The 128,395-nt window shown below is 35.9% G+C and overlaps 1 protein-coding gene across 1 annotated transcript; it reads right to left on the reverse strand.

Moving 5' to 3' along the window:
- Nucleotides 1–3,960: 3,960 nt before the first annotated feature.
- LOC145671308 (E3 SUMO-protein ligase NSE2-like) lies at nt 3,961–121,442 on the reverse strand. The gene is made up of 6 exons (XM_081740282.1): nt 121,231–121,442; nt 99,673–99,802; nt 87,644–87,792; nt 33,239–33,350; nt 25,423–25,606; nt 3,961–4,750 (listed from the first exon to the last, which is right to left on the reverse strand). Exons 2-6 carry the CDS (start codon nt 99,767–99,769, stop codon nt 4,639–4,641), a joined length of 654 nt encoding a protein of 217 aa, XP_081596408.1. The 5' UTR covers nt 99,770–99,802; nt 121,231–121,442; the 3' UTR covers nt 3,961–4,638.
- Nucleotides 121,443–128,395: the final 6,953 nt, after the last annotated feature.

The raw sequence follows: 128,395 nt of genomic DNA on the forward strand, positions 1-128,395 counted from the left end.
TGGAATTTTTCATTGCGTCAAATTTCCGCCAAAATCAAAAGCACTAATGACCTCTTCTACTGAAATCGTTAGTGTTTCTTAGTGCATTAACACCTAACGTTAGATCTTCATTAATGTAGGTCCTACAAGTAAAAAAACCTGTGGAAGCTTCCATGAACTTGGCGCCCCACTTCAACCAATAACGAAAAAATTAGAGCTGTTTTCGTAAGTGCTTCACTATTAGTGTAGTTATGGCCAGTTACATCTCAGGAAACTCACATAAGAAATATAAGGGGAGTTTTTCACTGTGCCAAATTTCTGCCAAATTAAAAAGCACTAATGATCATTTCCAGTACAATCCTTAGTGCATCGTTAGTGCTTCTTCGTGCACCAACCCCTAACGTTAGTGCTTAATTAGTGTAGGTGCTACAAGTAAAATATCTTTGGTGGTCAGCATGAATTTGCGCCCTCTTCAAGCACTAACAAAGTAATTAGTGCATTCGTTACTGATTCCTGAAAATACTGACACTTTGTATGGAATTTGATATTTCTGAAGTTGCCCCCACCAAAAATTTTGAATAAATTTCAAAATGTGGTAACACTAACGTTAGTGCTTAGTGCATTTAAGTGCACTAACGATGCGCTAAGTTTAGTGAAAATCTGTCTGCATAAAGATGGGTGGGGGGCTAACTTCATATGAAGTAGGTCCCAAACCAAAATCTTCAATATCTCGTAAACGCTGATAGCACTAACGTTAGTTCTAAATGCACTAACGTGCACTAACGATGCATTAATGATGTGCTACGTTTGGTGTGATTTGGGAGAGGTGGGGGGCCAACTTCAGGCACGTAATTTTTTGCGGTACATTCCGGTAAAAACGTACCACAAAGATTGACATAGTCTTATCTCGAAATTCCAAGATGGGGGGTTCTGGAAACGGCAGCCCCCTAGTTAAAACTGTCATACTTTTGTACTGGAAGTGATACATACAAAAATGTTTGCGATACATTCCGACACAAATGTTGTTAAACGATTTGCATAGGTCTCGTTTCGAAATTTCGAGGGGGCATCAAAACGGCAGCCCCGTAGCTTGAAACTCTCGTATCTTTGTACCGGAAGTGGTACTGAAAAGAGTTTAGCGAAACGTTCCTGTTCAAAAGTAGTGCAAAGAGTGGGCATAGGTTTCATTTCGAAATTACTGGGTGCGGGGCTGCCGTTACCACAGCCCCTCTTGAAAACTCATATAACTTCGTACCGGAAGTGGTACAAAAAAATTTTTTGCGGTACATTCTGGCACAAACGTAGCACAAACGATTGGCATAGGTTTCGTTTTGAAATTCCTAGGTGGGGAGCTGCCGTTTCCCCAGCCCCCCACTTCAAAACCCTTACAACTGCGTACCGGAAGTGGTATAAACAAAAATTTTTGTGGTACATTCCGGCACAAATGTAGCACAAACGATTGCCATAGGTTTTGTTTCGAAATAAGAAGTTTGGAGGCTGCCGCTTCTCCAGCCCCCCCACTTTAAAACCCTTTTAACTTCGTACCGGAAGTGGTACAAACGAAAATTTTTGCGTACATTCCGGCACAAACGTAGCACAAACGATTGGGATACCTTTTGTTTCGAAATTCCAAGTTTTGAGGCTTCCGTTTCTCCAGCCCCCACACTTTGAAACCCTTATAACTTCGTACCGGAAGTGGTACAAACGAAAATTTTTGCGGTACATTCCGGCACAAACGTAGCACAAACGATTGCCATAGGTTTTCTTTCGAAATTCCAAGTTTGAAGGCTGCCGCTTCTCCAGCCCCCCCACTTTAAAAACCTTATAACTTCATACCGGAAGTGGTACAAACGAAAATTTTTGCGGTACATTCAGGCACAAACCTAGCACAAACGATTGACATAAATTTTGCTTTGAAATTCCTAGGTGGGGGGATGCCGTTTCCCCAGCCCGCCACTTCAAAACCCTTACAATTTCGTACCGGAAGTGGTACAACCGAAAATTTTTGCGGTACATTCCGGCACAAACGTAGCACAAACGATTGCCATAAATTTTGTTTCGAAATTCCAAGGTTGCAGGCTTCCGTTTCTGCAGCGTCTCTACTTCAAAACCCTTATAACTTCGTACCGGAAGTGGTACAAACGAAATTTTTTGCGGTACATTCAGGCACAAACCTAGCACAAACGAATGCCATAGGTTTTGTTTCGAAATTCCAAGTTTTGATTCTGCCGTTTCTCCAGCCCCCCCACTTTAAAACCCTTTTAACTTCGTACCGGAAGTGGTACAAACGAAAATTTTTGCGGTACATTCCGGCACAAACGTAGCACAAACGATTGGCATACCTTTTGTTTCGAAATTCCAAGTTTTGAGGCTTCCGTTTCTCCAGCCCCCACACTTTGAAACCCTTATAACTTCGTACCGGAAGTGGTACAAACGAAAATTTTTGCGGTACATTCCGGCACAAACGTAGCACAAACGATTGGCATACCTTTTGTTTCGAAATTCCAAGTTTTGAGGCTTCCGTTTCTCCAGCCCCCCCACTTTGAAACCCTTATAACTTCGTACCGGAAGTGGTACAAACGAAAATTTTTGCGGTACATTCCGGCACAAACGTAGCACAAACGATTGCCATAAGTTTTGTTTCGAAATTCCAAGTTTGGAGGCTGCCGTTTCTCCAGCCCCCCCACTTTAAAACCCTTATAACTTCGTACCGGAAGTGGTACAAACGAAAATTTTTGCGGTACATTCCGGCACAAACGTAGCACAAACGATTGGCATAGGTTTTGTTTTGAAATTCCTAGGTGGGGGGGCTGCCGTTTCCCCAGCCCCCCCACTTTAAAACCCTTATAACTTCGTACCGGAAGTGGTACAAACGAAAATTTTTGCGGTACATTCCGGCACAAACGTAGCACAAACGATTGCCATAGGTTTCGTTTCGAAATTCCAAGGTGGGGGGGCTGCCGTTTCCCCAGCCCCCCCACTTTAAAACTATTATAACTTCGTACCGGAAGTGGTACAAACGAAAATTTTTGCGGTACATTCCGGCACAAACGTAGCACAAACGATTGGCATAGGTTTTGTTTCGAAACTCCAAGGTGGGGGGGCTGGCGAAATGCACCTTTAGAAATCGGTATTTGTACATGTAAAGAATGCAAAAACAGCAATGCTCTCTCTCGCTTAAGCCTAAACCTTCCGTGTAGAGACATTTGTACTTGTGACTGTAAAAGGAATGAACTTAAGAAAGAATGTGAGGATGTGGGGAATACTTTTGCTCACTATGGTGCTGATGATGATTATGGTGATGATGATGAAAATTATGATTTATTATAAGAAAGTGATCTTACAGGTAGTGAAAACCAAAATACACATATATCACTAGATGTGAAGTTTAAAATACGTATATTGTTCAAGAATGACTTTATTTTCACACAAATACGAAAAAATAGATTGTCATACAAAAACATTAAATTAACTTAAATTACTCATCACACAATTTAAATTGTAGCCACATGAGGACAGCAATTTCACAAGAAAATTTTGTTAAAATGCATTTTGTCTGTACACTCTGTATGACAGTGTAATTTTAATTATTTTTTCCAAAAGAAATCATAAGAAAAACGCTTTTTTTGGAAGCTTAAAAAAACATTAAACAACAATATAATGTCACACCACGTGTTGGGTAAACTCAAAAAAAGAGTGCGAATTTTTAATAAAAATCGCTACTCATATAATAATTTCCTGTTTGTCACCTAGAACAGAAATTTATTTATTCCTTGTTAAAATTTGCTACCTTTAAGGATAACATATCGATCTAAAATACTTTTTCCTTCACTTGTTATTACGCTGGTTTACATGACTTTCAATATGTATTACATATGCAGTAGTGCATGCAGAGAATTTTACTCGTTGGTATAGTCAGTGTTTCCATATAGCGAAAAATTAAGAAATGGGATTTTTTTTTAAATCCCTCTATTATTTCCATTTATCAGGTTTTACAACCACATACCTTACAGCTTGCAGTACTGTAATTGAAAAGTAATACAATTTATGATTCTCCTTTAATTACATCCTGAGTATGGTAGTTTTCAATTAGGAGAATGCGACGTTTAAAAAAAAAAAGGCCCCAAGCAAGCAGTTTTTGTCAAAAAAGAAAAAAAATATGAAAGCTTCCAAATCCGATTTCCGGGTTGCTATTTTCGAATTCTACGGGGAAAAAATGAATAACACCCTTTGCGTCTTTTTAGGATTTTTTCACCTCGCTGATAGACTACAAATAGTTTTAAAAAAAAAAACTATATACTCGCAGCAACTCGAGATTTTCTTCTAATTTAGTTGGTCAGACGATGGAATCGGCAGAATCTGATTCAGAAATATTGGACGAGAAATATAAGGTTTAAATTTAATAAAATTGAAAAAGCTATATTAAAACTTTAACATTTTAATTAGTGAACAAATCTAGAAACTTAATAATACAAAATACATATATAGGAACATTTTGTGAGTGTTCTCACGCTCTCAACATACACAACTTGAAATTCAAACATGTGCTCTTCAAAGTGTCACTCACTAATAAGTGAGAACATTTTTTTTTCTTTTTCTGTTATGGCTAAGCCATTTAATCACACAGAATATTCAACATATATTAAAGAGCATTCAGTTTTAGTTGTTAGTCTTTTTACTCTTTTTCTGGATATATTTCCGCAGAGAAACGTCATCTTCTAAATCTTCAGCAGTCACAGCACCTTTACTCTTGCAACCCACGACTGGGCACCTATTTCAAATAGATAAATAAATAAATAATTAGTTAAAATTATGTATTATATTTGATAAGCAGGGAGAATAAATTGATTCTTTATAACACAAATTCTTTTATGCGAATTTAATGATATACAACGAATGAAAAATGCAAAACTGGACCAATATTCGAACCCGGGTCTCCGAGTTGCCGTGGTATGCGTTAACCACTACGCTACCCAGGCTTCTTCCTGAATTATCGTTCTTGATATCGGTGTTCGTTCACTCAGACTGCATGACCTGTATCATCACTACTACTGAATTTAAACAATCCAGTGTCTTCGTTACAGAACACCTCTGCTGGTTCGTATAATATAATATTTGATGGTAAGTTGAGAAAACATCCAATCTTTTATCGCACCTTGACCTTATATTATATTATTTGATAAGTTGAGAAAACATCCAATCTTTTATCATACTAATTAGGATAGGTTATTATCCAAGCACAACAGGAGTTATGGTGATCTGAATGATTAAGCCCCGATTTCAAGAATGATAGAATGTATGGCTTTTCAACGAGCAGACTCAGTAGCTAGCGTAGTGCTTAACGCACTGGCACAGTAAGCTGGAGACCGAAGTTCAAATCTAGTCTATATTTATACATTTTACCAAACTCTCACAACTTACTTTCGGCTTTGCTTTAACTCAAATTTCTGTATCTATTAAAAAAAAAAACTATATATTAAAATGCTAGGTTTATATGTTAGTAGTCAAGAAAAGTTTATGTTTGTCTCCAATCCTTTCGACAATTATATCTCGAAAACCATAAGTGATTCCCGGTAGGAGCTCATGTGGTTCGGATTCCACATTAAACAGTAGGTCCTGTTTCATATAGCCTCGCGCTGAAAGGGACGTTAAAATCAACTCACCTCAAAACTACAAGTGCTAAAAACGTGCCGTTTCCGCTAGTCGAATCCGAATTTCGTGCAAATTGTCCAGTTGTAACTGAATATTAAAAAAAAAAAACGCCATTATTTATTACATTTTTAGGAGTACACTGGAAGTATTGAAATTTTAAAAAAGTAAAACACCATATCCTACGAATTATACATTGCAACACCACACAGTTGTATACAGGGGTTGCATATCCTCAGGCGTTTGTTTCATGGACAAATAATAATGAAAAATGAAGAATAAGATGAATCTTTATTGTTTGGTGTTTTTCTCCCAATCAACACCATATATCATTGACATTATAGTTAATTGTGTGTGTAACATGAATTAGAAACTGCAACCGGAAGTAGGCTCAAATCTTGCAAACGGTGCGAGATATTGAAAAAATCTCCCCTTTATGGTACCCCTTGCCGATTTTTATCAAAACGTCTTTCACTTGTCTGTACAGGGACAAGTACAGATGATGTGAAGAATGACAAGGCGATTCATGCTTATATGTGAATGATGCACTGTGTAGAGAGCGTAGTTTCAGTTATAGTATTATATATATATATATATATATATATATATATATATATATATATATATATATATATATATATATATATATATATATATATATATTTGGTCTAGGAATTAATTCGTGCGGTTGGCACGCACACATTGAAGCTGTAGTACAAATACAAAATACATAAATACCTTAAGAAAAATATTGTCCATCGCTAGCCACCACTTTCGCCCATCTGTCAGGCAATGTACGGATTCCGTGGCGAAAGAAGTCCTCATCCTTGGAAGCGATCCAGTCAGAGACCCATGTTTCGATATCTTCTGAAGAAGTAAACCGCTGTCCAATCAAATCGTTGTTCATGCAATCGAACAAGCAGTAGTCCGAAGGAGCAACGTTTGGTGAATACGGCGGGTGGGGTAAAACTTCCCATCCGACATTTTCTAAATAGGTTTTGACCGGTTTTGCGACATGTGGGCGAGCGTTATCATGTTGAACAATAAGTTTATCATGTCTGTTCTCCCATTCTGGTCGTGTTCTGGCCAGAGCTTGCTTCAAACGCATTAATTGTCGTCGATAACGTTCTCCATTCATAGTTTCACCCGGTTGCAGCAGCTCATAGTACACCACACCTTTCATATCCCACCATATGCACAGCATAACCTTTGCACAGTGAATATCTCGTTTTGGTTGTGATGGACCTGGTTCACCTGGTTTCACCCAGGCCTTTTTTCGTTTAGGGTTCTCGTAATGGATCCACTTCTCATCATCCGTAATAATTCGATGCAGAAACCCCTTTCTGCTCTGTCGTTGAAGCAGCAATTCGCAAATGGTTTTTCGTCTTTCAACGTCTCTGTCTTTCAATTCATGTGGAACCCAATGTGACATCTTTTGAATCATTCCCATGGCTTTCAAGCGTTTGGAGACTGTTGTTTGATCAACGCCTAATGCTGCTGCAAGTTGTTCCTGCGTTTGACACGAATCCTGCTCGAGCAATGCTGTCAATTCTTCGTCTTGAAATTTTTTTGGCTGTCCAGCTCGCTCTTGGTCTGCCAAGCCGAAATCACCACTTCTAAACCGTGCAAACCACTTCTGACACGTTCGCTCAGCTAGAGCATGGTCACCATACACTTCCACCAAAATACGATGACTTTCAGTCGCACTTTTCTGCATGTTAAAGTAATGCAGCAGGACACCCCGCAAAAACACTTTATCAGGCACAAATTGCGCCATGTTCACTTAACTACAAACTGGTGTTGTTGACGCTTTAATCCACTGCCCTATACTACGAACGATACGCGATGACAGGGGTTTGCAACACATGTGTGGATACACGGAACTGTGGGACGCTCCGTTCGTTGCGCCATCTCTTGTCCACCCGCACGAATTAATTCCTAGACCAAATATATATATATATATAAAAGGAGGTTAGCAGATTGTCCTTGAAGAAGTCTTCTGTTAAGTTTTCTTTTTTTTTTGGTAGGAAAAGAAAAAAATCTGGAACTAGTATGTACCAGCTCATTATGAAATGAACTGACTTCATATTTGGCGTAAGTAATTCGACAATATTTTTGCTAAGCTTGCGTGACATCACGGACAGAGTTCTTAGAAATTAATTTTTATCCTTTTCCCTGATTTTCGGATGCCAGACCCAACCATTTACCCTGCCCCCGACATTTAGTAAGATAAAGGTCCAGTAATCAAGAATGGCTGTAAGAGCTAAATAAAGGCATGGTTAATAAGAGCAGATTAGTAAACACGAAAACTTACCACAAAGAATTGCTATTTGAACTACTGTAAAAAAAAAAATAAAATATATAAGGCATCTTTAAATTAATACAAATCAATAAAATAGGCCATCCTTCTCCCCAACGAGGAGTTGTAACGCTAGGATTTTCAGAGATACAATTTCAGTCAATTTGAAATAAAATGAGACAGACTCCTAAAAAACATGCAGTAAATATAGAAAAACACAATTACTATAATGATATATTTAATTTTTTTCTCAAATTTCATAATATATAAGATACTGAAAGAATGTTTTATTTTTTGCATATGCTAGTATTTGAAGATATGACATAAATAAAGATTTGGGAGAGCGAATTACACGTGTCCACGCCAATTTCCTCATCTCCATTTACTTTTGTTCATTTTTTTTTAAATATTAATATGTTAAAAAAGACAAATGACATTAAATACCGGTAATAGCTAACTAGCAATATATGAAAGCTAACAACAGTAAGAACTATGTTTATCTTTATCAATGAAAGAGGAAACAACCGATTTTTAAGACACCAAATCTCTGTAGATGTGATTCTATAACATAGACAGAATGAAAAAGTGACTGCTTCACTCTTTGTATATCATGTTTATCTACTTGTTATTTTAAAACGTATATATTATATCGGGTGTTCTAAAAATGGCGCCCACGAACCACAGAACACTGTTCTACAGGCCAAAATAAAGAGAAAATGTTATATTATGGTTTGCCCTCCGGGGCCTCTTTCAGCCACTATAGGGAATCAAAATTTCACAATGTGGCAACGTCGCAGATTAACTTGGAACCATTAGCATCACTCTACAAATACATCAAGCAGTTAAATCGATTGTTACACTAGCAAGTGATGCTAGTATCAATCTACATCGATTTTAGTTGCCATCTGGAAACAATTGATGCAACTTTTTGATAGATTAGTAGATCTACTCTGTGGTTCTTAATTGCGACATTGCCACATAGTGCAATTCGTGTCTTCAAACAAAGCCCCCAAAAGATATATATATATATATATATATATATATATATATATATATATATATATATATATACTACTTTATTATGATTTGCAGAATAGTGCTCTGTGGTCCGTGGGCGTAATTTTTAGAACACCCGATATATATTTTCAGCGTTTTATTTCTAACAATAAAGGTGCTGCTAGTACCTTGGACCTCAAGTTCATAATGGTTAAAAAGTTGCATACTTTTCACAGTATTATTATTATTATTATTATTATTAACAATAATATCAACAGCCAGTAGCATATCACTGCAGTCTTGTAACTAAAACCTCTTGCGTGCATATATATAAAGATGCTTTAAAAATGTCTGATTCTTACATCTTAATTTTATAATAAAATAAACGTAATGATAATCAATATTTCTTAATGATTTGTTTTTGCTTTTTTCCCTTTCTGTAAACAGGCGAAAGTAAGCTGCTATTGTTTGTTTTCAAAAGGCATCAAGAGTTTTACAAATAATGAATTTTAGTAACAACATGCATGTAGTACATTGTTCAGAGTATTAGTCACGCTACCAAAATGTTCTACAAACCTCTACTAAATTAGTGGATAAACGTTGCGACGTTCACTCAATTCTTTTTTCTAATAATATGGATACTTAAAATGTGATCTGAGTAAAGGGTTTTCTGCAGAGAAAGTACAGATATGGAGCCCCAACAGAATTTTCGTACTGTTTTTCAGTTTAATTCAGTTCAGTTCAGTTTAGAAGAGGAAATATTCCGTTCTCATTAAAAATATGCCAGTACACTGTAACGTTGCGTACTGCCAGAAAAAAAAAAAAAAATATATATATATATATATATAAACAATAAAATAAAATAAAAGTTAAATCGTAGAAAACATTCGAATGTAAAAGAAGCATTAAATGATTTTAATAAGTAACACAGTTACTTACTGTAGATTGGATGCTTCAGACTTACTTCATTTGGATCCAGTGTTTAACCTATCGACTTAAATTAGCAAATAAGCAAAATGAAAATCTAAAAAGAGAAAAATCCTTTCTTACACAAAATTCCGAATTGTACCCAATTTACAGGTTAGGTACCATTTTCCCTGGCTTTTTTTTTTAACACCCGAATTAAAGAACATATTCAGACAATCAAAAAAGTCACAAGAAGAGGGCATGTCGGGATTGGTGCTTTACTTAAAACAACTTTCACACAATATAAATGTGATAGGTTCAGCAAAAATAAAGAAACAACACGAGATTAAAGAATCATTCTTTATTCACAAATATAAATCGGTTTTAAATCTGGATTTTGGCAACATTGATAGAATCTGGTTACCAACCTTTGATGTATATCTTGGATCTGGCCATAATGACAACAAAAACCGCGCTTCCTTCAACTTAGCTCATTCTTTCGCATTGCTCTGCTCGTGGTAGTTTAGCATCCGTAGCGTTTTATTTATCTATTCTGTGGTATGTATTCCTTTCTCTACACCATTTTTGGATCAAAACGTCCAATATATTTCAGGCAAAAAAACTTCTTGTAGGCCTTATATCTGGAGAACTACATATACTGTAGCCAAACCAAAACTACCACTTAACTCAGTATGATGTGCATATTCCGTAAAAGATATGAAAACTTGATTTAGGGGCTGTTCAAAAATTTTGATCAAAAAATCCAATATATTTTATTTAATCAAAAATTTCCTTGTACACCTTTTATCTGGAGAACTACATATAGTGTAGCCAAACCAAAACTATCACTTAATTCAGTATGATGTGCTTATTCCGTAAAAAACTTGATTTAGGGACCGTTCAAAGATTTTGTGGACCCTGATCAAAAAAAAAAAAAAAAAAAAATCCAATGTATTTCATTCAATCAAACATTTTTTTCTACGCTTTATATCTGGAGAATTACATATAGTGTAGCCAAACCCGAGCTATTACTTAGCTCCTTATGATGTGCTTAATCCGCAAAAAATGCGAAAACTCGATTTAGGGCCTGTTCAAAAATTTTGTGGTCTCGGATTCAAAAGCTATTTATTGGCCAAGATCGCAATGTTTTGATGCTTTTTTTTAATCATTCCTGAAATTCTGGGCCAAGATCGCAATCTTTCAATCCATCTTTTGGATCATTCCTAAAATTCTTGTTTTCTCTCATCCATTTCTCTTCTTGTTTTCTTTCATCTATTTCTCTTCTTGTTTTCTATCATCCATTTCTCCTCTTGTTTCCTCTCATCCATTTCTCTTCTTGTTTTCCCTCATCCATTTCTCTTCTTGTTTCCTCTCATCCATTTCTCTTCTTGTTTCCTCTCATCCATTTCTCTTCTTGTTTTCTCTCATTCATTTCTCCTCTTGTTTCCTCTCATCCATTTCTCTTCTTGTTTCCTCTCATCCATTTCTCTTCTTGTTTTCTCTCATCCATTTCTCTTCTTGTTTTTTCTCATCCATTTCTCTTCTTGTTTTCTCTTATCCTTGTTACCTTACCACTGAAGACCGAACTAGATTGGTCCGATACGTGATTGTTGTTCCGATACGTGTGGAGAGTATTTGGTTTCCCCACGGAGGATCTATCGGTAAGTAACCAATTTTCTGTTAATTTCCCTGACTTTTTAATGTCATTTACTTTTTCCTGATTTGCAGACTTGTGAAAACCCTGTTCTTAACAAAATTTACCCTGATTAAACAAAATACATTGTACAAATAAATAGATAAATAAATAAATAAATAAAATAATTTAATGAATAATTGTGGAAAAGTGCAACTGCAACTACAATCCAGCTAACACACTCTCTACCACCTGATCAACCAACCTATTTCGAAAATTATTTCCTGCTTTCTTCATTCACAATCTGCTATTTCTCAATACAAGTAACTCCTACATTAACTAATGATGCAGAGTCAATAATTTCAATTATAAAAGATCATTTCGTTATTAGACCAAAGTTAGAATATACAACTTCTGTATGGAATTCTGTTATAGCAGTACATTCACAAAAGACAGAAGAGATGCGAAGAAAGTAATTAGTTTGAAACTAGATACGACTTTGCCGTTGATACCGTTAGCTAAAATACCCGTCTTTCACACGTAAGGAATAGATGTATGGAAAATATATGAACCTCTCTCCATCCTTTTGCATGTGCATTTGAATAAAAATTGCATTATGAAAGTCCAGCTTGACTCAAGTGCTATGTTCAAAAATTCATCCAAAACGATGCAGCCGTTATTCTTTGGAAAAATTAAAAACCCCTTCGCCCCTTGAGATACGCATTTCAAGATAAAAGCCCATGCTAATCCAGGTGGTAACTATGTCCATTAAATTCATGTTATGCGGTTCGATAATTTCCTCACACTCGCCGTTTTATGAATAGAAAGTGGGGAATCTTCCCCTTCCCTTCTTGCTTAGGCAAAATTTTCGAAAAGTCTGTGATACGTGTCCAATTATTTTTACTGGTAGTTTATATACAGAAATTCATATTCCTAATATGAGGACCTTCTGAGATACTCTATATTTGGGATAAATTCCAAACCTACTTCTCGCTTCTTTAGAATACGTATTTTAAAGTGAATTGATAATAATAATAATAATAATAATAATAATAATAATAATAATAATAATAATAATAATAATAATAATAATAATAATAATATAGAAATAGGTAATTTAAAAATTAATTTCAAACGGTTTCCCATTTTCCCAGGATGGATCATAAACAAGATCACTTTTATTTTTTTTATTTGCATAAAAGGTGAGTAGGGGTCTGCGCGAACGCAGATATCCGCAATAATATCGCCTTTTATGGATGAGGTATTAGTTTCTTCACGGATGGCGAATAAAAGTTGCGGATACTTGGGAAACGAGAAGTATTGACGTTGCGAATTGGCGTATTTATCTTTAGGGAGCAAATAACCGCAGAGCCGGCTCGTCTATATAGACAACATAGGCGGCTGCCTAGGGTGGAAACATTTAGGGGCGTTGTTGTTTTTTTTTTTTTTTTTTTTTTTTTTCGTGCAGTTTATCAACATTACTCAAAACATACGTGTGTCAGTTCCCTACACATTTAGGAAGAGGAAGTTAATGAAAAGTTGGATCAGAAAAGATCGGTTACTGCTCACCTATATGGACCGGAGGAACATTTATCTGGCCAAGTACGTTTCCGTATTCCCACTGTTCATTCTATGACTAAAGAAGAAGATCTTCATTATCTGAATATCCAGACTCCGGATGCTCGCAGAAATGTCACTGATCTAAAGTTTCTATATAAAGTAGTCAATGGAAGCTTGAGGTCTGAAGCCTTACTTCAAAAATTATCCCTTCACATTCCTACCCGTGTAGCATCAAATACCATGGGCGCCCGAAGAAAATTTTCTAGAGGCCCATCTCCCTTGTTGCCATATTACGTTTGGTATTTTTTTTATTTGTATTAAGAAATCTTAAGAAATTTAAGTTGTTTTGATGAGCCAGGGGGGAGCGGGTCCCACCCTGCTCCCATCTTCGGGCGCCCACGTCAAATACCCACCTCTTCCCGTCGAAATAATTAAAAATGAATTAAGAAACCATCTTTGCTTTGTCTTTTTTTTATTTTCATCTTTTCCATTGTTAATGCATGTTTCCCTGTGTAAATGGCACTCGTTATGCTATATCCGAGTATCTGTTGAATCAAATAAATGAAATAAAAATATACACGACAGTTCTAGTGAAAGAGTTTGCAAGTATGAAAGCAAGAAAAGTACCGATAAGGTTATAAATGATGTTACTCAAATTATCTCAAACAATGAGTGAGAGACTCACGTAAATATTAAAATGTACAATCCCAATATCACAAACTTCATTTTCTGTTTGTTTATTTACACTGGTTCAAAATAAATAATTGTTCAAAACACAAAGCTATTTATAAAGTAGACCTCTTAACCCTTGATTTCCTTAAACAGGCAAAAGTTAAGTTTTTTTTGATACATTGTGGTCACTAATCATGTTTACTATGGAATCTCTTTAGAAAGAATTACAACCATCTTTTGTTTTACAGGATTTGTCCGGGAAGTAATAGGACTGATTTTATTCCGCCATGACTGTACTCCGGAGCGTGCACGCACCGACTGGATCCGGTAGAGGGCGTTTCTAGCTAACGAACGAGCGGCTGGTCAGTTGTCTCCGAGCACACGGAGAGTCAGGACAGGCTTTTTTGCGCTATGTGTTTCTGTGAGTGGTGCAAGCCGAAAATGCAGCGTTCGTTAGAGCAGAGATACGCGATTAAATTCTGTGTTAAACTCGGTAAATCTGCGACAGAGACGTTTGATATGATCAAGCAGGCTTACCCAGATGATGCTTTAGCAAGAAGTGGTGTGTTTCGGTGGCAGAAGGCCTTTTCGGAGGGCCGGGAAGAGGTCGCCGATGAAGACCGTGCTGGAAGACCTTCGACTTCGACAAACACCGACAATGTGACTCGTGTGCGCGAAGTTTTGAACTCAGACCGTCGACTAAGTATTCGTTTAATTGCCCAGATGTTAAATTTACCAAAAACTGTGGTTCATGAAATTGTGACAGAGCATTTGAACATGCGCAAGGTGTGCGCGAAGATTGTCCCAAAAGTGCTCACTGACGACCAGAAATTGCGGCGAGTGGAATTGTGCCAAGAAAATTTGAACATGTGTGAAAGTGACCCCCAATTTTTGAATAACGTAATCACAGGTGACGAATCATGGATCTTTGAGTATGATCCCGAGACAAAGAGGCAATCTTCCGAGTGGCACACGCCGGCGTCTCCTCGCCCAAAAAAGGGAAGAATGAGGAAATCCAAAGTGAAAACGATGCTCGTTGTCTTTTTTGACGTCAAAGGCATCGTCCACCATGAATTTGTTCCTCCTGGACAAACCGTCAACGCCAAGTTTTACGTGGAAGTGCTCAAGAGACTCAAACGAAGGGTCAATCGGGTCCGACCAGACATCGGAGCCGACTGGAAGCTGCACCACGACAACGCCCCGGCTCACACCGCCTTTTTTGTGAACAGCTACCTGACCAAGGCCGGCATCCCAACGCTTCCGCAACCGCCCTACAGCCCAGATGTGGCCCCCCGGACTTCTTTTTGTTTCCTCGCTTGAAACGCCCGCTGAAAGGCAAGCATTTTGAGACGACAGAGGGGATCCAAGCAGCTTGCACCGCGGCTCTCAAGGCTATTCCGGAGAATGACTTCCGTGACGCCTTCAATGCTTGGAAATCGCGCTGGCAGCGCTGCATCGACGCAGAAGGAGCCTATTTTGAAAATTTTTAAAGAATTGTAACGATTGGTTCAATATTTTTTTTTTTTTTTTAAATTGACTCAGTCCTATTACTTTCCGGACAAACTCTGTATATTTACAATGGACTCCGACGCGGTTTACATTACAATAAAACTTTGATTTCCTGTTGTCCTGTAGTTATATTAGTAAAATTTCATTCCAAATGCCACAGCAACTTTTTTTTTTTTTAATAATTGGCTTATAGATTACTTATTAATACCATAGAGAGAGGCGTTGGGAGTAAGTTTTATTTTATTTAATGCTTAAACAAATGGTAACAATGTGAGGGTGTGGTGAAATTGTCAGAGGTGACAAGGCTTCACTTTGGTTTGGGTTTGGGGAAGAAGGAGATTATGGGGCGCAGACATGTTTTTCGCCTAGGGTATAAAATATCCTAGAGCCGCCCCTGAATAACCGCTAGAGTAGAACTGTGTTTCGCTCTTTTTTTTAATTATTATTATTATTATTTTTCTTTGCTCTGTAAACTGGTAATGTAAGTATATGACATTTTGTTTGAAGCGATTTATTCTTCTTTCTGAAGGACACTATCTCCATTTCACTTTTGTCTTCTACACAAAGACGCTCGTGTTACATAAGTAATGAGATAAAGAGGTTTAAAACAAACAAACAAACAAACAAAAAAAAATCTGAAATTAACTGACAGATACGGTATTACCAACTTGATAATTTTGTCGTAATTTTGCTTTCGACGGCATATTTAATACGTTTGTTTTCTATTAATTCAACAATCTGTTTCTGTATGAATTTTATTCCGTTTTATTTCGACTAGTTCACTTACAAAACGAAGAATCGTATTTAATGTTTTACTGATATAAGATTCACAAAACAAAGGAAATGGAAGTTAATCATTCTTGCCGTTTTTGACGTGCGCTCAGAGAGAGGAAACGAAATGATGCATGCGTCTGTCAAGCGATCCGGAGTTAGTCTGAACATCGACTTTCAGTAATACAGGCACGTTGCGCATATACAGCAGTCATAGCTTGTTCGGTGTCGAAGAGAAATCGAGATATGGAAGCAGCTTGTTTGTCTGTGTTTTATAAAGTGGGCCTGACAGCTGCCCCATTAAGTCGCCTCATATGCCTGACATTGGGGAGAATGGCGTGAACGAAGGCACTGGTTCCAGAAATTCCGTTGAGGAGATGTGAGCCTTTCGGATGAACCTATCTGATACGGCCCTGAAAGTTAATACACAGGATAAATATATTCCTGGGATGCGTAATTCATTGCACAAAACCGCTTCTTGTTATCTACGACTGTCTTTACTCTACAGTGACCAACGTTAAGACCGGAAATGTTTGATTTCTTCCACTGCTGGTTTGAACAGAGGGTTAAATGAGATGATGGTATCAAATCAATTAAAAAAAAAAATAGCGCTTCTCGCTATTTCTTATCTATTTTGCTCCATGTCCATCAATATTGAAGCCGGAAGCTATAGTGGACTTCTATCACTTCCGGTCTTAGTAAAGAGTTGAGGATGGAGATAAAAGGTATTCTTTTAATGCTTAATTGATTACAGGAAATCCTTCTCGTTATCTGTTACCGTCTTTGCTCCATACTTTTTGTCTGGGGTCAGAATATAAATGTTCCGCGACGTAGAACGATTTGGAGACGAAACAATAAATCAACTTTGTCTAAGTAAAAGGTCATATCTAGTCTTCTACGGATTTATTTTACCCTTGTAATAATAGTAAGTGTGCCTATTGGCCTTTGGTAAAAGTTTGTATCATACTAAGAGATTTTTCAGAGGGCACGGTGGCTTAACTCCAGTGCGTGAGGTTCCTGTATCGATCCCCTGCCAATTAAGTTTACGGTGGACAGCAACGTGTCCATGGATTTTCTCGGGCTACTTCCCTTTCCTGCCAAATTCACTTTCCATCAACTCCTTCATCACCATTCCCCTACCTTAACCATCCGCCTCCCTAAGCAGAAGCAACATAATTGTTGGACGTTAAACTGAACGATTTCATTTCCATTTTAACCTTTAAACTACGGAGGGTTTAACCTTTAAACTACGGAGCTCTGTAACGGTTTACAAAGAAGTCCATTGCTTCACTCCTATTTATACGAGACACATGAAACTGCCAGAAGTCCATTGCTTCACTCCTATTTATACGAGACACATGAAACTGCCAGTGTTACAAAAGTTATTGTAGTACCATTTCGAAATCGAAATATCCGTAGTTAAGACAAGAAACAGGGTATTTTGAAAACAAAATATCCCGTAGTTTAAAGGTTAAACGAGTTTTCTAGTACATACCTTCCATTTTGGTCATGTCTGTCCCTCCGTCTCCTGTGTTGCTCACTACATCACGAGAATCCTCTCCACAGATGATAAGTGTTGGGCAGGAACATCCATTAATAACAGTATTGGTTTTATTCAGGAGTAATTTCCTAGGTTTAATTCACGAAAAAAGTGAAATGAAATCTACGGTTATGCCGGTTAGGCAAAAGGAGACGGTGATGATGAGAAATGAATGAAATGGTGGAAAACGGGAGAACGCCGAGAAAACCCACGAGCACAGTGTTTGTCCACCACAAAGTCCACACGGTGCGAGTTGGGATCGAACCAGGGACCCCAAGCACCGGAGGTGAACTTTAATTGAAGAGTGTTCTACCATTGAAACCGGTAGTACACCAAAGAATAAGGAATCCAGACAGTGGCATGACCAAGACAGAGCAACGTACTTACAGGAAATACAGTAAAACTTTAATGGATCGTTCTCTTAAAAGTATGATACAAACAATACTGACCAATGTTAAAACCGGAAATTGTTAATTTCTACTACTTCCGGTTTGAATATCTCCCTCCATCAAGAATTTGATTTCTAACTTTAACCCTCCACATTCAAGGCCAAAATTGGTGGTAATCCATCAAGTGCTCTTGAGATTTTTGTCTCTCGGTAGGACGGATACACACCGATTGCCTGCGTAATATACGTGCAGAAAAGTTTTCGTACACTAAACTTCATAAAATTGAAATCAATATCTGTCTGATCATCACAGCAAAACGGCTGAGTCGTTTGAAATTAATTTTTGAGTACAGTCTATATCCATTTCGAACAAGGCTTTTAATGTGTCAGTTTAATTAAAATTCGCATTCTAAGAGAACGAGGAGGGGAGGTTCAATTTTATCACCAAAATACAATGTGTAAGGAGCCACTCAAGTTTGGAACATCAAGTCAGTACATAAACTCCATACTTGAAATAAATGGTCGTGTCCCAGTGATTGCAAACATTCCGCTTCTTTACAAAAAAAAAAAAAAAAAAAAAATAAAATAAAAAAAAATAAAAAAATAAAAAAAAAATAAATAAATAAATAAATAAAAGTATCTTAATTTTCAATTTTGTATTCATAAAATGGCAAAAGTAAGGAACATTTGAACTGCTTAGAATGACTTTTTGGCATAACAACCGGGGTCGACCAGAAATGCATATCTAAGGGGGATGGGATTTAAATTTTTAGCAAAGAATACCGGCTGCAGCATCGGAAACACATATTTGGACACAAGGGGCCAATTCCGAAAGTTCGGGACTGAAATCACTATTCGGAGTCCGAGTCAATAGAAGAGTCGGTGTATTTTTCCTTTTCTTTCTTTCTTTTTTTTTATCTCGAAAAAGCATCTGTCATATTCTATACACCGTTTCTAGCGATACACTCGCTTTTCAAACACACATTGAAGACTATTTTCTGAGAGATGTAATAAGTGGATATGAGGGCTTTCACTTCCTGCTCTGTGCTAAACTTTCTCCTGCGTAAGTACTTCTTAAGTGTTGGAAAAGCTCAGAAATTACGGAGCGTGAAATCTGTGTTGTATATAGAATGTTCTAGAGACTATCAAAGAATTTTTTCCCAAGCTTCCACAGCCTATCGTGCCACTTGTGGCCTACGTTATACTGTGGGAGAAACCGTTCTTCATCAAGCAGTTCAGGCATTTTTTTTTTTTTTTTTTTTTTTTGCTTCGATTCGCTAGTCAATTGCACTTGGTGAACAATGGCGTAATTATCCTCATTTGCAGTTTGATTACCTAGAACCCAGTACTGCAGCACTACTCCTTGGATATTAAGAAAGAAAATCAACATTAACTTCTCTGAGGAACCAGAAATCTGAAATTTGGGGGGAGAGACAGTAAGTAGCAGGTTTCTCTACGCTGAATTGCTGCTTTGATTCGGGATCATAAGATCTGATCCAGGACTCATCAGTGGTAATTATTCTGTTTAAGAATCGAACACATTGTTCTATTCGTTGAAAAAAAAAAATGCTTGGCAATACCGAGCGCGACCAAGTTTTTTGTCCTTCACTCAACGAATGTAACACTCATCTTGCACGAACACGAGACATTTCCAGGTGTAAGTTGACAATTTAGCGACACTTTGCTACACCAACATACAGTTTAGCTATCAATTAATGAATGATAAATGTCTAACTTCTTTCAACAATGTTCTCACCGTTCACTGATGTTAACGCACGTCTACTTATCTTATTCAGCGCAATGCGTCTGCCTCCCTTAAATGCTTCCACCACTTGAAGACGGACGATTTGCCAATTGTTTCTTCACCGTACATTTGTTTGTTCATCTCAAATGTTTCTTGGATATTTCTGAATAACTTCACTCAAAATTCAATAGCAATTCTTTGTGTAGTAATTAATGGTCTCGTATCATTCTCATCAGGTATTGTAATTAATGCATACTAAAGTTCGACTTTTATAACAAGCACATACACGAGAAGTGGGAATTGACTTTGCTTAACATTAACAAAGCATGCTATAGGTCATCTTCACGTGCAACAAGTTCCGACTTACACACAATCGGTGCAGTGTTGTCAAACATTCAGAAAAATGAAATCTTTCAGTTTTACGTTCTACGATTACTCCGCCTAGGCTAAAGGAGACTGTGATGATGAGAAATAAGTGCAATGCTGGAACGAATAAAGTGGAAGGAAACGGAAGAACCCCGAGAAAACCCATGCACACAGTGTTCGTCCACCACTACGAGCTGGGATCGAACCAGGGACTCCACACACCAGAGGTGAATGCTCTACCACTGAGGCACCGCGGCCCTTACCAAACATTCAGAAGACCCCTTTGTTATCACGGTGGCGACAAAATTACGACTTTTCCTGGTTTCCTAAAACATTTCCTAAATTTTCCCTGATATGTAATTAGCCATATACACTTTCTCATGCTGATGGAGAGAAGACAAAAGCATGACAAAGATGATGCACAAATAATATATTTCTCCCAAATCGACTAGAAAAATGAACAATACAAAAGAAATACAATGTATTTTATTATGAAATTATAAAACACTTACCAAATGAAAATGCCTGCACAAAGCATGAAATTAAATATCTTCCCTGAAACTTGAATCTGTAACTTTTGTCACATGTGAAATGAAAAAGCCAAACTATAAAAGGGTAGAGGTGTGTATATAAAACTAACTGTGGCGTGCATAATAAATCCCAGATTTTCTTACAGGTGGTTTCTTAAAGATACCCTTAAAGCTACTCGTACATAAGTCTGAATCATACTAAAGTTTATTCTTTTAAATTATCTGCTACACATTGTACATTGATTGGAAATCCTTTCTAGATCTAAATTTTTATGAGAGAAAATCAAGATCATTTTATCATCATCTTCAAATCATTTTACTTTGAAGTACCCAAATTTATTAGCAAAAGTCATCAAAACGCAAAAGTCACATTTATTACAGTTCTAAAACAATGATTCATAATGGCCAAATATCAATAACTTTGTTGAAAAAAAGAAAGTGTCATGTTGATAAACGTTACTATACTTTTTTCTTAACCATGTCGGTCCCGGCATCCCGCACAGGGAACATAAAATATGACGAAATTATTATCTCTTTACAACTTTAAAATCAGATTCGCAACATTGAAAATTGTTTACAGGGGATGATCATAGATGGATCATCCCCTGTAAACAGTTTTCAATGATACCAGTCTGATTTTAAAGTTGTAAAGAAAACTAGTCACCAGGAAGAATCCACTCACACAGAGATTTTAGAATTTAGGATTTAGATTTCTGGGCTATCGGCATCTAAGGCCATTTAGCCCTTTACGATTTGAGGGATGGCGTCTCTCGGCGAGCACACAATCCGGGGAAAGGGAAGGAAGAAAGGATTGAGGAAGGAAGGAGGCGGCCTGGGGCCTATAAGTTAGGTATTACCCCGACAGTTGCCTGGTGTAAATGAGGAAAACCCAGGAAAACCTCATTCAAGGAGGCTGGCCTGAAAAAGCGTGTTACACTTTTTCGACCGAGTGGCTCCACCGGGAATCGAACCCGGGACTGCTCGCACCGAAGGCGAGAGCCTAAACGACTACGCTACGCGGGGCCACCCTCACTCACACAGAGGAGTATCGCGGACCGGCTACAAACATCACTGAAGACACTGTACACCACCATTCACCGCGATTTGAGGTTGTTAAAGCAACGGATTGTCTAAGGGGGATGCACCAATAAGTACCAAAATAACCAATCATACTGAAACTCTTCAAAGAGACATGTGACAATATTCTTTACTCCTGACAACACATGCATAGAACGGAGGAAAGTATTTTAAAGAGGATCGCAAGTACAATGCAGGATAAAGTGTTCTTCTCTCCTCCTGGCCTCTGTTTCCTTCCCTACTTGACAAATGTTATATTGTTTTGCTTGGTGAATCCTTTCTCTTCAACCTTTAGAAAATTGGCTTAAACTATTGCTCTGCAAAGTTCTTGACTTTGCAAAGCTCTGCTTTTTTTTAAACCCCAAACGGAAACATGATGGCAGAAAGTTTCGGAATGTGTTACTATTTTCACTACTAGCTTCTCATTTTAGATAGTGTATATTTACAACGAAGGGGGGAGGGGTGCACGTGCACCTTTGCATCACCACCCGAAAACACATCCAAGAACGTCGCACCAACTGTCGAAAGCTGTATGAGCGGTGCTTGACTGGTGAAAAGTGGAAATTGAAATTTGTTTTAACACTGGACAAGGCGTGTTTATCTGGATGACTCACAAGCCACGTGCAATTTTATATCGATCGACAGGTGCGAGGGACTTTCAAAGATGGTTCACTGAATGCAAGGAAAGTTTTGGCACAGGCTTCATGATCACTGATGGATACTCCTACCAGGGCAAGCTGACCATACATCGTGCAGCCAAAAATACGAAGGTGAATTCGAAATATTATCAGGGTAACGTCCTGACACCCGTTTATCGCCATGATAATTCCTATGTCTATGGGAGGGACAAGAATCGTGTGTGGGTGCATCAAGACAAGGCGTCAAGTCACGAATCTCGCTCAACCCGCCTCTTCCTCCTACAAATAGCAGCAGAAACTGAAATTCGTGCCATTTCATTCACAGACATTCCAGTAAAGTCCCCTGATGCGTCACCGATGGGATGGACTTTTGCCCCTATGGCCTCCTGAAACAAGCCTTGTCTCACAGGAGACCCCGCACCGTTGAAGGGCTATAGAAAGCCTGCCTAGAGAATTGGTTGTGGCTTGACATGACTACAATGCGTGCCAGTCTCCCACAGAGGAAACTTTGCTGTCGGGCAATTGCCCATGTGCTGGACCACCAAATAAAGATCTCTCGATGATGGCGACATAGTATCTCTTAAAGTAAGTGCAGTTTGAAATCGTCACCATAGATCGGAAACCTCTGTAAAAACCATACATAAATAAACAAACACATACAAATTATGACGTATATTCATAAATAAGATTTGCTCATTCTAGACCAAGATTAATAACCACAGCGTTTTTTTTTTTTTTTTTTAACAATTTCTTCCAATTTTAACCAGCACAGTTGTGACCCTTACTTATGAAAACTTTCTGATCAACCAACTAACTATTATCTTTGATCCCAACGCCCTCGTCGTTAGCATATAGGTCGAGTTGGGGTTTTCTTTCATTTTGATTCATATATACCAAAGAAGAGATTCAAATATATTTTTCATACATTTTCTACAAACTTATTCTTCTCTGCGAAGAAATGACATTTCAGCTAATAGACATCTGTAAAGTTGCGCAACTCGAAGTCTAATTGCGTATATCTTTTTAACCAAGGATGATAAAGACCTGAGACTTGAAACAAATGTAAGCGTGTTCTATGTAGATATTTTGGAGATCATGACAACTGTTAGAATTTGTAACGTTTTTGTGTAGTAACGAAAGAAAGTATCAAGAGTGTAATATAAAAAATGTACAAATGAAGAAAATCAATATTCAGTTGCAGAAAAGTGATTTCCTATGTATATGTGCAGTATGCATCAACATTTATTCATTGGTGCGAAAATGCGACAAGAGTTGATGCACTGTTGCCATGTAAAAAGACTATTTAATGCAAATCCGTAAAACGAGTATTTTTTCACAGAAACACGGCCCCTGCCAACACTGTTGTTGTATAATTACTGCAACAGGTGTGTTTTAGGTTAATCAGGTTACCAGATAAGTGCAAATTCTTATTGCTTATTATTAATTAACCTAAAACACCTGTTGCAGTAATTTTACAACAGTGTTGGCAGGGCCGAGTTTCTGTTAAGAAAACACCCATTTTACGGACTTGCATTAAATAGCCTTTTACCTAGCAATACTACATCAACTTTGTCACATTTTCGTACCAATAGATATGAAAATGCACACGCATACTGCATAAGGTTGACGCATACTGCACATATACACAGGGATTCACTCGCAGGAAATCAGTTTTCTGCAACTGAATATTAATTTTCTACATTTTTTATTTTACACTTTCGGTCCTTTCTTTCGTTACTACACAAAATCGCTACAAATTCCAACATCGGTCATGATCTCGAAAATATCTACTATCATATAATAAGTAAATTATCACTTAGTGCATAAAGTTTTTTTTATTGATGCGGACATTTTCAGTAGCCGCTCATTAATTCCCAGAGGGGGATTATCATATAATAAGTGAATTATCACTTAGTGCATAAAGTTTTTTTTATTGATGCGGACATTTTCAGTAGCCGCTCATTAATTCCCAGAGGGGGATTATCATATAATAAGTGAATTATCACTTAGTGCATAAAGTTTTTTTATTGATGCGGACATTTTCAGTAGCCGCTCATTAATTCCCAGAGGGGGATTATCATATAATAAGTGAATTATCACTTGGTGCATAAAGCTTTTTATTAACATAAAACAAAATAAACAATTAAAATACTATTTTTCAGTGCGAATATTTGGTACACGGAAGGTGAGAGAATAGTCAAAGCATCCAAAAATGAGAATAACCTGAGCCCAAGGTTGTGTAAACTGAAAAATAAACTTTCCCACAACAAGCTATAACATAACACATAGCTAACCTCGATATGTGCTTCTGTGATCTGATCTACTGTTTGCAAGAAAAGTTAAAAAACAAAATATCTGGTGACGGACGTATGGACTTCCCCAAAAAAAGAAAAGAAAAATAGCAGCACACTTTTTAAAAAACATTTTTTTTAAATTTTTCTGTGTGATACGTCACGAAATTGAAGGATATAAAAAAGCACGGGCAAGAGACATGGGAGAGGACAATTCACATCAACGAAACATACGTTTTGGATCAAATCACCAGTAACTACAATGGAGTTTGGAACGTTTACCTTGTAAGTACACTCTCTTTTCCTTTGGTATCCCTCCTCCACTTTGCGGAGGGGCTTCAGTAAAACTCGGCCATCTGGCATGCATGGAAAAAAAAGAGTCATTCATCATTGTGGGTATAAGTCTCCTGTGACAAGCGAACCACTGTACATTTCAGTTTTAAAAATTTATTTTCATATTGTTGTAAATTCAGTTATAATAAATTGTAGTTTAAATGGGGCTTCATGTTATCATTTCGAGCCCAGAGATTTAACAACACCAAGAAATTTAGGTTGCCTTTAACTGCACTTTAAAAAATTCAGTTTTATTTACAATGTCATGCAGTTGCATTTTTTAATATTTTACTACATAGAGCATGCTTACATTTGTTTTACGTCTCAGGTCTTTCTCGTTCTTGCTTCAAAAGATATACGCAATCAAACTTTGCGTTGCGCAATTTTACGGGCACACTGTAAAGGAGATGACAGCACGCATGACTGATTACCATGTAAAAACATATAATCACATACGAACTTTCAAACTAACGTTTGGATATGATATTTACACTGAAGGTTTGTCAATAGAACTCAAAACGAAAACTGTAAACGCACTTACTTGACTCTTCCACGCTGCAACAAGCTCATAATACTATCCCTGTCACATACATGGCCACATGTTTTGATCCGTACGGGGTCTGTCATCTCTTTCTTTGTGAAGGGATCTATTGTGGACACACTCTCCTGAGTAACAACTAGGTCTGCATCTTCTGATTCTGACGACATGCTCGAACTACCAACAACTAGAACAAGAAGAAAAAATCCATGATTATACAATAACAAATAGCTACGTTTATCATCCATGTTACAATGTTACCTCAAAAGCAAAACTACATGTGTTTCAAACTCCGACCAACTTTCACATTAACCCATAACTGCCCGAATTAATATTTTCAGTTACGTTTGTTCCATATGATCGTAGTAAATGTGAAAATAACGAAATTGTTGTTGTTATTGTTGTAATGTGTTCACTGTGAGCCGTGTCACAAAATTCCACACACAAAATCTCCCAGGCATAAGAAGTTATCCCTATTTGCGTGTCCATATGGACACGCTGGGAAGTTATGGGTTAAGATCTTTCTGTATATAGGAAGAGGAAATGTCAACTTGCACAATCTACTATAAATACTTGAGGTACACACAAAAATAAATCAAGTAATTCGAACAGTGGAAAGAATCAATCATTATCCCAATTCACAAAGGCAACAAAACTCATTGTAACTATTATCGATGCATCTTTTTTGTAAAAATCCTATAAAATCCTCTGAAACGTAATGTTAGCAAGATTGACTCCATATGTAGGTGAAATTACAACAGGAAATTATCAGTGAAGATTTAGGCGAAATCGATCAACTATCGACCAGATATTATTTACCATTCATCAAATACTCGAAAAGAAATGGCAATACAATACTCTGGTACATCAATAATTTATTGATTTCAGAACTACCTACGATTCTGTTGGGAGAGAAACTTGTATAACATTCTTACAGCATTTGGAACACCGAAAAAACTAGTTAGATTTGTCAAGATGTGTTTAAGTGAATCCCAAATTAAAGTTGGAAAATACTTTCCACGAGGTTTCATGTCGAGAATGACCTTAAACAACAAGAAGCCATTACAATTCAATTTATTCTCAAATATGCTGTAAGGAAATTCAAAGATAGCAACCAGGGCCTAGAGCTGAGCAGTACTCCCCATGTTATGGCGTATGCTGATGATACAGATCTGATAGAGATGACATGAGGAGAATAGACAGAAATGCAGAGGTTTTATTAAAGGCTTGTAGGATATGGGTTTAGAAGTAAATGCAGAGAAAACTAAATACATGGAAGTTCGCCGTGACCATAATACTGCAATATCAAATATTACTTTCGAGAAAGTGAATACTTTCAAATATCTAGGATCAACGTTAACATACCAAAACTATATTCACGAAAGAATTTTATGTCACCTGAAAGCAGTGAAATCGTATTATTCTTCAATCTAAAATCCTTTGCCTTGTCCCTTAGTAAGGAAGCAACAAAATTCTTCGGGACGCGAAATTGTTCCGTAATTTGTACATTTGAAAAAAAGAAATGAAATGAAATCTTTAAGTTTAACGTTCCACGGTTATGCCGGTTAGGCTAAAGGAGACGGTGATAATGAGAAATGAATAAAAATGGTGGAATGAAGAAAGTGGCAGGAAACGGGAGAACCCCGAGAAAAGCCACGAGCACGGTGTTTGTCCACCACAAAGTCCACACGGCGCGAGCTGGAATCGAACCAGGAACCCCAAGCACCGGAGGTGAACGCTCTACCACTGAGCCACCGCGATCCCTAATTTGTACATTTATGGTTAACATTCTCAACCTTAAGTTTAAAACAGGTAATTGCCAAGAAATCGATAGCTACCATCACAATAGCATACCAATTTGAACTTTTATCTTGCAAGAATAACGGATTGTTTACCGTTAAGTCCTAATAGTAATACCTACGCATGATTTACTTCATATGATCTGCCATAAACTGAAATAGTTTTATTATCTCATTATGTTTTCAAAATGCCAAAGAGAATGTATTGTGGCGATAAGCTCAGAATATGGATATCTTTTGCCTTTACTCGAGTGAAGCTGAAAGTTTGGATTTAAAAGGAACTTTTATTCTCTTGGTTTGCTTGAAATTAGCAACAAGAGAAAGGAAATACGTAAAAAGATGAAGGTAATTGATATACCATCACGACGCAATTTACATAGGAAGCCTACTCACTTAAGGTTACTGATAATAACCAAACAGGATACTTACAGGTCAATTATGACCTCAACAACGCAAAAAACAAGAGGAAGATTAGTCAATATTTACGGATGTTTGGAAAATTCTAGGATACATGACATTAATCATCCGATAACCTTTTGTACACGTGTATATGTGTCATGCATCGTATCCTGGGCGCGGCAGTTGGCGGGAACCAATGAGAAGGCATAAGGGCGATAGGTTTCCATATTTAGGGCCCAGGCGCACAGGATGAGCTGATTACCACAAGGTTTGGGCGTGTCTCTCGGAAATATTTGAAAGGACCTCAGGGTCTCCAATTGAGTGATTCGAGACTCGGGTTTCAGATTCGGAACGTCAGTCGTCAGTAATCGGAGTAGTCATCCAAATGCAACTTGTTACACAGAGATACAAGACATCAGTCAAGGTATGTACAAGCAATTATTGTAACATCATTTTCATGCTTAGGGATGTCATAATGCACTTCAGAATGTTTCGTCTACCTACAGTAAAGCTCTCGAGAATAAGATCAGTAGTCGCACATTTGCATTTCATCATCCAACCTAAGTAAAATAGCACTAATAATTTAATTGCCTGTTACTAAATATTATTTCTCTTTATGTTGCAAAACTCTAAGTTGTATATTGCTTGACTAATTATGTAATAAACCTTAATTAGTTTTAACTGGAGCCTTTACTATTCCCCTAGATTGTTCCCACTATTCCCAAGTATTTCTTGGTGTAAGTTTAATTTATTTGTCTCTTGTGACCACCGCTAAGATTTAGTGAGAGCAGTTCTCCAAATATGTGGGAGGTAAACGAGCAGAATGATAAGAGAGAGCTGCACCATCGTCACAGTATGTTCTCACAGAAAATATAAGAACTAAATACTCCTTTATTATATTATTAATGAACATTCCCACTTTTCGGGTTTTCCCATAACTAACTAATTACGCTAAATACTTCATTTCGCTTGTGCGTTCATTTTAACTAGTCGAAATTTGCAACCGAATTTCGGTGTTACTCGTGCGCTTAAAACAATGACCGCCATGTTTATAAGTCAACGATACACGAAGCCAGTTATATTATTTTATTTAGTACCTTAATATAAATGGTTATGTTCAGCTTTTTAGCACAATAAGGTTGCTGATGAAATAATACTGATAGCGGAGAGAGAAAAGGGTTTGCAGGAAGCACTTTCAAACCCAAACGACCAACTGGAAAAATAAATAAATAAATAAATAAATAAAACAAAAAAAAACATGCAAAATGAAGATGAAAATGAAATGAAATTTTTGAGTTTTACGTCCCACGGATATGCCGGTTAGGCTAAAGGAGACGGTGATGATGAGAGATGAATGAAATGGTGGAATAAAGAAAGTAGGAGGAAACGGGAAACCCCGAGAAAACCCACGCACACGGTGTTTGTCCACCACAAAGTTCACTTGGCGGGAGCAGGGTTTGAACCCGAGACCCCAAGCACCAGAGGTGAACGCTCTACCACTAAGCCACCGCGGCCCCCAAAATGAAGATAAATAAGAAGGAAACCAAAGTAAGCCTTGAAGGGCACAAGAGCAGGACATGAAGGGGCAAACGTATGGCTAGAGAGAGAGAAAATCGAAGACGTTAAATATTTCTCTATTAAGGAAGTCTAATATTTTCGGACGGAAGAAGTAAAAAAAACCTTAAGTTCAAAAATAGCTCAGGCTAAACAAGCATTCAAAAGGAAAAGAGGACTGTTAACATCAAGAAATGTCGTTGGGTGTTCGTAAACGGTTTATTAAGATTCTGGTATGGAACGTGGCACTTTACGGATCAGACATATGGACATTGAGAAAAGCTGAAATATCCAAGCTGGAAGCATTTGAAATGTAGTGTTGGCGCAGACTGTTGTGCATATCATGGACCGTACTAAAGGAAAAGGAAGGTAATGAAGAACGATAGATCATGAAGATAATAGGAAGAAGAAGAAACCCCATGCTTGAGCATCTTATTCGGCACTCCGATTGGATCACTGTGTTGACAGAGGGAAAGGCAGAAGGAAAAGCAGGAAGAGGAAGACGAAGGATAGAATATCTAGATGCAGTTATGGAGAAGAGGCCTTATCAAAGTATAAAACAGCTCTCCCAAGGAAGAGAAAAGTTTTAAAATTTCCATGTTGTTGTTGAGGAGAAGAACAAGAAATGTTACTTTCCTTGGCAGTACACCACAATCAGACCCTACAAATATACTAACCCACCTAGGTTTTGAAGCTATTTTAAAATTCGTAGCACATGTACTACGTACGAGTGTAAACACACGAAGGCAATTGTATTATTTTAATTAGTATCATAGTATAAATGAGCACATATTACCAGTCTGAACTGCACTAATAAACCCCCTATTTGGAATAAAAACTGACCATCTGAAGCAAAATCTTAAGAGAAATAAATATGGTGATTTGATATTAGAGTACTACCTATGGGTAACAAAAGCAATTTACTTGTGGTTGATTGATTTGGAGTTTACTGAAGCTGATGTTGTATGAGACGTTGACTTACGTGGGACCCAAACAACATAAGGTTCCACCAGGAATCGAATCCGCATCTCCGCACTGAAGGTGCGTACGCTACCACGTAGTTCCAGTTCCCTTGTGGAAGCATGATAAAACCGTAAAATCGCTAATATAATACAAATTGTAATTGCTAAGAAATAGTATTGCAAACAACAAAAACCATTTCTGTAGCAATGATTTTGAGGCTACGGTAGCTCAGTGGTAGAGCGCTTACCTCTGGTGCGTCGGATCTCTGGTTCGATCCCGGTCAAGTAAGTTTGTGGTGGACAACATCGTGTCCGTGGGTTATCTCAGGGCAACTCTGTTTCCCCTACATTCTCATTCCACCAATTCTTCCTCCTCATTCACTTGCCTTAAATTCGTCTTTCCTAGCCTAAAGGAAAGAATCCTGAGATGTTAAATTGAAAAAATTAATTTTATTTCATTTTCGTGGCTACGATTTATATTGACCAATTGCTAATATGTAATTCAAATTGTAAAGAAGTATTTTTTTTCTTTCTTTCACAAAATGTTTTATTTGTATCCGTATTATATTAGTACCAGATTCACTACGTTTAAAACCAAGATATATATATATATATATATATATATATGGCAATAAATTTTCAATATATGACAGAGTGAGAAAAGTATGAGGCAGGCAACAGAATATGAACTTTCAAGGGGCTAGAAGACGAGTTTAGAAAAGAAAAAAGAAGATCTTTAAGTTTTACGTCCCACGCTTATACCGGCTAGGCTAAAGGAGACGGTGATGATGAGAAATGAATGAAATGGTGGAATGAACGAAATGGAAGGAAACGGAAGAAACCCGAAAAAGTCCGCACAGGTGTTTGTCCACAACAAAGCTCACTTAGCGCGGGCTGGGACCCAACCAAGGACCCCATGCACCAGAGGTGAACGCTCTACCACTGAGCCACAGCGGCCCGAAAATAAATTTTTTTAAAAAAGAGAGAAATGCTATAATTGTAACTGTAATAAGATGACTTGAATATTTTCAATCTACATTATCTTTAAAAAAAAAAACTAATACAGTAGACTTCTAATTTAATAAAAAAAATAATCCTGCTAGTTTATCTAAAATATTTCTAATGACAGAACATTACAGATGACTGAAGTGTATTTTGAACTACCAAAACAAGAGGTCTCATTAACACTCTTATTTTTATGAACAGTAAGTATCTTACTTGTTGCTTTCTTTTCATTATTCCACTAATTTGTTCGTAATTTGCAATAAGAAACTCATTATAAAACTACCTCCTGAAGCTGTTTATACGATGTCCAGAGGGGACACGACATACGATGTTACACCGATAATAGATTGCTTTTCTTTCTGTGACATTAGCAGTGCATGTTTGCATTGTTTGACGCTTTATAGCTCAGTATCCAAAAAATATTATTCTAAAATTTTTGGTTTTTGGTATTGAAGACTAGTTCTAATGCAAGGGAATCTTTTAAACAGAACCTTTTGGTCAGAAAAGAAATGTCCACTGTGATGGAAAATGTCTCGTTTGATTCCAACCGAAAGTATCCCGTAATTTATTTTTTTGAAACACACGTACGTATGGCTATGTATTATTTTCATGTAAGTCAAGAGAAAATTTTACCAAGCTCTGATTATTTCAGGGAACAAGTACCCATGAAGGCAAAACAAGTATAAATAAAAATGAAACTGACTATTTTTTTTTTTTTTTTTTTTTTAGTGACTTTAATAACTCTTAAACCACTCGACCGATCTCGATCAAATTTTCAACATGGATGAGGTTCAGACCTGGGATGTCTTTTTATCATTACACTTTGACAGTGCAACTAAAAGGAAGTGATGGGTAGATATATAAAAATTACCGATATTAGTGTCGAATCTATAGTTTCGGGAGTCGCTGAGATGAGCAGTGACACTTCCGATGCGGTTTAAATCCAAATTCAGTCCCGCAACTTGTGGGAGGGGAAGCGGGTCATACATTAAAATGATTGAAAATGCCTAATATTAGTGCTGAATCCATAGTTTTCGGGTCGCTGAGATGAACAGTGACACTTTCCATGGCGTTTAAATTCAAATTCAGACCCGGAACTTAGGGGAAGGAGGATATATATAAAGCGCTTGGAGAATAAAGGTGTTATGTTACATTTTTTGAAACGCTGCATTCTGGCGGTTCATGCACGTGTTATATGTTAATCATGCCACGTAACACCTTATTTAGTGAGTCCTCGTCTTGGTGCAGGTGTTTAGAAAGGATGAAGGCGGTATGTTAAGGGACAAATTTATTAAAGTCAATTTTCCCGTCATATTCAATTTATTACATAACACCTTTGTCCTCCAAGCGCTTCAATAAAAATTATCGAAAATGACTGACATTAGTGTCGAATGCATAGGTTTCGGGGTCGCTGAGATGAACAGTGACACTTCCGATGCCGTTTAAATCCAAATTCAGCTCACAATAGTAATATTTAAGTTTTATTTATATAGATTGCTTATTATTTTTTGAGTTTTCATTATATTTTCTTTGCTTCTATCGAATTGAGAACGCTTCAGTAGTAATGAAAAGAGTCTGGCTCACGGAATTATAGGGCCGCGGTAGCTCAGTGGTAGAGCGTTCACCTCTGGTGCATGGAGTCCCGGGTTCAAACCCTGCTCCCGCCAAGTGAACTTTGTGGTGGACAAACACCGTGTGCGTGGGTTTTCTCGGGGTTCTCCCGTCTCCTCCCACTTTCTTCATTCTACAATTTCATTCATTTCTCATAATCACCGTCTCCTTTAGCCTAACCGGCATAACCGTGGGACGTAAAACTCAAAGATTTCATTTTATTTTCAAGAAATTATATTACTAATTTTTCTTATCTTAACTCGACGAAGCAGGTAATTGACGCCAGTAAATAAATAAAATAAAACTTGGAAGGAAACGATTAAACACAGCAGAAATTGTCAAGTACCTGAGTTCAGAAGTGACTAAAGACGTTACCAGCAGACTACAATAATGGTAAAGGTATAGAAGCAAGAAAGATCTAATAATGCAATTACCAAGTACTTGATGACTGGCAAACATAAAACCTAAAATAATTAATTTTATTTTTACCTTGAGAGTTTTTCATGACTTCCTTCAAATGCTGCTCAAACTTCTTATACAGTGGATGATTCTTAAGCTGCTCATCAGTTTCACTTAGATGCTTCGTTTTATCTTCAATCATCTGAAATAATGAACATGATATATTATAGGAAGAGAAGTTTATGGTCTTTTAAACATTTAGATCGCAAAAGAACAAACAATGCAGCAGTGTTGGGCAAATTTCAATTGAATTAACAATTAACAATTAATCTGTAAATTTAATTGTTAATTGCAATTAACAATAGAAATAAGTAATGGTTAATTGCAGTTGGCCATTGAAAAAGGAGAATCAATTGCAATTGATCAATTGATTGAAAGTAATTGCAGTGGAAAGTAATTGCAATTGAATTCTGTAATTCAATTGCAATTGAAATTAATTGGCAATTGATTCTATTGCAATTGATTTCCACAGCAATTACTTTCAATTGATTGATCAATTGCAATTGATTTTCACTGATTAATTTTCAACACTGTAGTTCAGAGACGGCGTGGGGCAATGAAAACTTTAGCCACGACCAATTGACTCACCACCCGTCGTGACCCACGACCCACCGTAACCCACTGACCCACCATAAACCACTCTTACCCACTGTGACCCACAGAACCACCAAAACCCATTGTCATCAACTCTGACCCATGATTCACGCCCTCTTCTCTACTGACTAAAGAGTTTAAACTTGTAATAAAACAAGCCTATAAAATTATCACTCATCGGAGTTTGAATTTCTACGATCAATCGCTCAAGCAGCACACTAATACAATAACGGCGGATCTGACCTTTCTAATATAAATAAAATAGAGTTTGTTCGTGTGTCTGTCTGTCTATCTTTGTGCGGCCTGTGGACGAGACGAGTGGACCGAAACTTTTCAAAATTTGGTCACGGGTAGCTTGGTCTAGGCCCCAGACCAAGACGAAGAGTTTTTTTTAAATTCCTTACTAGGGGGTCTCCAGGGGACGTTTACCGGGACCTGCCTAGGGACCAGAAAAGTCGACCGAGAGTTACCAAATTTTGGTCAAAGATACCTTGGTCCAGGTCCCACACCAAGGCAAAGCGTTTTCAACAAAATTCGAACCAGGGGGTCTCAGGGGTTCGTTTACCGGGACATGTAAAAGTAGAACGATATCAGAGTTGATTTCATAGTTTTCGCGGTCGCTGAGATCCATGGTGAAACTCAGATCGCATTAACTTCCAAATTCACCGTGTTCGGCTGCGGACCGTGGGTCAACGGGGGGAAGGGATACCGAAACGTAATCCAAAATGACCGATAGTAGTGTCAAATCCATAGTTTTCGCGGTTGCTGATATCAATGGCGACACAACCATTAGCGATGACTTTCAAATTCATCCACCGTTGTATGCGGGCCTTGAGTCACCAGAGGGGGGAATTCCGAGACATGTAAAAATAATCGAAAATGACCGATATTAATGTCAAATCCATAGTTTTCGGGATAGCTGAGCTCAATGGTGAAACTCAAGACCGCGTTTACTTTCATATTTAGCCCCCATCAGCTAAGAAAGGGGGCATTATAAAGGGGATCACGAGACATGTAAAAATAATCCACAAAGACCGATGTCAAATCCGAAGTTTTCGGGGTGGCTGAGATCAATGGTGATACTTTCATTAGCAATGATTTTCAAATTTAGCCACCATTGTATGCGGGCCGGGAGTCACCGGGGATGGGGAATTGCGAGACATGTAAAAATAATGGAAAGTGACTGATATTAGTGTCAAATCCATAGTTTTCGCTGTCGCTGAGATGAATGGTGATACTTCCACAGGCGTTGACTTCCAAATACAGCCCCCATCGGCTGTGGGCCAGAGGCATTGTTTTTTTTCAAAATTGGAACCAGAGGACTATAGGGACTTTTACCGGCATATGTAAAAAGTAGTAGAAAATGGCAGATGTTAGTGTCACATTCATAGTTTTCGCGGTATTGGTTGGGGGTTGGCGGGGGCCAGAGGAGATTTTTTCACAATACGAACCAAGGGGGTCTGAGGGGTGGTTCACCGGGACATGTAAAAGTAGTAGAATTTGTGTCGAATCCATATTTATTGGGGTTGCTCAGACGTATAGTGACACCCCCGATAGTGTATACGTTCAAATTCAGCCCCCATCGGTCTTCCCAATGAAAACACATGTACGTTGTTGGATATATATTCACACAAATATATCCAATTTTAGAAATGTTTCTTAATTGTTCTCCCGTTGTTCAGTTCGTTTACATTGATATTTCATCTGATCCATGCGAAGAACGGGTATAACAGCTAGTACGAAATGGTAAAGTGTTTGTTATGGAACAAATTACAATGAATTCAATTATATATATAATAATTATAATTAATAATTATTTCCTTGTTGAATTATAGATACTTTTCAGTGGAAAACTGAATAAAATTTAAAAGTCCCAAATCAACGTAAAGTAGACCAACGTAAAGGAAAAATGTATAAAATTTTCCATATAACTAAGCTTACAAACTTAAATGGAAATTTAGCTTAATTACATGGATTTTTTTTTGTCGTTTTGTGCGCCTATTTCCTCGTTTTCTGCGTCACCGGAAATGGGTCAATGTTATCCTACAAATATGGCGGAACAAGTTAATGCTGTTCCGTCAGGAACGATTTCGAGGTCGTTTCCTTCACATCATCTTGTGCGTGTTTTCTACCGTTTTGTAAACCTATTTCCACGTTTTGTGAATCAATGGCAGTGGGTCAAAATGAGTATTCAATGTGGGAAGAAAAATGATCCACTCTCCCACTAGTATCGAATTTCAAGGTCGCTTTTTCGCATTGTTTAGTGCATGTTTTTACCGTTTCTGCGCATATTTTCACGTTTTGTAGGCCAACGAAAGTGGGTCAAAGACGACCTACAAATATGGCAGAAAAAGACATATCCATTCCACTTTCAAGGTCCATTTTGACCCTCTCCCACTGATGCAAAAAGCGACACAAATCATGCATAAAAAATGTGAAGAAAACGACCTCGACATTCGATAGTGACGGAACATCCCTGCTTACATGAATTGTAGCACATCTAACAGATGTTACAAACAATATGGACATCATTCTTTCATAATCATTCTTTCTGTTCACTCCTCTTCCCTCGTTTCCCGTCGGTATGTGTGTTTAAATGATTTTAATCTACTTTTTAATGCTCAGAATAACCTTCAGGCTGGTATCTAAAAATAAAACCGGATCAAGGCTATCATTGCATGTTTTTTTCTCTTTTTTATTCCTTTTTAAACAAAGGACACAATAGAAAAAGGATTAGAGATACAAGTGTAATGGAAACTACAACCCACGACAGAAATAACGTAATCTTATGAACAAACAAAACGTAACAACAAAGAATCCAGAATTTATCCTACACCTAAGTTATACATTCCTAGTTTAAACGCGTACTGTAATTAGATGGAACAGTGGAAGTAATGCTCCTAATAATACATTTAGAGACAAATACGTACAAAATGTAACAATGAGCTCATATTGAAAAAAATACAAATAATGCGATTTCTAACTGGTTATAACCAATGGTGCTATATCCAGGGCTATTCTGAAATGTGTTTTTATAAGAGATAGATGTCTGTAATGGGAAAAAAAGTAGGTAAATACACCCTCCATTCCAAAAGAAACCGAACGTTTAAAAAAAAAGCAATGTACATTTTGGAACAAATCATTTTTATTAATCAATGTATTCCCCTTCTGCATCGATACACATATTTGCACGCTCCAACAAGTTGTCAAACGACTTCTCCATGTCCTTTATTGGAATGGTCTTTAGGATGGCGGTCGTCGCCTTCTCAATGGCATCAATCGATGCGTGCCACTTTCCTTTCATCGCCAAATGCAGTTTCGGGAACAGATAGAAATCGCACGGAGCGAGATCTGGTGAATAGGGCGGATGATGCAACCGTATAATGTGATTTTTGACCAAAAATTCAGTTACAAGTCGCGAACGATGTGATGGTGCATTATCGTCCAAAAGAGTCCAACTGCCGATTTCGCAGTATTCGGGCCGAATACGACGAATTCTTGCCAGCAAACGCTTCATGACGCCCAAGTAAAACTCTCCAGTGACTGTCTGGCCGGGCTGAACAAATTCTTTGTGGATAATTCCTTTTGAATCGTAAAAACAAATCAGCATCACCTTAACTTTTGACTTCACCAAGCGACTTTTTTTGGGTGTTCCTTCATCCGGCGCTCTCCATTCAGCACTTTGCCGCTTTGTTTCGGGCTCATATTCAAAACACCACGTCTCGTCACCAGTTACAATCGATTTCAAGAAGTTTCGATCCTGCCGAGCACTTTTAACGATGTCTGCAATGCGCAATTCGATCAACTTTTTGGTCTTCGGTGAGTTTGTGTGGTACAAACCGCGAATTAACCTTCTTAAGCCCCAAAACTTCGGTCAAAATGCGGTATGCGGTTGTTTGAGGAATGTCTAATTCCATTTCAATAACTTTCACCGACGATTTTTTGTTATGTTTGATGAATTCACGCACTTTTTCGGTGTTTTCTTCCGATAATCCGGTTCTGGGACGGCCTGATCTTTCGTCATCATCCAGCGTCTCTCTACCCGATTTGAATCGCCTGAACCACTCGTAAACTTGCGTACGGGATAGACACTCATCACCATATGCATTTTGTAGCATTTGGTGCGTTTCACGAAAAGTTTTACCCAGTTTAACAAAAAACTCAATTGCAGCTCAGTAGTTGTTGGTGTTGAATCTATCCAAAGCGGGGGAGATAAACACAATAGAAACCCTTTGTATTCGTAATAGAGAAGCACCAGCGGGTCGCCCCCTAGACAATGGGTAGAGAGTATAGTTGTATAGAAATACACTATTGTTTAAATGACATATGATGACAGGTGTACTATTGTATGTATAGGAGCGACATAAAAGAGAATAATAAAAGATGTCAAAGTTGTAAAGATAAATGATTTTAAAAAAGCATTGGAAACTTGTTGAACAATGCTAGCTTGTTATAAAGAAATAATATAGCTATAGAATACTTTGCAGCTGTATGTTTTAAAATAATAAAAGAGAAACCTTGGAAAATCATTGAACAAGGGTAAATTGTTATAAAGAAATTATAGAACTATAGAATACTTTGCAGCTGTATGTTTTAAAATAATAAAAGAGAAACAATGGGAAAATCGTTGAACAAGGGTAAATTGTTATAAAGAAATAATAGAACTATACAAAACATTGTAGTTGTATGTAAAGAATAATAAAAGAAACCTTGCAGCTGTATGCGTTAAAGAATAATAATTTAGGTGATGAACAATAGCTGATTGTTATAAAGAAAAATAAAAGACTTTTTAAAGCGGCGGCGGAAAGGCGCACGCGGCGCGGGGCGCGAACGGTAAAAGAAATGTGTACGCGGATGGTAATAAACTTGAAAATGAAGTAAAAGTGAGGATGATACAGAATTTTTAAAAGAAGACAATAGTATTTACCTTGAACATATATATGAAAAGAATTTTGGGATTTTTTTTGTTAGTGTAAAGAAAAGTTTTTATGTTTTTTGTATTATGTTATTGACATGTTTAAATATTGATTGAAAAGGAATAGGTGACTTGTATGAACGTGATGGTATTGGTGGACGCCATCTTGTTTGTTTGAACTGCTTAAATACGGGAGTTTTGGAAAATGTTGTATGTATTTTAGCTATGGCTGCTATACAGAAAGAAGATTTTGTGTACGCGGATGAAGAGACGTTGTTTTCTCCGCCGTGTGTGGAGAATAACCCGAAGACCGAGAATAGTGATTTATCGGTAAACGGCAGAGCAGACTCTCCAGACAGTGTAAAAACTATTTATTTATCATCTTCGGATGATGATATTGATATTGAAGAAGATGAAGAATTTGTGGCAGGATTACCATCCTTACTATCACGATCAGTACGATTTTGTAGATCACATTCTACATGTGGAAATTTTAAAGTGGACAGGAAGTGCATTTTAAATGCTATAAAAAACTGGGAAACAAATAAAATTTTAATTTGTAGTGGATGTTTTGAAAGTGTTGACAATCAAATGGCCGACGAATGTTTATTTATGAGTGAAGAACTGGTGGAACGAGCCATTGCAACTTTAATAGAAATAGAAATTGAAGAATTGTTTTATACATATGCCAAATCGCATATAATAGGCATATGTACCCAGATGTTTTACGAATTATATTATGATTTGATTGAAGAAAGGGATGACATTTTTAACTGACGTGATTGAAATTTTTAGACTGAAAGACAGAAAACATGTGTGAACTGATCTACTGATGTAAAGTGACCTTTGTGTTTGTTTGTGTAAATAATGTAAAGACATACAAAAAGTGAAAAAATAATTTATACTTTAAACTTTTAATTATGTATGTATACATATTACGTATTTCGAAAATAATTTTTGTGTATTATGTAGTGAAGAACATATTAGTGAAGTTTGTGTTTTAAAAACTATAAGTGCATACTTACGTTTTAATAATATTTTTTGTGAACAATGTTTGATGCATCTTGAACATCAATGTTTATTTCTTTATGATATTGGAACTTTTGCTGTAGAATATTTATCGAATGATATAACTCTTATTGATTTATTTGAAATTTCAAGTATAAACTTTATACGCAAAGCGTGTGAACACCGAATTTGTTGCTCCGTTTTTCTTAGAACGTAAACATAAAATTTTACCATGTGTTAATGAATACATTAATGACATACAAGGTTTTAAGATTTTAAATCATGAATTTATTATACGTGAATTTTGTTTAACTGCGTGTGATGATACAGTAAATTTGCATTGTTTAATAAAATCACCAGTAGAATACAATGTACTTCCATTAGGTTGTCAAAAACAAATTGAATGGTCAACATTAAACTTACACGGATTAACTTGGAATGATAAATGCGGTTATACTGTATCACACATACGTAACCTTATATATTAACTTTGTAAACAAAATGCAACCTTTTATTGTAAAGGCACACAAAAAAACTTTGGATTAAAAATATTTTTGCATTAACTAATATTTTTATAACATTGAATGTATTGTATGCAAACAAGAAATAATAATTATTATTCTTATGTGTAATGATTAATAACATTAAGTTTTTGTTAATGTAATTTTATAGTATTGTAATGAAAATATAAAGAAATAAACTTTTGCATTATAATTTTTTCCTTTTTTAAAAATTGTTAATGAAATAAATAATTGGAAAAAAATTGAAAATGATTGAAAGTAACATTTGTTTGATATTTATTTTGTTTGGAATTTTCTTATATCGTGATTAGTATTGTTTCACATGTTTGCATTTTTTAAATTTTTCGTAATATTATTTTACATTTTAAGAAAATATTTAAAGATAAATACAAATAATAATAAAATATCTAATAAAGTATTACAATTTAAAATATACATGTATATAAACATATATTAAAGTAAAATGAAACTTTAATGCTTAAATAATTTATGTATGAACTATTAAAAAAGAAATGTTTTGAAAATAATAAATTACTTGAACACTTTGTATTGCCGTGTTAAAAATTGGAAAGAAAACTTTATTTTCGTATTTTGTTTGTTTTGGAAAAGCTTTTAGTTAAAAAGTATGACTTTACGAATAATTTTTTCCGTTATTTGAACTAACACATTATGTAGAAAATGTTTGGAAAATTTGTTTTACTAAGTAAAGTTTTTTATTTTTAAACTTACGTATTATTAACAGAACCGTTTTACGAAAACTATTTATTTATTTAACTTCGTGCAATAAATTACAGGAACATTTCGTGTGAACTAATAAAAATGATTTGAAAATAGTTAAATGTGCAAACAGAAAAAAACATTAATATTTATTGTGTTTTGGATATAGAATACAATTTTACTTTGTTTTGATGTTAGTATACTTTTAAAAGTATATAGATATACATACCTGAATAATGAAAAGCAAAACATATGTTGCAGTTGGAAGCTCTGCTAGCCAATGAAACCTATATTTACCAATGGAAAGTAAATACGAACTTGTAACACGCATGCGCATTTGTTAAAAGTTTATACGCATGCGCAAATTTATTTATGAAAAGGAAAACATGTTCCAGTTGGAAGCTTTGGTAACCAATGGAAAGTAAATACCAAGTTTGTAACACGCATGCGCATTTGTTAAAAGCTTATACGCAGACGCAAATTTATGTATACACAGGAACATTACTTAAATAGTAAAGTATTTGTGAAGATGTGTAGTAGAGGGGTATACAATTCCGAGTATATTTCACCACGAGAGAAAGAACTTAAACTTGTTAATAGGAAGAAAGTTATTTTTGTAGAAGATAATATTTGTGAAGTGAAATTATTATATCCTAATGAAGAACATTGTAATTCGTTTAGAAGATTTTATCGAAATGTTGATGAAATATAATTTGAAAAAGTGTATCCTAATACACATTGAAATTCGTGAATTAGATAATGTGAACTGTAAGTGCAATCGATTTAAAGTAAGTAACTTGTGCATAAAAGAACTTTTTGAAAATTATAAACTGAACGAACCACTACTTTGTTGTGCTTGTTCATTAAGAATACCAGATGAGTGCCTTCATTTATGTTTATTAGCATATAATAATCGATTGAAACGTGCTGTGTGGGAATTTGTAATTAAGAAGACAACTCGTGACAGTGTTTGAATTGTACTTGAAGAAACATTGTTTAGACGATAATTACAAACAAAACAAAACGTTTTTAAATAGATTTATCATATGAATCACTTATATTTTGTGATACTTATATTTCTCAGTTAGTGGAACTGTTTTTAAAAAAAGACAAAAATGCCTACAGGAAACACACAGTGTGTGTATAATTGTAGTTCTTTTTTGTGAATGAACAGTGCGTGTTGGATTGTATTTCAAGATGGAAACCAGAATATCAACTTGTATGTGAAGGTTGTTTTGAAAACTCACGTATTATAGAGCACCATGATTGTATTACTGGTGAATATGAAATGATGTGCTTTAATGCCTGGCGTGTTATGGTACAAGGTGATACTTTTGATGAACTATGAAATCTTTTCATCATATCACAATATTGAAATAGATGATTGGACCTTTATTTGTGTTATATAATATTTTATTAAACAAAAATTAAGTCGATTTAATTACAGAGCTTTTCTTAGAAAAAGATTTTGTTTATAATTTTTATAATTTTTAATTTGTTTTATGTTAGTGAAATAAGTAAACGAAGTAAAAGTTATACAATGTAAATATAATAAATTTTGTATTGTAAAAAATACTTACTATAATTTGAAACAAAAATTTTAGTATGATGAAATTGTTTAAATGTACATGAATTTAAAATTAAAATAGAATATAACATTAAAAATTTATTTATATAATTTGCAACAAATTATTTATATGTAACCACTTTTAAATTATGTGAAAAATAAAAATATTTCTATAAAAGTATTTTTATTTTCATTTGTTTTTAATATATAGTTTCTAGTTTTTGTATACAGAAATAGTTTGTAATGTTACATGCAATCGTATTTAGTTGTAATTTTGCACACATTGAAATTTATTTTGTATTGTTTTACATACATGTTTTCATTTTGTAATTATGCATAAAATCGAATTGCATAATTATTTTAATATTTTAATACATTATGTAAATTATAAAAAAATGAAATAACATTTGTAAACGAGAAAAAATAATCATGTTTGAAATACATACATAGAAAAACTTTTGAAGGAAAGTAGAAAGGAACTAACGTTTATTTTATATTAATACTTTAATATGATAACAAGAAATTTTAACATTGAATTTGTTCTTTAGTATACGCAAAAATTCTTAGGACAAGTTTTTTACATTGACTTTTTAATTACGCAAGAGAATAATTATTAATGAAAAAATAAGAAACAATGTTTACAAAAAGTTTACGGAAAACTATTATAAACGTTATTGGTTTATGCTATTGATATTTTCGTTAAGTTTATTTTGATATTTCCCTAAAAGTATAACAGTAGTGAAAAAAGATTTCTTAGTAAACGTATTACAAATGCAATAATTTAAAAAAGTTGAAATCGCGTATTACATAGGAATAAAAATATTAAGAAAAGTGAAATGAAAACAAAAGATACAACATGTACACAGACATATACATTTAGTAATAAAATATAATATTGCATAATGAAAAACAAAAATAATGAAAAGTGTAAAATAGAAAACATTAAGTGAAACACTTACACAATTAACAACAACAAAAATAATGAAAAGTGTAAAACAGAAAACATCAAGTGAAACACTTACACAATTAACAGTTTTAATAAACCGAGCAAGCAAAATAGCTACTTTAAAAAGTTATAATAGAAACACAAAATTAATATCGAGCTTCTAATGTTGACCTTCTAATGAAGCGAACGAATAAAATAATTGTAACTATGTTACTTTGAGTTTCTATGGGAATTATTTGTAAGTTCACAACAATTTTTAATATTTTCGGATCAATTTTGGTATGCTCACACGGTGTTCGAGTAATTTATTACGAGAGGTTAAATAAATAAAAAATAATACTACAATTACAAATTGTTCAAGTAAAATACATCACATTGTGTAATATTACTGTTACTAATTTAAAATATGTTAAAACACCTGCGTACGAGACTACAAAACTAAATGCCTTTGGGTACGAGATTACAAAACTAAATGCGTTTGGGTACGAGATTAAATTTTACGCAACAAACTATGTTGCAGCCTATATAAGTAGTAGTGTTATACTCACTATTGATATAATTATTTCGTTATAAAATTACAATTACAAATGTTTAAAGTTACATTTACCAAACGTGTACACAAATTGTTGATACATTCTTGTTTATGTTCGGTTAAGTTCGGCAATTTTCGGAACCATTCGTGTGGTACATTTACCAATATGTACAGAAATAGTGTATAAACTCTCATGTTCATCTTCGATTAAGTTGGTAAAAACTTTGGTAAAGTTCGTAAAACTTCGGGAAAGTTCGTGTTAACTTGTTCAAATTTCTAATTATTGGTGTTTTATAATATTATAACACAATATTTTAAAAATAACGTTTACTATATTAATTGTAAATATTTCAAACTTAAACATTCCAATTAATATTATATTATAAATCTTATTATACAGGGTGGTCGTGCATGAATGTCGGAAAATTCGTGAGATGAATCTACAGGTAAAAACAAGCAAAAAATGTCATATGAACATTGGGTGAATGCGGCTTCGTTTGGACGCTAGAGGCGTCTGAAATGTCACCTTCCGAGGCGGCAATTTGCAATCTCAAGAACGGAGAGAGATACGAATGTCGGGTCAAAACATATCAAAGGAAACCCCATCCGAAGAATCCAATTATGCATAAGTGGTGGCGAAACAGTGGCGGCGCTAAAAGGGGGCACAAAGAAACTGAATGAAACATGGAGAAAAGTGAACAATTTATACTGAAAAATTGTAGAAGTGGATGTTACTTGGAATATGCAACAACAAATGTTAATGAACAAAGGCAACAGCGGCTAGTCTGTAGGGACTTTATGGGAGGTGGATTGTAGGAATACAGTATCTTTGTAATGGTGAGAAATAGGAATGTCGGGTCAAAAGATATCAAAGGAAATGCCATCCGAAGAATCCAATTATGTATAAGTGATGGCGAAACAGTGGCGGCGCCAGGGGAAGCATAAAGAAATTTAATGAAATGCGGAGAAAGGTGAACAATTTACACTGACAAGCTGTAGGAGCGGATGTTATATGGAACATGCAGCAACAAATGTTAATGAAGAAAGGCAACAATGGTTACGCTGTAGGGACACTATGAGAGGTGGAATGTTGAAATACAGTATCATTTTAACGGAGAGAAATAGAAATGTCGGGTGAAAAGATATCAAAGGAAATCCCATCCGAAGAATCCAATTATGCACACGTACTGCGGAACAGTGGCGGCGCATGGGAGCTACAAAGAAACTGTTAAACACTCTTAGTGATGAAACGTGCAGATCGTAAAAAACACGTATGGAAGATGAGACCCAGTGTACTGTAAAAACAAGTGGTATTGTACTTACCATGGTCAACATAATGCCATTCTATAGCAGGTGTTCAATATGTCCTTGTTCTTCGAGACAGACAGTTACACGATGGCATAAGGATTGTCTGACTGGTGTCAATATCGCTGGCGTTTGCCGTAATGTGGCAAATGCAGCACATACACGCTGGCGAAGATCTTCAACATCTTGCAGGGGCCGTGTATACACGAGACTCTTCACGTAACCCCACAGAAAAAAATCTAGGGGATTCAGGTCGGGTGAACGTGGGGGCCATGCTTGTCTTCCACCACGACCTATTCACCTGCGTGGAAATGGTTTGTTCAGATATGCACGAATGGTGTGACATGAATGGGCAGGGGCGCCATCATGCATAAACCACATACACTGTCGTGTCCTCATAGTCACCATCGTATAACGCATGCGTTCGTTGTACGTGCTTTGGTCTGAGATTATTACTATGCAAGATGCTTAGCAGACTTGATGCGAAACGTGTTCCTGCCTTGCTATTCGTCGGGTACTAATACTCGGGTTCCGGGTAACATGTCGGAGTACCCTCTCTTCCAGGGGGGGTGTTCGAACGCGTCGTCGTCTCGGAATGTCTGTGTTGGGGAGGAATGACCCAGTGTCCCGCAATCGCTGATGAATACGAATAAACATCCCCGGTGCTGGAATTTGTCGATCTGGGTAGCGTTCCGCATATAACGTACGTGCTTCTGCATTACCTTCCGCTAATCCATACATCAAATGCATATCTGCCATTTCGGCGTTAGTGTATACTACCCTATTCATTGTGGTGCATTACACATAGCGCTTGTCAACATCAACACTGTTTCACACGACAAAGTAAACCACATTCACATACACATGAATTACTGCCCTGCCTTTAGAGTGTAGCACTAAAACGCTTCTGCTGTTACTGTCATTGCCCCATGCAGTACGAATGAACTGTGCGCTGTCCTCTGCACCTTCCTTACCCACGCTTTCATTACCCCTATAACTAACTCTACTACGCGACGCTCTGCACGCCCCCTTGTTCCACCTACTGTAGCTATGCGCCCTCTGTCATCGGACATGTATCATACAGTACACCTAGAGTTGTATTCCTTGTTTCCTGATTGCTTTCAAATAGTTGTGTTTTCACCAATTTCAACTTTTCTCCATGTTTCAATCACTTTCTTTGTGCTTCCCCTGGCGCCGCCACTGTTTCGCCATCACTTATACATAATTGGATTCTTCGGATGGCATTTCCTTTGACATCTTTTGACCCGACATTCCTATTTCTCACCATTACAAAGATACTGTATTCCTACAATCCGTCTCCCATAAAATCCCTAGAGACTAGCCGCTGTTGCCTTTGTTTATTAACATTTGTTGTTGCATATTCCAAGTAACATCCCCTCCTACAATTTTTCAGTATAAATTGTTCACTTTTCTCCATGTTTCATTCAGTTTCTTTGTGCCCCCCTCTAGCGCCGCCACTGTTTCGCCACCACTTATGCATAATTGGATTCTTCGGATGGGGTTTCCTTTGATATGTTTTGACCCGACATTCGTATTTCTCTCCGTTCTTGAGATATTGCAAATTGCCGCCTCGGAAGGTGACATTTCAGACGCCTCTAGCGTCCAAACGAAGCCGCATTCACCCAATGTTCATATGACATTTTTTGCTTGTTTTTACCTGTAGATTCATCTCACGAATTTTCCGACATTCATGCACGACCACCCTGTATATACTACATATCATTAATGGAAAGAAAACACATTAAAATCCAACCGCCATGTTTGTTTCTTTAAACAACGCCATCTGTGCACACAACGTTAACATTAGTGTGTATAAGACTGTGCGTGTGTGTACATGTACCATAGCAAGCTACCGAGTTGTTTGTTTTTATAACCGGCAATACCCCGAGCAGTTTCCGGGCGGCAATATTTTACGCGTCACGCGTCGCAAAAACCTTTTTCCGGGCGCAAATACAACGCGGCGCGCACCGGTAAGGGAAAAGTAGTATTTATTTTAGTAATATTCATTTTACCTATTCATATAAAAATATATCCTTTAATAAGCATATTTCCAAAGTTTGAAAGAAATTGACGCCATATTGTTTATGCAAATTCATCAAATTTTTATTTTAGTTACAATGTTCTAACCTGTAATGTTCCATAGGTCCAAAGCTTTAAGAAAATACCTTTCTTTATTTTCTACGACCAATAGTTTGCCGTAAAAAGCGAAAAATAAAAAAATTACTTTTTGAACAACCCTTGTATTAATTCGAAAAAATAAAAATTGTTCAAGTTTATCATGTAGGGTGTCTTTCTATATAGATTTTGACCTGACAAATCGATTTATGTAGTCCATTTTGTTCTACGATCAATAGTTTACGATTTATGAGCATTTAAATTTATTATACAAAAAATCTTAGTCTTTTTCCATCAGCGCCATGTATATAGCAACAAATGTCAGTACTATGCAGGCTTTTGTGCACTTAACACCAAAACTTATCGCCCTAGTGTTATTTGTAGAAACGGCAATGCCTCATGCGTTTACCGACAAAAATATTTTGTCGCTTCCCGTCTTTTTTTCCCGCCATATTTTAGTTGTTCGTATACAGTTTCCGTATGTGCTTCAAACATCAAAAAAGACATCTTTTCTTACGTAAGTATCAACGTTTTAAAATTTCTATAATTTGCATGTGTTTTCCAGTAGTCAGCATAACAGTATAATGTAGCTTTACATAGGCATATCTCATACTCAAAACCTAATTTTTCCCCTTTCAAATGGCACACATATCTTTAAATTAACGCTAAATAGATAAAAAAATAATCACTCAAAAGCATTTACATATTCACTTACAATCTCAATTTATTCTCAATAAGCCACCCGCATAAACATATTCTGCATACGCCACTGTTTTCAACAAACAAATTATTTCTTTTCGTTAATTTAATTAAATCATTTGCTATTCGTTTTCTCTTGGGTTACGAGAACTTGTAGTTTTCGTCTTCAAAAACAAGTTGTCTTCCTTCCTTTAAAATGTCGTAAATTCCAACCCATTCACCTAACAATAAAAATCGCCCGAAGCATGGATAGCAAGCATGCTCATTCACGCTTTTTTTCCTCGCCTCTCTCTCTCTCACACACACACACCAACGCATTTATGCGTGCTTCGAGCATTCTCTGTCTCACACACACGCACACACACACACACACACACACACCAATACAAAAATACATTCTTTTTCCCCTTGCGTCTCTATCGCTCCTTCCTTCAAACTAGCAGAAAAAAAATGACCTCCCCCGCTCCCCTTTTACCAACTCCTACTGTAGCCTACATTCAAGCAAACTTTTTTCTTTTTTCCTCCCTCTCTCGCTCTCTTATGCCTTTCATACTTGGTTTCAATGCTAGGTAACCCGTTTGTCCCATTTTAAACGGCATCTTTTTACACCTACCAAGAAAGTGTTTATATATTTTCTCTCGAGCGTTCTTTCTGTTGTAATTCACACACAAATCCTATACAACTATCCAGGAAATACATGGCACGCGTATTTTAATCTTAAATTTGCCGTAAGAAAATCTGAATGTCTTTTTCCCTTATAATAACGCTTACAAAAGCTTTTCATTGAGTTTTATTCTTACCCAATTGAATCCATGTTCTAGTTTCTATGACATTCATTTTAATATTGCCCATTTATGTTCGTTTATGTGATAAGTTTCATTAGTGAAAAATGTACATAGGATTTCCTTTTTTTTAACTATCATACATATTCAGTGGAGTCTTCTACAGTTAATGATTTTTGGTTTAAATATCTATGTTTATTTAATAATACAGTACCCTTATATAATATACTTGGTAACGTTCATTCAATTAAAATTTGTATGCAAAACAAAGAGTAAAAACATTTGTTTCTTTTTATAAGATATTTTTAAAATCAATCCATTAAAATACAGCATTCAAGGGGATATGGAAATAATCCCTAAAACTGTGGGACAAAAAAAACTATTCAAAAAATCCCATGGAATTCATGAGTTATCTAACAAAATTTTAAAGCCTAACAGCCTTACATTTTTTTACTTTCCCCCCCAAAATTTTCATGAAATAAAGATAAAATAAACCCTATAGCCAAACAAATAATCATTTTAAGTAAATATTGCACTTAGAAAGAAGTTGGTCTCGATCTTCAGTGCTCCTTCAATCAGGATCAAAATACTTTAGCAATACGCATGTTATAAAGCTTGAACAGCGTTTCTAAGGGGACAAATAATCTGTATATAATGACAAAGAAAATTATTTAAAAAAAACGGGTAGCAGAAAAGAGTTGAATTTTATTTATCTTTCTTGTTCTTAATAATATTATTTTGATTGTATATAAAACTAACTAACTAACTAACTCTATGGCGCATGGAACCCGGAGGTTCAGTGCTGCGTTCACAAAAGCTCTTCACTGACTTCTATCCTTAGTCAACTGAATCTTACTTTGTATTCCTATTTCTACAAGATCCATCTTAATATTTTCCTCCCATTTGCGCATAGGTCTTCCTAATGATCGTTTTCCTATAGGTCTACCAGTCAAGACTTTTAAAGCGTTTCTACTTTCTTCCATTTTAGCTACATGACCTGCCTACCTAAGCCTCCTAGACTTGACGACCCTAACAATGTTGGGTAAACCGTATAAACTATGTAGTTCCTCGTTATGAAGCTCCCACTATTCCCCATTCTTCTCATCATCCTGTTCTCAAATACTTTTAATCTATATTCATCCCTCAGAGTAACAGATTATGTTTGACAATTTGATTGCATATAGTTTACGAAAAATTGTCTTTTTTTCTTCATATTAGTATAAAAGGAAAAAGTATAAGGAAAGCAAGGGATAGAAAGAATAAGATAAGCATAATTTTAAAAACAGATGAGTTAAAATCATAAAGCGTAAAAAATTATTTTCCAGGTCTGTCAAATGTATAATAATAATAATAATAATAATAATAATAATAATAATAATAATAAATATTTAGATAGCTGAATGCCTAGTTGTATTCCAGCTCGCATTACCTAAATTTTTTTATTTGTACATTTTCTAATTTTATTAGCGTTTTTCCAGGTTCAGAAAGCATCTTTAACCATTAATTGGAAATTATATTTTCAGCACTCTTCTTATGTTTCTATAGACTTTTTTCCCTGTAATTTTAGCAGCAAAACATTCTTAAATACCTGTAAAACTAATATCCTTCGCTGGGTCTTTCATAAAAAAATATACAATACCTTACTCCACTGCATTTGTTCGTTCCAGTCTCTAAAATCCAACGGAAAACTGAAAGAGAAAACCATAAAAAATGTGGTCGCTATAAAGCTTTTCAACCAACCAAGCTTAAAATTTGATTTTTCACAGTTCAAATTACCTAGAGTAAACACATTGGAATTAATAAAACACAAATTATATTGCCTAATCTAATTTTCTTTATTTCTTTTTATTTTTTCATATTTACAATTTTAGTTTTTCTTTTTTCTTTCTATTCACACTATGTCCATATTTGCATTTTCATATGTATTTACTATTTTATTAAATGTTTCTATCACTTTGCACTCCATTGCCAAATTTAAAAAATTTCTTAAGCTAGTTATAGTTTCACAAAAGTTATTGTCTATTATTATTTGCATAATTTCATCCTCCTCCTCCTCTTGCACATTTTCCGCCGCCTCCTCTTCCTCCTCTTGCACATCTTCCGCCGCCTCCTCCTCCTCTTGTGCATCTTCCACTATTATTATCTCCGGTTCCGATTCTTGAAAAATTATTGTCATTTTCCACCTCTTCCTCAGTTAATTGAATAATATTCTGCACATTCTCTTCCTCTTCATCATCTAGGATAATTACATCATCATCATCTTTAGTTAAGTCTATAAGTTCAATTTCTCTGCGGTGTACCATCCGGCAAGAAAAAAATAACAATTATAAATATCAAATAATACTATAAAGTTTCACAGGATATATTTAAACAACCATGCTGTTAAAAAAATATATCAAAATAAGTATAACCTTATTTTTTTTCTCTCAGCAATTTATCCAATCAATTATGTAACTATCAGTATCAATTTACGGTTTTATTCTCAAAATAAATAGCTACTGTACATTCATTACTTAGTTATCAGTCTTATAGTTAATCGCTTAGCACCTATAATTTGATCTGCCAAAGTTATTTCATTATTTAAATATTACTTCTTAAAAGTTGAATTTTCAATACAATAATGACTGTAATTATTTTTTATTTGTTCTCTTCTAAACAAGCTGCTATTATTTATTTATTTATTTTCCAACAGTAAAAACTCTGGGGAGCTAAGCTCCCTAAATCATGTTTATATCGTAATTTACCTATTTTTCCAACAAAAGTAATATTTCATTCCTTCAATCATAAACAAACTAATTTTTTCTACAATTTTTACCTTAGTTTTAAAACTAACCTACATATAACTGTCGACAAGGCCTTAAAAATCACGTTTGAAACATATTCTAACAAAATTACTCTAACCCTCCCAACAAAAACTTTCTATGTCTGTCTCTTCCTAAATGTCCAAAATATCAAATAGCATGTGTCCTTATTACGATTGTATGGACATATTCGTATCAACTAACTTTTTCACATCATCTATATGAAATACCACAAAACTTAAGCAACAGTTTTTCCTAGGAAACATTTCTATTTACTATACTAACAAAGCAATATTCAGTTATCATTACGTTTTTATTTTACTTTTGCTACACAAATCCTAAAGTAATTTCCTCTAGTACATTTGGTTCATAATTATGTTCTTTGGTTAAGTCATCACCATCATCATAGGTATTCTGCCTTTATTAGCGGGTCACTTGCCGCAGCTGAGCTTCCATGCTCCACGGTCCTCCGCTAACCTTTTCGTCTTTGCGTATAATCTTTCTATTTTAATATCATCCATTAATTGTAGTCTTCTTCACCCCCTCCCTCTCTTTCCCGTTACCATGCCCTCTAGGACATTGCCTAAGAAGAGATTTGGTTAAGTAATCTTATAATAAACAATATTATGTTGATAAATTTTTCGGAATTCTTCCGTTTCCTTCCACATCCTTATCATTTCCCTTTACCCTGACTCGCATTACCATGCAATATAAAGTACTAAGTGGCATAAAAACAATTTAATATTTTCAATAAATTAATATAGGGAAACAAAATTCAGTTTTCCTAAAAACTAATCTTGTTCATAAGCTCATCCGTGGCTAAGCGGTTAGCGTACGCGCGTTTTGCGCAAATCACCCAATTCAATTTCCGGCGGTAGCTCATGTGTTTGGATTCCACGTTATTCACTAAATCCACGTCTTATATAACCTTGCTGCTCAAGGGTACCCTTAACTCATAATCAACTTAACTCGGCTCAAATCTTCTTTATACCTACATTTTAAATGCGGTCATGCAATATATCTCATTTGATTTTTCTATACTTATATTTCTGTAATATGAATCATGAATTTACTTTCAGTCTGACTAAATATTTTATCTTCTATTCTACATTCAAATCATTTTAATAATTATTAAGCAAATCATTATACTTTATCCCCCAATGCTTTCCTACATTTTCATTTTTTATTGTTTTTGCCATAAGGTCAATTACATAAAGCTGTACAAGACGTATAACGCATCATATATTCCAAAATAATAATATTTAAGTCGCGAGCACACTCCCCCCTAAATTTTTTCAGTCTCCCTCAAATACTGTTATTCTTAATGAAAGTTCTTATAGGTTTCAATTTAAAATAATTTTGCGAATTAAAACAATTCTTTCCAAGTTATTACTTGAATCCATACTAATATTACACGTAGTGGGTTTTGCCTAATTCTTTAGCTCGTAACCCTCTATGTACATACAAAAAATACATGCCAATCTACAGTTTTGCAATTACGGTAGCAGTGCCTTTAACGTAAAACAATTCAGTTTAATTCATCACATTAACTCAACTAATTCCGATTCCACGTTATTTTCTAAGTCTTATCTTACATAGCCTTGCTTTTAAATTTAAAATACAACTAAGCATTGCTTCTGTTTCCAATTCATCAATTAACTAAAAGTTTATATTTCATATTCTCTTTCTAATAATAAATTCAAATATTTATTAAGGGCAGGTTGCGATACTTCAATGCTATAATGTACACCTTTGGTGCTTGGGGTCCCTCAATCAATCCCAATCCGCAACAAGTCAACTTTATGCTGCACAAACACCGTATGCGTAGGTTTTCTCGCGGTTCTCCCGTTTCCTCCCACTTGATTCCACCATTTCACTCATATCTCATTATCATCATCTCCTTTAGCCTAACACGCATACGCAGCAAAGGTGTGCGCCCTAGCTACTAGGTCAGTGTAAAAAGGCATCCAAGTACTCTCATCTTACATTTTTTTGTCTACTTTACACTATATAAAAACACCGTGTGCGTGGGTTTTCTCGCGGTTCTTCCGTTTCCTCTCACTTTCTTCATTCCGCAATTTCATTCATTACTCATCACCACCATCTCCTTTAGCCTAGCCGGTATAACCGTAAAACGCAAAACTGAAATATTTCATTTTCTATGCCATTCATAAGCTTTTATCTTTCCATCGTTTCATACTTCCCTCTCAATAAACTACTGTAAACATACGATAATAAATATATTCCCAACTATAAGTGATCTCTTCCAACAAGTTAATTAAACACAATAAGGTCGGCACTTTTCATCTCTTAAGTTTAAAAATAAATAAAATAATTTATTTCTTACCTCAAATTTATCAACTCCTTCAACAGATGTCCTCAAAATCACACCAGACAAATCTAAAACAAAAATAAGAAAATAATTTTAATATAAATTCAACACCTCCTTCGCAAACACATATTCTCTATATAGCGTATATATTAAAAGTTTAATAAAAATTACTTGGGTAGTTTAGAATTAAGTTCTATGCTATTATATAAATCTGTATATGATTTTAAAAATTAATTTCACCCTCAGCTCTTCAATATTTCTCCTTTATTTTCTCTTAAAGTTCAACAAATAAAAATAAGCTCATGTTACAATTTACATTAAAAATGATATAATCCCACTTCAATCATCTATAAAAGTTAAGTTCTTTCATTATTTCTTTATAGAATAAATATAAGAAAAACAAAATTCAACTTACCTTCCAAATATAAATATCTATGAACTAATCGCTTGTTTCCTGAAGTCTCACCCACAAACACACTAACGCCAACTAAACTCTAAAATCGAAATAAACGTGTTCTCCAAGTCAACATATTTATATTTTTTCACAAATAAAAGGGGTGAAAGTAACGCCAAACATTTTACGCTTTCTTTTTTATTTCTTCAAACATTCTCTCTTTTTCAAATCTTAACGTCCCCTGCAAACACTTACGTTCAATTACTCTATGTCTTAAAGCAATTTTTCTCTGTAAAAGGCGAAATTCTTTTAAAAGGTTGCCCCCTACAAACCCTCTTCCATACAACACAAAATTTACGCAACTATCTCTCTACAAACAATAAATTCTCACATAAAAGAAACTCTACCCCTTAAATACAGCTTGTAGGGTCTAGATATTTAACAATAGCCATAAAATACAATACACTTTTTGTAGGTTGTGCAAAACGAAAACGAAACCAAAGGTTTCCCCTTTTCAGTTTATTATCTTATTCAGCCAGTGCAACGGCTCTTTTCCGTGTCTCTGTAAGTATGGTACCATACACTACCTTTTTTTTTTTCAAATTTGATATTTAATCATAATTTTCACGAGTTTCCCATTTTCTCTCACTTTATTTATTCATTTTCTATTACTTCCTGTTAACAAAGTGCATCAAAATATCGCACTTACCTTCACTACATTAGTATTTTCACTTTAATTTAAGCAGTTTCATTTGTGTCCATAAACATATGTTTCCGCCGAATTCTCTTCTTTCAGCTATAAATTACAACATACTCCTTCATTACTAAGGCGTTCACCTCCGGTGCTTAGGGTCCTTGGTTCAATCCCAGCTCGCGCTGTGTTGACTTTGTGCTGGACAAACACCGTGCTCGTGGGTTTTCTCGGGGTTCTCCCGTTTCCTCCCACTCTTCATTCCACCATTTCACTCATCTCTCATTATCACCATCTCATTTAGCCTAACAGGCATACGCAGCAAAGCTGTGAGCCCTAGCTACTAGGTCAGTGTAAAAAGACATCTAAGTATTCTCATTTTGCATTTTCTTATCTCCTTTACACTATACCAAACACCATGTGCGTGGGTTTTTTTCGGGGTTCTCCCGTTTCCTCTCACTTTCTTTATTCCGCCATTTCATTCATTACTCATCATCACCATCTCCTTTAGCCTAGCCAATATAACCGTAGAACGCAAAACTGAAATATTTCATTTTCAATATTCCAACTACATAGATATAAGTTTGTAATCATCAGTATTATAGCCGTATTATTCACTAAGTCCACGTCTCATATAGCTTCGCTGTTCAAAGCAACGCAAAACTAACATCAAGTCAACTCAAAATCCATTCAATTCATATCTTGTTCGTTCCAATTCTCAAAGTACTTATGTTTCTTCCCACAATATTGTTCAGTAGTAAAATATTTATCTTTAATGTTTCACACATCCATGGTTCAATCCTCAGCTCGCACCATATATATTTTCTCACATTTTAATCTATTTTTTCTCAACTATAATATAATATCCAACCAATCTTATCTCTTCTCATCATCATCTTTTCCACTATATGGCATAAAAATTCAAATAAATTAAAACTCCAAACAAATCCATAACCCCGAAATATCTTATTTTCCACGTAAGTTTCTCACACTAATTTTCAAAACTACAAAAACCCATTCACGGCAGTAACCCTAACATCAACAATACTTTTTTCTTTTTTTTCATTCTTTTCTCCCTCTCTTAAACCACTGGCATAATACCATTCTTATTCTCAACTTTTTTTTTAAACCAGTACATTCACTATTCTTTAAAGTTAGCAACAACCTTTTCCAGAAAAAGGTTTTTCTTTCTTTCTTTCTTTTTTTCATACTATGAGGGTAGATACCATGGTAAATGGAACATTTATCTGTCTAACAAGTCAAAACATCTTTTTTTTCTAAAACGGTTACACATACAGGGGGTCGCAAGTAACATGACGTTTCAGTTCGCCCCCAACCATCTGAACCACACAAAAAATGTTTCGCTTTCCATTGCTATAATTTTTATAAAGTGACATGTAACATTTCCAAGCTGTTTCTAAAAAATCTCTGTCCTTCAGAATAATGAGTTCTATTTATTTTTTTTTCACATATTTTCAGTCTCCATAGGGTAGAAGTCTCAGCCCAAATTAAACAAGGTCTTTTATTCCAAAGGAGAGCACACTTCGCCTCCCCAACACCCTGGGCCACCCAAAATTACAATACAGCTATCTATGTTCCTTTCTTTACTTCACCTCAAAGAATTCTCTCCCTCTTTTCACTTTGCTGACATTTAGCTGTGCTTTTAACAATATTGTATTATCGACATTTCCCATGTTTTCTAAATACATGAAACTAAGTTATTTGACATGTCTTTCTGACTTCCTACGGTTAGACTATTCTCACACACCTACCTATCAGTTTCAAGTGACAGTTTCTTCTTTTGTAATAATAACAGAATGATGAAATTACGTGACAGTTACAAAAAAGCCTCTGTTACACATTCTAACCTTTCCTATTGTGTTTTCCATGTTTCTAAAAGTTATTTGACATGTCTGTCTCACCTCCCACGGTTAGACTATTCTCACACACCTATATGTCACTTTTAAGTGACAGTATCTTCTTTCTTTTAATGACAGAAGGTTCAAATTATGATAGTGTTAGATAATGGGTTATTCTCTCGATTACAAAGGTATTTGTCTCCATTCCTTTGTTTCTACGACCACACACGTTGGATAGAAACAGCACCAACAACTACTCAGCTCGTTGTTTGAAACTCATTTTCCGACCGATGTACACAACACACTGACAGTTGAAACGCAATAACTTTGTTGCCGTGCATCCAAATGTCATGACATTTATACCAGTTGTCAATGAGGGACTACGCCATCTACCGGTAAAATATTACAACAGATGGCACTAGTGGTACTATTTGTTTTCAAAAGTTCGGTTTCTTTTGGAATGGAGGGTGTACCTTCTTACATGGTACCTTCCATTTTGATTGCAGGCAATGATTTGTGCAAAAATGAATCAACTGAATTGCGAAACCAATTTGTCGAACAATGCAATTTTAGAACAATGTGTACAAACGTTGGTTTTGCTCAAAAGTCGTCTGCACAATATTGGTTCATTACAGTACCAGTCACTTGTACACCCAAGTGTTTCAGACAAACCATACCCATTGCAAGTAAAAGTGGGGTTCTCATTTGAGATTTTACCATTCATTCCTGCTTCACCTACTTACGGAGGGAGATCGGAAAGATAATTTTCTAAGAATTAGATTTCCTCTTTAGTATTTTGTCACTTATACTTTAATAATTTTTGTCTCCGTTGGATTATTCTCGAGGCGTGGAATGATAAATACCCTCTGTGATTTCCTATACGAGTTTTATCCTGTTCATTTATCTCCAACCGTTTTCATATTAGTGGTACTGGACGTTTTATCTGATACACGTATCATGTTTGGCGGTCATTTTGAAAACGGCGACCCATATGAACAATCTTTTGCCACAATGCTGTTTAGTGTTTGCAAATCTATCAAACGGAGAATCACTTGACCCACATTTTCGTTTAAAATTCCTAAGTTGTGCCTGTGAAGTAATGAAAGGCAGCCCTGGGGAGCACCGCGACATCATTCGATTTGCCCCATGGCTTTCCTGTTTGGTTCATTTATGTTCAACCGTTTTCATATTAGTGGTACTGGATGTTTATCTAATACATGTATCATATCTTGCCGACCATTTTGAATACGGTCACCGACATAAAAAAAAGCCTTTTACCACATCGCTCTTTAGTTTTTAAAGATCTATCGAACGAGGTGTCACTCGCCGCATGTTTCCATTTAAAATTTTGAAGCTGGGCCCCGGGCCCCTTGAAGAGCGGCCCTGGGGCGTATCGCGACATCAACATTCGATTTGCCCCATGGTTTTTCCTATTTGCGTTTTTGTTCTGTTCATTTATGTTCAATCGTTTTCGATATTTATAACCGATATATATAACCGGTTGTTAAAAAATTAGAATAACACCATTGGTTATAACCAATACCATTTCTAAATGTAAGCTCTAAGTTTTCTAGAATTTTCTTGTTCGGTTCTCGTCTTTGGTGTTTCTCCTGTGCATTTTATCATATGGTTAAGTTTATTCGTGGTTTATTCATGTCTGAGTTTACGCTACATGTGTTTTATTTGATTAGATTTTTCTCCTACAATTAACTCCATTCAACATTGGGTTTCTCTCCAGTGAACATAGGCGATAGTTAAAACTTTTTTTTTTTAAATCGAACTATTAGTAAATAATGGCTAAAACAGATTTCTCTCCTTTGTTTCTGCTTCACTTATTTTTTACTAGGTTTCTCTCCAGTGATAACTAGAATGTTTTTCTCCTGCTTGTCTCTTTAACTGTTGTTTTCAGATTTCACACTTATTTTATGATTACATTATTTTGTATTTTATAATTCAGTCATATTTATATCCTGTCACTTATGACTGTTTCCGTTACCACTTACTAATGCACTTAGAATATATTATAACAAAATATCCTAAATATAGAATAATTAGGGATATACCATAGATTAAATATGTGAGCACAGAATTTTGTTACGGGTTGCACAGTCCGCAGCAAAAAAACCTGCAATATGAGCATGTAATTGTATTGTAAAACTACGCCTAACAGCCCAGGGAATCAACATAACATCTAAGTGGCACGAATCACGCCAGGAGAAACCTCGGTGTCCTTCCCTGCACACTTATTTTGGAACAAAAGATTTCGTCGTTTCACAATAAACTTACATGCTCATGTTGCAGGTTTTCTGCTGCGGACTGTACCATCCTACTTTCCATTACCACCCATCACCAGTGAATTGACAGATCTTGACGGCTTTTTATTATTCTTTTGGCACTTTTGTATTTTTATTGTCTTGAGTTGAAACGTGAAACTAATTTCGACGATAGTTTCACTATCTTATTAGCCTGTGTTCCACCTTGCTTTAGCAGCTGGGTAAGTCTCAACTGCATTATCAAAATCCAAAGTAGATGCTATTTCATTTTCGATAGAAAGAATGACCAGAATCGCGAGTATTTCTTGACGCATTGTGGAGTACAAGTATGATTTTATGAGTTTCATTTGCTGAAAGACCTTTCACATGATGCGACAAATACGGGCAGTATTATCAAAATCTGAAAGGCGGTTGCCAAACTTTTGTAAGCTTCAATCCCCATTGAAGATACATATTTCAGTATGCCTTGTGGGGAAAAGTCAAGTTGTTCTTTAGCTTTTTCTTCACACCTTAGTAAATAGATTATATCTTTACAATCCTGAAATAATTCTACGCCATCCAGGTCATTCGGGAAGAACAAAGCCAAATCAGAGCAACGTGCGTTTAGACATTCCTCGCTGTTATCATCTAGCTACTGCGAAAAGTTGGCAAAGAATAAAAATAGTTTTGTTTTATTTCCATTTAAATATAGAAGGAAGCAATACAACCTTATAATGCACGTAAATATTTTTTTCTTTTGAATATTCGAACAACTGTTTTCTTATTGAACCTTTTCTTCACTCTAAATTTGTGGGCTGAAGTGTAAATTCATATGCCAAAAAACAAGAGCAAAAAAGGGGAAACCAACTAAGCAAAAGGGTTTCGCTCGCTGAAAATTCGAATTGTGAAGGACAAAATGAAAAAGACAGAAGTAAAATAAGTGAATCAACGACTATAGCGTCTACACCAGAGCTTTTAGTTAGCAACAGAATGCTAGTACCTAATATATCATTATGTACGTTGATCCTTTCTTTGTGCACTTTCCTTGAACTGATAAATAAATAGATAAACAGTGATATTTTAGGAAGCAAGTTAGCATACGGGGCCCCATTACTTGCACCATAAGATCTTAGAATGTATACAATACAATATACTTCGACTTTTCTTTTATTATATTTTAATGTACACACAGCTTTTTCCTTTAAGTTTCTCTGAGGTTATTGAACAGAGTGAAACTTTTATTTTATTCCACATACAGTTTTCCCTTTAAATTTCTTTTGGGCCCCAAGATAATTAATAATTTCTTGGCCCCCAAGAGAGTGAAACGTTTGTATTATTTTTACACCTACATTCAGCCTTTTCTTCTAAATTTCTTTGGGGCTTCCCCAAGAGCATGAAATGTTTATCTATTTTTCACCTACATTTAGGTTTTTCCTTTCAATTTCTGTGAAGGCCCCCAATAAAATGAAACCGTTATTTTGTTTATTTTTAATCTACGTTCAGTTTTTTTTCTTTAAATTTCTTTGCAGGTTTCCAAGAGACTGAAGTCCTAAGCTATAGATTGTTTAGCTTATACGGAAATCCGACAGCGATTAGTTTTATTAGACAGATATTTCTGTTGTTTCATCCGTTATTTGGTGTAATATTGATTGACAATTAATTGCGTTTACTTTTAGGAAAAGTGTGGATTATAAATCTTGACGGCCCTTGTACAGGCCATGCTAACAAGTTCTTTAGTAATTATTCTTTATCTACCGTCCGGTGGCCCCACACAAAGTGGGGCCCGGGGCGGGGGCACCGCTCGCCCCACCCTTACGCCGCCACTGCGTACATACATATATACATACATACATACATACAGTATATACGTATATATATTGTGGATGCACTCAATTATCAATTATTATTTATTATCAATTATCTAAGAATAATCTGGTTTAAAATTGTATTGAAATAAAGTCAAGTTTTTGTTTTCAAAAAGAATAAGGAAAATGTAAACACTAACATGTAGTAGACTATTGCACATGGTTTTGTTATTGTTTATGTGACATCGTCTAGACACAGTGTTTGCATTATGTTGTAAAGAAGAGAGTTGAGAAAAGAGCGTGTAAGCTTTAGAATGAAGTAAGATATTTTGTAAATTCAGCTTGTTAACAAAATACACAATTTAGGATATGACATAATATGCAGATTGGCAGAAATAAACTGTCTGAGAATTTTGGACATAGCACGACAATGGAGAAACGAAAGTTTTCCAATAGTTGAGGCAACTGACGTCAATCCAGAGATGAGCTGACAAATTCCATCGTCTGGAACACGACAATAAAAACCAATTCTTTGTTGGATAATGATGGAAGTTGAGTGGAGGTACTCAAGCGATAGTAGTCGAGAGAGAAGAGGTCGACGAGGTGTGTGAAACCTCGGTCTTAGGATCGAGACCAGACGGTCTCCTGTTGTTGGCTTATAGTTGGATAATAGTCAAAGAGCCAACGATTCTCCGTACAATGGTCATCTCTAACAAGTAAGGGACCATATGGTTGTCGCGCAAATCAGATGCAGACATACGCCATCTGATTGAGCATGAAAAGATATGGAGAACGCAGAAATTTAAGGTGCTAAGGGCCATAGGGAGCGGAGCGAGGAAAGAGGAAACATTGAATGTCGGCAAAATTGAAGAAAGTCAGGAATGACAGGAAAAGTTAATTTCTTGCAAACAAGGAAAGAAAGTCAACCAAAAGAACGAAACTAAACATAACAAGGGCATCAAGGACGAAGAAAGATCATATTCAGGGTTGCCATCCAGACCGCAGTGTTGCCAGTGCTGCATAACATTGATATGGAAGGTATAGCACAGTATAGCAATTCATGCACAAGGAAAAATATTAGTAACACAAAAGACTATTGAAAAGACTCTGTACACGTGCGTAAAAAGGTTTAACGATAGCGAATAATGTACATGAGGGAGGACGGTGATTGGGATGGACGGTACATTACTTCCACACATTTATGTTCTTGTTTCGAAACCCAGTGGTAACTTTCCAGCGCGCATGGTCGCTGAATTACCCAATGTGAAAGCATATGCAAGCAGATCAGCGAATATGACCAAACGGGATTTGCAAATCTTCTTGGAAGAAGTTTTTTGGACCGATCTTCAGGTTAAGGATCGTGTTTTGCTTTTGGTTGACTCCTGGACTCCAAACAAGGATGACACTCTTTACAACATGACAGTTCCTGACGGTGTTCAGTTCTACAAAAAGCTGATTCCTTCGAAATGTACAGGCCTTATACAACCTGCTGAGGTGTTCTTCTTTCGTCCATTCAAAAACATGGTGAAGTTCATCACTCTCCAGTATTACACGTGTGGCAACGTGAGAACTTTCTCCGCCTTCAGTCATTTGTTCATTACCAGTTTTCATCTAGGCGATTCCAAAAGATGATACGCTTTGCGTTTTTCAAATGTGGCTACTCCAATGAACATCCTGGACAGTTTGAAACACCTTCAGCATATTGCTTTGAAAAAGGACACACAGGAATGCTGCAGAGATGCGTGTGACCAGCTTGCTTTCATCCGCTGTGCTCACTGCGAGAAATGTTTGTGTGTTGACCACGCATTCATTCGTGATCTTCACGTCAACTGCAATTAAACTACAAATGGTGCGTATTGTTCTCTATTTTCCTCCACTTGTATTCACGCGGGTGTAATATTCACTCACGACTACGTTAAACCTTTTTACGCATGTGAACAGAGTCTTTTCAATTGTCTTTTGTGTTACTAATATTTTTCCTTGTGCATGAATTGCTATACTGTGCTATACCTTCCATATCAATGTTATGCAGCGCTGGCAACACTGCGCTCCGGATGGCAACCCTGAATATGATCTTTCTTCGTCCTTGATGCCCTTGTTATGTTTAGTTTCGTTCTTTTGGTTGACTTTCTTTCCCTGTTTGCAAGAAATTAACTTTTCCCGTCATTACTGACTTTCTTCAATTTTGCCGACATTCAATGTTTCCTCTTTCCTCGCTCCGCTCCCTATGGCCCTTAGCACCTTAAATTTCTGTGTTCTCCATATCTTTTCATGCTCAATCAGATGGCGTATGTCTGCATCTGATTTGCGCGACAACCATATAGTCCCTTACTTGTAAGTTTCATGTTTACTCGAGGTAAACCGTACATCGGACGTTCCAGTTCGATTTCAGAAGGAGGTTCATTTCATGGTCCAAGTTCCAGTCTACGATCAGTTCCAGGTATGTCATCAGCTATGTTGCTGCCTATGTCTAAATTCTCTGAAGTTTTTGAATACTGAAAATCTGAGAGTGTTATGTCGTATTCATCTTTTAACATCACACTTTACACATTACTAAATTAATCAGAATACATTAATTATCTAAACTGATTTAATGTTTGTCATTTAATTATCCTCTCGCGAACCGTATAGTATAATTGGTTCAATACCTGTCCATTTCGGATAATGGACGGAAGCAACCTTCTTGCATCATTACGCAAATCATCCCCAAATTAAAGGCACGATGCAACGAGGTTGTTAATATATATATACCGGGTGAGGCATTTAAAACTGTTTTTGGAAATATCTGGAAAACCACAAATCTGATTTTAAAAAAGTTGTAACAAAAGTTCTTCATCTCGAAGGGGGACATCCAATGACACCACACTCGACCCCCTATCCCCACCCCCGGGGGCGGGAGGGGGTCAACTTTGAAATCTTAAATAGGAACCACCATTTTTTATTGCATATTCTGATTCTCCGTGAAAAAATAAGTAACTTTTGTTTCAAACATTTTTTTCGTTGCGCGATAGACGGCGCTGTAATCGACAAAAATCAAAATGGCTTACAAACACGAAAAATGAGGCATTTAAAACTGTTTTCCAGAATATCAGGAAAACTACAAATCGGATTTTAAAAAAGTTGTAATAAAAGTTGTTTGTCTCGAAGGAGTTATCCAATGATACCACACTCGACCCCCTACCCCCACCCCCGGGAGCGGGAGGGGGTCAACTTTGAAATGTTAAATAATAACTCCGTTTTTTATTTCTGATTCCCATTCTCCATGTAAAAAAACATAACTTTTGTTTAAAAAAATTCTTTTCCTTGCGTGATAGATAGCGCAGTGATCTTCGAAACATCAAAATGGGTAAAAACTGTTAGGGATGGGCCAAGTCGAACTAAGAGTTCTGAGCCGATTCATTGTTTATGAACTCGAGTTCCGAGTCGAATCGGGTTTGATAAATACCTCACTCATTCAGCTCGTTTTAACTCGTTTTGAAATGATGGCCATATGAGACTGCAAAGTGAAAGTCATGTAAGATGTAAGCAGTAATGTGGAATACTTTTTGTGCTGCTCACGAGAGGGGACACTGGTCGCTTCTAGTCTCGTCTCGATAACAAGACGACAAGCAATTTTTATAACGACCTTAGTTCGCCTCGGCTCAACTGAGCCGATGTCTCGAGCCAGCTGGCTTGAGGTGAGCCATCGGCTCGGTTGGGATGAGCCATTTTCTCTGTTTTGTTGAATTGAGTCTAGAACTCGAGCAGGTGTCGGTTGGGTGAACTGTTAGCTCGGCTTATTGTTCGGTTCGGCTCGTTAGTGAATGAGATGTGAACCGAGCTGTTTGAGCGGTTGATAGGCCTAAGCCCGGTCCGAGCAGTTTTGAACTTATTTAGCCGGCGCCTTATAACTTTTAAGTTTTTGGCTCGAGCCGGAATACTTCCTCCTCTGGATCTCAAACCCCGATGTCCTTGCTTCCTAAGCTTCACGACTACCGAGGTCGGAAGACAACTAGTTTCTAGTATTGAGACACAAACCGCCTATCTTTCATATTTAAATACGGTGTAATAATAATAATAATAATAATAATAATAATAATAATAATAATAATAATAATAATTATTATTATTATTATTATTATTATTATTATTATTATTATTATTATTATTATATGCAATAGTATCATTGGTAATAATTATATTGTCTATGTAGGATACTTGAAAAGAGTACTTGAAACTACACACAGGATTTGGCTCGTTTTGTGTCGACGCGACTCGAAACTCGACCCGAATTCGAGTCGAATTGGAGGGAGTTTTTCTAGTCGAGCTCAAATATGTTTGTTTCGAGTAGAGCTCAAAGAAATATATTTCTAGTCGAGTTGAGTTTCACAGAAAACTCTCTCGAACTTGCTCATGCCCATCCCTAAACCCGTTGACAAGTGATAAGAAAATATTCGAAATGGTGACTATTTTCTGCGATACATTCTTTATCATTCAAATTACAGTCTATGAAGCAAAGACTACGATCGTGCGTCGCAATCCATGGTCAGACTCTCGCTGTACATGTAACCCACTTGCAATGTGTGTTGCACAAAACGGGCACCATTTCGAACATTTGTTTCAGTAAACAATGGAGATGTGTGAGAAACAAGAACTCTCCTAAAACAAGCACCACGATGGTGAGAGGCAAAAGGATTCGCCTTGAAACAAGCACCTCGATGGTCAGGGTCCATGACATTTGGGGGCGAGACGTTTAAGTGCGGCCGCTTGGGCGCGAAATGTTTGGACACAAAACCTTTTATATAAATAGGTTTCCTACCTACATATACTGTATTTCATAACTAGAATCAGGATGTTTAGGAACTAAAATATGAAATAGGCACTGGAAATTTCAAAAAACTTCCACAACAATTTTACAAAAACTAAAAATAACATCTTGAACACAGCAAAGTTCCTGCACGTCATGTACAACGTAACTGTACCAGTAAAAATAAATAAATAAATAAATGCAGCAGATCCTCGACTATCCGCATCTCTAGTATCAGATCTCCGTATCAGGCCCGTATTCAGGGGGTCTAGGGGGCTGGTTCCCTTTTCCACTAAAATTTTCACGGTAGACTTGCAAATGAACTATAATATGGTTGGATCGGGTCCCTCCTAACTTCAGCCAGGTCCCCCTACATTTTTGGGCTGGCTACCGGCCTGCTGCGTACTATGCGATTTAGTTTTGCAAGAAATAAATTAAGATATATGTAATATGGACATGTAATTTGTGTAAAAAAAAAAAAAAAGTTTTTTTCTTAACGTTTAGTTATTTTAAAAATGTGACTTAAAATGTATACAACACTGCACATATTTTCATTTTTGCATTTTCTGTTTCCATAATAAATTATTAAAACGAATGTTACAAAAGTAGTAGAAAATGGATCGATCTGGCTCATATGAGGCCATATGAGGACAACTCACAAGCCCCTGGGAAATTGAGCACCGTACACCGTGAGCCCACGGTCTTTTACGACCTCCATTTTAGAGGTGAATTTATTCCCTTTTATGAGCACTTTTTAGGGAGTGTATTCGTTCTCTTTTATGAGCACTTTTTAGGGGGTGAACTCGTTCCCTTTTATGAGCATATTTTCCAACCCCTATTAACACATAGCATAACAAGGGTATACTCGTTCTCTTGTATGAGCATTTTTTCAGAACACACAACTATTTAGGGGTGTATTCATTCCTTTTCAACCCCTATTAATTACGAACACACAGCAGAACAGATAATACATAAGAATACGTAACATAGCAAGGGTGTACTTGTTTTTTATCATAGCAGAGAATACATGGAGACTATGAACACACAGCAGAACAGATATACATAGCACAGCTAATAAAAGAGCATGGCTTATTTTCCAACCCTTATTTTAACATAGCAGAAATTACACTGAGACTATGAACACATAGCAGAGCATAAGACTACGTAACACACAACAACCTCCATTTTAGGGGGTGGAGTCGTTCTCTTTTATGAGCATATTTTCCAACCCCTATTTCAACATAGCACATCAGACAGAGACTACGAAACATAGTGAAGATTAGATAACACATAAGAGTACATAACATAACAAGGGTGTATTCATTCTCTTTTATAACCACTTTTTAAGGGGTGCACTCGTTCCCTTTCAACCCCTATTTTAACATAGCAGAACTAGTAAAAGAGTATGACTTATTTTCCAACCCTAATACATAAGACTACGGGGGTGTATTCCACCCCTATTTGAACATAGCACAGCTAATAAAAGAGTATGGCTTACGTGAACCCACGGTCTTTTACGACCTCCATTTTAGGGGTGAATTTGTTCCCTTTTATGAGCACTTTTTAGGGGGTGTACTCATTCTCCAACCCCTATTCGAACATTACAGAACTAGTAAAAGAGTATGATTACGAAACATAGTGAACTCGTTTCCAACCTTTATTTTAACATAACGAACATAGCAGAGAATAGGAGTGGTGAACACACAGCAGAGGTGTATTCGTTTTTATGTAACATAGCAGAACTAGTAAAAGACTACGGCTCATTTTTCAACAACACATAGCAGACATAAGACTACGGGGGGGGGGGGGTACTCGTTTTTCAACCCCTATTGTGACATAGCAGATAATACATTTGAACCCTATAGCAAAGATTCTTTTAAGAAGTGAACTTCTTCTAACCTATATTTAAAGATTGCAGAGGAATGCGAACTTCCGTGTTTTGTTATCAGTTACATAATAACTTCCGCCATATGTGGATAATTCTCATTACGTCATTCATCCGGATTTTAAAAACATTGAGCTAGTTTTCTCTTCAACGGACAATAACTTGTCATTCAACGATCGGATTGATAAAAAAAGGAATCCCTGAACGTAATGCAATCAATTACAAAGGTATAACTTGTCATTCAACGATAGGATTTAAAAAAAGAGGGGAATCCCCGACCGTGACTCATCCCTATTGCGCAATATGACGTAATGCGATCACACAGGTATAAAAGACTTACCGAGATGTTTTTTTGTAATCACTTCCTGTTTGGTGTTTGAAGTGTAAAGTTCAGATTTTTTTGTGTGTGTTTATATAATTAGTGTGGTTTTGTTTTCTTTTTCAGGTAAGACATTTTATAATAATAATATCATATAAAAACTCACTTCAGAATTATTATAGTAACTTTGAGTTATTTTTTTAAAAAAATGGCAACAAAAAAGGTGAAATCAAATACTATCAATTCACCAACTGATACTCTATTTAATAATAATTTGAAAAAATCATTTTAAAATGTGATACTGTTTTAAATGAGGATAATGGATGGTTTTTAAATAATAAAAGAAAAGACTGTTTAGATATATTAAAACAAGAACAAACTAATACATCGTTTAAAGTAAATTTTTCTTTGGCTACAACTTTTGTAAAACCAGTAGATTTAGAAACACATAGATTCTTTGTAAATAGTGGTAACGAAATTATTTTACCGAGTACAGATGTGAATTCTATAATTGAAAAACTATTTAATAAAATTTTAGTTGAACAAGAAAATAGAGCAATTAAGAAATCGGGGTGGTCTTTATGTTCTGAACCAAACCATCACTTAGAAATTAAAATCAGTAAATATGATCCTCTGTCAGCTTCATCATTTATAAAATTACCTCAATGGATTTTATCCAAAAAGAAATGTGTTATAAATATTCAAAATAACGATAATAGATGTTTTATGTATAGTATTCTAGCTGCGTTGCATCCCGCAGAAGAACAACCAAATCGTGTAAATAATTACATACAATATATTAATACTTTATTACCATTATTTGAAAAAACAAATATAAAATTCCCAGTTGAAGTAGAACACATAAGCAAATTTGAACATATGTATAATTCCGTATTTACTAAGGAACAAATTTCTATTAATATATATGGCATTGATTATGATAATGAAACAATTTTTCCGTTACGTATAAGCGAAAACACATGTGTAGATAAACGTATAGATTTACTGTATTGTGAAGAAAATTGCAACAGTCATTATTGTCTTATAAAAAATCTCAATGCGTTATTGAAGAGTCATAAAGAGAAAACTTATGTAAAATTGCCTCAATGGATTTTATCCAAAAAGAAATGTGTTATAAATATTCAAAATAACGATAATAGATGTTTTATGTATAGTATTCTAGCTGCGTTGCATCCCGCAAAAGAACATCCACATCGTGTGAATAATTACATACAATATATTAATACTTTATTACCATTATTTGAAAAAACAAATATAAAATTCCCAGTTGAAGTAGAACACATAAGCAAATTTGAACATATGTATAATTCCGTATTTACTAAGGAACAAATTTCTATTAATATATATGGCATTGATTATGATAATGAAACTATTTTTCCGTTACGTATAAGCGAAAACACATGTGTAGATAAACGTATAGATTTACTGTATTGTGAAGAAAATTGCAACAGTCATTATTGTCTTATAAAAAATCTCAATGCGTTATTGAAGAGTCATAAAGAGAAAACTTATGTAAAATTGCCTCAATGGATTTTATCCAAAAAGAAATGTGTTATAAATATTCAAAATAACGATAATAGATGTTTTATGTATAGTATTCTAGCTGCGTTGCATCCCGCAAAAGAACATCCACATCGTGTGAATAATTACATACAATATATTAATACTTTATTACCGTTATTTGAAAAAACAAATATAAAATTCCCAGTTGAAGTAGAACACATAAGCAAATTTGAACATATGTATAATTCCGTATTTACTAAGGAACAAATTTCTATTAATATATATGGCATTGATTATGATAATGAAACAATTTTTCCGTTACGTATAAGCGAAAACACATGTGTAGATAAACATATAGATTTAATGTATTGTGAAGAAAATTGCAATACTCATTATTGTCTTATAAAAAATCTCAATGCGTTATTAAAAAGTCATAAAGAGAAAACTTATATAAAATTACCTCAATGGATTTTATCCACAAAATGTGTTTTAAATATTCAAAATAACGATAATAGATGTTTTATGTATAGTATTCTAGCTGCGTTGCATCCCGCAAAAGATAATCCATTGCGTGTGAATAATTACATACAATATATTAATACTTTATTACCGTTATTTGAAAAAACTAATATAAAATTCCCAGTCGAAGTAGCACACATAAGCAAATTTGAACATATGTATAATTCTGTATTTACTAAGGAACAAATTTTTATTAATATATATGGCATTAATTATGATAAAGAAACAATTTTTCCGTTACGTATAAGCGAAAACACATCTGTATTTAAACATATAGATTTATTATATTTAAACTCTCATTATTGTTTAATTACAAATTTAAATGGTTTAGACATCAGTTAGGTACTCATCAAACATTTATTTGTAGACGATGTTTAGTACCTTTTTATAACAAATCAAAATTAGACGAACATGAGAAATTATGTAAAGAACACACTCCAACCAAAATTAACATGCCGAAAGAAGGAGAAGTTTTAAAATTTCGAAATTTGAAATTGTTATTACAGAAGAACGATGTGATAATAGTTGCAGATTTGAAAGTTTATTAAAACCTATAAATAAACAAAGTGGATCTCATACAATACAAATTCAGCAACATATACCATGCAGTTTTGGTTATATTGTATGTTGGAGTAACAACTATATGAAATCAGATTTAGTTATTTATCGGGGAGAAAATGTATCGATGAAGTTTATGTCTGCTATGGAGAATGAATTAAGAAATCTCATAAACATATTAGATCAACAAAAACCATTAATACCATTAAATATTTCTCAGTTACAGGAGTTTAATCTATCCACTGAATGCTCTGTTTGCGATAGTAAATATACGAGTAACAATAGAAAAGTTAATCATAATAACCATTTAACTGGTCAATATATTGCCACGGTGTGCAACAATTGCAATTTACAAATTAAACGTCAAAGTAATTTTATCCCTGTCTTCTTCCATAATTTGTCTGGGTATGATGCACATTTATTTGTGAAAGAATTAGGTTGCACCCCTGGCAATTCTGTAATTGCGGAAAGCACTGAGAAACACATCACATTCTCTAAGCACTTTAATTTTAATGGTAGACCTATCGAGTTACGTTTTGTAGACTTATTTAAATTCCTGCCGTACAGTCTCGAAAATTTGGTGTCCAAATTAAAACCTGAGCAATTTGTCTATACAAAGCAATATTTTTCTGATGATAAGTTCCCTTTAATTCTTCGTAAGGGAATTTATTATTATGATTACATAACAAATTTAGATACATTTAATGAAATTGAATTTCCTGAAAGAGAGGCATTTAATAGCAAATTGAATGGAACACAAATTTCCGAGACTGATTATCAATATGCAAAACTGATTTGGCGTGTGTTTAAATGTGAAAACTTAGGGGACTACCACGATCTATATTTAAAATGTGATGTACTTCTCACAGCAGATGTGTTGGAGAATTTTAGAAAGACATGTTTAAATGCTTTTTGCATTGATCCGATTAATTGTTTTACTGCACGTGGGTTGGCATGGCAAGCCATGTTATATAGAACAAAAATTGAACTTCAACTTTTATCAGATATCAATATGTATATGTTTGTAGAAAAATCGATTCGCGGAGGTATTACTCAAGCTGTGTTAAGGTATGCCAAAGCTAATAATCCCTACGTACATGATTTTGATGCGGAAAAAGAAAAATCTTATTTACTCTATATTGACATGAACAATCTGTACGGACTATCAATGATTGACTATTTACCATATGGTGGTTTTCCGTGGGAGGATAAAATTGACAATTGGCAAGACAAAGATAAAATTATCAATTGGCCCACGGATAGTGAATGGGTTTTTTTCTAGAAGTGGACTTAGAGTATCCAAATTATTTACACGAATACCATTCTGATTTTCCGTGTGCTCCCACTAATGAAGTTCCACCAAATGGTAAATACTCAAAATTGCTATTGACACTTAAATCGAAATCGAATTATATCTTGCATTATAGAGTATTACAATTTTATCTAAAACAAGGTTTAATATTGGTAAAAGTACATAAAATATTATGGTTTCGTCAATCTAAATGGCTTGCATCTTATATACAAGAAAATACTCAACGCGGTGCAAATGCTACAATTGAATTTGAAAAAGATTTCTATAAGTTATTAAATAATTCTGTATACGGAAAGACAATGGAGAATGTACGAAAACGCATTGATATAAAATTAATTAACAATGAAAAAAGTGTAAAAAATTAGTAGCGCAAAATCAGTTTCAAAATTGGGTAAAATTAGGAGATAATCTTGCATTATTCCATGTTAAAAAAATCTGTAACTTTAAATAAACCGATCTATGTAGGAGCGACAGTTTTGGAACTATCAAAATTAGCAATGTATGAATTCCATTACAATATAATGAAACCTCGATATGGAGGTAAGATTAGCATTACTTATATGGATACTGACTCTTTCATTTACTATATTAAAACCAACAATATTTATAAAGATATAAAAGACATGATTGAGTATTTTGATACCTCAAATTTTTCTCAACCTAATCCGTATGATATTCCATGGAAAAATAAAAAAGCTTTAGGTAAAATGAAAGACAAATTAGATGGACTTCCCATTATTGAATATGTTGGTTTACGAGCAAAAACTTGATTGATTAATTATGGAGGAAAGTGATAGTTTTTATCTCACACTTCCTAGCAATAGTTCTATGAAATATTTTCCTCAAAATACTCTTGCTTGTTATACTACTAAATTATATTAACCTATTGTACTGGAGAAGGGAGTGTGGGAAACAGCTGTTGTTGAAGTACATTATGCAAGTTCATTTCAGAATGTTTCCAAATATACAAATAATATTTATTATCGTCTCATGAATACAAAAAACTGGAACATAACTCAAATCTTACCAGGCCACTATTATAATGTTGATGATATTCTATCTCAAATTAATCATAAAAGTGATATATTAAATTTACAATTAAAAGTCAAAGCATCTGTAAAACGAATTGAGGTTAATAGAGTAATAAAAGATCAAGAGAAGCCTATACAAGTACGCCTATCTCCTGAACTAGCCAGAATACTAGGTTTTGATCATATTCAACAAGAAGATATTGCAGTTGTTCATCATGCTCGTTATCCACCTGATTTACAAAAAGCGCTACCTACACTTATGTATATTTACAGTGATATTGTAGAACCACAAATGGTGGGTGACACCGTAGCTCCATTGTTACGTATTATAAATACAAATATTACAGAGCATGGTATTAATAATGTACATATTTTTGATAATCCTCATTATGTGCCAGTGCAACGTAAACAATTTGATCAAATTATTATTGATTTAAGAGATAGTACAGGTAATCCACTTCCTTTCCAATATGGCAGTGTATGTGTAAAATTACATTTTCGTAGACGTAATACGGTATTGTAAATTTTACCATGTGTGAATATTAATAGTAAGAAAAGAGAAAAATGCAGTGTGAGTGTATGAAATCAGAATTAGATTTATTTGCTGGTTTACCCACTCAAACCAGTATTATAGGTAATAAAATAGTTCCATATAAGCCTGTGGCTTCAATAGCTGATAATGCACCAATAGAATTTGTAGTCCCCGGTCATGGGGATGACTATATTGACTTACCCCACACAATGTTATATGTTAAAGGTAAAATTACTAAATCAGATGGTTCTAATTTAACTTCTGCCGATAAGAAAATCGGCCCTGTAAATGATTTTCTCAATGCAATGTTCAGTGAAGTGCAATTACATTTAAATAATCAAATTATTTCCTACTCTTCACATACATATCCATATCGATCGTATATTGAAAAACTACTAAATTATAATGCTGAAGCTAAAACAACGCATCTTCAAACATCAATGTGGTTTAAAGATACTGCAGGGCATATGGACAGTGTGGCCGATGCTAATGTAGGATTTAAACAACGTTTTCTTCTCACTACTTTAAGTCAATCATTTGAATTATTCATGCTGATATTTTCAATCAGGAGAAATTTTTACTGAATGGTGTACAACTGCGTATTAAACTAATTCCAGCTAAACCTACATTTTGTCTAATGGGTGACGCAGATGCTGATGGAAAAGTTGTAATTACAGATGCAACATTGCTTGTGAAAAAGGTTGATGTATCACCAGCAGTTAAAATAGCACAAAATAAAGTATTACAAAATCCTAAATTTAGAATAAAATATCCTATAACAAAAGTGCAGGTGAAGACAGAAACTCTGCCACAAGGAATTATGGATAGTACACTTCCAGATCTGTTTTCAGGTATAGTGCCTAAACGTATTATTATTGGTTTTGTTACTAATACTGCTTTCAATGGTACTTATCAAACAAATCCATTCAATTTTCAACATTTTAGTATGTCATTTTTTACACTGTATGTTGATGGAACTCCAATGCCCTTCAAACCTTTACAACCGGATTTTGATAATAATCTATATGTACAAGCATATTCTACGTTATTTACAGGTTCAGGTATTTATTATTCTAATCAAGGTAATAATATTTCACTCGCCGAATATCCTAATGGTTATACTCTACTGGTGTTTGATTTAACTCCTGATTCAAGCGCAAGTGCTGCATTTCATACTAGTCCACAACGGCAAGGAAGTGTACGTTTAGAGGTTCATTTTAAAGAAGCACTGCCATCTCCTGTAACAACAATTATTTATGGTGAATTCTCTTCAGAATTAGAAATTGATTTCCAGAGAAAAATATATATTAATTAAAGAAAAAAATGTTAAATACAATTGAGCTTTATGAAGCATTACAACAAAATTTGCCTAAAGATCATTTTATTGGTGTGTATGCTGCTGATGAGTTACCTTTGTTTATTCATACATTTCCAGCCGGTATAATTATAAATACTGATTCTAGTGATAAGCCTGGTGAACATTGGGTTGCTGTTTATATATCTAATATGTGTGTGGGAGAGTATTTCGATAGCTATGGTATACCTCCCTAACGAAACTGTCTGTATTATACATGGAATAATAGACGTATTCAAGGTGATTTATCTCAATTTTGTGGACATTACTGTTTTCTATATCTAGCATGTCGTGCATCTGGTTATTAGATGCAGGATTTTTTCTCACTTACCACTATTGATGCTAATGATATTATGCTTTATTCATTTATGAGAGTATGATGATGTTATTTTTTTTAAACTCCGCCATTGCCGGTCCCAAGCCCTGGATGAGAAAGGAGGAGGGTTGGGGGTGTTGCTACCCCCGTAAAAGAAAATAATCTCTGCTGTGTGTTCGTAAAAACGAGTTCACCCCTGTTATGTTTCGTAGTCTCTGTCTGATGCGCTATGTTCAAATAGGGGTTGAAAAATATGCTCATAAAAGAGAACGAGTTCACCCCTTAAAAAGTGGTTATAAAAGGGAATGAATACACCCTTGTTATGTTATGTACTCTTATGTGTTATCTAATCTTCACTGTTTCGTAGTCTCTGTCTGATGTGCTATGTTCAAATAGGGGTGGAATACACCCCCGTAGTCTTATGTAATTTCTACTATGTTCAAATAGGGGTTGGAAAAGGGAACGAGTTCACCCCTGTTATGTTTCATATTCTCTGCTATGTTCGTTATGTTCACCCCTGTTATGTTTCGTAGTCTCTGTCTGATGCGCTATGTTCAAATAGGGGTTGAAAAACGAATACACCCTTGCCATGTTTCGTAATCTTAAGTGTTCGTAAAAGGAAACGAGTTCACCCTTAAAAATATGCTCATAAAAGAGAATGAATACACCCTTGTTATGTTATGTACTCTTATGCTCTGCTATGTGTTCATAGTCTCAATGTAATTTCTGCTATATTAAAATAGGGGTTGGAAAATATGCTTATAAAAGGGAACGAGTTCACCCCCTAAAATGTGCTCGTAAAAGGGAATAAATTCACCCCTAAAATGGAGGTCGTAAAAGACCATGGGTTCACGGTGTACGGTGCTCAATTTCTCAGGGGCTCGTGAGTTGTCCTCATATGAGCCAGATCGATCCATTTTCTACTACTTACAAAACATAGGAAATGTTTATTAAGTAATGAATAAGAGCTGTTTTTGGAATAAAAATTAAGTTTTTAATGCTATGGGGGGGTGTTTCAGGAAGTGTATATTTATTGAATGCTTTTTTGTTATTCGATCTGCCCATTAGGCCGGATAGTTGAGACTATTGTATTAACAGAAAGTTACTTCAGATTTCATAAAAATAGGCACTAGCTATTCATTGAAATAGGAGGAATGGTCCAAATAAAATTTACTGTAGGCAGCCTGTGACACCCCAAACTAAGCTTCTGTCTTTTATAATATATCTAACATAAAGGAACGATATTGATCGATTTGGCAGCTTATTGATGCACTTTGAAGGACAGAAAAAAGCAGAGCTTAGTGTACGAGGCAATGCTTCGAGAAGAAACCCTCTCGTGGAAAGAAGAAAATATATTCGGGCAGATGAAAAATTCGTACTGTTGTACAGAAATTTTGAAACTGTTGATATTGTAGAATACCGTAAGACACTTTGCACATCAGGGGTTACTTTGCACAAAATATGAAGAGTTTCACAGTCCTCTGTCGGCAAAAAAATGAACAGAAAACAGAAAGTTTCAAATGGTACCGTAAGATAGAACATCTAACTGTATTTTGGCTATAATGTTGGCGGTTAACATCAGTTCCAATTACCGAGAGGGTTCATTGTTGTAGAGGTATGGAAAGCAGTAACTCTAAAGGCCGCCAAAATTTGAAAGATATCACGTACGAGATTTTCTGTCAAAGTTAGTCAGTTTCGTAGAATACTACCGTGTATAATGGAACTTTGATGCAATAGTTGAAATTGAAATGTGAAACGTTTTAAAGTCATAAAAAAAAGTAAAACTGGGAGAAGGCAGTTTCAGTCTGTACTCGGGGTTACTTTGCACCAGTCCAAAATACCGCTTAGATAGGAAATTATTACTACTGGAACCTCCTGCATTCTAAATTTAGGTAAATTTCCTATTTAGGAAGATGATGGAATGAATTTCTTGTTGGAAAATAAATTATGAACAATGGCGGATCCAGAAAAGTAGTTTAAGAGAGGCTTTACTCACATCATCATCATCATCATCATCATCATCATAGGTATTCTGCCTTTATTGGCAGGTCACTTGCCGCAGCTGAGAAGCTTCCATGGTCCACGGTCCTCCGCTAACCTTTTCGTCTTCGCGTATGATCTTTCTGTTTTAATATCATCCATTAATTATAGTCTCCTTCGCCCCCTCCCTCTCTTTCCGCCACCATACCCTCTAGGACGTCCCTCATGATACAATCTCTTCTTAGGCAATGTCCCAACCAGTTTCTCTTCCTCTTCTTAATAATATCTAAAAGTGTTCTTTTCTCACCCACCATTTCTAACACTCTCTCATTCGTTTTCCGCTCGACCCAACTAATTCTTTCCATTCTTCTCCACACCCACATTTCGAAGGCTTCCAGTCGATTTTCGTCACCCTTACGCAATGTCCACGTTTCCGCCCCATACAGTACAACACTCCACACGAAGCATTTTATGAGTCTTTTTCTCAACTCTTTGTTCAAGGTCCCACAAAACAGACTTTTCTTTCTTTTAAAGGCTTCTTTCGCCATTCTTATCCTTGCTTTTATTTCACGCTCGCATTTCATGTCATTACTAAGAATACTAGCCAGGTATCGAAAACTATTCACTTGTTCTATTTTCTCCCCTCCTACTTTAATATTTGACACAGACCCCTTCGTTCCAATCACCATGGCTTTTGTCTTTCTAACATTTATTTTCATCCCATATTCTTCAAAGCCCTTTCTCATTTTTTCTAACATTTTATTGATTTTCTTTTCAGATTCTGCAACAAGCGCCATATCGTCTGCAAATCTTATGCATCTAATCATTCTACCTCCTACCGAAATACCATCATCATCATGTAGGCTCTTTTTCACTATCTCTTCTAGATAGACATTAAATAGTGTTGGCTGTTTTATTACTCACTTCTCTTATATTAATTATAAATAAATTACTCACAAATACTTCTTCTTCTTTTTTTTTCAATGACTAGGATTTCAGCTTATACACATAGGAATGACTAAAATTAGATTTTTTAAATAAGAAATCGTGCAATTTGGGTGGGTTTCAACCTGAAAGTCCCAAATCCCGTAAATCTCCCACTAATTTTCTTTAAAATGGCTTAAATCTTGTGTAAAGTAACCCCGTCTTACGGTACTTGCTGGGTTTGGCCCATAATTCCGTCATGCAATGATAATGTCATGGTAAATGTAACATAAGATTTTTTTCCTTCTGCATTAGGCATATACAACAATTTACTAGAACAAAACTAGGCCTAAGCATTTAATGCAACTGAGACTGTTTACCATAGGGCATACTGTAATAACGTAACGAAAATTTAGTTTTTGAAGATTTGTTTTTTTAGAAAATTGATGTCAAATTTCATCTTGCTGAATTTCTTAAGGGTTGCAGTTATTTTTTATGACAGAGTATTTGTGATATTAGTGTCTATTTTCAAGAGTTTTAGTGCGAAAACATCCGGGTTCTCGTTATGAAATACATTATAATTATAACCCATTTAAGTAAATTAACCTATTTAGATATACGGCTTTGAGGCAAAACATCTTGCGCCGAAACGGCCTTACGCCCAAACGTTCTGCTCCGGATGGTGAGAGGCAGGGGAACTCATATTAAAAAAGCATCCCGAATTATTACTACATCCACGTCGTTGTTCCTGAGAAACGCTAAAACTAGATTTTAATACATTGACAAAAACAAACCTTAAGTGTTTCCAAATGCTCTCCCTTTAAGTGACATCTGTGACAGAAATTACACTAACAATGTGGACATAGTAATGTATTAAGTTTTGGAGGATCAAGTGTTTTTGCTATAAAACACCGGTTTATCATTACAGATTTTAGAATAACTGCCTTTCTAATATGAAATGAAATGAAATGAAATCTTTGAGTTTTACGTCCCACGGTTATGCCGGTGAGGCTAATGGAGACGGTGATAATGAGAGATGAGTGAAATGGTGGAATGAAGAAAGTGGGAGGAAACGGGAGTACCCCGAGAAAACCCACGAGCACGGTGTTTGTCCACCACAAAGTTCACTTGGCGGGGGCTGGGATCGAACCCGGGACCCCAAGCACCAGAGGTGAACGCTCTGCCACTGAGCCTTTCTAATATGAGATTGTAGAGGGTGAATCAACTATGGTGTAATTTGGTAGTATTTCCGAAAATATCACAGTATTAACTTTTCTAATCTGATGTGTATTTTGTAACTTACTTTAATTTTGCCGAGTGTTTGTAACCCATCTTTATTTTGTACATTACAGCGCCATCTATCACGGAACGAAAAAGTGTTCAATACAAAAGTTACGTATATTTTCACGGAGAATCAGAATATGCAATAAAAAATGGTGGTTCCTATTCAAGATTTCAAAGTTGACCCCCCTGCCGCCCCCGGTGGGTGGGGATGGGGTTTCGAATGTCGTAACACTGGATGCCCCCTTCGGGACGAACAATTTTTACAGCAACTTTTCAAAATCCGATTTGTAGTTTTCCAGATATTCCCAAAAACAGTTTTAAATGCCTCATTTCTCGTTTATAAGCCATTTTCATTTTTGTCGATTACAGCGCCATCTATCACGCAACGAAAAAAATGTTCAATGCAGAAGTTACGTATTTTTTTTACGGAGAATCAGAATATGTAATAAAAATGGTGGTTTCTATTTAAGATTTCAAAGTTGACCACCCTCCCGCCCCCGGGGGGTGGAGGTAGGGGATCGAGTGTGGTATCATTGGATGTCCCCCTTCGAGACAAACAACTTTTATTACAACTTTTTTTAAAATCCAATTTGTAGTTTTCCTGATATTCTGAAAAACAGTTTTAAATGCCTCATTTTTCGTGTTTGTAAGCCATTTTGATTTTTGTCGATTACAGCGCCATCTATCACGCAACGAAAAAATGTTTTAAACAAAAGTTACTTATTTTTTTCACCGAGAATCAGAATATGCAATAAAAAATGGTGGTTCCCATTTAAGATTTGAAAGTTGACCCGCCTCCGGGGGTTGGGGGTAGGGGGTCGAGTGTGGTATCATTGGATGTCCCCCATCGAGACAAACAACTTTTATTACAACTTCTTTTAAAATCCGATTTGTAGTTTACCTGATATTCTGAAAAACTTTTAAATGCCTCATTTTTCGTTTGTAAGCCATTTTGATTTTTGTCGATTACAGCGCCATCTATCACGCAACGAAAAAAATGTTTGAAACAAAAGTTACTTATTTTTTACCGAGACTCAGAATATGCAATAAAAAAGGTGGTTCTATTGAAGATTTCGAAGTTGACCCCCCTCCCGCCTCTGGGGGTGGGTTAAGGGGCTGAGTGTGGTATCGTTGGATGCCCCCCTTCTAGGCGAACAACTTTTATTGCAACTTTTTTTAAAATCCGATTTGTAGTTTTCATGATATTCTGAAAAACAGTCTTAAATGCCTCATTTTTCGTTTGTAAGGCATTTTGATTTTTGTCGATTACAGCGCCATCTATCACGCAAAGAAAAAATGTTCAAAACAAAGGTTACGTATTTTTTCACGGAGAATCAGGATATGCAATAAAAAATTGTGGTTGCTATTTAACATTTCAAAGTTGACCCCACTCCTGCCCCCGGGGGGTGGGGGTAGGGGGTCAAGTGTGGTATCATTGGATGTTCCCCTTCGAGACGAACAACTTTTATTACAACTTTTTTAAACTCCGATTTGTGGTTTTCCAGATATTTCCAAAAACAGTTCTAAATGCCTCACCCGGTATATATATATATATATATATATATATATATATATATATATATATATATAGGCCTATATATACAGACACAAAAAACCTATAACCCCTCTACAGGCTGCGCCTTCAAAACTAGCTATGAAAGAGATAGAAGACATCAGTTTCAGCTGAGTGTTTCCTACCTTTTTCTCCAAGCTGTTCTAGAGGGACAGACTCCCCAACTTTACCATTTGCGCGCTGCACTGGGCAAGAAATACACCCACCTCTGCGCCACTACACGCAAGAGATTTCTTTCTAATTTCCGCGCTGCACTGGATAGGAAATACTAGCCACCTCTGCGCTGCTACGCGAAAAAACTTCTAATCTTTGCGTTACACTGGGGAAAAAATACTACACACACATACATACATACATCATATATATATATATATATATCAACGTTGAAATCGGAAATGGATAATTTCAACCATTTCCGATTTGAATAGAGGGTTAACGGAGTAGACGGAACCTATTACTGGGAATCTGGATTAATTAAAAAAAAAAAAAAAAAACTTTTCGATATCTCTTACCGTTTTTCCTCGTCAAAAAGGTAGACGGACATAGCCATCCTGTAAGACTTCACATAATTAAGCATAGTTGAAATTTCCTTAGTATTTTTTTTATTATTATTAAGTTAATCTTCAGCACCAGGGTTATATGAGACGTCCATTGTTTTTACATGGGATCCTAATAGGTATTCCCATCACAAATCGGACTAGAGATTCTCGCATGAAAGTGTATCAGTCAATTAGTCAGGAGAAAATTTATAAGTGAAAAAGTCTTACTATGCTGATAATCGAGCTGGTGGCCAGATTACTGTGCCGCTGTGCTGATCACTACGCTACCCAGTGCGTCCCTATAACAGCCATACACATAAGACCGCATGGTATACGCCTTAGGCCATTACAAGTAAGTACTGCTTCACATATGATAGGGCAGCGATTCCCAACAGACGCGTCGTACAGTCCAGATGAGACGTGTTGCGAAATTCTAGAATTTAAAAATAAATTTTAAGCCGTACTGGAGGAATATAAGTCCACACTGAAAAAAAAATGAAATAAAATCTTTTAAGCTTTACGTCCCACGTTATGCCGGCTAGGCTAAAGGAGACGGTGATTATGAGAAATAAACAAAAATGGTGGAATGAAGAAATTGGGAGGAAACGGGAGAACCCAGAGAAAATCCACGCACACGGGGTTTGTCCACCACGAAAAATCTGTACTGGTATGTCATATTATATTTTTACTATGAAGCCTTTAGGGAAAAGTTAAAATTAACTTGAAGCCCTTTTGCGTCATATGTTAAAACTGGGGTGTATGGTACCAACTGTATTTTTGTCTGGCAAAATAACGTATGTATCTGGTTAGTGGAAGCAAAGTTACGAATAATTGAATTATGTTCCATGTCTTTCAAAACTGTACAAAGTAAGAGAATTTTTCTACTCCTGTAAAGTTGTATTTCATAACATATGACCTATTGCGGGCTTTTGTACATATATTCAATCGCGTACGAAGCCGTTTTCCCGAGGTAGGATTTACCGGGGGATCAAAATTTAAAGTACGTTTATGTATAGTACAGAAACGGTTGTCGTCTACCTCAGTTGAATGTAAGGTAGGCAACAACGTTTCTTTTGTGTTCTGGGTTCCATATCTTTCATATATTTGAATTCTTTAGCATTAACTTTATTCTTCCCATGTAAAGAACGATCATTTCAGCTAGTGTATATTAATAATAGTACCTAACGCAAGTGTACTGCGGGCGGTGTGTCGCCAGTCAACAGAAGCTTGGATCACTGTGAAAGGGTGTGAGTGAACACCTGTCTCTTTCCTAAACATACATCTAATTCAACTGTAATATACGCTCATTAATAGATTCTCAAAACTCAAAAGAAGTTGTGATCCGGTTCATGTTGTTTGAAATGCTGAGGTCCAAATTGAAGAATGAAAATTCGTGATTAGTCTTCGAATGAACAGAGTAGCGTATAAAAGTTAGTACATTGGGATGGTAAGTCGAAGATCAAGGTTAGATTTCTAAGCTAACGGAATTTCTCTCCCCTGCCCCTCTGAATTTCTTACACAAAAAAAAAAAAAAAAAAAAAAAACATGGCTTAAGGAGAAAAAATGTTTTCTGTTTTTACATGTAATACCCACAAGGAAACAACATTAACATTGTGTAAAAAGGATGAAGGTTGTAAGTATCACAAACTTTATTTATAATAGGTCAACTACTTAGCATTTAAACTAGGAAGATCTGCTAGAATAATTCAAGACAATACGACACAGCACTAAAAGCTTAAGATGAATTGAGATCTGGAATTTTATTTCAGATATTCTCTTATCTTGGATGCAACTTGAGATCTGGAAATTTATTTCAGATGTTCTCTTGTCTTGGATTCAACCTGAGATCTCGAAATTTATGTAAGATGTTTTCTTGTCTTGGATTCAAACTGAGACCTGGAAATTTATTTCAGATGTTTTCTTGTCTTGGATTCAATTTGAGATGTGTAAATTTATTTCAGATGCTCTCTTATCTTGAATTCAAACTGAGATCTGAAAATTCATTTCAGATGTTCTCTGTCTTGGATTCAACTTGAGATCTGGAAATTTATTTCAGATGTTCTCGTCTTGGATTCAACCTGAGATCTGGAAATTTATTTCAGATGTTCTTTGTTTTCAATTAAATCTTGATAATTAACGCTTCCATTAAACTGTTGTTCTAACAGCTAATTCTTCATAGACACATTCTGTGATAGTCTTCCCGGTAGAACTCTCCAGGTGACGTACACAGACACCCGAGTGATGTCACCCTATAGGCTGGCAACGCTGCTATCCAGTCAGTGAGCCTACGAAGTGGCTATACTCCACGAGCAGCAAGAACAACTCGTCCATTTTGAACTCGGCGCTAGATAGAGCAAGTAGTGAGCTCCCACAGAAGAACGACGCAAGCTGCAACTAGTGAGCTCCCACAGAAGGAAGAAGGGGTAATGTGCTTCACTGCGTGATAATAATAATACAGGTATCATTATTTGTAAAAACAGTGAACGAATATTTACTCAAGAAATGTTTATACTGTAATATACTTTACAAAATTGTATAACGAGTATTGAGCCCTCAGCCTAATAAATACTGTGATTTTAATTCAGTTGTTTGAATCATTCCACTTAGTTTATAGTCGCATGCCATTAGCTGTTAACTTTTCTTGCATATGGTTTATCAGCGTTCTTGAGTTTGAGTGAGTTACGAGGACGCGCATTCCTGCTGTTCCGCTACCTTGGCCGCCAACGGGCGAGATTTTCACTTGTTGTGAGGGTTTGTTGGTTCCTGGATCATTTAATTTCGGATATGACTTCATATTCCTTTTAATTTAATTGCCGGCGCCCACCCTATACGCCTACAGAGAAACAAAAACTTAAAAGTAACGGTGCCAAACCAGTTTTCTGGACGTTCCATAGCTCCATCAACGTTAAAGGAGTTTTTACTATGACATCTCACATTTCCTTTCTGACATACACCTTTCCAACAATGGGTTGAAGCTAAATGATATCACCTCACAAGCACTGTAATGATAGAAGCCTTAAGATGATAATGACACCACCAATATTCTGCCAGGTAGGCACTTGTCGCGACCTGAAAAGCTTCTATGCGCATGGCTTTCAGTTAACCACTTCTTTCTTTTTTTTTAATACTGTCTATCATCTGTCACCTCTTTCGCGCCTTCCTCCTTTTCTCTTGTCACCATACCTTCTAGCATGTCTCCCATGATAAAATTTCTTCCCAACTAGTTTTTCCTTCCTGATTTCAATTACATTTAAAATTATTCTTTTCTCCCCCACTTATTGTAACACTTTCTACTACGTTTTCGTTCGATCCACCTAATTCTCTCGGTTCTTCTCCAAATTTTAGTTTCACGATATCTATCCTACCTACAGAATTAAATTCCTGACTTTCCATTATCTTTCTCCATGACTTTCACTATCATTTTTCTTAGTTTAGCTCATAAAAAATATAACGTACGTATGTTTGAAGTATTGCAAATTTTCACCATTGTTTATATGGATATGCAAATGTGCAAACTAACTAATTCATTTATCTTTATGACTATTTTAGTGGCCTCCCTTCACCGATCACAGCCACCCTCTCCACTTCCATTTATTTATTTATTTATTTACTTTTTAAGTCATCAAAACCTAACCAAGTTAATGGCAGAAATCTTTAAACAGTTATCACAACATAATTTAATAGCAAAAGCCTAACGACATCACGTGCACTAACAAAATTGACACATTTTAAGTGTTTTACACAAGTGATTGGCAATGGTTCTGGCGTTCACTTCAGTGATGTGCCGTAAACTATAATTTCACGTCTACGCGATTGTCTACTGTAATCTATACGTAATCTACATTACACCTTTTCTCGTGTAGACTATGTAGACAACCATGATCAAATGTAAGGAAGAATGGCTTAAGTTTAGAGTTGCCCCTCCAGTCTGAAGGTGCCCTTGTACTTTGCAACATACTAAAAACAAAGATTAAAATATTAAAAATTGATACATTTCACGTAACTTCAGTACTCCGTGTGCTTCACAAAAATTTAAAAGGTTTTCTTCATTATTTTTGTGCATCCGTTACACCTGTTTGCCATATTTTACAACTACCATGCTGCTGAAACCTTCCGCGAATGCTTCCGCATCCGGCAAATAGTGCTAACTTCCACATATCTTTTCTCGCATTAAACATAACTCTCCTGCCGAACTTACATTCCTAAATATCAAATAAAAACTTCATATTATCATTTCTTACCTCATTTCTCCTGTAAATTTTCATAATTTTTATAAAAAGTGGAGAGGTAACTCTAAACTTAACCCCTGTAAAAACTATACACTCCTTGAACACAAACACATTGGATCACTTTTACCAAGTGCTCGAAGTGGGGATATAGCATACCACCACCTAAGGAGAATTACGATCAGCGTACCCCCACCTCAGAAGAATATGATCAGCATACCTCTTATTACTTTTGGCAAAAATTAACTTTGGGTCGCACAGTGACTTCATCCGCGTCTAATCAGTCCTTCTACTACTACTGCATCCACTACTAGTACTTTTACTATTAGTGTAATTAATTTCGAAATCAGAACACAGCGCGCCCTGTGGGTCTTCTAACCTGCCCTACCACTACTTGCAAGTGCAACCCAAAGTAAAAAGTTACCTTGTTTGTTTTTACGTTCCGAATAACAAGGGGGTATGTTTACTCTGCTCTGCACATACCACTTCCTTAGATTTTCCACTTCGAGTACTGCTTTTATAATGAAACTTACAAAACTAATTCTAACCTGTGGGCTTTCAGTCTTGAAGCTGCTGTATTTGCCAATTTTTTCTTGTATATTTTACAAAATGCATAATATTTTTCATTTTCCTTCATCAAGACGAAACTAAGTATTCAAAAGTTACTATTCGCTGGTCTAGGCACTTTATTTTGTACGCAATTTCGCAAGGTAACGACAAAAGAAAGCTCCTTTATTGTCCACGACGCCATATTAAATTACGTGTTGTTGACATATTCTACATAATCTACGCATTGTTGACACGTAAACGTAAACTATCGTTTTTTACGCGTAGACGCACATCTCTGGTTCATTTCTCTCATTTCGATAAGCATGGAGGAAACTTTCACATTAAATAACCCATTATTTTACCTGCTGCTAGTATGTACCTGTCATTACCTATAGTTCCTCCTATTTTAACCTTAAAAGCAGGAAAAATCCACCAACTGCCCAAAACACACTACGCTAAAAAACAAACAAACATACCAAAGCACTATTAAGGGGATTAGTCTTTATGGCTCAATCGAGGGCACGGTGGCTCAGTGGTAGAGCGCTTACGTATGGTGCGTGGGATCTCTGGTTCGATACCCGGCTAAGTTTGTGGTGGATAACATCGTGTCCGTGGATTTTCTCGAGGTACTCCCACACTATCATTCCACCAATTCTTCCATCACCATTCACTTGTCTTGATCATCCGACTCGCTTAGCCTAACAGACATAATTGCGGGACGTTAGACTCAAAGATTTTTCTATGCTTAATCACTACAACTTTACGACCGATGGATGAGAGTTCGTTAACAAAATTCTCAATGTAAGATTTTTTTTCTGTGAACCATAACGAAATTCCCTAACAATTTCCATAGCCATAGAAATTCCATGGGTTTCTCTAACCCTGATTTTAAAAGTCTCCAATCTTTCCCCATCACTTTTGCGTAATGGCCATGTTTCTGCCACATAGAGCACAATAATCCGCACGAAATATTTTATGAGTGTTCTCCTTAACTCTTTATTCATGAATCCACAAATTAGACTTTTCTTTTTCCAAAATGCTTCTTTTCCTCATTCCTATCGTTTCACGTTCACACTTCATCTTTTTATTAATAACACTACCCAGGTGCCGTAAACTAGTAACCTGTTCTACACTCTTTCTCACTTTTTACTTCTATATTTGAAACAGACCGATTCGTTCCAATCACCATTACTGTTGTCTCTCTAACGTTTATTTTCATCCCCTATTCCTCGCAGTTTTTTTTAAGTTCTTTTAACATCTTGTTTATTTTCTGCTCATATTCCGCAACAAGTGCCACATTATCTACAGTACAAAAACAATAAGGAGAAAAGATGAATATAAACACATACGGTACGATAAGTTATTTACCTTATCCATGTCTACATCTTCGATTCCATTTTCTTCCAGCTGTTTGGCTTCTTCAACTGCTTCGAGAGACGCTTTATAAACACAATCCAAATAAGCGTATTTTAACATTGAATTCTTCAACTCTTCCAACTTCTCAAGGCGTTCTTCTCCTGAAATAAAATAATAATAATAATAATAATAATAATAATAATAATAATAATAATAATAATAATAATAATAATAATAATAAACTGTGGTGGTGGTAGTAGTAGTAGTAGCAGTAGTAGTAGTAGTAGTAGTAGTAGTAGTAGTAGTAGTAGTAGTAGTAATAATAATAATAATGATGATGATCATCATATGTTGTTACTTGTAATACCATCCGTATCAATTGTACCACTATTGCTCTTTATCTCTTTTTAACAGACTTAAAGAAATTGGTAGTTCTTAATACCTAACTAACTAACGAACTCTATGGTCTATGGAACCCGGAAGTTAAATGCCGCGTTCAAGAAACCTCTTCATTGACTTTTATCCTTTGTCAACTGGACCCATTCCTATTTCAGCGAGATCCAGCGTAATATTGTCCTCCCATCTGCACCTGTCTTCCTAATGGCCGTTTTGCGATTGCATTTCCAGTTAAAATTTTGAAAGCGTTCCTACTTTCTTCCATTCTGGCTACATGACCTGCCTACCTGAGCCTCCTAGATTCGATGACCCTAACAATGTTTGGTAAACGGTATAAATGTTGTAGTTCCTCGTTATCAAGTTTCCGTTATTCGCGATTCCCGTTCCTCTTGGGTCCGAATATTCGTCTCACGATTTTGTTCTCAAATACTTTTAGTCTACGTTCTTCCCTCAGAGTAACGTTCATGTTTCGCAACCATACAAAACAATAGGCACGATTATCGTTTATATATATTAAGCTTTAAGTTCCTCGACAGAATTCAAGACGACACAACATTTTAAAATGAATAATAATACTAATTCCCTGCTTTTGGTCGACATTTAATTTCTTTGTGGACATGGTTTTGGTATATTATTATTGATCCTGGATATTTGACAGTATCAACATTATCCAAAGTATTATTTGATATTTTAACGAATTCATAATTTGCAATATTACGATCCCCATTCGTAGTTTTCAATTCGATCCATTTATATGTTGTTGATATGCTTACACATAATTTCGAGATAGATGCCCAGATTTTGACCTTTTTAACGAGTATACGAGGGGGTGCTGAAAATTTCCTGGCTTTGTTCCCTTTAAATTAAAGTAGACAAATAAAATTGTTGGCATATGAAAGGCTCGTATGTTAATAAGTAACTGTGTTAAAATCAATTGATTTCTAATTGTACAACATCTGTTACTGTAGGTAGTAGGTGAAATTTCACATCTTCGGAGCTGAGCGCCGTTATGAAGTTCTTATGGCTCCAGGGAAAGCCTGCAAAGGAAATTCACATGGAGATGTGCCAAACACTGGGGGAGAAATGTCTTAGCTGTGTAAAAACCTGGATATCACGTTTTAAGACTGGCCATTTCACGGTGGAAGATGACTTCTGCAGCGGACGCCCGCCAACCTCAACAAACCAAACAATGTAATGCTGTCCATGCGCTGACTCTTGAGGACCATGAAATATCCGCCAAACAGATTGCCTAGATCCTAGACATCTCCAGGAAGCGAGTTGGTTATCTTATTATCACAGTTCTAAACATGTGCAAGCTTTCAGCGAAACGGGTGCCAAAACTTTTGGGTACGGATCAAAAGGAACGTGTCGAAGCACCCAAAGGCCACCCTGGGATTCCAATTGGTCCACTATCCACCTTACTCCCTAGACCTGCCCCTTCTGACTATTCTCCATTTCCCAAACTGCAAAAACATTTGAAGGGTCGCCGTTTTCAGGACATTTCTGACGTCATAGGCTGCCGAAAGCTAGTTTGAGGAACAAAAGTTTATGTTACTTATTCACTTATTTTCATGGGCTAGAAAACTTTCAACGCTGTCGAAAGTGCATTGATCTCAATGGGGAATACGTTGAATAAATGTGTTATCTCCGACCTCTGACACTTGTTTTTCATGGCAAAGCCAGGAACTTATCAGTACCCCCTCGTACTCCCCTTGCAGTTCCATACAAATTTCATCGAGAAACAATTATAGACTTCGTGCTGCACCATGAAATGCCTCATCGGGTGCAGTGTAAAAACTGTAATTAATTAACTTCAACGTATGAATGACCATGTATAACTTCGTTATTGATGTGCCTATTTAGTTGATTTGAAATCAATAAAGGTGTTGATAATTCTTCCGGGATACATTCTAGTAAGTCCATTAGAATAAAATTTATCTTCGAACAATGATGCAACAATTTCAGTTTGAATTTTTAATTACATTGAATATTGTTTCGTTTCTTCCTCATTATTGTAAACATTGTCTCATCCCACTTAATATATAAAAGAATATCTGTAAGTGTGTATGTCTGTCAACAGTTTTTCGCATAGAAAGAGTCGCCTAGAGCAACCACATTTTGTAGACAGATGGATCTCTACCAGAGCTAATCGTTGAGTTGTTGAGTTGATTTTAGTTTAGCGTCCCTTTCAGCAGCGAGGCTATATGAGACGTGGACCTACTGATTAACGTGGAATCCGAAGCACATGAGCTCCCGCCGGGAATCGAACCCAGGTCTCCAGAGAGCTAATCGTGTACGATGTCGTTTCATCGATTTCTGACTCGGGGAGGGGTTGAGTGGGTCACACATTCTAAAGGTTCAGAAAGCATCGAGTATCTGAGAAGTCCTTCCAGTTAGACAACCCACATTACTTTACTGCGTTGCAGGTTGTATGCTGTTCAGATGGGATATTCTTTTATATATTAATTTTCAGGATGATATCTATAATTAAATTAAAGTTTTGATGTTTTATCCATGTTTGATTTATTATAACTGACATTTCAAACGCATTGACTACGTTTTTCATCAGTAGGGAGCGAAAGTTCATGACCTGAAATATTCTGTAAATTTTTGAATGTTTGTAAAATTTAGAGTTTGTCCGGAAAGTAGTAGGACTAAATTTTAAATATATATATAAAACGCTGTGTTGCTGCAGAAGGAGCATATTTTGAAAAACATTAAGTCGATGTGTCAAAATTGTGAATATATATATATATATATTCACAATTTTGACACATCGACTTAATGTTTTTCAAAATATGCTCCTTCTGCATCAACACAGCGTTTCCAGCGACTCTGTCAATCACCGAAGGCTCCCTGAAACGTAGAAACTGGAATGCTCTTCACCTCCCTCGTTACGGCCTCTTGAATGGCCTGGTTGATCCGTGGTGCCGTCCTTTTATGGTCCTTTTCAGTCAGAAGAGGAAGAAGTCTGCAGGAGCGACATCTGGGCTGTAGGGAGGCTGGGGAAGCTGTGTGATACCATGTTTGGTCAGGACGTCCATGACAGCAAAGAACGTCTTGTCCGTTGCTCATCTTTAACTTGCTCTCTTCTCTCCTGAAACAATTTGTGCCACTCAAAAACACTTGGTCGACCCATGACATCACTCCCATAAGCAGTCTTGATTATGTCATGAGTCTCACTCGCAGTATTACCCAGTTTGACGCAGAACTTCACCGCCTAACGCTGCTTTAACAAACGATTCGTTGTAGAGATGACAAGGCACCTTGAAAGGGGTTCACCTTAAACTCGATCTACACTCCGTGAAGACTTGGAGACGACTGGCGACTGGTAGCTAAGACCCCCACTACTTAACTAGCGCAGTAACACCCCCTCCTCCACCATATTTTGGCGGGAAAAAATCAGTCCCACTACTTCCCGAACAAACCTTGTATGTGAACAATTGAAGACTGGATTGAGTACAAAATACCAACTGTCTGAACTAAATGAATTAAGTTAAGAGTTGCTTCCAAAATCTACTCCGGTTTATTGAAATAAGCCCAAAACGTATGTTATTCTATCAGACATACACGTGGAACTTCCAGACAAGGAAATATGAAAGGCCGCGGATTGCATTTCGCAGTTTTATATAAAAAGGACCATTTACGTTCACTCGACACACATACTTCAAGTCTACACTTCAGCTCTAGAATTGCTATTCGTCTATAAGTTACATAAGTTAAGAAGAGTTACATAAGTCTTCGAGATTTACTTTAACTACCACAAGGAACACAACGTAAGTACCTTTTCATGTTGACCTTTTCTGATAGTTTCAGATTCTTTGCTTCGTGTCTCAAACACAGTTTTTATATGAGAACAAGTAATGAAATTAAAACCTCTGTATCACTCAATTATCAGTTTCCTATTCTTTACAATTCATGTTTCTATCTTTCGCAATACTCTGTGAGAAATCACAGAGTGAACATTTAGACAGACTGATAACTAGGGCACGGAAGTTGAGGAAAAATCCTCTTTTTTTATGAGTGCCCAAAGACGAGGCTTAACATAATATATGTTCATTTTGGGTTATTGTATGACTTACTTGTTTATACAGATAATTAAAACGGAAAGCTGAGATGCTGATGGAAAATAAACCTGTTTACAAAATAAGGTTTGATTAATTTAGATAATACGAACCAGGTAAATAAAACGAACATTAGCAATTGTTTTCGTTTTACTGGATACAATAAGTTTCGTGTGAGAGCAAGAAAAATTATTGTCTTGAATGCTCACTATGAAGTCTAAATGATTTGTTATGTGTTAACAAATGATTTGTTATGAATAACAGTGGTTCACTTTTTCCCTTCGTTCTCCAACCGTTGGATTTTCTCTGCAACTGCTTCCTCTTCTATCTGGGCTTTCATCCTAATGACCTTTCTCTCTTCTTGCAGTTTCTGTAGTTCCTTTGCAATTCTAAGTTTGTCATTTTTCTCTTTCTTCTCATCTGTCTTCTGCTTTCGTGCCTCTTCCAAAAAACTTTCATACCTCTGTCTTGCTGCTCGAACAGATTTCAACATTTTACTTGTAATGATTACATGTTCTCTGCCACCATGAAACTGAATGGCCTCATAAACAGTTTTCTGTGCTATGATGCTGAACTCACTCTGATTCTCAACCATGAAGTCTTTGTTGATCGAAAATCCAGAATGCACAGATGCATTACCATGCGAAACAATCAACACTAGCTTCATAACTTGCCACAGTCCAGCATACTTTTTATCCTGAAGAATACGTACATTCATGTCCAAAATTATTGTCGCATGTCTATAAATATGTTGTTGTACGAATATAATTTGATAACGAGTTCGCCCACTACTTCTTATAATGTTAGTATGTGTATAATCGGCAAAATTTCATGTCAAAAGAGCAGGAAATAAGAACAATAAAACAAAAATAAAACTTTCTTGTCCATTTAGCAACATTTTGTTTTACTCATTTTAATTTTCGTATTTATAATTCTTTTCCTATGAAATTTAGCACAAACATGTATTTAACGATTATACAGATAGTATCAGTATTAAAAGTACTGTGCAAAATAATTACCAAATTATATTCTTAAAAGAAGGCAGTTATAAATATGCGACAATCAATTTGGACATGAGTGTTAATAGAAATCATCTAATCGCTGTGGTTTATTACCATATTCTTCGAATATGTTCTTAAACGAACCGTTTGCCTTAAAACATAGTTCAAAATATTGATGCTTTGCCTTCTCTGCAACACTTCCACTTATTCTGTTTAAACTGAGAGTCTCTTAAGGAGAACATTTGTTCTAGATTTCCCTACCTCAGGTTCGTTCATTATAATGGCTGGATCAAAACAAGACATTCCTCTCACTTCAGGATATTGAAAGGGGCATCTCTCTTTGAACTTGTCCATCATTTTCATGAGAAATATCCTACACTCATTCCGAAACTGTGAAACACTGACATCTTTTTCACCTTTGACTTCTTTTAAAAACTTTTCACACTCGAATCCAATGTCTATTTTGGAGGCAAGAAGCAAGGCATCTGACTCTTTATCTATGTGTATAGCATACAGCTGCTTGACAGTAGCTTCTTCCATTACTCTTGGTTTGACAATTTGAGCCGTGAGGACCGTCAACAGATGCAAAAGCTCTCCATACAAATATGGAGACAGTGGATCCGAAGTCTGGAATCTTCTCAAAAAGCCTTGGCAATCACATGAGATGGTCTTAAAGAAACTCAATTTACATTTCAGAAAAGGGTCCCGCATGTGCAGAGTATGGCTCAGAATTTAATGGTTTTGTTTCATTAATGTGCTTTTTTACATCCTCAAATATTTGCAATGCCCTTTCAGTGCATTTTTCATTTTCCAGCCATCTTGTTGCGCAATACTTCATAGGGAACATTGAACTACCTATAACTGCTGTATATTCCCCACGTCTTGCTGGTGAGTTATTAAAAATATAGTACAAATCTCTCAGAAATAAGTTCACCTCCCAACTAACTCCTTGCATTCCAGTACCAATACACCCATGAACGACATGTAACCCACAAACACCAATATCAAATAGCTGCTTTCCATGTAGATCTTCTGCAAACATGTCCTCTTTCAGTTTCTTCCAGAAACTCAAGTTCACATTAGGTCCGTCCATGGATAACTGCAACACACTTCTTGGTAAATCTGCTATGCCACGGGTATAGGCTCCCAGAATGTCACCTGCTGTGGTTCCATTCAAAAATATGCTGTTCAAGTACTGTGTATACACAAGGGTCTTGTTAGTGCCGAAATACCTAATACTCAGGTCTAACTGAGCCTTTCGGACAACATTATCCATGGCTTTGTCAAAACAAATCACAAAGTCCTCACAGCACCTCAATCTGTCTTTCAGTTCAGTATCAAAGTATGGAGCTAGGTCATGATTTATAACATGAATACTGTGTTCTACCCAGCTGAAATTTGCTGGTAATTGCAGCACCTCAATCTGTCTTTCAGTTCAGTATAAAAGTATGGAGCTAGGTCATGATTCATAACATGAATACTGTGTTCTACCTAGCTGAAATTTGCTGGTAATTGCACTATCATAAAATATGGACCTGAAATCGCCACTAATCTTTTCACAGGAGTTACGAAACAATTTATCTTCCACTACTTTTAAAGCCCATCGGATTTCCGCAGAAGTTATATCAGCACACGCAACACTTGAGAGAATGTTGTGAGAGTTTGTCACTGGTAGATGTCAAAGGACCCTGAACTGCACTTTGTTCAGCACTGTTTTCACCACTGTTGCAGTCAGTCTTGGACTTGAAAAAAGTCTCTATGGTCGGCTGTGATGACTTGAGAAGAAGAATCTTTTGGTAACCCGATCCCTTTGCATTATTATTATTATTATTATTATTATTATTATTACACAAACAAAAACTATGTACTGCTACCATTACTAAGATACCCACTTAGTCTGTGAAAAAGTACTAAAACAGCAAAATGATTTAAAACATACATTTTCATACAATTTTCCATGACTTTCATCCCTTTTGACCTTGTTTCCATGACTTTCCTTGACCACTTTCAAATTCCATGACTTTCCCTGACTTTCCAGGTCTGTGGCAACCCTGTTAAAACTCTTTTATGACGCTGCTTCTATTTGTGACAAACTCGAAAAGCTAGTTGTGAAATGCTCGAGCAGAAAACGCACAGTCCTGATCTGGCACCTTTAAACTATAGTCCTTTCGCTCCGATGAAGAAATTCTTGGCCAGCCAGCGTTTCAATTCAGATAACAAAACAAAATTGGTTGTACGACTTGGCCATACTCCCAAAAAAAAATGACTTCTATGAAATGGTTTCTTGAAACTTGGGATACGATGGAAAAACTATGTTGAGACATTTGGAGGCTATGTTAAAAAGTAGCTTTAAAGTAAGCCTTTATTTTGTGTACACATTCTCAATGTGTTACTTTTACACTTTCTTCTACACAAACTGCTAAGCCTTATTTATTAATCGGCCCCCGTATTTAATTTATTCCCCATGAGCTCCCTCGTGGATAAGCGGTTAGCTTACGCATCGTTGGCGTGGGAGGATGTAGTTCGGATCCCGGGTTCGATTCCCTGGCTGGAGGATATGTGGTTCGGATCCCAAATTAAGCTGTAGGTCCACGTCTCATATACGCTCTCTGCTGAAAGGGACACTAAACTCAAAATCACAATTAATTCTTTATTCTTATGGAACGTACGGAACACACATTTATGCCAAAATATTGAGCTGAAAGTATTCCTGTGTGGGGACAAATTTCTTCACATTTCTTCAATATTATGACCCATTTCTCGAGTGTTAATTCTCAGAATGGTTTTAAAGTATACACCATATTACGCAGCTAGCTGATCACATGCTGTACTATGATGATGATGATGATTTACGTAAGTGGTAATAAAGAAATTATACCAGCCCATAGATACTAGTACACAAGTACAGTAACGGAAAATTTCCTATAATGTATTACATATATTTATATCTTGCTCCCACTGGTCGGCATGAAAATCCTCCCACGAGGGTGAAAGGGTGTACCGGATAGATTTCGAGATGTTGATTACAAATATCTCATCGAGAAAGTTCCAGCACTTTTTTTTTCGAGGTGCTGTTTCCATAATTGACAGAAAAAATTGTATTTTTCGTATTTAATATGTGTTTTCCGTGTTTGGAGTGCATAATTCTGAATTTTTACGAGGGTGAAAGGGTGTACCGGACAGATTTCGAGAAGCTGATTACGAATATCTCATCAAGAAAGTTCCAGCACGTAAGGTTTTTTTTATTTTTTTTGGCGGGGTGCTGTTTCCATAATTGACAAAAAAAAATCGTATTTTTAGTATTTAATATATGTTTTCCGTGTTTGGAGCACATAATTCTGATTTTTTACTAGGGTGAAAGGGTGTACCGGATAGATTTCAGGAAATAGCAAATATTTTGCATAGAATAGTCCTGAAATAGCTTCTTTTATCTTTCCTGAATTCCCTAATGCAGCGTTTCCCAACCGGTGTGCCGTGAATGAGCCGCTGATATGCCGCGAGGAATCGAAACAAAATTACTAAATTTATAGCAATCAAGTTGCAAAACGTAGGGAAAAATGTATATTTGTATTTCACATTACTTTGAACCTCTACTATGAATCTACAATTTTAAGTTTCATACCATGTCACTGTTCCGTACATTTCTAATGTTGAAAAACAGTATTTGTTATCATTGTTGTGACAATTATTGCTTCTTTATTGTTGCACACTATTTCGTAACTTGAAAATTTAAAATATCATTCAATCCTTTCAACAAACTATCTACATTTGTGTTTTAAAAGTAAAAGGGATTTGTTTGTTCTTTCGTTATTTAGTGATCTTCCTTCTTAGTAAAAGGTTGGATACAGTTTTTAAATAGAAAGCGTATTTTTAAAAACCTGAGTCCAATATTTCATTGCAGTTGTTTTCTATTTTTAAATTAGAATGAAAAATAAGCATAATGATTTACCAAGGGGAAAAACCAGTGATCGAGTTTTCTTCTCTGTGAGAAGGCGATCAATAATCACAGAAAAAATACCACTGTGTTTTATATTTACAAATAATAATATCTATAAGTGTGTCGCGAGAATCCAACTAACACAAGTAGTGTGCCGCAAGTTGAAAAAGGTTGGAAAACGCTGCCCTTATGTGTTGTTTTATTCTTTTGGTAATATTTCTTTTTGATATGCCTACTGTATGTACGATTCTTTACATGCATAGAATATTTGGTAAATGTCACTTAATGAGTTTTTATCAGCAAATTAGTTCGTGTACTAAGCTCGTTTTCAAATTTAAAGGTGGTTTTTGACGTATTTTCAAGTTGTGTATTTTTAAGCAATTTTTACCAGTCTAGAAGTCAAACAAATTCCGTTGTTCTGTTTTCGACACAACCTATAGAAGATTTTATGTGTTTATAAAATTTGTAAACAGACTATAGAAATAAATGAATGATTAAATGAAATAAATAATGAAATCTTCAAGTTTCACGTCCCATGGTTATGCCGGCTACACTAAAGGAGACGGTGGTGATGAGAAATTTATGAAATGGTGTAATGAAAAAAGTGAGAGGAAACGGGAGAACTCCAAGAAAACCCACGCACACGACGTTTGTCCACCACAAAGCTCACGTGGCGCGAGCTGGAATCGAACCAAGGGCCCCATGCACCAGAGGTGAACGCTCTACCACTGAGCCAGAGTGGCCCCAAATCAATGACTAAGTATAATGCATTATCCGGTCATTCATAAAATAATTGGAACCGTATTGTATTTACTTTAATAAAAAGAAAGTGTGGATACAACACATGGTATCCATAGTTTATAATTATTTTCTTACCATTGAAGTGCAACATTACTGCATATGGTCAGCTATCTGTGTAACATGATATAAGCTTTAAAACCAACCTGAGAATGAGCACTAGAGACACGTGTCCGAAATATTATGAAGAATCTTGGTCGCTATTGGAATACTTTCAAGTCAGTATTGAAACATACTTCTTATTAGTTTACCGTTCATGTCTTTTTCTATTCTTATTCACATTTAAATTTCAAAAAGCCTCTAAAAAAATTTCGTTGCTTTCCGTAACGTCCACATTTTTCCATGTAACACAGCATTCACAATAGAAACATGGATTAACCTTTTACATCTCCTCATACAAAAGTTCTGCAAAATATGCTTTGTTTCTTCTTATTATCATGTTAAGAAACATGCTACGCACTACAAAAATATGGGAATACTTTGTATAATGGAGTAATTACTGTAGTATGGTTTTCATTATTACACATATTAAGGAACTGACAATAGATTAATCAACTCAAATTGTTAAAAAATAATCAAATAAAGGTCAATAAACAAACTAATTTCCATTCGCCAATTTGTTTTCTTCCAGTAGATATCACGGCAATGGTACTACTATACGTCACACACTGCACCAGATACGGAAGAATTCAAAGATTCCCCGATTTCCTTTCTAATGGAACTCTTTTTCGTTTTTGTGTGTGCAGTTATCGAAAGTAAAGCGTTGACAAAGTAAAGCGGCAGATTTTTAGTAATTACCTTTTTAAAGTGTCGAGTTCCTAGTGTTTTCCATTCAAATGATAGCATTATACAAAAAAAAAAAAAAAAAAAATCTGATTTGGGAATTTGTGAATACCGTAAATCGGAAACAAAGAAAAGATTTTGTTATCTTTTTAATGTAAATCCCATTCTTTTGTATATGTGTGTAATTATACAACCTTAATGTTGAGAAAATGAAGGCATATCTTTAATAATTTCCATTTTAAGCGTTTTCGATTTGTGATCAATTCACACGTGGGGAAAGACATTTTAATTTTTGTTGATACTAATACACGTATATATATATTACAAAAGCAAAGGGAATATAGTGGCACTGTTTTTTGTTACACATTACAGTTTTAAGATCGTTACAGCGAATTTAATAGATGGGAATTTTCCTAAACATTTTTTTTTTTAATGGTCTGAAACAATTGAAGTGAGGAATAATAGAGTCACATTAAGGTTATCATTTCATTCCAAATTTTGAAGTATATTTTTGGAGATTTTATTACTTTCTTGGATGGGATTGTTATTTTAATGTGGATTTTACTGAAAAAAAAAAAAAAACGCTGGACACTTTCGGCCTGCGGCAAATTCCAACAATTCTGCTTTATTTTTGCCGGATCTCAGTCCGTTATTTTCTTGTATTCCTCTTGCTCAAAAACCCTTGAAAGGGCACTTGCTCAAAAACCCTTGAAAGGGAACCATTTTGATATTTTGGATAATGCCCACCAGAGAATACTGACAACCTGAAATGTATTTCAGCAGAAGCCTTCCAGTATTGCTACGATGAGTGGAAACAACGCCTTCATTGCCGTATAGCAGGTCTAGGACATAACCTTGATTTGTAGAATGATGAAAATTCGTCGTTAACAGAAAATGAATCTCATTTCTTTTGTAACACATCTCGTATACCATTAAATATAACTTGTCGTCAACATCCTAAAATTCACTTGCATGTTTCTTATCTGGAACTTTACTCATATATACAAATAAATTAATATCAATTCCAATTAGAAACCAAAAAAATAATTTTGTTTCACTTACCTTCGAGAAATTCCACAACACGCTCTGAGCATTGCATCAGACCCTCTACAGCACGATCAAAACACTCTTTTCGCTTCCTTTCTAATTCGTCTGTCATCTTGTGGTCTTTAAATAACGGTCAGAATAAAGACTGAAAGAAAAATAAGAAAATATCAGTATATTGCAATGTTATTACTACAGGGATGGCTGTTTTGGGCTTGTACTATACATAGCTTTTCTTCTAAATTGTTGATAGATATGATGTTAATCTCCTGGCCAATCAGGTTAATCAGCTTAAGTTTGCCGTGACGTAAGCACTGGCCCAGTCACAATCAGAAGGAAATTATTGTATTCATGCGCGCGTACAGCTGACAGCCAGTGTGCGAAGCAATGCGCAGGAGTGGACACAGAGCTTCCGATTGACGATCACGTAGCAGTCAATCACGTTCGAGGATCAGTTAATTAACAAACAGTAGGAAATAAATATCCGAAATTTCTTTATCCATGGGATCATTGTTCCTTCCGTTACAACAAAATTTATACACTTTCTGACCCCAATCAGAAATAAGCACTCTACCACTGAGTCACCGTGCCCTCATATACAATGGAAGAGAAGAAAGGTGCTTACAAACCTCACATCTTAAAAAAGAGAAATCCTTCGTTGTCTCTCTGGGCCTTATTCAGTAATTTTCGTCAACGCGACGCAACAATTGCATCTTAATTTGCTGTAATAAGCATAGCAGTTATAATTGCTCATTATTTTATTACGTTGTGCTGCGATAAGCAAGTTGTACCATGAAAGCATCTGTCTTCAATACATTTATGGGAAACCTCGTGGTAAATAGAGAAATTTTAAAGTTGCGAATTATGATATAAAATTGGATCTCAATAAAGTACATTGTGCTGTTCCTTGTGCTTCTGCTGTGTGGTTATTTAAAAATACGTAGCTGCTTGGTTGGATCTGAGTTCTTTCAGCACTGAGGGTAAATTATGCGTGGACCTAAAGCTTAACATGGGTTCCCAGAAGGAATCGAAGCTGGGTCTTCCATACTCAAAGCACGTACGCTAACCATATAACCAAGGAAGCTCAAGAGTAAGAGCTTATCATTCACATTGAAGTTTGTAGAAAGAGGCGATACAAATTATATTCTAAAGCTTAAAAGTCATTTTCTTGTAAATTAGGATCACTGTTGATTTCAGCCGAAATTTCCTTCACCGTGGGAGCCTTGTTGTTTCCATTGCACCAAAATTTATGCACTTTCTGACGGATGACAAGCTTTGTAAAATCATCCTTTTTTTTTTTTTTTTTTTTTAATCGTGCACCTTTATTTTTCAGCCCGTCACTTGTCTTTACGGGTGTTCAAACTTTCTCCTCTTTCAAGAATTCCTTTTTTACGCTCACTGACACGTCATATCAGCCGTAAGGCTAGGAACATCATTCACACACTTACAGGGATCGGCAGGTCGTAAGTGTGAATACACGCTTAAAACAATTTGCCTTGCTTGGCTATTTAATGGACTGCCACCTCTATCTAATCGAAAATAACACGCAGGTGAACAGACACTGAACCCTCGCAGAGGACGCCATATTGCACATGTACAGCAAAAACCAAGCTATTTTATACATATATACAAGTTATTGTACTTCACAGATATATTGTAGTTCTTTGATCAAATTATAACTGCAAAGTTTGTTCTACATAAAGGGTTTAAAATGTGGGATTATTTGTTTGCGCGCATTAATAAACCGCACTGTTTGTTACAGAAAATGTTGCAACCTTCTGTTCGTTTCTAGAACTTAAGATCATTGTGTATTTGTAAGCATGCTTTATGTATATATTAACTATTTGTTACTTCAAACTGCTAATAATTTTAATTATGTACAGTAAATGTTAAAAATGAGATTCAGTAGTAGGAAACTCTTTCATAATGGTGCAATTTCAACACTACTTGGAATTACTTATGATTAGTGATTTGGAGCTACTGAAACTACGTCACTGAAAGCTTGTGTTGACCACGAGTATAGTAAAACCAGTAAGTTAGAATGTGTTATATGAATTAGGGATGGCCAGATCCGGATCCACTTGGGTCCGGATATCCGGTATCTGAAAATTGGATCCGGATCCGAAATTCCGTATCAGAAAATTCGGGTGTTCCGAATCAGCAAAGACACTTGTGGCATGTGATCGTGTGACGGCCTTTCGTTTTCTTCATTCTGTCGATGTTTGGTTTTTGTGCCTTAATGTGTCATAGTTAATCCAAATTTGATTCAGTAACACCGTCGACTTTGGTGAGAGCAATCTCACTGTCAGATTCTATTCTAGTGGAAACACTCGATCGAGAAGGTAGTAAATCTTTTTTAAAGCAGTCATCTTGATTGAAGTTTATCCTTTGTTTTCTGTAACATTAGTCAAATGCTGGAATGAAACCTTAGTCACAAGCCCAGTCTTCTTCATTAGGCTCAGGCTGCTTCCTTTCCTAATTCTTTCTGAGTTATTGTGATCACTGAATGACGCCAATTCCTAGTCGTGATGGGCTAGGCCATAGCTAATAGAACAGCCATAAAATATAGATCAAATCAAATTAACAAGCAACTTTCTTTTCTTGCTCTTGATGATTTTTTTCTTTTTTTTCTTTAAAAATACGTTTTTCTGTAACTGTACCACCTAAGTTAGTATTAAGAATTGTAGTAGAGATAAAATTCTAAATGTCAATTAATGTATCAAAATTAATGTATTAATGTAGCTGAATGTGTATACAAAATACCATATGCAGCCTCGAGCAGTAAAATATATCTTTGTAATTAGTAATCCACCACTATTCAATCTGAATAGTTTGTATAAGGAGCTTTATCATTCACGAAAACACATATCCGGATCCAGGGGCAGAGTGAAGGGTCGTTCTTCCCTACTCCAGCGGCACCAACAAAGTGTACTTTAGGAGTAATTTGTGGCAATTTCAGATCATGTAAATAATTTGTCACTGCTAGCATCACCAACCGTTCCCCTAAGAGTCCATCCACCCCCTCCAGGAGTCTGTTCTGGATCTGCCCCTGCGCAAACATAATATACAACCCATTCAAGAGTAAGTTTTGTTGGCTTTTTTAAATTGTTATTTTAAAGGATTGTCATTTCTTGTGGCTACTTATGCAATTTCGTCCACAGCTATACATGCAATTTCCAGTCATAACGCAAATACATTTATATACTTACTAGCCTGCGGCTAGTTGGGGCTTCGCCACCGGTATCAGGACATTTGCGGTACAACCAGAAAAACAGTTTTTCTGGGATATTTGCGGTACTGTTCAAAACTTTCCCTTAGACGGTGGGACATTTGCCGTACACAACGTGGAACGTGCATCAAAAGCATCCATTTCACACGCCTTTATCACAATTAGAATGAATATAATAATAAAGGAGGTGGGTATGGAGATGAAACAGCCTAATATTATGTGATTCATTTTGATTGGCTGATTTTGGTAGGTTATACATAAGAGGAGATCACGCGGGCCACCTAATAGAAACTATCACAGTAATCGAAACCTCTGAGAAGAAACCATGCACTTTTTATCAGGGTTTTAAGTACAGACAGTATCGAAATTTCAAGAACGGGAATATAACTTCGAGGAAACAAATATTGTTCCGTTGATCTTCGGCCTCTTACCAGCAAGAGATAATAAGACATATCAGAGATTTTCAGTTTGGTGAAGGCTAATATTAAAGATTGGAATCCAAAATTAATCAAATTGGATTTCGAGCAAGCAGCAATAACATCTCGAAAAATACTGCTCCAGCAGGAAACGCACATTAGTGGTGTAATTTTCATTTCAATCAGTGGAGGAAGATTAAGGAATTGGAATTTATAAATGACTATAAATCAGTTCCAGAGGTGAGGCTCTGCCTCAGAATGTGTTCTGCCCAAGCATTATTTGTTAGTGTTATGTGTTTATCTCTAATATACTAGTTGAACTCTATTATAAATCATACAAATAAATTACTAATTCATTGAACGTTAATTTTGACTTTGTCTCTTATACTTATTCCGAGCTTGATCTGACCAAAAATCCCTCAATATGCTCATAACAATGGACAACTGTGTGCAAAATGAGTGACTTATGATAAACCACTCTGCAGGCAATTTGCCCTTTGCTCTAATACTTTCTCGTAATTAGAATATGTTGAAAACGAAGAAAGAAGAATGTTATATTTCAACTCTAAGCAAATAGTTATTGGAAAATTGTTAATGAAACCTATAAAAGAAATATAGAAATTCTCTTTAAATGTCATCGACAGGTATTTGACCAATCACATATAATGATTTGTTTATTTTATTTAATTTTTTTTTTAGTTTTGGCCATTTGTTTACATCGTTCGGATGTGACTACCATATATTCTAGTAAATGTTTCTTTTTTTTTTTTTCACTTTTCTGTATAAGTGATCCTTATATTTGGGTTTACATGTTTTGAGTGCATGTATGTATGTATAGTGAATAATGGTTTTATATTCTGAAAGAAGATTTTTAGTCTGCTTTTAGTATGCAAAAAAGCCCCCAGTTCCCTGAAGAAGTCTATGTTATTCTCCCCTTGCTGGCATGCTGAACAACTTGCTGGCTACACCAATGTTATAAAATTTGGTCTTTGTATAGCAGTTGATAGTGTGTGTTTATCCTCTAACTGAACACCCGAAAATATCATCTCTTAACTTGGAGAATAAGAAGCTGTTTCGAATAGTACTCCAAATGTCCCAGTACCGCAAGTGTTGCGCTTTCTTTGCCATCAGACTCCGGTTATTGCTCGGCCTACGACCTCGCACTACAAAAGCCCCTAATCATACTCAATTTAAAAAGAAATGTTTAGGGAATTCGCCCTCAGACCCTCTGATATCTCATTTCATCGGCCTACGGCCTCGTACCTCTGTCGTTTCTTCAGAGCATTTGCACACGTCCCCGACAATGCCGGATCCGGCACCGACAATGCCGGAACCGGAACCGGGGCTGCTTTGCACACACATCCCGGTAATGCCGGTGCCGAGAGGTAGTTTGAGTTTGAACATGAGTCCAGCAATAAATAAACAATATCTCCTTGCCTTGCTGTACTTACGGCGAAGAAAGAGGAAACAAAGCAGCACTAGAAAGATTTGGATCCATTCATTGTTGACAGTGCGTCATGTGGAAGGTTCGTTTTATACATTATATGAAAAGCTGCGAACATATGATTCGAAATTTTTTAATTAATTACTTTCGCATGTCTAAACAGACGTTCGATTTCTTAGTACAACGAATTAGTAATCATATTCAGCGCTGTTCGTTCGGTTTTTTTTTTTTTTTTTTTTTTTTTTTTTTTTGCAAGAGTCGTGTAATATTATTACAGACTGACATGAATAAATGGAAGGGTCGTTCAATATCTGAGAAATAGCTCAATGCAAAGAACAAGGTTAATTGTATTACGTCAATCAAGTGACGTAGGAGCATTAACATCTAAATTCCCAAATATCTTTTCTTTAGTACACAAAGGTATATTGTAAATTGGTCCGTACATAGGTCTAATCAAAAGCATTCGCAGAAAAACATGGCTAAATTAATAACTTTGACAAGTCACAATAGGCAGTAACCCTATACTTAAACCCACAATCCAATAGTGTCAAATTGTCAAGAATTTGCGAAAACTGGTAGCAAATTGACCGCTTTGTCGAATTTTGGTGGCAAATTGAACGCTGGTAAATTGTCCGTACCCAGAAGAAAACATCGAAGTGGCCCATTTCTATGTCTTCGATTGTACATTTTATTTTCATTTACATATAATCTACATTTTATGTATCAACTGTAAGTAAACAGAAAGTGTTTGAATCACTACTGTTTTATATTATCCTATACATACCTGTCGCTTCTCGTTTCTTTCTGTTCATAGTGTCGAAGTCTTGTGCAAGGTTTGTATATACTTCTTTCCAGGCTTTCTGCTTTTCGACCTTGTCTTTATATGAATCTTTAGTCTAGTCCCATAGACAAGGTCTCATTTCCGCTAATTCAATGAGATTCAAAACATCGTACTGAAACACTTTAGTCATTGTCACTCGATAAACGATGAAATGAATTGTCACTGAAGCAAGACTTCAGTGCACTGCAGAAAACAATCCACTAAATCAAAAAGCTACATCAAGCGGAAATAAGTAACATATAGCCACACTCACGCAGAAAGTATGGCACTCCAGAATAGTTTCATATAAATGTTAAACGTCAGTTTAATCCACCCCTGACAACTTGACCTACTTCTGTCCTTGATCCCCTGCGGGCTTGCATAGTTGCATATAGATAGACGAATCGAGTACATTCCTGGAATCGAAAGGAGGAAACGGAACTAAATTATAATTTTCTTCAGCATAGGAGGATTTTTTCCAGGGGAGATAGGCCTACATATGTAGTATGTCCGATATGACATTCATAGATAACGTTTTGCAATGCATCTTGCATCTTGTAAAACAAAAACATAGGCAATTTCGGCTGTAGCCTGTTGTGTTGATGAAATCAAATCATACTATTATACAAGATATTCTTCTTTATGCATTCCTTTCCCTCTTTCAACAAACCCCCCCTCCCCTTTCCAAATTATGTACTAAAGACAATCTACACAAAAGGAAAATGCTTAGGAGAAACCTAATGGCTATCAATGATTGATGGAAGGAGTCTTGCAAACTATTATATTTCTATATTTTTCCCTCGGGGGAGACTAAACAGAAGATCGAAAAAACAAGGTTATTTGCTCTTTGTGTGTGTGGATGTGAGTGCACGAAGTATATGGCCTTCTTTTGGTTTCTTTCTTTTTTTTTTTTTTTTCAATTTTGTTGCCATAATTTTAACATCTATTTAAATTTCTCAAAATTGAAATAGGCTGAGATCAAGCTATTTAAAATAATAATAATAATAATAATAATAATAATAATAATAATAACAATAATAATGATAATGATAATAGGTTGTGGAAAGGCAACATTGCGGCTGCCTATTCACTCAGTCCACAATCGTTCTATGGAACAAATGCCAGACAAGACAGAGTACATGAATATTTTTATTATAATCTATAGGGTAAAACAGTATGCAACTACAAAAATGGAAATTTTCTTGTTCTGTTTGTGTTTTTTCAGTTCTTTCTGTAGTTGTGTTGTAATTTTTATTTACTTTAATTTTATTTACAACCTTTGTTATGCTTGGGAATGCCTACTTCTACGATCATGATGGATATTTATACCGTACATATTGGGTTGCATAATTAACAGGATAAACACTGGACAACTATCCTAGATTCATAATTTCTTCGTATCTCCATTTTGTTCATTTCCGCCATGTTATTTTTTTTTTAAATTATGACTTCATAATATATGCTCACATATTCTCTATCAAAACGAATCCAATGACCCTTTGTTTAAATCGTTTAAGTAAGTTTCTGCTGTAGAAGATAACAAATTAATATACATACATACATCTGTGAAACTCACTTTCCGCGTTGCCGTAGTTGGATAATTCAAACAAGATCCGAATTTCCCTTGCTGAGAATTTATGTAAATAGCAAGCCGCTATATTTGTGGTACCTCACAGCCATTTTGATTATTTCATTCTTCATTATATATTCATATGATGTGAAAAAAAGGAAATATTAAAAAAACGGAAGCAAACAAAAAATCCAAATACAGGAAAAGAAACAAGAATACACAACGCCTTGCCACTCACTCACTGTAGCTAGATTGAAGAAACCTATCAGCAAGCCGGCTCCGTCTTTACCGGCTGCGTGTGCATCCACGCATAAGAAAACATTGCCGCCGACAAAACCGGAGCCGGAGCCGACACCGACATGTCGGCGGCTAGTCCGGCTGCACTTGCCGGAGCCGGGAGTTCCACCGGCTTTTTTGCCGGGTCGGAAAGCGTGTGCAAGCTACCATTTGATCTCATTGCCGCCGATTCCATCGCCGGCATTGTCAGAACCGGATCCGGCATTGCCAGGGACGTGTGCAAACGCTGTCAATCTGCACCTCTTGCTCATCTACGGAGAGTAACACTTCAGGTTCCGTTATTATTGTTGGATGTCGTCTTTTATGTGTTTCCACAATGCGTTGATACTTCCTTTATTTCATATTTCAATTTTGCAATATTTGCAGGTAGCAGTTCATTTTGATTTCTCACTTTGAAAGTGTTTCCAAATAGCACTCTTGCCCATCCTGGATTACCTCTATCGTAGAACACAACCACACAGCACCAGGACGTCAAATAAAATGCCATCGAATACAGTTCAGTTTAGCGTTGCCGTTGTTAATCCAGACAGTCAAATGAAAAAGCATACGGCAGTACAAGATAAGCAAATGACGATTAAGTACAGTTCAGCTTTGCATTACCATTGCTACCAATGCAAAGTTCAAATTTCGGCTACGTACAGCCCACGTAGTTTTATAGAAACGGGAAAGTACCTACTGTGTGTTTCTTCTAAGGTTAGTAAACTTTTTTCTTTCTTTTTTGTTTCTTTTACATGACGTAAGTCGTATGTTACAAAGCAATAAGTTAGCAAACAGAGTTATCAACCTAAGGAGCGCACAACACCGACAAACAAAAATTTAATGATTACTCACGGTGCCCGAAAACTCTTATGTAATTTAATACATATATTAAAAAAAAAAAAAAAAAATGCGAAAATTGCACCTGAAACGAGACTAGACATCCACGAAATGATAGAGCTTAATACAACTTTCAAATGTTAATTTAGAACCTATTCAGTAAACGTGATATTATTATTTTCTCACCGACTCACGCTCAAGAATACTTTTTTCTTTAATTATTTTAATTAGTACTTTCTTGAATTGATTGTAGGATGTTCGCTTAAACACTGTCATTCAGGTTAGTTCGTTACTTGTATAGGTTTAAATGTTTTTAAAAAGGGCTGTACTGTTGTTCGAAGACTTTAAGGCACTTCTGTCCAGGGGTGTACATTTCATTAATTTTATTGTAAGTTAAGAGCAGACATACAACAGAAGCAATGGGTAATTACCATGAATAACGAACACAGGACAACACCATCTAATAAACATTGTTTTTAAGCAAATGGACAGATCTGTAACGGTTTATTTTATACATATGGATATTTTAGTTCTCGGTCTGAATCTAAGGCCTAAAATATTCAAAAACATGAGTCCGAATCCAAACTTCAAAATTTTGGATCTGGATCCAGGAACCGGATATCCGGATCTAAATTTTCGGATCCTGATCCGTCTGGCCATCCCTAATATGAATGTAACCGATGGTGCCCCCACTCCTCAACTAGTAAGGGAACATGTGCTTCACTTGCCAGTGATAGCTTAGACGCTTGGGAACTATACTGGATATTTAAAACAAAAAAGAAAAAAAGTACCCGAAGGCCACAAGAAACTATTCGACAGATCAAAATAAAGCGAAATTGGTGTACTGGTATACCCTCCGGGACCTTCTCCAGACGTTACCTCAACACAAAATTTAATTATATGGCAATGTCAGAAATCAGGGTTCCTACTGATCTGGAGAAATCTATTCTCTTGACTTCCCCGTGACTTTTCCTGACTTTTGGCAGGAAATTCCCTGACTTTCATGCCAGATGTCGGATGACGTTGACATACAAATAAGGAATAAGTAAGGGTGAATATTTATATATGAGAACGTTTATTCTATATAGACAAAGAGTAATCAATTGCTCATACATTCCACTTACCTCCCATAAAAGTCTGAGCAACGCCCCATACTGTGATCATTGATATCTACCCACAAACGAAAAAAATAGCAATAAAAAACAAATAGGTATTATAACGGGTGGTTAAGCTGAAATTGTTGTACAGCGGTGGACACTTCTAAATGGTACACCTTAGCCGTAAATCTCCATATGGCTGTACCATTTAGAAGTGTCGCCCGCTGTACAATTGATGTTAAAAAATATATATATTTTATAAAATTTTCCTGACTTTCTCTGATTTCCAGTCTTCTTCCCTGAGTTTCCCTCACCTGCACCATTTTCCCTGAGTTTCCCTGATTTCCCTGACCAGTAGGAACCCTGTAGATAACTTTTAGACCATAGCACTGATCTACGAATCCATCAAGTAGAAAGATAGCTTGCCTACGAAGATTCTTTTCAGATGGCAATTAAAGATGGTGGACTCCATCAATTCGCATCGGTACAACTTACGTATAAGAATAAAAATGAACAGAACTTATTTGTTAATAGATCGATGATTAATTGTATATGCTTTCAACTTCCTGAGAAAAAGAACTGACAAATGCAATTTCAATTAACAACTAGTAAGTAATTGAAGCACATCACTATACGAAGTTGACTGAAGAATCAACTCGAACTACAAGATATCAAGCCTGAACCTAAACTAACGTCAGGAAAGTAAGAACAGTGCTTTAATAGGACCTATTTAAGGAAATAAAGGAGAGAGCATTACCAATGAATCGTTCCTAAGAAAGTAACTCATGCATATACATAGAAGTAAAAACTGAAATTAATTTTTTAGTTCAACGTTTGTACCCTTTCGGCTAAAGGAGGCTAATAAATAATTCTAGAGAATGATAATGGAGGAAGTGGTAGAATCAAAATGTGGGAGGAAACAGGACGACCCTGAGAAAAACTTTACTGCAGCAGGGTAAAAAAAAGTAAATTATAAATACGCCAAAGATTAAAAACACTCTGGAACAAAAAAAAGAAGAAGAAGAAGAAGTGCAGTGCCCTGTAGAAAGCAGTGTTCGAATCAATTTTATTTTTGTGTAAGTGAAAATAATTGAACGAGATTAGAAAGGAAGAAATACACAGCAACAAATTACAAGTTGAAAAAAAGCTAAACTATTATGCTGTACATAGCTTAGTCTTCAATAAAAACCTACAACTTGTAGAATTGTACTTCCTTACTAACTACAACTCCTAGGATGATAAATGGTATCAGTTTCATTGGTTGATTAAAAAAAAAAAATGAAATCTTGCAGTTTAACGGCCCACGATTGTGCCCTTAAGGCAAAGGGAGATGGATGATTAAGGCGAGTGAATGATGATGGAAGAATTGGTGGAATGACTGTGGAAGGAAACGGGAGTACCCCGAGAATATCCACGGACACGATGTTGTGCACCACAAACTTACCTGGCCAAGAATCGAACCAGGGACATAACTCTGAGCTAACAAATGAATTGATCTAACTGCAGCTGAGAACAAGAAAAGCATGACACTAAAACGATATACCCGTACTCAAATAGAAAGGTAACGAAAAACTTGAAGTTAATATAGGAACTCCATGAATGTTATAATAACTGTTAAAGTACAATAAGAAAATAGCACGTTCATTCCTTCTCGGTGAAGTTTCTTGCGGTAAGGTAAGTTTGGTAACATTAACTCACAGTAACTGTTGCTACTATCTATCGGTAAGATTACAGTTGCTCTTCAATGATCTGTGTGCGGAATTCAGTGAATTTTGTCGTGACTCTGTTGGTTGCAAGCAAGAAAGAAAAAAGGCATTCCTTAAAAAATAAAGTACAACACAATGGTGAATACGGTTTATTGGCATTGACATTGTTATTATTGAGTCTCTTTAATGTTATTCGCAGGGTTGGCTGCTTTAAACCAATAAACGAAAAATGTTCGTAAAAGTGTAAGTGTTCGTAAAATTCTTGATCAAGAGACACTTGTGGGTTATAACGTTTCACTCCCGTATATTATGCGTATCATATTTAGACCTAAATTCCCCATTTATTACTCCAAGAGATTATAATACAAAAGCAACTTTATATATATAAAAGTTTATGAATGTTACTTTTGTGATTTTTTATAGTTTGTTATGCAATTGCAATCAAAGAAAAATTCTAAATATTGTTTCGTTTTAATCATGTTTACTATTGAATTAGTTCTTCTGTATTCTGCAGTGTTTTGCAATTATCCATATTTAATTCTGTATAATGGTTTCAATTGTAAAACTGTTTATCTTTTTGTCCTTCTGAAGTGACTCTTGACAATTATATTAACAAGTATGTAAAGATCAGTACAACATATTTTTATCAGGAGTACTTCGTGGGTGAGTCGGCAAATGTATCGCATTTGTGGCCAATTATATATAACAAATATATAATTCATATTTTATAAAATAAATGTTTCAAAATGTCTTAAATGTAATTAAATACCTTCCAGCGTAAAATAAATAGTTTTATTGTTGAAGTATTCAGTTCCGATGCTTTGTGCGTTCAATTGCGGGAATTTCTCGTGCACTTCTTTCGCGATTATTTTAATGCAAACTTTCTTTCCTATACATCGAAACTTCCACTAGTATGGAAGTTTGAATTCAGCACCTGAAATAGTAAGCGTTACGTAGTTTTCGGAACTCTGAGCATTAAGCTTCTTAAATTTGACAACAATTTTTATGTTATTGCTACTGTTGATTCTACAGAATGCTTATTTGAACAGTAGCAACAAATAACTGAACTAAACTGTTGTTGTTGGAAAACCAAATTTTACTGAAGAATATTTTTGTTACCATCAAAGGTAATAAAAAAAATAATACTAATAGTTTTACTAATGCACTACATATTTACTGGTAGTAAGGGCACCTATGGCATTAAACTCATCAGATGTATGAGGGATAATGTCCCTCGGTGTTGTCGAGTCGGTGAGCACACTATTTACGGAAAGTATTTTCTAAAATATAAAATATATTTTACTTCAAATAGGCTATAAGCATAATCCATACATTAATTTGTTCTATAATTATCTCAAGCTACGGTACGGTTTTTTTTTATTATTATTATTATTATTATCCATTCAGAACTTTTATAAAGGCCTTATATTGAATGTTGTTGTGTACCTTAACGTGAAAGCATCTAATTCACCCAAGGAAAGTCCAAAATCTGATAAAAATCACTTTCAATGTGATCGCCTTAGTTGTAGCAATAATATACTAACAAAAAGCTCAAAAACCTAGGGGGGTTTTAAGGTGGTCCAACCTTAAAGGTGGGTGGATTTTTTCGGGCTGGGCCCATTTGGGAAAACCCTGCTCGATGCCAAAATAGTGGTGAAGAAAAGCCAAAGGTCCTCAGTCAGGATCATGCGCGCCCTACGAAAATTTTCTAGGAGGGGCCCATTCCATGGTTGCTATATATATTACGTCTGGTATGTAATACACGTGGTGTGCTGTATTACGTACACATTTTCGTGAGCCAGGAGGGATCCCACTCTGCCCTTCCCCTTCGGGCACCCATGGTCAGGATAGCAGACCCGTAACTTGAATCCCAAACGAAACAGAGGTTTCGATTCAGAAGAAAATCCTACGGAAGAAACCCACACGACGCTTACTTTGTCATTATTTTCTCCTACTGACTGGTTAAAAACAATTAGTTCTAAAGTTAATAAATAGTTTTATCGTTTTCGATTTCGCTTAAATAACTCTCTTTTTTTTATAGTACACATAGCAACACTTGGCTCAGTACGCGTAATTTTGTAAAGAATAAAAAGTTGTAACGGTACTATCCATTTGCATTATATGTATGTAATAGAGACTAGTAAATACAATGTAACTATCAAAGTACATTATCACCCTAAATATCAATCACTGACTCTTAGAATAAGGTTTATACTATACAACAGGGTATTCCGAAACAACACCGACAACGTTTGGGAGGTGATTCCTGACACCAAGATAAGACAAAAAGTATAGAACAACCTGGGTGCACAAATGCTTCCTTTCGGAGTTATAGTCTGTCGAAAACATGAATAAATGAACTTTAAAGGTCCCATGAACCAAAACTATGGGACCTACCGTAGTCGGGTCAAGACTTCACTTAGAAACTAATATGTGCAATATACAATATTACATGTTTCAGAATCCTGCGGCATTTGGCGTAAGAGACCCGGGTTCGATTTCCGGCGGAGCTCATGTGGTTCGGATTCCACGTTAATCAGTAGGTCCACGTCTTATATAGCTGCTGAACGGGACGTTAAACTCAAAATCAACTCAACAACTCAACTCAGAATCCTGCGGTACTCACGTAACAATTTTTATAGAGTCAGTTTGGCTACGGGCATATAATTTGAAGTACTCACCAACATAAAAACTGTTACGGAAGTACCACAGGCTCTGAAACATGGATATTTGGATAGGGCACATACTAGTTTCTACAGTGTTAACCCGACTACGGTAGGTCCCATAGTATTCGTGCTATGGACCTTTAAAGTTCATTTTTTCATGTTTTTGTCACCCTATAACTCCGAAAGGAAGCATTTGTGCACCCAGATTAGTCTATACTTTTTTGTCTTATCTTGGTGTCAGAATCACCTGCAAAACGTTGTCGGTGTTGTTTTGAAACACCCTATGTAAGTATCAGTTCATTTTATGAGCTAGATTAAATTTAGAGGAAATATATTTTTTGTGTGGAACCTAATATGAAATTCTGCTTTTTGAGGAATGGGCATGAGCGACTTTTCTCTCAAACTCGACTCGACTCGAAGCAGAAATTTTTGAGCTCGACTCGAGAACCTATCTCAAAAAATTTCCTTTAACTCGATTAGAAATTGGACTCGAATTCGGGTCGAATTTCAAGTCGAGTCAAGTCAAAACGACCCAAATCCTATGCATAGTTTCAAGTACACTCTTCAAGTATCCTACATAGACAATATAATTATTATCAATGATACTATTACTACAACTTATTATTATTATTATTATTATTATTATAACATCGTGTACAAAAATAAAAATAGGCAGTTTGTATCTGAATACTATTAACTAGTTGACTGTTGACCTTGGTAGTCGTGAAGTCTAGAAGGCAAGGACATCGTTTGTTCCGGGTTGAATGTTATAGGGCGCCGACAAAGTATGTTTAAAACTTCTCGGCCAGGGTTTAAGGTTGTCAACGACTCGAGCGGCACGGCGCACAGCTCATTCATTATCGAGCCGAACCGAGAAGTGAGCCGAGCCAATAGCTCATCTAATCGAGCTGGCTCGAGTCGAACAGAATCGTTGGCTCATCCCAACCGAGCCGGCTCGAGCCATCGACTCAATTAAGCTGAGTAGATGGCTTATACCAACGGAGCCGGCTCAAGCCATCGGCTCAACTGACCCGAGCTGATGACTCATCCCAACCGAGACGGCTCGAGCTGTTCGCTCAGTTAAACGAAGCCGAGCCGGTTGACATCACTACCCGGGTTGGAATTCTGTTTGGGCTAAAAAATTTGACCGTGCAGATCTCAGCCTTGATAGTATGAACTACAGTATATACTTAGATTGGTGCTCACGACATTTGAGGATGTCTCGTTATAAAAATCTATTGTCGTTCATTATCGAGACGAGACGAAATGTGAGTAGTGTTCCCTCTCGTGAGGAACACTAAAAGTATTCCACATTATAACTTACTTTTCTTATGACTTTCGCTTTCCAGTCTAATCAGGCCATGATTTCAAAACGAGTTAAAACGAGCTGAACGAGACAGCCATCGACTCGAAACTCGACTCGAGAAAATTACCTTTGACTCGACTTAAAACTCGAGCCTAATTCGAGTCGAGTCGAGTTTTGGCTCGACTCGTGCTCATCCCTACATTTTTGTCCGGCCGTCATGTCCAGCGTAATTTTAGAGAGTCGAGACTTGTTCCGTCTTCTTTCATTTCCCAACAGCTTTCTAACTATATGCAACTTTATCCTTCTTGCTATTTGAAAACTTTGAGTTGGACCCTTGGACCTTGCGGGCAGGCTTGGGACAACACTTTTTGCTTTGGTACGTTGTACTTTTAAAATTATTACACACATGTTTTCCTGTTTTGGCATCTGTCCGTCTCTCCGTCTGTGACTTTTAAGGGTGGCACCGGATTTTTTGCACACCCTATATATTCATATAACTCGCAGAGTAAATACATTCGGAAAATTTTTATTACAGTTTCGTAATAGGCGTCATTAGTGCCTTCGACTGGTGTATAAACCCTTTTCCATTTCGATATATATAATCTCCCTTTCATCCCTTGTAAGCTCTAGAAACATCACAAGAAAAATCAATTGCAATAAAAAACATGAGGTAGTATGATGTAGTTTACAGTACATCATACTACTCGTTTAAGTACTTCTCCACAAAAATTAAAATAAGCATTTTTTCCGTTTAGAACCGCCACCTTCTCTACATAATTTCATTTTAAAAAACATGCCAGCAGTACTAGTGAGAATAAACGAGGTTTCGTACGTATTATTCTACTAACGCAGCATAATTATTATGCACCCTGTAAAATCTACACGAGGCTTAATTTGTCGCGTTTCAGAAGGCACAGCATTACTGCAAAATACAATATCTTCTCAACAGACAAATATGTTCCCTCATCGTGTTGTTCGATTCAGTAACCCATGGCTTTCACCCAATTTCAGAAATTCTTCCTTATTATATTAGCATATAAGTCAGTGATCGAAGTGAGACGGCATGAGGTGGTATGCCATACCGCCTCTGGTTTTTCAGTGATCAAGATATACCATCACTGGAAAGTGAATGCTAATATACGTCTTTAATAAATTAATTTTCAAACACAGGAATTGACTAATAGCTTTGTACGTCAAAGATTTTAAGTTGGCAACACCAACATTTTTATTATCTTTTTCCTAATATTTTCATTTTGTTTTTAAAATGAGGTATATATGAAGAAGTTCACCCTTTGCTCCTACGCAAGTACTCGTATTGGTTGTGTTTGGGGTAGCCAACTGTCCAGTATTTTACCCAGGGTTGGCAAAAACCATGGTTTTTATTGAAAAAAAAAACAAAAAACCAGGTTTTTTTGGTTTAAATAATTTACTCTATGTATTTATATTAGATATGGACAGAAATTAGTTTGTTTCGTCTTGTTGTTATTATGCAACAACAAGGATATGCTGGAAGGAGTCACATAAGCTTAAAGCGGAATCCAAACCGCTTCTCGACTTACATCCAAGAGAAATTGTCCATTTGGACACGAAACCGGGACTAATTGGTCACAAATGCGACTGCCGACTCACTCAAGAAGGGCTCCTGATAAAAATACGTTGTACTGATCTTTACATAGGCGTACTTGTTAATATAATTGTCAAGAGTCATTTCAAAAGGACAAAAAGATAAACAGTTACAAGTAAAAACATTATACACAATTATATATAAATCGGGAAACTCCCGCCTTAGCCACTGGGAAAATCCTGTTATTACTTTATATGTATTTGTATGTAAAATTTTAAGGTCAGCATATCATAATCACTACGCTAAAACTGAGGTATTAAATTACAAATTTGGTATGTAGATATCATTCAATAAAATTAAAACAAAGTCAAATCCAAGTTGATGTTGGAAGCTACGTAGGCAGTTGATATCAATTTCAGTTTTGCTAATTTCTATCAATAAGAGGAAGCTCGGCATCTTTATAAAACAACAAGCATTCATTCAAGTAGAAATATATATAATTTGGTTTCATTTCGTATGTTTACGCTTAACATCCTTATGAAATACCAAGGTTATCACGGAGAAGACTTTCGCTTAGAGGGACACCTCGAATCGCTACTTGGTTTACACTTGAAAGATGGGTTGTGGTTCGACCAAGAATTGAACACGGGACCCCTTGATTAAAAGGTGAAAAGTAGATAAACGTAATGCGGATGGTTTGATATGTGGAAACATCACCATTAAGTTCACACGATTTAAAGCACTTTTTCGTTTTTGTTGTTGTTGCTGTTGTTATTGTTGTTTAAACCAGTTTTTTTTTTTTTTTTTTTAAAAAAAAAACAGCTGGTTTAAACCAGCCAACCCTGCCATGGGCCCAATCCAAACAAAAGGCAATGTATTGAAAATGTGACTTGTTTAAACTGAGATCGGAAAGTATTGTTATGAGTTCTTCTTTTCTGTCTGCAATTATAAAGAAAAACGTAACTGAGTCCGGTATTTACGAGAAAAATATAGCGTAAGCTATTAAAAAAAAATCTGTTGTTTTGCTTAAGTGCTTTATTGTTAAATCTGTTCTATTGCGTATTGTTTTATATTTTATTGTCCCATATTCAATTGTTTCTTTCTTATGTATATGTCTTGCTTTAATACATATAATTGCCGCGTTTTGAGCAAAGGTGGATTTAAGGTTTGTCTGCTGTAGGGGCGGACCTTCCGGAGGTCTGGAATAATTCTCAATCGAGTGGAGGGTCCGTGAGTTCTCCCACACGAAATTGTTTAAAATTGTTAATAAAAACTCTGCTTTCAATCCTGTCATATATAATTCTGTATAACACAACATAAGAGGATATTTTTTATTCTTCTCAGAAAGTTGGGGGCGGGGCAAAGTCTCCATTCCTACCCCTCGTAACTACGGAGATACTCTTTCATGGTTTTGAGTCATTATGTAAATACAAATGCAATCTTTTAGGCAACATACCCTCATTGTATTTCAACATTTAGACAGACGGTATGTCGAGTCAAAATAGTAATAAAACATACCACCTCTGCTTTATTTCCACTTCGAACACTGATATAAATGACAAAAAACTAAACACTGAAATGTCACAGCTAACTACTCAATGATGCCAGCAGTACTCAGTTTCATGGTCCCAGAACCAAGTACCTTGTTTTTGTCTAAATTGTGATAAAGATAGAAGTACAAGGGCCCTGGGGGTTTCTACCTCTTCACTAGCTGTCCCTGGCTTCGCTATATTTTGTAAAGTAAGTAACAGACTGTAAATCTTAAATGTGCAAGATTGGGGGAGATACTAAATATCAGCCCGTTTTTTCACGCATGTGTGCTTTGCTTGCGATTTGGTAGCGTCTAAAGCCGACCATACACATTTTTGGTGATGAATTTTGACATCTTATAGAACAAAATTTTTCAGTCTTGACTTATATTTGTACAGATAAAAAATTCGTGACCTAAAAGCTAAATTTCTTGACTTTCATGACCGATTTCTGATTTCGTGGCTTTCGTGACCGATAGACACCCTGGTGTAGACCAGCCTTTAGGTTTACAAGAGTAGGATTACTAGTGCAAATTCATTACAAGAGTCTTTACGACAGATAAAATAAGCGAGTGCATATGAAAGATGGTTGTATTAGATAGTATTTTCCACCGCAGTGTATTTCTGCATTCTACAGAATCAATGTTTTGTTTTTAAGTGGAACGCTTATACAGGGTGCGGCATGTAAAACCGGCCCGTCGTAATATTCTGGTATATTGTGTTTTTGGCAACATTTAAATAATCTACCTTCCCACCAAGAGATGGCGTGTCGAGGTCGGGTCGACTTACGTGACCTGCAGCAGTCACGTGCAGCCGCAGCCAGTGAAACTTGTCGAAACCAGTTGAGTAAAAGGCCTCCCTTGTGCATGAGATGTTTACACCAGAGAGGACAATCAGCAAAGGGTTGTGGTCTCCTTGGTCACCAGACTTGTCCACGTGTGACTTTTACTTATGGGGACTTAAAGGGAAGAGTATACGAAACAAATCCACACACAATTGAAGAACTCAAGACCAGGATCCAGGATGTCACCAATAGCATTACAACACAAGAACTGACAAGGGTATATATGAATCTCCTCAATCGTGCTCACATGTGTGTTGAAGTGGGCGGAGGACACTTTCAGCACCTGCTGTGAAGGTGAGTAGTCATATTCAATACATTACATTTCATTTTATGTGTTCACTTTACGGGCCGGTTTTACGTGCCGCACCCTGTAGTATGAACTATGACAAATGTCAATGCCATCCTTATCATTGCCAAAACCCAGTTGGGGTAAACTTTACAATACACGCTCCAGCTGCGCATTGATAAGTACGGCCGCTTTAAAAGGATGTAATAAAGTACAATAGGGTAGGGTACTCTGAACAAGGTTCCCCTTCCCATTTAGCTGTGATAAAGACAGAAAACAACGTGCTCTACGGGGCTCTACCGGCCTTCACCCGCTGACGCTCGCTCGACAATACTATATGAATTGAGTATTAAACTCTTGTACAGAAAGGATCCAACCTAGCTACTAATCTATCTAGGGGCCATGTGTTCTAGAACCTTCCCGGTACTCTGGAATAAAATAAGTAGGGTAGGGGTAGGAACGAGTTAGCTTAAGGTTAGGGAAGTTTTGATCCATTTTCATAAAATTAATAAAAATGTCATTTCTCGTTTGTGAGTTTACCAGCTGAAGAGGCCATTTAAAGATAACACCCAGTTGTTTGCACAACTTCTGCGTACGTGTACACCCATCGTCGCTCAGACGCCTGCTCCTTTTTCTACGCACCTACAATCTTCGCCCTGCCGTTCGATACTATTCAGGTTTTTAGTGGCTATGTAACACAGGTTGTGTTTTTCACACTAGTTTTAATGCCATACATCCGGATACCGTATTTACACGCAAGTCGTAAAACAATTGTAATTCTTCAGCAATTATTTCTGATGGCTCCCTTGAATTTTATCTATGCCAACTGAACTCTCATGTCGCCCAGCGTAAATCATTTAGGAGACAGTAAAAAGGAAATTAAGTGAAAAAATTATAATTGGCATATATTCCGAAGTTGGGCGTCCGCTTTCGTCAAGTTTCTTCACTGTTATCTCCTTTCCACACTTTATGCAATTTGTTAGTAGGTTCACTAATCCGTGCTCTTCACAAACTTTTAAAAGATTTTGCTCGTTATCAATGTATTCCTTCACAAATGTTAAAATTGCTAGTTCATTGCCCTTGTACATTTGCCATGTTGGTAACATAAATGCTAGTTTCTTTCCCACAATGCAACTGTTCGGTTACCTTGCGCCAAGTAGTTCCCTCCGCTCGCCATATAGTCCCATGTTTATAACCGCTTATATATAACAAATAAACATATTTTTCGAGACTCTTATATATTATCAAGCACACAAACGATCAAATTATCCATATATTTCCTGTAAATTTTAAAAATTTCGCTGGAAACGGACGCCCAACTTTGGAATTTAACCCTTATAATTTTTCAACAATTATTTCGAGTGGTGTGCCAAAAGTAAACCTGTACGAAGAAAGGTAGGTATTGTCAGAAATTTTACTAGGTTACCTAACTTAAATCTGTACTATGCAATCTCAATTGTTACTAAATATAGCGACAGAAATACCGAGAATAATACTGGATTTATAAAATAGGATATAGTATACGAGAGTGCCCTCATCATTTAGCGAGGACTCACGAAGTGCAGTCTTTTAAAGATTATTCATTGAGGATATAGGAACTTGAAAATGAGGTAAAAATGCGACTTTCATTTTATTACTGAGTAATATAAAATAAAATGTACGTCGGTTTGCGTTGCGTTTCGTTGTGTTTTTATGGTATGCGAAGAATAATAATGTGCCCTTGTACGTAGTGTATGAGTATATGTGGGGGATTTGAAACACATATCGCATGTCACGTGCACGTGGATGCTTCTTTCTACTTCTAAATGTAATAAATCATTTTTATACGTAGTGCAACAGTAGGAAGTATCCACGTGTGTTTACTTTTCTAAGACAGAAACCATTACTCTAATCAACGAAATACGTTTTTCAGTTCTAAAATTATACGGATTCCGATTCTGTCAATTATCGCTGATGGTAACAAATAAACTAAACAAAATTACTTACACCGCAGTAAACTTCGCCAAAATTTGATTGGTATTTCCCTCTTCTGCTTTTCTTCTTCTTTTGTAGACATTACTCAATCTTCTTCTTCTTCGTCTGCGGTTGCAACTTGCCTTATAGCCCAGTAAATAAAGGACCAAAAAGGGTGTCGAGCTGAAATAATTTAGAAAAAGCTGAAAATTTCAGGATTTGTTTTTCATGTGATCTTAAATGAAATATCAAAAGTCCCCTAAAATCCCGTGTGCGCTTCATCCTCAAAATGGCGGCCAAAGATGGCGGCCGTCCGGAATGCGCATGTCTCCCGATTTTAGCTTGTATCTCTGAGACTATTTAAGATATTCCAATTCTGTAAAAGCACTTTTGTTCTAGAAGCTCTAATCTATGACTTTTCTTAATACTTCTTTCTCGTAAAGTTTGACACAAAGCCACCATTTTCCATTAAAGTATAAAGTGATACATTTTGAAAGTCCTGCTCTTGGATTGGATGTAGAAAATCTCCAAAACCGTTAGGAATTCGCAGACAATGTTCGGAATAGTTTAGATTGAACATTTAATTAGCTTTGTTTTAAAAAAAGAATAACCTAAATCTGAATACAATTAGTCGAGAAATTTGATGTTTTAAATTAAATGTAGTTGGATAAAAATTAATCGCTATTAGTCCAGCACCTAAAGTTTCTTAATTCATAGTTGTGCTGGATTTATGGCATTCATGCCTTGAATTCCAAACTGAAATTTCAAAACTGTCATAAAACCTATGTGAATTTCATACCAAAATGGCGACCAAAGAGGACACTTGTCCGATATCCCCCCAACCCAAAAAATGTATTATTATATTTTAATTCTGTGAAAAAGCACTTTTATTAAGAAAAATAAAAGCCCTATTCTGTAAATTTTGTTAAGAGTAATATAATTTTAAGTACATTGAAAACAGTGGCGGATAGTTGTTATGCAACCGGTGGTGCACACGGAATAACTAAGTTTGGTTGTATATTCATAAGGATACCAAATGGTCAATTTGCATTGAGTCTACTTGTAGACATACAACCCAACTTACAGTTATGTAGTGTGTCTCACTGATTACATACCAACGAGCCACCATTGTTGAAAATTAAGTATCCGTTTTTACATCTTATTTGAACTCCCTTGTAAAGTAGATTCTTCATTGCAAATAGTCAAAAGGGAGTAAAAAAAGTTTTAAAAATATGTATTACACCTACTTTCTTTAATACATGAAAATTTCATGGTCTTCAGAGTCTTCAGGAATTAACATATTTGAACAAATATTTCCCCGACAATTGAAAGAGAGTTTGGAACAAGTCAGTCCTGCCTTTCTAGATTCACATTTGCTGTCACAGTGTTTCTGTGTTCTTATCTTACATGGGCAAGATACAAGGTTCAGCAGATTGTCAGGATCAGTTTTCAATTTTATTGCACTGGAAGCAATTTACCTTCTATTAATTGCCACTAGAAACAATTTACTTTGTATTAATTGCCACCCCCATTTTGTTGGGTTGAAATAATTCCCCAATCATTGGTGTACTTGAAGGTAAACACATACACTGTGTTGAGAGGCAGCAGCACTTGTAAGAGGGAAATTTGCCAAATTGAATTTTGAGGATAGTTTTCTAGTCATTATCCTGTTGTAGGCTTATATCGAAGTTCGTCTAAAGAAATTTGATTGTGTTCTCCATACAACCGCGTAACCAATTTTTCTCCTGTTTTAATGACTGTTTGGGGATCTAAATTGGGTTGGTGGAAGACTGTGACCGCTTTAGATAGTTCTTGCTACTTCTAAAGAATTTTGATGCAGCCTTTGTTGAAAAAAGATGATGATGTGTTACACCCTCTGATAGCATGAAGACACCCTGTGAAAGATGTCCTTCAGTGACTCTAATTTCCTTTGGATGTTGCCAATGTGGAAGCATTTCTATTCAATTTTGTTTGTTTTCGGCCTCACAAAGTACACTGTAGTGTCTGGAATTGTTCGAGTAATTAAGATGGCCGTCAGAGTCAGTTCCTACTACTACAGCAACAAAAGTGTTTTACTTACTTAGATTAATAGCTGCGCTGACAATCAGAGCATCTGCATCTCTTTCAACTTCGTACACTGTAATGCTTGAGGAGTTAAAGTGGGTTTTGAAGAAATCAATCAAACGTCTTTTATTTTCAGAGTTCAGTAAAAAGGGTGCTTGCTCAAGTTTTCTGATGTCTTGATCATCTGTCTCCTGACCAAAAGGTCTAGTTTCTACATGCTGTTCAGACACTGACGATCATTTTTCACAGAAACTTTCTAAGGTTTCACTCACTTCCATTGTAATTGGAAAAGATAAGACCGAGCCAGCCAATATCCCGCCCATAGCTCAATCCTCCGGAAGCTTTCATTGCCCTTATCAAACTCTGTTCAATTACCATATCTATTGCACTTCCACTCCAAAAGCAATCCTTCCTTCGCACAACAAAGTATCTTTCAAGTTCTGCTGGTTTCAGTTTATTTCCCAGCAGATATGGTTCAAACGTCCTGTGTAGATTTCGCGTTCCTGTGTAGACGTTCAACTGTGTAGATTTCGCATAGTTCAAATGTCCTGCTGCTTAAAAGTTTGGAATCATGCATTTCACCGTATAAATATGAAAGTCCCAGTCTCCAGGACACTCCGCTCGAATATAAAGTATTATTAATCTTACTTGTTCCAAACTTTGAAGCCACAGTTCAGCTTTAACTTGGCTAGATAGGTCATAAGTATTTTAATGCCTGGATTATCCTTTAAGTCGTTTACGGTTTTTGTACCTATGGTCAACTCATAGATACTGAAACATATATTACTCTCTTCAAGGTCCCTAACTAAACTGCAAATCTGTTGATGGTGCTACATAAGTCAAAAAGTGCTTAGTGATCTCAGTGCTCTTGCATATGTAGTTCTATTTAACATGTGTACCACAGTATTTTGCGCATACAACAAGCCCCAAAGTTCTAATTAAAGTACCAGATAATATGTCCAACGACACCTAAGTATGACATTAGAAGGTGAAATCCCCTCTGTCTGACAACTAATTTAGCTAAATCACTATCTTGTTGAGCAGATGTTTTATTTCTATTGCCTTCCAATGTAGAAGCTGTTCAAAAGTAACGATACAAGAATCCCATCCCGCCTTCTTGCTTTCGTCACAAGTAAATAGAAAGGAAGTGTAAATTGTACAGAAATTTTATGATTTCCAGTTGAGAAAAGGAACTGCAGTTATGCTGCTCATTTCAAACTGCCGGTGGTCATAGTGATAGTGAGCATAAAACCATTCCACCCTGGCTTAGGTGAATCTTTTATGAGATGCATGAGAAGTAAAATTCATCTGTGAAAATTAGCATATCGGAGATTTTGTACTATCATATTTTCTGCCGGTATCAAACTTTGTTTCAATATTTAAAAATTCATTGTTTGTTGGTTTGTTATAAAATTTAATATTCCTTCTAGTAAGAGCGGATACCATAACTGCTGAAGGCAGTGCAGCAGTACGTAAATCTGTAGGCAGTACGTAAATCTTGTCTATTTATTTTAGGTGTGCATATTTTAATCCCACCCATACTGTGGAAAGTACCGTGACCATCTAATGTTCTCGCTGCATTATCGAAAACAAACTGAATCAAATTTTGAGTATGATCGGTTTGGATTGGAATAATAGAACAGATTCTAGAATGTTCATATCTTCTTACTTCAGCGTAGCTGGCTGATATTCCAAAACTACCGTATGCAAGTATATCTATCTATATATTGACGAAATCCATAGTATCGCAAACAGTAAACTCCAATTGCTAGATGGATTGGTGATATAAACGTACGAGGCCGACACATTGAAATAATTGAATGGCAGATCATGATATGCATCCGAGATAACATATTTGAATCACCTTTCTTACTTCTAGATATATTTTCAACAAAAAATTTTAATAATTGTGGATCCTCGGGAGTAACTTTTTCCAATGAAGGAATTGTTTCTTTCTAGGCAGACGTGATACGAATGCATTGTTGATGCTTCTATTTTTAGACATGATCTGCTTTTCTTTTCTTGTTTGCTTCATTCTTTGAGATAAGAAGACAGGGGTTTGCTGTTTACTTTCATACCACTATGAACCACATTAGCTTAAAATTTATGTATGTTTAGAATATAATAATATATAGACTACCAGCTGTTACGCTACTAAAAAGAAAAAAATTAAAGCAACACAATATGGACAATTGGCTGACAACAAAGCAGCTCTGTCCACCTATATTTTTCAAAAAAGTCGAATTTCTCGACTAATTGTATTCCGATTTGGATGATTCTTTTTTTAAAACAAAGCTAATTAAATGTTCAATCTAAACTATTCCGAGCATTGTTTGCGAATTCCTAACGGTTTTGGAGATTTTCTACATCCAATCCAAGAGCAGGACTTTCAAAATGTATCACTTTATACTTTAATGGAAAATGGTGGCTTTGTGTCAAACTTTACGAGAAAGAAGTATTAAGAAAAGTCATAGATTAGAGCTTCTAGAACAAAAGTGCTTTTACAGAATTGGAATATCTTAAATAGTCTCAGAGATACAAGCTAAAATCGGGAGACATGCGCATTCCGGACGGCCGCCATCTTTGGCCGCCATTTTGAGGATGAAGCGCACACGGGATTTTAGGGGACTTTTGATATTTCATTTAAGATCACATGAAAAACAAATCCTGAAATTTTCAGCTTTTTCTAAATTATTTCAGCTCGCGGTCCTTTATTTACTGGGCTATTAAGGGTCGTGTACACCATAAAAGATCTTGTACAAGATCTTGTAGCTGTCATAAAAAAAATCTTGAAACCCTACCATATTTCCCCGTGTACACATAGTCTTGATAGGGTCATAAAACATTTTTTCCATCTTGCAAGAAGTTCAACAGTGTCCAACTTTTTGGGCCGTCTTGCTTGCTACCTGCTGTCGCCCTCCCGCTGACATAAAAGAAAATCCAGTTGCGCCGCTTCCGAAACAATGGTTTCTTTTGGGCTGGAGGGGGAAGAGCCAAAATACACATTTTTACGACAACCAGGGAAAACAAGTGTCTCTTCTTTTGTTAACAGCTCGGTTCCATGAATGTAGGCATCGAAATAATTTAGCTTCCTCACAGATATCAAAATAGCATACTGAATTCAGGATGGTACTGCAAGCTAAATTCTGTAATCATAGCAGCTTTAATCGAAGTTATTATCTTTCACAATTACTAATTTTCATAATAATAATAATAATAATAATAATAATAATAATAATAATGTTTTCTCCGATAAACTGATTGTCACCAAATAATATATATATATATATATATATATATATATATATATATATATATATATATATATATATATATATATATATATATAATGGATTAAATGGAAATTTGAACCGATGTACATAGTTTTCAGGGTTGTACTTGAGCAGAAATCCTTAGGTTTTGCAATTATTCTAATTATGCCTATATTTTGATTGTAGATAGAAGCTGCGGTGGCTCAGTGGTAGAGCGTTCACCTCCGTTGCTTGGGGTATCTGGTTCGATCCCAGCTCGCGCCGTGTGGACTTTGTGGTGGACAAACACCATGCTCCTGGGTTTTCTCGGGGTTCTCCCGTTTCCTCCCATTTTTTTCATTCCACCATTTCATTCATATCTCATCACCGTCTCCTTTAGCCTAACCGGCATAACCGTGGGACGTAAAACTTAAAGATTTCATTTCATTTTTTCGCAATAATTCTGTAAGAAGAATAACTCTTTTAGTTTTATCATAAATTTTAGATGTTATTCTACTTGTTCTTCTTGGAAAAATAACTAGATACTATTCTCTTATTAGCAGCGTTATTCACATCTATATCAGTAAAAATGAATGTGATTAAAGAAAAAAAAAAGAAAGAAAGAAAGCTAACTGCATAGAAATTGAAAATTGACTGACTCAGTTGCAAGTAAACCGTTTGACATTATAGCTGAAACAAAGATAAAACAAACTTACTTCGGTCTAGTATCAAGTCATTTCAATTGTATTGTTTTCCATAGTTCACTTCCAACATGCTAAAGTTCGCAGTCAGGGGCGGCTTTAGGATTTTAATTTTGGGTAGGTCCGCTCCTCGCATATGGATACATATGCACATTCGATTGATTAATGACAATAGGAAATTACTTTTACAGTAGTTGTTGATGCTGTTTATTAAATAATTATTTACCATTAATAGAAAAAGTTAAAATATATTTACTTTTTATTATATCTTTTAGTGTTTATATATTTTCAGTTTTATATATTTTTTGGTAGCCCCGTGTCTACCCGCTAAAACCGCCACTACTCGCAGTACGTAAAAGGTTCCACAGTTCACAGCTTCAAGACATGTTTGGTCATATATTAAACAAACAATGCAAAAGGATGCGTAAGACAGCCCTGATCCCCCATTATCTGACCCTATGATTTGATTGAAACTACAAAAAAACATACAAGTATTTTGATATTGATATTGATATTTTGTATTGCTGCTATTTACATTGACAATATAAATATGAAAATCAAAGTATATATGATACTATTGCATATAGTATAGAATTATGTGTACACTGAGAAAAATCCGTTATTCGGACAGCGGTATGTTGTACAAATATATGGAATCCTTACGATTAGTACGGAAATCTGTACGGAGCATACGTTATCCATATACTACATAGTTACTGCCTTTTTCTCATTTAGACATTATATCATGTCGCTGCAGAGTGTCTGACATCTAACAAACTTCCGTATACTACACATGTATACGTATATTATATACCTCAGCTATATATTTCATACATCCATCTGTATGTGAGATTCTGACCGCCTATGGACAGTTGTTTCTTTCATCATGAGTGACGTCATTGAACAGAGAACAACTGTCGTTTTCTTGCGAGTCGGTTTATGCATATCGTATCATGGCATGGGAGGTCGTAACACCCCTCATTCTATATCTTCTACTTCGTGCTGTTAATACTTTACTACGCAACACGCTCTTATTAGTTTATTATAAGCTTCATATATTTACTAACTACCGAACGATATTTGTAGCCTCGGGCATTAAATTGGTGAATAATAATAATAATAATAATAATAATAATAATAATAATAATAATAATAATAATAATAATAATAATAATATGATGA

The sequence above is a fragment of the Thermobia domestica genome, chromosome 15, assembly GCF_964235325.1.
Source record: "Thermobia domestica chromosome 15, izTheDome1.hap1.1, whole genome shotgun sequence".
Lineage (NCBI taxonomy): Eukaryota > Metazoa > Arthropoda > Insecta > Zygentoma > Lepismatidae > Thermobia > Thermobia domestica.

Excerpts from the sequence above, each read along its gene's own strand:
- LOC145671308 (XM_081740282.1), bottom strand. The coding sequence starts at position 99,769 with ATGACAGACGAATTAGAAAGGAAGCGAAAAGAGTGTTTTGATCGTGCT. Across the intron at positions 87,793-99,672 it reads TGTTGTGGAATTTCTCGAAG|GAGAAGAACGCCTTGAGAAG; the intron begins GTAAGTGAAACA and ends ATTTTATTTCAG. Across the intron at positions 4,751-25,422 it reads TTGCAGCGTGGAAGAGTCAA|GTGCCCAGTCGTGGGTTGCA; the intron begins GTAAGTGCGTTT and ends TATTTGAAATAG.